At 40.0% G+C, this 144,179-nt stretch overlaps 3 protein-coding genes and 1 pseudogene across 14 annotated transcripts; 3 read left to right on the forward strand and 1 right to left on the reverse strand.

Moving 5' to 3' along the window:
• Positions 1–1,499: 1,499 nt before the first annotated feature.
• On the forward strand, positions 1,500–13,407 carry Rab33a (RAB33A, member RAS oncogene family). Of its 2 annotated transcripts, none has more exons than XM_021153856.2 (2): positions 1,500–2,069; positions 12,832–13,407. In XM_021153856.2, the coding sequence occupies exons 1-2, from the start codon at positions 1,812–1,814 to the stop codon at positions 13,285–13,287; spliced, it is 714 nt and encodes a 237-aa protein (XP_021009515.1). In that variant the 5' UTR covers positions 1,500–1,811; the 3' UTR covers positions 13,288–13,407. The 2 variants fall into 2 exon arrangements, with proteins under 2 accessions (XP_021009515.1, XP_085693890.1); XM_085837764.1 differs by having other exon boundaries at positions 1,500–2,086; positions 12,832–13,060.
• A 10,408-nt stretch (positions 13,408–23,815) lies between these two features.
• Positions 23,816–72,893, reverse strand: Znf280c (zinc finger protein 280C). 5 transcript variants are annotated; one of them, XM_029473463.2, is made up of 20 exons: positions 72,792–72,893; positions 70,210–70,298; positions 67,385–67,431; positions 56,692–56,841; positions 51,946–52,011; positions 51,485–51,618; positions 48,514–48,619; positions 47,053–47,217; positions 46,812–46,921; positions 43,628–43,848; positions 39,688–39,845; positions 39,070–39,170; positions 38,294–38,440; positions 36,309–36,440; positions 32,714–33,021; positions 30,852–30,989; positions 29,612–29,674; positions 25,998–26,116; positions 25,818–25,854; positions 23,816–25,481 (listed from the first exon to the last, which is right to left on the reverse strand). In XM_029473463.2, the coding sequence occupies exons 3-20, from the start codon at positions 67,413–67,415 to the stop codon at positions 25,466–25,468; spliced, it is 2,202 nt and encodes a 733-aa protein (XP_029329323.1). In that variant the 5' UTR covers positions 67,416–67,431; positions 70,210–70,298; positions 72,792–72,893; the 3' UTR covers positions 23,816–25,465. The 5 variants fall into 5 exon arrangements, with proteins under 5 accessions (XP_029329323.1, XP_021008878.1, XP_029329324.1 ...); XM_021153219.3 differs by having other exon boundaries at positions 72,823–72,884; XM_029473464.2 differs by lacking the exon at positions 67,385–67,431.
• Positions 72,894–98,761: 25,868 nt separating this feature from the next.
• On the forward strand, positions 98,762–138,603 carry Slc25a14 (solute carrier family 25 member 14). 6 transcript variants are annotated; one of them, XM_085838196.1, is made up of 12 exons: positions 99,251–99,280; positions 100,644–100,688; positions 103,177–103,224; positions 104,298–104,391; positions 105,948–106,095; positions 109,756–109,850; positions 112,197–112,282; positions 115,943–116,038; positions 127,842–127,966; positions 129,212–129,347; positions 136,976–137,056; positions 138,191–138,603. In XM_085838196.1, exons 4-12 carry the CDS (start codon positions 104,328–104,330, stop codon positions 138,230–138,232), a joined length of 873 nt encoding a protein of 290 aa, XP_085694322.1. In that variant the 5' UTR covers positions 99,251–99,280; positions 100,644–100,688; positions 103,177–103,224; positions 104,298–104,327; the 3' UTR covers positions 138,233–138,603. The 6 variants fall into 6 exon arrangements, 5 of the variants coding, with proteins under 5 accessions (XP_021008630.1, XP_085694321.1, XP_021008631.1 ...); XR_015047174.1 differs by lacking the exons at positions 99,251–99,280; positions 100,644–100,688; positions 103,177–103,224 and adding exons at positions 98,762–98,901; positions 132,826–135,199; XM_085838195.1 differs by lacking the exons at positions 99,251–99,280; positions 100,644–100,688 and adding an exon at positions 98,814–98,901.
• On the forward strand, positions 134,406–138,603 carry LOC110286557 (large ribosomal subunit protein eL31 pseudogene; annotated as a pseudogene). Its single transcript, XR_015047175.1, has 3 exons — positions 134,406–135,199; positions 136,976–137,056; positions 138,191–138,603. The product of XR_015047175.1 is annotated as a large ribosomal subunit protein eL31 pseudogene (transcript).
• Positions 138,604–144,179: the final 5,576 nt, after the last annotated feature.

A 144,179-nucleotide genomic window follows, 5' to 3' on the forward strand; every position in this document is an offset into this window, starting at 1 on the left:
AAGCTTCCAATCCTAGGCCTAGGTTAGCAGACGGAAGCTGTAAGTCTCTGAGATGACAATTATATCAGGTGAACAAAAGTTACTTTTACATTTTTCCTTAGTGGAAATGGATTTCATTACACTGACTCTTCCTGTAGATCAGCCTCACATGCAAAATGGCAGCTCATGTGTGCTGCTGGCTCCCCTGACTTTGATGACATTAGCAATATCTCATATGTTGGTGCTAATGGTATATGTCCGTGATACCTTAGCCTATGAAATATGAGGGAGATGAGCAAATTCCTAAAACAAACATAAAATGGGTGCTCATTGTTGTATGCAAATTGTACCTAAGTTGACTTCATACAGATGTTAAACCTGAAAGTCACTTTTGGGAGATGGAATATGGGTCTTGACCAAGTTAGTAAGCCTTGGGAAGCTACCCTCTGAAATCGTAAAAAAAAAGTTGTATTCATTTATCATCTTCCAAGCATAATCTAGGCTTCTGACAAATTAGACCCAACCACTATATTCTACATTCACTTGCAGGGGGTGGGTGGACCCTCCTTGGGATTCCAATTCCCCTTGAAACTCCGCCATTCTGAAACAAAGTATGGCTTTGTGAAGGGCTCAGAGTATCAGGAATCATGGGGTTTATGCCGTGTCCTAAGTGCCCTCACCTGGGCCTGTAATGGTTAGCCACAGAAACAAAGTCCCCCTTTGCTGGAACTGTCCCCACTAGTTCCCCCTCCTCCTAGCCTCTGTATGGCCCTCTCCCGCGGCGGGCCTTCCTCATTGGCCAGCCAAACACAACCGACTGTGACAGCCAATGGGAACCACCCTCCTGAACATTCAGAGGGTGGGTGCTCGTGGTGTGATGAGGGGAGGTTGGCGCCTGGTACGCGCCCCCCTACATCTGGCAAGTCTTTGACAGAAACAGTAACACCCCCTACACACTCACGCCTGTGCCCCGTGTCTGCCTCCTTTCAGCTGCGTGGGGGCCCTCCACAAGCCACTGCGTTCACTGGTGTCCTGGCAGTGTCCTCGCCAATTCCTTGGGCACCAAAGAGTGCACCTGCACTCAGTAAGACCGAATACCTCTTTTTCCTAAGACTTGGTGGGGGGAGGCAGGGAACCACAGCGGCGCAGCTGTCAGTGGCTGTGGAGGTGTGAACGAGGTATCTCAGATCCCCAACCCCTTGATGCTGCACCGGACTCGAAACTCTCCTGCGATGCCTTATGGTACAGCGCTCTTTGTCCTCCCCAGCTGTGCTCACTGCCCATTGAGCCTATGCGCTCTAAGTAGGGGTGGGAATCCTGAAACCCACCACAGAACTGGGGACAAGAAGAGAAGGCTCGCCTGAGGCGCTGTGTTCCACACTCCTCATCCCTTCCCGGTTGTGCTTAGGCTTTCTCCCTCCAGTGTGTCCCTGGGGTCCGGAAGGGGAGGGTCTAGGCAAAGGCGCGGCACAGCCTGAGCCTGCAGTCCCAGAGCTCACACACCGGCAGAAGGAGACCTCTCGAGGCTGGCCCAGTCTCCATTTCTTCTCTCTCAAGCTTTTGTGTCTGTGCCTTTGAGCTGAAAGGAGGGTGCACTAGGAAAGGAGGAGGGGTGCCTGGGGTGAGAGCACCCTCTTCACGCGCGCGCGCACACACACGTTGCCGGCGCACGCACACACGGGCGGACACACACTTCCAGACGCGCGTGCGAGCACACACACACACACACACACACACGCACAAAGCTCTCTCGCTTTGAGCGCACTAACGTGGCCGCTTTCTTTGTGTGGAGCCCTCGAGTGGGGTTGGGACCCGGGTCCTGTCCCGGGGAGATGGCGCAGCCCATCCTGGGCCATGGGAGCCTGCAGCCCGCCTCAGCTGCTGGCTTGGCATCCTTGGAGCTCGACTCATCGATGGACCAGTACGTGCAGATTCGCATTTTCAAAATCATCGTGATTGGGGATTCCAACGTGGGCAAGACCTGCCTGACCTTCCGCTTCTGCGGGGGTACTTTCCCAGACAAGACTGAGGCCACTATCGGTGTGGACTTCAGGGAGAAGACCGTGGAAATCGAGGGCGAGAAGATCAAGGTGATCCTGCTGGTCAGGTCCGGGCAGGGAGGAACCTGGGAGGGGGTTTCCGCCTGAGGTATATTGCTAGTGATAATAAATGACTAGCTTTGGCTGTGTCGCCACCTGCCGAGCTCAAGACCCTGGGCACATCTACAACCCTTTTAGCTTCTTTCAGGGGCTCATCCCCATCTAACCCACATTTTCTGGCAAGCCAGGGTGGTTGCATTCTTACCCTTTGCCCCTGCCTGACAGCTTTGGCCGGGAAAAGCAGGTTTGAAATCGTCCTCAATCCTAAACGGGAGAGACACCCCTGAACACAGAGAGGCCTGAGACATCTCTGGTCCTAGTTTTGTGGGATGGATCTCAAAGCACTTTACACATTTTGAGGTCCTTTCTACCTCTTGGGTGCCAATAGGCTGCAAAAAAAGAAAAAAGTCATCCTGGCTAAGCCCTGTGACATTAGAGAGGTTGGGAATAAATGGAGCAAGAACTCGGCTTTATTTTAAAATGCAGTTTATACTTGTGAGTAGAGCTGACTTGGGATGGAGGTGGAGTGGAGCATGGTTATGTCACAAAGTCATGAGCCCTTTTAAAGATTGAGACACAGTCACCTGCTGGCTCTTCATAATCTCCCAAAACTTGTTCTTTGCGGGCAGTCCCTCCCAGATGCTTGCTGCTTTAGCTCGGTTTGGATGAAGCTGGTGAATGAAGAGCCCATTACTCATTCTACTGGCATTGTCTTCAGAAGGCTTTTTGGGAAACATACAACAACTTCTCTGAGGGTCAGGGGGAAGTACCTTGACATGGTTTACTAAATAGGCCAAGTGCAAATATTTTTGTATGTTCATTTAGTGTAGTGAAAGTAGAAACTCGGTAGGACAGGGTATGTCAGTGTGTTGGGAGTGGGTAGCAGGAAGCAGGGTAGGCAAGGACAGCTTTGTGTGTCATAGAAAGCTTGTAAGACACCGGGGCTACTAAACGCCAAGTCCTCTAGACTCATAGCTGGCCTTTGCTTGAGCAGGACCCCAGGGAAGCCAGAGATGAAGGTAAACTTCTTATTGGTCAAACAGCTGAAGGGGACACATGCCCTATCTGTGAACTGGAGAGAATGACAAAACACCCCAAATTGTGCAAGATTTCTTGGTGATCAAAATGATTGCATTTTAAAATGACTTCAGCAAACAAGCAAAGCACTGTGCTTTAGGAAGATGTGTGGAGAGAGGAGAGATTCTGGGTCTGGGAGATAATAGATTTTTTTGAACTTCTGATCTATTTTAGCTCTTTCCAATCTGTGGCGACAGGGATGGCCTTTTAAAGCCAATGCGGGTATCTATCTTTATCTTTTTCAAGGACTCTTCATGTTGAATGTTTGCACAGGTCAGGGCTTCTTCCTTGACGGTGCCTAGTTTCTTTAATATATGGCTATAAGACATTGGAAAGTCTAAGACGTGATTTTTTTTATAACCAAAGTAGAAATAAATCAATGGATGCATTTTAAAACACCTTCAAAATCATGTTTAATGTTATCATTTACTTAAAATCAGGTATTACAGTGAGCTGAAGTGTTTCCTGGGCTTAAAAGTTGGAGCAGCATATTAAATCCCTCTGAAGTTTGAGTGGTGGGGAAACGGAAGTGCATGGGAGTCTAGGAGGGAAGGGAGATGAAGGGGGAGAAAGGAAAGAGGAGAAATGGGGGGTAGGAGGTGAACAGTGGATGGAGTTATCACCCAATGGCCTTGGGGAGGGCTTTAAACCATTACCCACCCCACACCCCACAACCACCACCCCTGGACTTAACCTAACTAACTGGCTTTCAAGTCCCTGCCAAATATCCTAGACTTTTTTTCCCCAGAGGGCAGAGCCTGTGACAGTGTGACTCACTGGAAACAGAGATCAGCACAACACCCCGTGCAGATAAGTGCTTAATATGGGTTTTGAGGGGAAGATGATATTTCCAAAAGGACAAAGCCTTGTAACACAGTTCAAGGAGGAACCTCTGAGGACAAATTGGGCAAGAAACCTCAGTGGAGTGTGGGACCTGGGACATGCTGACCTCACTCCCCTGTAAGCTGTTGAATCGCTAAGGCCAAAGCTGGCAGGTGAGAGACCAGAGTGTCTGTGGCAAGATGGCAGAACATGGCAGCTGGCAAGAGATCAAGAAGGACGTAGATTGTGCCTCATGCTTTTTCTGCAAGAAAAAAAGTACCAAAACATGGTTAGGGGTAGGGGTAGGGGTAGGGTTAGCCCCAGAGTTCTGCCAGCAATAGTAAGCTATCAGATTATAAGTAGAAGCCCTGGCAGGTGAGTAGTAGAGACTTCTCATTATCTCTTCTTAGTTCTAAAGTAGTGTATTACCTCTTTTAGGCTTTCTCCTTTGTGTCCTCCAAGTGGCACATATGACAATCTCTGCTGGGGGATAGATGCTCGATGTTGCTCATTCAGAGGACTGTTATTCCAGCTCGAGCTGGATCTGATGCCTCTGGCCTCCACAAATACATTCACTCATGGGCACATACTTACACATAATTCAAAATAATAAAAACAAATAGAAACTAAACAAAAATTCCATTTATTGACTAAACAAAGCCCAAGGTGAGCATTTTGATACAACAACCCTAGGAATTAAGATTTTAAAATATTTTTAATTTTAAAAATCTACAGTGTGTGTGTATGTAGGGGGGGGAGGCACATGTGTTCCACAGAGCATAGTGGAGTTCAGAGGACAACTTGTGGGTCCCAATCTTTCTTTCCACCCTCTGAGTTTTACAGTTCATTCTGTTGGGTGCCAAGTACTGAAACATCTTGCCAGGGTAAAATTGGGTTTTTTATTATTTTCCTTTCACAGATCAGGAGACTGAGTTTGAGACAGATGAAATACCTTGCCCATGGGCACAGTGGTCTTTTGTCATTGCTAGCATTTCAATTGAGATCCAGAGTCCATGTTCTATATACTGAGCTCTACTACAGAGGGCACTAGTCCACTAGATTGGGAGTCATACACTACCAAGTAGCCAGTCTTATTGTGTCTAGGCTGGGACTTAAGGCTATGGTCCAAGGATCAAGGCGCCTTCAAGTTGTCTCCTTCAGGTTTGGGGGTGAAGTTCAGTGTTAGAGTGTTTGTTTAGCATATGTGAGGCCTTGGGTTCAGGGCCACTAAATAAGTAAAACAGAATTTAAACAAGAACTCTATTTTGGCCGGGCGTGGTGGCCCACGCCTTTAATCCCAGCACTCGGGAGGCAGAGGCAGGAGGATTTCTGAGTTCGAGGCCAGCCTGGTCTACAAAGTGAGTTCCAGGACAGCCAGGGCTATACAGAGAAACCCTGTCTCGAAAAACCAAAAAAAAAAAAAAAAAAAAAAAAAGAACTCTATTTTGCTTGTACTCAGGACGCTCAGCAGAGCACTCCAAGTTTACTTTTCATACCATGACTGTCTCACTGTGGGCATGAGAATGACAGGGGTCCAGAGATAGAAACAACCTTAGGGGCAAATCCCCTCTAATCCCAAGTCTTCATTTTAGAGATAGGGAACTGGAGCTCAGAGAAAAAAAGTGACTTCCCTAAGATCAGACAGTGCAGGCTTCCTAATCCCTTTTCCAGTGCTCTTTCTGGATTTCACACTGCCAGGTTTAGAAGACTATACAAGTCCCAAGTTCATTTAACCCAAAGGTTGTCTGTGCAAGCAACATAGTGGGACACCACATAGGAAAGCTGGCAGCTTTTCCTGATCAATCTAGGAAAGATGGAGACATCTTCCAACTCCCAAAGGAAGGGTGGAGCTTCTCTTAATAACCATTATGCATTATGGATGTGTCACCTACGGGTTTAGCTAAACCATATTGTCTGTCTCAGCCTAAAAGCATCTGAAACCAATGAATAGGGTGGGTTGGATAGGCATTGTTGAACCATTCTTGGTAACATTACAAGAAAGTAGCACTTCTGCCTAGTTTGGATACTCCCACAAGCCTAGCACCCCCACTGTGGGCTGGCCATGTCTATAGGCAGACATGGCCCAGACTGCAGAGTTCTTCCTCTCTGCTGATCACTGGGGAAAACACCTTCCTGTTCCATGTTACTAAGTGCAAAGAAGCTGAGCTCAGTGTTCCTTACAAGCTGCCTGCAGTCAGAATGACACCATAGCTGTGGGGGCTCCTAAGCTCTATCTTCTGTCACCCTAATGATTAATTATCCGTCACTGTGTGTTCCTTGTTTTTTTCTCCTCTCTTCCTCTCCCTCTTCCTCCCATCCTTTCTCTTCCCCCTTCCCCCTTCCCCCTTTCCCTTTTCCCCTCCCTCCCTCTCTCTCTCTCTCTCTCTCTCTCTCTCTCTCTCTCTCTCTCTCTCTCTCTCTAGTCTCTGCCCTTTTTACTGTTATGTGTGTCAGGTTAGTATACCTGTGTATCTTAGATACACATGGGACAGTTCAGTTCATTGAAAAAAATATTTCTTTTAAACTTTCCCTATCCACCAAAGGTTGTAAATGCTTCTCTTTTTTTGCACATATGCCTTCTGCCATTGGCTTCCAACAAAAGGATACCCATGGTCCATTTATAGAATGATGCCAGCTATGTCCCTTAAGGAAAAAAAATACTTAGGTCAGCTAAGAGATTGTGTAGGGGATGGAGAGCTTGCCGAAGCTTACCAGGCGGATATAACTCTCAGAAAATGGTAAAAAGGTGAAGTTTCTCTGTGGCAGCTCTCCACACTGTGCCCCCCACCTCAAACCTTCATCTATCCTTCATTAATCTGGGCTTATCCCAAGCCACTCATGAAAAGTTGACACATCTTTCTCCCTGTCACACCCCACTGGCTGCCCTTGCCCTGTTTCAGCTTCTAGAGCCAAGTGTGCCCCAATGAGAACCAGTAGATCCAAGGCACATACTAAAAGTTGCTGTTCTTTCCGACACAATGGTAGCTATATCATGTCATTGGATTGTCCTAGCAAGCAGAGAAGCTCACATTCCCACTATAGATATGAGGAGAGTGAGGTTCAGCTAAGAAATGACTATTCATTTACTCCTCTACTAACTAGAAGTCAGAATGCTGGCTTTCCAGCTGCACTCAGCTGGCTGTCCATGTAGATTCAGGGTAGTGTTGTGTAGATTCATGCAGTGTCAGGCCTGAGAGGAAGAAAGACTGTATACAGTTGGCCTTCTCATCCCAACTAACTGAGAATAAAATATTTAGAAAAAAAAAGCAGGGACTGAAGGTCTAGCTCTGTTAGGAAAGTGCTTGCCTAGCAAGTGTGAGGTCCTGAGTTCAATGCCAGTGCTACATAATCCTCACCCAGTAGGGCATCCTGAAATCCTAGCACCCAGGAACAGAAGCAGGAAAATCAGAAATTCAAGGGCATCATTGACTAACTACATAAGGAGTTCAAGGCAGGCCAGTCTGGGCTATATGAGATCTTGTCTCTAAAACAAAACACACACACACACACCATATATATATATACCACTGCCTGGCATACAGATTTTTTCTTATTCCATAAGCAATACGCTGTATCAAATATTTTAAGAGATTATGTGCTGGGTGGTGGTGGTGCATGGTTTTAATCCCAGCACTCGAGAGGCAGAGGCAGGTGGATTTCTGAGTTCGAGGCCAGCCTGGTCTACAAAGTGAGTTCCAGGACAGCCAGGGCTACGCAGAGAAACCCTGTGTCCGAAAAACAGAGAGAGAGAGAGAGAGAGAGAGAGAGAGAGAGAGAGAGAGAGAGAGAGAGAAAGAGAGAGAGGAAATATATAAACAGCACACCATTTTATAGAAGCTTATGAACTTCCGTGATTTAGACATCTGGGGGTTCTGGTATCTGTCCTGGGCAGTGTCATACATAGCCAAGGAATGCCACCAAAGCATACCTGCACAATTGCTCTTACTCTCTTCATTTTCCAGATGGGGATGCTGAACAAAGGACCCACCACTAGCACGGGATTTTGGACAGAGATTTGCATTGCGGTTGGTTTGACTGCACAGTAGGCTACTGGCCCCCTGAGAGTGATGAGGATCTGAGAATGATGCGAGTAGTTAAGGGGCAGGCCTCTGCCAAGTCCACTGAGAAAGAAGGAAAGAGGAGAGGGAGCATCTACTTTCTTTTCTTTTTTTTTTTTTTTTAAAGATTTATTTATTTAAGTACACTGTAGCTGTCTTCAGACACTCCAGAAGAGGGCGCCAGATCTCGTTACGGATGGTTGTGAGCCACCATGTGGTTGCTGGGATTTGAACTCTGGACCTTCGGAAGAGCAGTCGGGTGCTCTTATCCACTGAGCCATCTCTCCAGCCCGGGAGCATCTACTTTCACTTCCTAGTAAGGATGAAAGGAATGTGAGGATGTTGAGGGCAGGGAAACCTGGATCCCCTGACACAGAGAACCCATTCCATCTGTCCAGTGAGCCCGCCTAATGTACTTCCCTTTCAGAGGCATTGAAGCCCTACTGCCTAGTTCTGTTTTCTGCTGGCTGTAGCCTGCTTCCAGGCTTCAGTCTCATCATGACGGGGGTGGGGGTGGGTCAAAACTTTGGATGTGGTTTCTATAGAGTGGGGAGGGAGAAGTAACTACCCCCGAATTACCAAGCCTCTGCACGAAAGCTTCAAGGCTTTCTTTGTAGCTTTGGAAAGGCAGAGGAGGTCTCCAGCAGAGGGGCTCTCCCTACAGTTCTGGCAACTTGAGTGGTGTACACAATTAGGACGCCAAGGAAAAGTCGAACAGCCAACCTTACTCAGCTTCAAACACCTCGCACATTCCCACCCGTGTTCCTGCAGGTATTTTTAGAATCCTGAGCTCATGGCGTTAAAGCATCTGCCACATGCCTGAGGGCCGTTAGGAATTCAGCTGCACTCAGGCAAGAGTGAAGACGACTAGAGACTGGGGGTGGGAACTGGCGATCAGGAGCCAAGTGGAAATGGTATTCTTGGACTAAGCCTGTTTTCTTCTCCCTGACCTCCATCCCTCTCCCCATCTGCCTCTCTTCCTTCCTGTTCCGAGCACCAGAGAGATAGAAGGAATAATATATATATATATATTTTTTTCCTGTCTCTTCTTACAGAAACAAATAAGTCTTTGAGAATTTTTGGTTTCGAGTGTAACCAAAGTCAGATGCTTTCTCTGAAATGGCTTTGGCAGATCCCTGAGCCGTCCAATTGCTGGGAGTTCTAGTGCTCAGGCTTTTGATCACCACCACCTCAGTGATGTACTACAATCTAAGGCTGAAAAATACTGCCAAGTTTAGTCAGCAAGGGAACAGCAGGACTCATGGACACAGAGCACACAGATGTATTCTAAATGGTATGATTAGACCCAAAGTACAGTTCCTAAGAAAAGAGAATTGCAGAAGTTACACAAGATTTGAGGGGGGGGGGGCGTGAGGAGGCAGGGGGTGGGGCTGGAGAGATGGCTCAAGAGTTAAGAGCTCTGGCTGCTCTTCCAGAGGTCTGGGGTTTCATTCCCATCACCCACATGGTGGCTGATAACCATCTCTAACTCCAGCTTCAGGGAATTTACCATTCTTTTTCTGACCTCTGCAGGCACTGCAATGCATGTGGTGTACACATTCATACACATAAGATATAAATACATACATACATACATAAAATCTTTAAATATAAAAAAAAATGTTTGAACCAGACATAGTGGTGCATGCCTTTAATCCCAGCACTTGGGAGAAAGAGGCAGGTTAATCTCTGAGTTCAAGGCCAGCCTCGTTTACAGAGTGTGTTCCAGGACAGCCAAGGCTACACAGAGAAATCCTGTCTCAAAAATGTCCTTTTCCCCTGCCCCACCCCCCAAATTGAGAATGATAGTGGAGGCACAAGCTGAATCTTCAAGAATGGATGAGATTGGAGACATCCAAAAAGCAGTGACTACCAGAGTTCATGAGTAGGGAGATGAGAGCCTGACCCAGGGTCCATGAAAATCCAAATGGAAGCTGAAGATGGTAAGAAATTGCAGCACCCTAATACTTAGCAGGCTGAGACAGAAGGACTGAGGCCAAGCCAGGCTAGAAGTGAGCTTCTGTCAAAGAAAAATTCAAATAGAAGATGCAAAAACAAACGCTTCACTAGAAGATCTTGGAGGGCGAAGAAGGAGAGCCTGGACAATGAAAACCGATGTCCAGGATGCTGGCCTTATGAGATCTTCAGTCAGCAAAGAGCTTTGATTATATTCCAAAGATTATACTCACTGACTGCTAATTCCAAATAAAGACTGTATGCTTTATTTGAAAATTACAGTAGTCAAATTAGTGGCCATAAAAAGAAAGATTTTCTTTCTTTCTTTCTTTCTTTCTTTCTTTCTTTCTTTCTTTCTTTCTTTCTTTCTTTCTTTCTTTCTTTCTCTTTCTTTCTTTCTTTCTTTCTTTCTTTCTTTCTTTCTTTCTTTCTTTCTTTCTTTCTTTCTTTCTTTCTCTCTCTCTCTTTCTTTCTTTCTTTTTCTTCTTCTTCTTCTTCTTCTTCTTCTTCTTCTTCTTCTTCTTCTTCTTCTTCTTCTTCTTCTTCTTCTTCTTCTTCTTCTTCTTCTTCTTCCTTTCGAGACAGGGTTTCTCTGTGTAGCCCTGGCTGTCCTGGAACTCACTTTGTAGACCAGGCTGGCCTCAAACTCAGAAATCCTCCTGCCTCTGCCTCCCGAGTGCTGGGATTAAAGGTGTGCGCCACCACGCCCGGCTCAAGAATTTTGTTTCTTAACTGAGAATTTTATAGGGTCTTGAGATCATCATTTTGAGCATGAATATCTGTTGTCCCAGACCTTGCATACATTACAGAAAATAAAACTGGACTTGAATATATGTTGACTCCCCCTGGGAATTATGTCTGTGCATATGCTGGCTGATACCAGATTTTTCTCTTCATTAAGTTGCCCTTTATCCCAAAAGCCAAGAAGTAGAAAAAAAAATAGATCAGATTTAATTATCTTTTACATAACAAATAAGTGAATCTAAAAATAAATTGAAAAACAAGTAAGGTGGCTCAAACATAATTCCAGCCCCAGGTTGGCTGAGACAGGAAGATCATGAATTTGAAGTCAGCCTAGACTACATAATGAGATTTCATATAAATAAATAAATAAATAAATAAATAAATAAGGCTCAATGGTGAGGATTTAAACACTAATTTTGCTTTTCTGACGGGAGGAAAGCAGGTTCTCATACAGCCCAGGCTGGCCTCCAACTTGCTTTGTAGCTTAAGCTAGCTGGACTCCGTGTTTCCTGTAATGCAAAAGTTAGGTAAGAGGTTGCGTGCCTATAATTCAGAAAGGACGGGTAGTAGGATCACTAGTTTGGGACTAGCTTAAGCTATAGAGCAAGTTGGAAGCCAGTTTGAACTATATACACATTAAGGCCCTGTCTCAAAACAATAGCAGCAAAGAAAACAAATATTTCCTGTATTCGAATAGCCATTACCATTCTGATATATATAATTCTAGACTTTTCTACAAATATGTTTATGGTATATGTTTTTGAAAATTGAGACTATGTCATAGGAAACAGATTTGGGATTGGTTAAAATTTGAGCACACCAGCCCTGAAATGTTTTTTTTTTTTAAATGTTTTCTCTTTCTCACTTTGTCTCTCTGGTCTTTTAAGACAGGGTTTTGTCATGTAGCCCAGGCTGGTCTTGAACTCTCAGCAATCTTTTTGCCTAACTCTTACGGATTTCAGGAATTGTTGTAGTTGCAGGTATGAACTGGGGCAAGCATTCCTCTGTGTGTGTGTGTGTGCACGCGCGCGCGTGTGTATGCTATTCCTCTCCCAGTGAACATTGTTTCCTTCAGGAGCAGTAACGCTGTGATGAAGATATTTTCACAGAATTTGAGAGCATCTTTTCAATGCCTTTTGTATAGATTCCTGAAAGCAGGATTATAAGTCTTAAGAGTCGTGGACGTTTTAAAGATTATTGATAAAATTGTCATATTGGGGCTGGTGAGATGGCTCAGTGGGTAAGAGCACCCGACTCCTCTTCCAAAGGTCCGAAGTTCAAATCCCAGCAACCACATGGTGGCTCACAACCATCCCTAACGAGATCTGACACCCTCTTCTGGAGTGTCTGAAGACAGCTACAGTGTACTTACATATAATCAATAAATAAATCTTTTTAAAAAATTGTCATATTGCCCTCCAGGAGATTTGACCCACATGGGTATATTTTTTAATGATTTTTAAAGGATTGTTTTATGTGTATGAATGTTTTGCTTGCATATATGTGAAGTGCACTATGTGCATGCCCCGGGCTAGCCAAGGTCAGAAGAGGGCATCCAATCCCTTGGGACTGTAGGTACAGGCAGTTGTGAATTAGTTACCTTATGGGTGCTGGGAATCAAACTTGGGACCTCTTCAACAAGGGCTATTAACTACCGAGTCAACTCTCCAGCTCATGTGTACTATTTTTATACTACAACCCTTTAAACCTTTCACTTGGTATTTTCATCCAGAAAAAAAAAAATACTTAGCAAACTATAAAACTACACTCTGGGGTCTATATTGCTAAGAGGTCAAGAAGTACTTGCCATATCAGGCCTTGTAACCACATTTTCTAATGTTTTAAAGAATATGCATTTGTTTGGGGGTTTTGTTTTTTGTTTGTTTGTTTGTTTTTGAGACAAGGTTTCCTCTGTGTAAGAGCCCTGGCTGTTCTGGAACTCAGTAGACTAGGCTGGCCTTGAACTCCCAGAGATTCGTCCATCTCTGCCTCTCCGCTGCTAGGATTAAAGGCATGTGCCACCACTGGCCAGCTCCGACGACAATGCTTTTTCTCTTGTTTCCTTTTCTGATTTTACATATGGGCTTTTGTTGCAGGTTCAGGTATGGGACACGGCAGGCCAAGAACGCTTCCGTAAAAGCATGGTTGAGCATTACTACCGCAACGTGCATGCCGTGGTCTTTGTCTATGACGTCACCAAGATGACCTCCTTCACCAACTTAAAAATGTGGATCCAGGAATGTAACGGGCATGCTGTGCCCCCACTCGTCCCCAAGGTGCTTGTGGGTAACAAGTGTGACTTGAGGGAACAGATCCAGGTACCCTCCAACTTAGCCCTGAAATTTGCTGACGCTCACAACATGCTCTTGTTTGAGACATCAGCCAAGGACCCCAAAGAAAGTCAGAATGTGGAGTCGATCTTCATGTGCCTGGCTTGCCGACTGAAGGCCCAGAAATCCCTCTTGTACCGTGATGCTGAGAGGCAGCAAGGCAAGGTGCAGAAACTGGAGTTCTCACAAGAGCCTAACGGTAAAGCCTCCTGTCCTTGTTGAAGCCAAATGGTGTCCATATTCGAGAATTAGCTCTGGAGTTTTTCCTTTCCCTTTTTTCTGTGCCTGCATAATACCTATACCTGCTTGTTTCCATACAAACTAATATCAAAATAAAATTTGTATAGATTATCACGTGGCTTTGTGTCTTGCTTTCTTCCAGGAAGACTTTTTTTTTTTTTTTTTTTTTGGAGTGCTGACACTAGAAGCCAGGGTCTCGCATCTTGATAATAAAAAGCTACATCACAGAGGTACATGCCCACCCACAGAGGAGGGTTTTGACAGTCAAATGTCTTTTGTTTGTCTGTTTGCATGTTTGTTTGTTTGTCTCACCCCCCCCCCCCCCCGAGACAGGGTTTCTCAGCCTAGTCCTGGCTGTCCTGGAACTCACTCTATAGAGCAGGCTGGCCTCCAACTCAGAGATCCTCCTGCCTCTGCCCCCCCTTCCCCAAGGTATGTGTCTTGGATGTCTTGCTTCCTTTTCTAAAGTGTAGAAAGAAGCCGCTTCACATTCCCAGTTCTTTCACAAAAATCCCATTCCCCACACATTTCATCAGGAGAAGTTGATGTTTATTCCCTGTTGGTCTAATAAATACATGGTATGCAAAGAATGCCATGGAATATGTGTTACAGGAAGACACATCCTGTCCAAAGGCCCCATGACCCAGTTACAGAATAATGCAATTACTTAGAAACAAGACTTCAACAACAGGGGCTGATGAGATGGTACCGTGATGAAAAACCCTTGCTGTTCTTGCTGAGGACTCAGGTTCAATTCCCAGCATCTACATCATGGCTTAAAACTGTCTGTGAGTCCATTTTCAAGGAATTCATGCCCAATTCTGATCTCCTCTGACATGTGATGCACATACATAGAAAACATTCACACACATAAAATAAATCTTTAAAAAATCATAGAATTAAGCTGGGCAGTGGTGAGCACACCTTTAATTCCAGCACTCAGGAGGCAGAAGCAGGCAGAGGTCTGTGACTTCAAGGCCAGCCTACTCTACAGAACAAGTTCCAGGGCAGCCTAAGGCTGTTACCCAGAGGAAACCTTGTGTCCAAAAAACCAATAAAAAAGAATCAGACAACAGTGAGTATAGGGTTATGTTGTAAGAATACAGAACACTGTACACTCAACACCAGTGACTGGTCCTAGGGGGGAAAAACCTGTATTTATCTTGATTTATTTATTTATTTATTTATTTATTTATTTATTTATTTATTTATTTATGTGTGGGGAGTGACAAAGTGTGCCAGAATGTGTGTGGAAGTCACAGGATGGCCTGCAGGAATTGATTGTCTCCTGCCACCATGAATTGAAAGTCACATCATCAGACTTGGGAGCAAGCACCTTTACCCACTGAGCCATCTCTCCAGCCCATGAATTTATTTGCATGTTAAGTAAAAGTAGGGTATTTGCTCCTTTGGGGAAGGCCAGTTTCTCAAGGAACCCAGAATGCTTCACACAATGAACCCCCCTGGGTTAATCCAAGTCCTTTAGCTAGCCATGTTCCTAAGGGCAGGGCAGGGCTGTTAGGATCGATGAAATGGCTCATTGGCGAGTCTCTTGAATTAGTGGTTCTCAAATGCTGGTTCAAGTTAACCTCAATTAGTTACAGTACAGAATTCCAACCCAGTCTATGCAGAAGCTCTAAAGTGGGGCTCAGGGATTTGAATTCTTTTTTTTTTTTTTTTAATATTTGTTTATTATATGTAAGTACACTGTAGTTGTCTTCAGACACACCAGAAGAGGGTGTCAGATCTCATTACGGATGGTTGTGAGCCACCATGTGGTTGCTGGGATTTGAACTCAGGACCTCTGGAAGAGCAGCCAGTGCTCTTAACCGCTGAGCCATCTTACCACCCCGGGATTTGAATTCTTAAAGTGTTCACAGATGATCCTGTGGTGCCCCCATGCCTCTCTGTGTGTCGCTTTCTCTAAGCCGTCTGGCAAGCTCTAAAGGCAAAAGCTATCTTTCTAGAGCCACAACATGAAAGCCAGCTGTGTGAACAATAGGGGACACTTCGAGTTTCCAGGGAACTCAACTGGGTGAAGTGGATCCTTTCAGGCCTTGAGCAAGAAAAATGAAACTATTTTGGTCACGCTCATTGTCCTTGGGCTGTTTGCCTGAAACTAGTAGGTAAGAGCCTCTTAACTTCAAGAGACTTGGGAAGACTAATCCTGAGTATAAACACTTCCACACTGAGAGCCACTCTAGATGCAAGAGACAAAATTGGCTCTAGGGGGAGGATTGCATGGCTATCCCACGCCCCCTGCTGGTGAAGTTAGTGAATGCAGCAAACTGGTTCTCTACGGTCCTCAATGTTTGCACAAAGCAGCAACAACAAATCCTAGTCCCAACTCAGGCACTCAAACAGCAGAAGCTAGGATATTCTTACAAAAGGAAATGGCCTGAAGGTGTCTGAGATTACTCCCTGTCAAATCGCTCGGGCTTCACTCTCCCCAGGGAAGCCTGTGAATCTGCTATGCTAAGAATCACCGCACAGCAGCAGCGTGGACAAACAGGGAGAAAGGAGCCCATTTCACCTGTGCAGTGAGCAGACACTGAAGCCAGGGAAAGTAACCAGTTCTGTTGCTTTGGGAGCATATTGACTGCCTTTGGATTGGTGTCTCACTCTGGAACTCAGGCTATCCAGGGGCTATGATGCGGCTGAACCAGAACAAGAAATGAATTTTATGAGTGGCTTTCATTCTTTGGTTTGCACTTATTTCTTCCCCAATAAGTATTTAATCTTAGAGGTCTAGAAGAAGCTTTAGGTAGACTTATGGGTAAGAAACCTGGCTGACTTGAGCCTACCCACCAACCCCTCATGGAAATCAAGATACTTCAAATAAAGTGGTGCCAGGCAGTGGTGGCACAGACCTTTGATCCCAGCATTCGGGAGATAAAGGCAGAGGCAAACAGCCAACAGAGTGAGTTCTGAGACAGCCAGGGCTACACAGAAAAACCTTGTCCTGAAAAACCAAAAATAAGACAAAAAAATAAAATAAAACAAAAATAAAAATAAAAACAGAAAATCAAATAAAGGGGAGCTACCTCTGATATTGTCCTGCATATCCTTCCAGGGGCCTCACTGAATGGAATCACACTACTTGACAAAGAGGTTAGCTCTATTCTTCTTAGTTTGTATGTGGGTTCCTTGGCAAGATCAATGAGCCCAATTCATACAAGAATGGATTGACAAGATCAGTTCTTGTCAAGATCATTGATTTTTTTCAATTTATTTTACATATACACAGAAATTTTCACAGCATTGGATTCTGAAGAAATGATCAAAGCATGATGCACTCATACTTTTTAGGTCAAGGACAATAAATTTGTAAAGTAATAACATGAGAGTTTGTTTATCTGGACTAGGGTCAGAAATTCTTTTTTTAAAGAAAATTATTTATTATTATATGTAAGTACCTTTAAGCCATCTCTCCAGACCAGGGTCAGAAATTCTAAGGTACTTACAGAGATAAGTGGTGGCAATGTATTGGAAGATAAAGGTTTCATCAAAGAGTTTGTTTATTCAAGGTTACTGTAGCCTTAATGACCAGTCTTTTGTGACCAAGGCCCTTTCCCAGCTTTGGTATGTGAGGGCCATCTCTCCTGAAAGAACCATTATGACTTGCTGTATGTCGAAAACGCAGGCCGAATGGTCCTGCCCGAAGTTAGATGTCCTTTTGGCTTGAAGTAATCAGTAGACCAGTCTGGTCTATTTAGGCATGGCACTTGTTTAGAATTAACTCTCGTTTGCTGCCTTTTATGTTTCCCACTGAATTAAGGACAGCTTCAGACTATTAGTATTTGCCTTTTCGAATCAGTGTGTCGCTCTGGAGCTCAGGATTTCCAGGAGCTCAATATGTGACAGCTTAGGCTGAGAGACTCTCAATTGCTGGGCCTCAGTCTCTTGAACACTGGGATGGCAGGCATGCACTAGCACTTCACTTGGGGAGTAGCTCAGCAGTAGCGGTGGCGGGTGCACACTTGCCTGGTATGCATGAAGACCTGAGTTCCATTTCTAGCACCACCACAAAAAAAAAAAAAAAAAAAATCAACCAAAACCAAAAAAACCAACCTCCCAAAACCTTTAGTAGTAGGAAGAAAATGATCTAATTTTACTAAAACAAGGCAAGGAAAATGACTTATCATTCAGATGTCAGTACTTCCTGATAACATTACTTCCAGAAAGATGTTAACCTGGTGTCTTCATCTATAAAATAGGGTTGGAAATCTTTTGTTCAGGAATTCTGGAAGATTCAAGGAAGATAACTTAAGTGAAATGTAATTTTTGGATAGATATTTGTATATTGTATTTTCCACATATTGTTGTGTACTGTTACACTTGAGGGTGTCTCTAATGTAGCCTTGGCTGGCCTGGAGCTTGCTATGTTCTATACACCAGGCTGGCCGCATATTTCTAGAGATCTGCCTGCTTCTTCCTCCCCAGACCTGTGCCACCACCACTACCTGACACTGAATCAATTTTGCAAACTATTTCCAGGGAGGGAGGTGAGGTGAGAGGGCGGGACTGGGAGGAGAGGATGAAGGGGAACCTGCATCCCAGATGTAAAGTGAATAAATAACTTAGTTAATAAACATATTTCATATTGTCTTTAGGGCATTTTGATCTAATCAATAGAGAGACAACTGTTTAAATAGCCTACTCATTTACTGACAATTATGGTCAGAGGCTCTGAAGGCTTGCTTAATGGTAATATCTCATTCCAGAGCTGGTGAGATGGCTCAGCCAACAAAAGTGCCCATTGCCAAGCTTGAGTTTGATTCGAAGAACTCACATGGTAGGAGAAGAGACTTCCTAAAGTCTCTTTCATGAACTTATGTGCATGTGCACACTCATAAACTCACAATAAATGACTAAATAAATGTAATAACATTAAACAAAAGCCCCTTCCCACTAGACTGTGCTATAGTTCATCGAATCAGGTAGATTATGATGGAAAACTATGGAACAGAAGGAAATGGAGATCATGGGTAAAGAACAACCCCCAACATATTTTTTAATTCTTTCAAAACAAGGGCATCTTTACTATTGATATAACATATTTTCAAAAATTAAAAGCATTGAGAAGGGGGCTGGAGAGATGGCTCAGAGAACACTGACTGTTTCTCTGAAGGTCCTGAGTTCAAATCCTAGCAACCACATGGTGCCTCACAACCACCTGCAATGAGATCTGATGCCCTCTTCTGGTGTGTCTGAAGACAGCTACAGTGTACTTATATATAATAATAAATAAATCTTTTTTTTTAAAAAAGCATTGAGTAAATAGCCAAGATTTCTGAAAGTGAATTCCTGGTAATAGCTAATAAAAAAATTTGGAGTAGGTATTCGAAATATAACACAGAGTAGCCTCAAATTATCCTGCCTCTGCCCCCATCATGCTGAGATTACAAGTGTTCACCAGCTCAGGCAAAATCCTTCTCTTAATAGATTCCCAGGCATTGTGTCACATGCCTATAATCCCAACACTTGGGTGGTTGAAGCTGGAGGATGAACAGTTTGCCAAGCCAGGCAGTGGTGGCACAAACCTTTAAATCCTAGCACTCTGGAAGCAGAGGCAGGTGGATCTCTGTGAGTTCAAGGCCACTCTGGTTTACAGGCTGAGTTCCAGGACAGCCAGGCTACAAAGAGAAACCCTGTCTCAGCAAACTACCACCAACCACCACTATCACCAACAGCAAACCCAAAACTAAGGAAACAACAACAACAGCAAAAGTTTGAGGCCAAACATCCGCTAAAAAAAGACTAGGTTTGTAAGTAACTGGTAGTGTATGTTTAGCATATGTAAGGCCTTGGGGTCAATGTCAAGCACTACAAAAAGGCTTTTTTTCTAAATGTAAGAGGTTTTCTTCTAAATGAGATAGGATTATATATATATATATATATATATATTTATATTTCTGGGTATTCAAGGACAGTCTGCTGTACATAGTAAATTGAAGGCCATCTAGGGCTACATAGTAAAAGTTTGTCTCATTCCATGCCATCCCAAAACAAACAAACAAACAAACAACAAGCAAACCCACAAGCAAAACTCAGCAGCATGGTATTGCAAGACCTGGGATGATAAATAAAAGCAGTGGTGGTGCATGCCTTTAATCCCAGCACTTGGGAGGCAGAGGCAGGTGGATTTCTGAATTCAAGGCCAACCTGGTTTACAGAGTGAGTTCCAGGACAGCCAGGGCTATACAGATAAACCCTGTCTCGAAAACTACCTAACTACCTAACTACCTACCTACCTACCTAACTAACTAACTAACTAAAAGCTATGAATATCAACAGTGCTTATGATCTGCTAGATTTCATTGATGTGTTTTTTCCAGTGTCACTCCTAAGGATTAGTAGTAGTAGTGACAGTACTTAACACATAGTACCATTATTACAAAGCTGTTCTCTAAACACACCACCATACATGACATATATATATGGCTACATATGTATATATGTATATATGACAGTACTTAACACATAGTACCATTATTACAAAGCTGTTCTCTAAATACATCACCATACATGACATAATCCCAGCACTTCGGAGGCAGAGGCAGGCAGATCTCTGAGTTCAAGGACAACCTGGTCTACAGAGTGAGTTCCAGGACAGCCAGGGCTACACACCACAATTTAAGGAAAAGTAAACCCAAACTCTCTATAAAAGAAGACAATGACTGGCTGAAGAGCAGGCTCAGTGGTTAAGAGCACTTGATTGTTTTGCCTAGGACCCAGGTTCAGTTCCTAGCACTCACAGTATATAATTTACAATACCTCTAACTCCAGTTCTAGTGGTGCTGAGGCTGACACTTCAAGGGCACCTGAATACACATGGAGTGTGTATGTGTCTGTGTATGTATGTATATATATATATATATATATATATATATATATATATATATATATATATATAACATATATATGTGTGTGTGTGTGTGTGTGTGTGTGCAGGCAAAATACCCAAATGTATCAAAACATAATGTTTTATTCTAGGTTTCATATCATCATATCTTGTTCTCTCTTCCACAGTCCTCTTCCTTCACACATGTTCTCTCTCTCTCTCTCTCTCTCTCTCTCTCTCTCTCTCTCTCTCTCTCACACACACACACACACACACACACACCACTTTCCATATATGAAAGAAAATGTGAAAATTTTCTGAGTCTGACTTAACATAATGAGCTCCACTCATATCTACTTCCCTGCAGATGACACAATTATCATTATGGCTGACAAAAACTCCAGATTATATGCACCACCCTTTCTTTACTCATTCATTTCCCCATTCACCTGTTAACAAGGATCTAGGTATTTCGTACCCAGACTATAGTGAATAGAGCAGCAACAAATATAGACATGCAAGGACTTCTGTGGTATGCTCACTTAGAGTCCTTCAGATATCTATAGCAGAAGAGGAACGGATGAGTTGTACAGCACTTCTCCTTTAGGTTTTGGGGAACCTCCCTGAGATTTCCATTTTGGCTTCATGAGTTTATGTTCCTACCAGTGGTCTGAAAGTGTTCTTCCCTCACAACCTTATGATGATGGCCATTTATAGACCGTGTAGCAAGACAGGATGCCAGTGTAGTTTAACTTTGCCTTTTTCTGATTGTTAAGGGTGTTGAGTATATTTTTCTGTATTTATCAGCCATTGGTATATCTTTTAAGGAAAAGATACATTATTTATGGTGTGTATGCACGCCAGGGCACATGTGTAGCGGTCAGATCCCTTTTTTCATCCTAAGAGTTCCAAGGATCAAATTCAAGTTATTAGGCTTGGTGGCACAACCTTTTCTCACCGGGCAATCCTAACAGCTCTATTATTTCTTTAAAATTAAGACTTTAAAGTTCTTCACCTGCTTCCCTTTGCCTCTGAGAGAGTGCTCCCCCTCCCACCCCCTTGGGTATCCCCCTTCCCTGGAGTATCACTGTTATAGCATTAGGTGAATCCTCTCCCACTGAGACCAGACAAGGCAGTCTTCTGCTACATATGGGCTGGGAGGAAGTGGGTTGGAGGTTCGAAGCAGCCCATGTATGCTCTTTGGTTTTCATTTTATGTGTATGGTTGCTTTTCCTTGTCTGTGCATCACAGGCATGTAGTGCCCACGGAGGTCAGTAGAGAGCACCGCTACTGCTGAACCATCTCTCCACTTCTTTCGAGAAATATCTGTTATTGGCTGATTGGTTCAATGTTTTTATTTCTGTCACTTGTTTGGTAATTTTATACTTTGTCATTTTCAAGACAGAGTTCCTCTGTTTAACAGCCTTGGCCACCCTGGAACTTGCCTGCCTCTACCTCCAAAATGCTGGGATTAAAGGCATGCACCGCCATCGCCCAGGTAAAAGGTACTGGAGAGACTGCCATGGGTGCTGGGAACCAAAATCTTCTATGGGCCTAGCCATCTCTCCAGTCCATTTCATAGTTTTATTAGCATATACTAACCACACACAACAACGCATCTCTTCATAGATCCTAATTCCATGTTAGACAGTACAACTGGTAAAGCTCTCTCCCCAGTCTTCAGACTGTCACATCACTCAACTTCATTTGCTGCTTTGCTGAAGCTTTCTAATCTCATGCAATCCTTTTATCAATTCTTAACAATCATTTATTGAGCTGTTAGGTATTTTTGGAAAGCCTTTGTTGATTCCTTTACTGTGAAGCACCTAAGACTTCTTATTCATTTTCTATTGTCTGTCCCCTACTATTGAAATACAAATTTCTCAAGGGTAGTGATTTCAATAATTGAAACACTGAGACTAGTCGCAATCAGAAAGATCTCAATAAATGTTTGCTGAACAAACCAAAGAGGTTCAACTACGTGTTGTCAAAATGGGGGGGGGCAAGAATCTAAGTCTCTGTTGTTTAGTAATTATTATTATTGGGTTTTCAAGATAGGGTTTCATTGTGTAGCCCTGACTGTCCTGGAACTTGCTCTGTATACCAGGCTGGCCTTGAGCTCAGAGATCTGTCTGCCCCTGCCTCCTGAGTGCTGGGACTAAAGGTGTCCCATTTAGTGATTATTTTTCTAATAATGGTAATGAACTGAAAGTAAACCAGTTGTACTTATTATTCAATTGAGGAACAAAAGCCACTAATGCAGCTTCATGCAATGGCTATATTGAACTGAAAAAAACTTAGACTAGCCTAAAGAAAACGGAAGAGTGTCAAGGAAAACTCATATAAGCAAGCTTATACTGATTGCCTGAAATGTAAAGAATAATTAAAAGATAGTACAAGACACAGAACTTGAAGAAACAGGGTCCCATGGAATAGCGGAAAACTATATTCCTGACTTAAACACCACCACATCAAGAATATACTTATTCATATTTTTCAATTATGTTAGAAAGAAGTAATTTCTTGGTAAAAGTTTTAACACTTAAAAATCAGGAGACTGTCGAGATGGCTCAGCGGGTAAGAGCACTGATTGCTCTTCTGAAGGTCCTGAGTTCAAATCCCAGCAACCACATGATGGCTCACAACCACCTGTAATGAGATCTGACTCCCTCTTCTGGTGTGTCTGAAGTCAGCTACAGTGTACAGTGTATAATAATAAATAAATCTTTGGGCTGGAGCAATTTTTTTTTAAAATGGGATTTTATTAATACTGTTAAAAACAGAATGTTTTTAAAATTGAGTGGAAAAATGGTAACTGACAAAACAAATCCTTGAGTTAGGTACAGAAATAAAAGCCTTGAGTATCACCAAAGCCACTACCTCAAAACAAGCCAATCCCAAAGATTTCTGAAATACTATTGATAGCAGGTATCAGTATGAAAATTAACCTTGATTATGATTACAAGGAATATACTACATAACAAATGACCACTTTAAATGGTTTTTAGTATGTTTCAAAGTACAGTCATATAGATCTGATTGAAAGTAAAAACAGCATAAAACGCCGACTAACCAGGTAAAAGCCTCTTGAGACTCTGCCTCCTTTCATCATAATTAAGAAAACAGGTCTTTTGCTAGGTGTTTTTTTATTCCAGTTGTGGTGACACATGCCTTTAAACTCAGCACTCAGGAGGCTGAGGCAGGTGGATCTCTGTGACTTTGAATCCAGCCTGGTCTACACAGCAAGTTCTAGGACATCCAGGGCTACATAGAAAACTCTAGGGTTTTCAAATTTCCTTTTAATTTTTTTGTTTTATGTGTACGGGTGTTTTACCTACCATGTCCATCTGTGTACCACATGTGTGCTTAGTGCACACAGAGACCAGAATAGGACATCAGAATCCCTGGCAACTATGGGATGCTAGTAATTGAACCTGGATCTTCTGCAGGAGCAGCCAGTGTTCTTATCAGCTGAGCATCTCTTCAGTCCATCTTTTGCTAGCTTGTAAAATAGTTCACATTAGTAAAGTATAAATAGTGAGCTTTTAAGTTTGCTTAAAGAAGCAGAACAAGATGTAATCAATAGATAAAGACTTCAGTCAATAGACAAAGCAGGCAGTCTTCCATGTGAGAAGGAAAAGAATTCGTATTAGATGATGCAATCTGTAGGTTTTTATATCAATTTATTTATTATAAAATAATTCCCAAGAGTGTTTAACAATACAAATTTTATTAAAAAAATAAGTAACATCAAAACTGTTCAGCAAAATCTATATTCGATGTAACCAAAATAAACAAACACGAAAATAAAAAAATATACATCTCTCTCTATATATGTGGGCAAGAAACAAGTGCATTTTTGGTCCCAATATTTTTGAATATATTATATTTATCTAAGGAATTACATTAATGGCTAAGGAGATAATTACTAAGTTAATAGCAATGTAACTTAAAACTTCTTTTAAGATCTGTAAGCGGAGTTTTTGTTCTTTGTCTTCATTTCCTGACCACTAAGATGTTATGATAGTCCCAAGATAGAGAGAACATATATTAATGTCTAATGAACTGAACAGGTAACACTCATGCCTTTAAATTTAGCACTTGGGAAGAAGAGGCAGGCAGAAATCTATGAGTCCAAGGTCAGCCTGATCTACATAGTGAGTATCAGGATAGCCAGGGCTATATAATAGAAACCATGCCTCAAAAAAAATTAAACAAACCAAAAACAAAAACAAAAAAGAAAAGAAAAACTAACAGTAGATAGCTGTATGAAATAAGTAGAGAGTTTTAAAGAAATTTCTTGGCATTTTAAGCAAACACACAAAAAAAGAATTAAGCAGAAATTACAAATGTAGATAATAAGTTTGGGGAATGACAAAAATTAAGCTATTAAAATTTAAATTTTCAAAAGTTATTAACCACTAGAATAAGTCGAGAACTCGTGGAATGTTGGCTAAAACTTTAAATGATAACATAAATAACTGTTACTTTGGAGCCATAACTTCACAAAGTTTGTTTTTCCAAAAACATGAATGTAAGCTTCACTCGCTTGATGGGCTTTCATCATTAGTACAAACACATAAGCTTACACTTAAGAACCAAAGTCCTCATGAGGGAAGTTGTGCTCAAATCTACTTGGTGCACCTTGCAGGCATCGGTGGCCAGATCACTATCAGCCTTACAGAAGGCCAGTCAGGTAGGAAGGGACTCAGCCTAAGAACTGATAAAATCCTAAGGCCACACATTGAAGCAGCTCTCCCAGCGAAATAAATCACATTCCTTGGAAAGAGAGACTAGTCATCAGTTGTCTTCATTGAATGGGGACACTGTCCCGGAGTACACTGGACATTTTTTTTGACATATTTGTGTTGCCTTTGCATCTGACAAATAGACCAATGACATACAAAGAATGAAGGAAAAAAAAACAGCAATCCGACCACCAAGACTGATAAGAAATTAAGAAGCAGGCAAAACAGACAAAACAGCAGCTATACCATTTGACACATAATATTCAGAAGGCAAGTACAACAAAGAAAAATACAAATTATCTGAAGCAAAGCAAGACTAGACTACAGCAACTAAGGTGCCTCCTCCAGCGCCAACTGGAGAATCAAAGCACATGCTAACACATGTTAACCTGACACAGAGAGAAGATGGAATAAGGCTCTCCCGCCATCTGAAAGCTGCAAAGAGCTGGAGAATGCGAGCTAGTGTTGTGAATTTGAACTGCCTTCATGAAAAACACTGCAGATCTTTGAACTTAGGAAATTCCACCTTGTCTTGCACCAGGTTGCACAAGCTTCATAGAGCAGGAATCTATTTGAACAAGCCACTTTAAAACAAAAAACAGAAACACTTTAGTATTCTTCATTGCTATTGGTGATCCATTTTAAAAATTGCTGCATATGTATCGAAAGATGGTCTAGTCGGCCATCAATGGAAAGAGAGGCCCATTGGACTTGCAAACTTTATATGCCCCAATATAGGGGAATGCCAGGGCCAAAAGAATGGGAATGGGTGGGTAGGGAAGTGGGGGGCGCTATGGGGGACTTTTGGGATAACATTGGAAATGTAATTGAGGAAAATATGTAATAAAAATATTAAAAATTTAAAAAATTGCAACAGTGCTAAAATCTATCAAATTGTGCTGAATGAAAATGAGACTTACTCAGAAGTGGATTCAGCAGTTACGGTTCTTTCGGTAACTGAAATCAGAGAAGGCTTTATGTTTACAAATGTAATACATGAAGACTGAGTATCAATTTAATTTTCAAGAGCTCACACTGTGATAGAGAAAAACTACTGGCCCATAGATCATAAATTCAAAGGAACAGACACATGTACATACCATTCTCTATTACAACTTGGCAAGTATGAGTTTTACGTTGATTTAAGTGTTTAGCCATACGGTCTAAGCCAGAAGTATCGGCTAGGAAGTCACATTTAAGGCACACTAGAGTGATGCCCCTATGAAAAGAGAAGACTAATAAGACAGAGGATCATATGTGGAAATCCATGCATAAATTCAGTAATTGTTCTGTGTAATAACTCCTGGTTTTTATTTTATGTGCTATCACTGTTATTTCCCAATTTTGTTGTAAATATGGTCTATCTAATATGTTTCTCAAACATATTAGGGTTGGGGTTGTAGGCAGTATTTACCTTGCATGTGCCTGGAAAAAAAAGGATGCTCACGAAAATAGCCTAGCCATTGCTAAGTTATGCTATCTTTTAGTGCCCTATAAATTGTATGCTCTCAATCTGTTGCTAAAATATTCACATCCAGAGACCCAGGAGTCTTGGCTCAGCTAGCAACTTGTAGTCACAGTGATTCCATGCCTTGCTTTCTCTGCCAAGCAGAAGATAGCATTTGGAGCTGGAGAGATGGCTCAGCGGTTAAGAGCACTGACTGCTCTACCAGAGGACCTGAGTTCAATTCCCAGCAACCGCATGGTGGCTCACAACCATCTGATGCCTTCTTCTAGTGTGTCTGAAGACAGCTACAGTGTACTCATATACATTAGATAAATAGATAATTAAAAAAAATTAACAAAAATCCAACAAAAACAGTAAAAAGAAATATAGAGGTCTGAAAAAAATTTCAAAATCTCTTTTGAGTAATAAGCACTAGGATGTTCTCTATACACCAAATTACTAGGTATTTTGGACACAACAGCAAACAAAACAGGTTCAGTTTATGAAGCATATAATCTAGTGTATTTAAGTCAGAATAAAGTTAGAAGAGATAGGAAGACTGTAAATTTAGTAATTTAATATAATTATTAGTTTGTTAACAAAGCATATACATACCTGATATTTTATGTGGGTTTTGTTTGCTTTGAGACAGGGTCTCACTATTAGCCCTGTGGGGCCTTGAACTCAGGATGCACCTGTCTCCTTTCCCCAGTGCTGGAATTATAGGTGTGAGCCACCAAACCCAGCTTCATCTTATCAAACCTTACATTTTTCTAAGGCTAAAACCTAGTAGTTTACCTTATGCTGATTCTTTTCATCTCTAGCTCTGCTCTTACCATCCTGTTTTATATTTAAGCCTAGGTGCTATACACATAAGAAAGTGTTCTTGAACAAACAAAATCATGTTTTCTTTCCCATACCACCCTTCATTCCTGATTTCTCTTATGATGACACTTCCTTGCTACAAAGGTTTAAATAAAAACATTTCAGATATTTTAAATATTTAATAATTTAAAATATCATTTACACTGTATTAAGCTGGGGCTATCTCCTCTAAACAAATGACCTAAATGACTCTTAAAAGACAGGCATTCTCAAGACCACTTTTCTTTTAGTAACTTATCGAAGGCCAGTCCCATGTTTGAAATGTAGCCCTTTGATTCCAGAGCCCATTTTAAAAATATCACATAAGCTTTGTTGTAAGATTTTTTATTTCATTTTAACAAATGAGCTTCTTTTTAAAAATATTTAATTAATTTAGTTTTCAGGCTTTCCATTTATTCACTCACTTACTCATTCATTCATTCATTCATTCATTCACTTTACATCCTGATCGCAGCCCTCTGGCACTGAGGCCGGATAAGGCAGCCCAGCTAGGGGAAATGAAACCAAAGGCAGGGAACAGAGTCAGAGTCAGCCTCTGTTCCAATTACTAGGGGACTCACATGAAGACCAGCAGCACATCTGCTACAAATGTGTAGGGGGCTGCGGTCCAGACTCTGCCTGCTCTTTGGTTGGTGATTTAGTCTCCATGAGTTCATTAATTTATTTTTATTTTATCTTTATTGTTGTTTTGCCTGCAAACAGATCTGTGTGAGGGTGTTGATCAGGAGTTACAAACAAGTGTGAGCTGCCATGTGGGTGGTGGGAATTGAACCCAGGTCCTCTGGAAGAGCAGACAGTGCTCTTAACTGCTAAGCCATCTCTCCAGCCTCTCTGATCTTTATTATTTTATTTCCTGTGTATGAGTGCTTGGCCTACATGTATGTATGTGTAACACATGCATGTTTCATGCCCATGGAAGTTGGAACATCGACTTCTGAATCTGACAAGCCACATTGTATACGTGCTGGGCACTGAACCTGGAGCCTCTGCGAGAGCAACATGTGCTCTTAAGCACTTCACCATCTCTCTAGTCTTAGCCCAATTCATTAGTAAATAACCACCTTAACGACTCTGTGGTTTACGAAGTTACAACTCACTATGTATACTCCTCCACATTCATCTTCCTACCAAACCCTTGATTCACCCAAAGTATCTGTGATTTTTCTCAATGTCTTTCAAAGTAAAATTAATTCTTATTCTTTAGAACTTGTTTTTGGATTTAAAAAGTCTGTATCTAAACTCAAAATTATTTCCCCATATTCCAATCCACGCTTTTTTCTTCATGCATCTCTCTCTAGATATGTATCTTTTTTTCTTTTTCATTTTTCAAGACAGGGTTTCTCTGTATAGTCCTGGCTGTCCTGGAACTCTCTCTGTAGAACAGGCTGGCCTCCAACGCACAGAGATCCACCTGCCTCTGCCTCCCAAGTGCTGGGATTAAAGGTATGAGGCACCACACCCAAACTTCATGCATCTTTTAAGTAGAAGCCTCTATCCCCTCTGAAATAAGTAACTCTCACTGCATCTATGATCAATTTCCTATTATTGTATTTATTTATGTTCACTTTTTTATATCCTCCTAATAAATTGTATTTTTTTTTTTTTGAGACTGGGGCTCACTATGTAACCCTGGCTGTCCTGGAACTCACTCTGTAGACCAGGCTGGCCTGGCCTTGAATTCCCAGAGCTACACTTGCCGCTGCCTCTCAAATGCTAGGACTAGAGTTATGCATCACCTTACCAGCTTAAATTCTACCTTCTTGAAAGTTGGTACCAGGTCGTCTTCATCACTGTGATCTGTACACTTTTTTTCCCCATAAAGAGCAAAAGTGAGAGGTTGAAGAGATTGCTCTGTTAAGAGCACTAGTTGCCCTTCCATAGCATCCAAGTTTGATTCCCAGAACCCAGATGATTGTTGGCTCACAACTGTCGGTAACTTCCATTTCAGGGCAACCGAATGCCCTCTTCTGGCTTCCATGGGCACCATGCATGCATGTGGTGTACAGATATCTATCTACATAGGCAAGACACACATAATAAAGTAAAGTACATTACAGTAAGAATAAAGCTGAGATTTATAAATTTGTATTTATAGTACTACAGAATTTTAATAAAATTACTCCCAATCAAATATTGCTAAAAAGAATCTTTTTCATTTTACAATGTAAATACATGGAAGTTTCAACTCAATATCTGGCACCACTGAAACAGGTTAGTCATGTGATAGACTATCCCTTCCTTCATTCTAAGAATATAGCAACAAAAATAACTATCACGTTCAGTGACAATCATTTAGATTTTAAATTAGGTATACCAACACCTGGTTAAATAGTATAATTACAACTTTTTAATACAAAGAACAGATAAAAATCAATTAATTACCTGCGAGCTCGTGACTGCTTCTTAAAAATACAAAGCTGCTTACTTGGGTGGTCATTGTGAGAGCTGAGAGATTAAAGACAAACAAGATTTTTTTTATTACTTTTATGATCTAATAAGTCATATTAACTTTGAGCATGTTTTCAAGTCTATGCGTATTTTCTTACTTTTGAACAGAAGTTAATGACATTCACATAATAATGAGATTATATTGATCACTGGTACGGCCAGAGCAAGTACCCATCCATTAATATGTTGTGATTGTAACCTCTCTGTCACCTCAATCAATGTAATGGCATTAGGGAAGATGCTTGGGAAATAATTCTGCCAGAAAAGAACATCAGATCCCCTGAACCTGGAGCTGCTGAGAAACAGAGTCTTTTCTCAGATAATATTACTGTTTTTAGTGACTGAGCACACATTTGAGTACAAATGGAGTTGTCTGTTTTTGCCATTGAATGAGGGCAAGGATGGGTGGCTATGGCTTAAGAGGAGGAATGTTCTTTAGCATCGTTAAAAAGCCTGGAGCCTGGGGATTAGAGATGGCTCAGCAACTAATAGCACTTGTTGCTTTTTTTAGAAGACTTAGCTTCACTTCCTAGCACCCACATGGTAGCTCACAATCTGTAACCCCAGTCCTAGAAAATCTGACACTCTCTTCTGGTATCAATGAGCACTACACCAACTCAGTGCATAAGTACACATAAGCAGGGAACACCTTAATACACATAAAATAAAAATAAGTTAAGTTTTTAAACATGGATTTACCTAATGAAGCCACTCTAATTTTATTAATTTAACTGTTTTTTAAAAAATTTCTGTCCCATTAGTTTTATAAATTATTACATTTGAAGATATACAAGCAACATTCTAGACATTCGCTATTTCGACATTCCTACTTCCATGATGAGACACGCTTGATTGTAATATGACAACTGTGCCTTTAAAACAAACAATCAAACAAACTCCTCAAAGAGTAGTAATTTTTGATACAGGGTCTCATGAAGCCCAGTCTAGCTTTAAAATTAATATACAGCTGGAGATAAGCTTGAATTCTTGATCTTTCTGCCTCTTACTCCCAAGTGCTAGAATTATAGGCATAACAAGCCATTAAATCTGAATGGCATTTTTTTTTTTTGTGCTCAGGATTGAACATAGAACTTTATATATGTTAGGCAATGGCGAACCAGGAAGCTACACCCACAGACCAGAAAGTTAACTTTGACTGGCATGTTCAACTTACCTCATATGATTTGTAAAGGCTTTGTTACAGTTAGTGGTATACTTGCAAAAATCACAATTTATATGTGTAGAAAAGTGGCTTGAAAAATCTTTTATTTTGGAATGGCACTCAATACACGTGTGACTTCCCTGATGACACCTTATAGAGACAGAAAAAATAACAAAAATGTTATATAATAAAAATAATAAAAATATGTAATATAATAAAAATAATAAGAAAACACTTATTTTTAAAAATAAATTGTTTTTATTAGTTATCAGTAATTTGTATTCATAATAGAAAACTAAAGCAATTTTGACATTAAGAAATTGAAAGGAGCTGGGTGTGGTGGTGCACGCCTTTAATCCCAGCACTTGGGAGGCAGAGGCAGGCGGATTTCTGAGTTCGAGGCCAGCCTGGTCTACACAGTGAGTTCCAGGACAGCCAGGGCTATACAGAGAAACCCTGTCTCAAAAAACCAAAAAAAAAAAAAAAAAAAAGAAATTGAAAGGATGTATTACAAGGTTAAGGAAACCCTTATTAACACTTAATTGATACAGATCTTTAAAATTATTAGATATTTAAATTTTGAAAATTTACTTTGAAGCAAGTAAAAGTTTAACACATGTAAATATTTCGAGAGTGGCCAACCAATGTCCCAAGCCATGAGAGGAAGCCCATGCCCACCCCACCCTTGCTTGGGTGGCCAGAGATCTAAAGCAGAACTAAACTTGACTGACCAAAGTAACAAAACAGTCAATGACTCCTAAGAACGTTCTGCTGCACTCATAGATAGGGGCCTAGCCCAGTTGTCAGCAGAGGCTTCCTCTGCTACCTGATGGGAGCAGATCCAGAAACTCAGATCTAAACATTAGGCAGAGCTCCAGAAACCCTTTGGAAGAGGGGGAGGAAGGACAGCAGGAGTCAGAAGGGTTGGGGACATTAGGAGAACACGGACCCCAGAATCAACGAAGCAGGGCTCATAGAGACTCACAACTAACTGAAAAGGCAATCACCAGAGCCTGCATGGGCCTGCTCTAGGTCCTCTGCATACATGCTGTGGTTGTTTTACTTGGGGGTATTTGTGGGCCTCCTAACAGTATGACAGAGGCCATCTTGGATTCTTTTGCCTGTATTTGAGACCCCTTTCCTCCTACTGGGTTGCCTCATTCAGCCATGATAGGAGGGTTGGCTCCTAGTCTTTTTTTTTTTTTTTTTTTTTTTTTTTTTTGGTTTTTCGAGACAGGGTTTCTCTGTGTAGCCCTGGCTGTCCTGGCACTCACTTTGTAGACCAGGCTGGCCTCGAACTCGGAAATCCACCTGCCTCTGCCTCCCAAGTGCTGGGATTAAAGGCGTGCGCCACCACGCCCGGCTGCTTGGCTCCTAGTCTTATTGCTCTCTTATTATGTCGTGTTCGGTTGATATCCCTGGGAGGCCAGGCCTCCTCTTTTCTGAAGGGAAATGGAGGAGCAGTGGATCTGAGGGAGAGGGAAAGTTGAGGGAGGGAACTGCGAGGCTGTATGAGAGAATAAAAAAGATTATCAAATAGTATTTCAATTTTGAAAATTTGCTTTGAAGTAATAAGCTAAAACAAGTGCAAAAAGTCTAACACATGTAAATAGTTCCCTAGGAGAAAAAAAGAATCAACTTAATGTCATAAGGCAAAAATACAATGTTTAAGTTTAGTGCAAAAGATTAAAATCACAGAATAAACCCAGCAGTTCTAATTCTGCTCAGCAGTTGTAAAAAGTACCATTTTATTATCTGCTAAGTCTTCAAAATAGAAAAATGATTGTCATGTGTAAGAAGGTTCTTTGACACGGCAATAAGCATTTAACTTTTGAGATTACATTAGCATCACATATAATGAATAAAGATGTTACCTTAAGTTCTTCAAATCTATGCTGAATTTGTTTTTCCGGGTGCGTTGTCTCTTTTGCTTGTAGGAGGGCTTGGCTTTGGATTTAGTTGTCCCTGTACCTGGCTTATTTGCACTGGGCTTACCAGTCGTGGTCGCAATTGTTTGAGGGTTAGTGGTGGTAGCTTTATTTGCAGATACTTTTGAGTTATTCTTAGTACTTGTACTTTTAGACTTTGGAACTGAGAGCTGAAGAGAAGTGCTTGGGATGGTACTAGAAGGTGGGCTTGAGGATCTTGACTGACTAGATCCTAATGAAGCTCGAATAATAACCTGTGAAAACAAATCAGGATATAGGCTCAGAAGATTACGAAAATGGTATTAAAACACCGCATGTAAGGCCTTACATTCAGTTATCTAATATGTGTAAGTGTGTTTACATGTGTATATATACTGAAGCAGGCTCTCAGGAACACAGAGCTTGCTGATTTGGCCAGCCTAGCTAGCTAGCTTGCACCAGAAATATCCCGTCTCTGCCTCCCACCTTCTGGGACTACAGGTGGACCATCACGCTCACCCAGATCTTTTTGTATGCGGATGCCAGGTATCCAAAACTTCAGCCTTCCCATTTGTATGAGTATTTTATCCACTGAGCCATCTCTCTAGCCCAAACCCTTACATTTATGATCAAATGCTTTATTTTACAAGAGTGCCAAAACAATTCAAGGCAGGAACAACAGTTCTATCAATATTTAAATAGAAGGGTGAATTTGAAACCTCACTTTATATTAACATAAACAATTAATTCAACATACATCAAGGACTAAATTGTAAGCATTAAAATTATAAAACTCAGAAGTTAAAAAAAATAAATTCGCATTCCATGGGAGTTAGGCAATGACTTCTACTTTTTTTTTGACAGGTGGGGGGAGACACTCTGTATATAGCCTTGGCGATTTTGGAACTCATTATATAGGCCAGGCTGACCTCAAACTCACAGAGATCCACCTGGCCTTGCTTCCCCTGTGTGTTGGGATTAAAGGCACCACCATGCCTGCAGGCAGTGACTCCTTAAATATGCCATCCAAAGCATAAGCAAACAACAAAATGGACAAGGAGGCATCTCTTTAAAGGGGATATAAACACTAAATACAAGTGTCAGCAAAGGAGCCCACAATTCTACTCCCAGGTACGTTCCAAGAAAAATGAAAACATATGCTTGCACAAAAAACTTGTACAAAAAATATCCATAGCATCAGTACAACAGTCAAGAGAAATGACATTCTACCAACAGATGAATGAAACTATCTATGCAGTGGAACAGTGCTCAGCCACGGAAGGAACGAAGCACTGAAACATGCTCCAAGATAGATGAACCTAGGAAACATGCCAAATAAAAGAAATCCTCAAAGACTGTGTGTCCTATGATTTCATTCATATTACATTTTAAAAATGGGAAAATTCCTAAGGAAGAGATTAAAGCTTGCATCAAGTGCTGCTGGAATACAGTCACTGTTCATGGATGTAAAGTTCCTTTTACTGGTAATGCAAATGGTCTAATATTGCATAAGATGATGTTTTCACAACTCTGTGTAAATGTTAATAAAACCACTTAACCAAGCACTTTAAATGGAAAAATTCTTTGGAACATGAATTGTATTCTAAATAAGCTGTTACAAAAAAAAAATCAGTATAGTTCAAAAAGTCTAATATCCTTATTTAAACTGGTAAACATGAAGGGCAATCAGATCCATTTTCGATCTAGTCTACCTTTTGTAGGGTTTTGTGTTAGGTGTGTTTGCATACTATGGTGGACATGTAAACCTCAAAGAATAACTCTGGAATTTGAATCTTTCTTTTTATCTTTATATGGATTCCAGAAATCAGTGGATTTCAGGTAATCAGACTTGCATTGTTGGGTGGCGGGTACCTTTACCCACTGGCCCAATTTCCACTTGTTTTAAATGGTCTTCCCAGTTAAATGAAATTTACTTAGTTATTTATTTGCTGTTGAAATAATTTCATATTGGTAACATGTTAACATGGACTTTAATGGATAATTTAGAAGTTGGTGCAAATTATCTAAACAATGTATTTTTTCCAGCCCCCTCCCTGTTGAGAATTTATTCCATCTGAGTCTCTTTCTCTAGAATGCATAGATAATACTAGCACACTTGTCTGTCTTGTTTGCTCGCTGATTGGATAAATTAAAAAGTATAAAAACAAAAATTATCAATGTCATTATATTACAATATGAAAATTTGGGAGGTTTACATATTAGTATTCCATATGTCTAGTCTCAACATGGGATAAATAGATTGCAAGAAGTTACATTGGAATACATTGCTTGCTCTAGATGTTCACAGCATTGTTCTATATGACTTTAGGTCATTCTAGTAGCAGATACACACAAAAAATGTGTGTACTAAAAGCCAAATTCGAAAGGTTAGGAATAATTTTATTTTGGATTATCCATCCATCCATCTGCTGGACCAAATATTCAAGAGCAAGCTTTATATAAAGCAGCCAGAGGAAAAAGATGGCAAACATGGAAAACAGTATAATGTTATCCAGGAAAGGAATCTGATTCACTGTAAGAAGATTCAGGAACTATAGCATAGTTATGAGATTCAAAGTACTACGACAGATGCTTGGAACACAATAAATTAAGCGTGACTTGTAGTCCCAAGTGCCTAGCGCGTAATATATTTAAAAAGAAATAGCTTACAGAATTCAAAATCAACTTAGTGACTCAGCTTACAATGAGTTTACAAAGGAATGTCTCAAGGCACATGTCAATCAACTCAAACAATAGTCTAAAGTTTTTACTTTTGAAGTATAAGAATAATAAAACCGCTGGGTGGTGGTGGCACACACCTTTAATCCCAGCACTTGGGAGGCAGAGGCAGGCGATTTTCTGAGTTCAAGGCCAGCCTGGACTATAGAGTGAGTTCCAGGACAGCCAGGGCTATACAGAGAAGCCCTGTGTTAGAAAAAAAAAAAAAAAGAATAATAAAACCTGGTTGAAAACACAGATGGCTCAGCAGTTAAGAACATCTGATGCTCTTGCAAAGGATCAGGGTTTAGTTCCCAGAATCCATGTAGGGCAGCTCTGTAACCTCAGAGTACCTGACGCCTTTGTTTGGCATATACAGGTAGTGATATAGCACATAGAACATGTGAACATGTTCAGACACGCACACACATATACTCGTGGGTTAAAATAGTAGTATAACATTAACTTTAGTTTGTAACACACACACAGACACTGTAAAAAAGTAATAAAACCTTAACTTTAGTTCTACACACACACACACACACACACGTAATAAAACCTTAACTTAACACATATACATACACAAATTAAAAAGAATAATAAAATCTTAAAATTATATGGTATTCAATAGATTTTCAGACCAGATAGGAGTTTCTCCTCCCTCCTCTTTTTCTTTGAGACAAAGCCATGGAGTGACTGTTCTGGAACTGTGCACATCAGGCTCTCTTCAAACTCTAAGATCCTCCTGCCTCTGCCTATTGTGCACTAGGATCGAAAGCACCACCTTACCTAGCCCAGGAGCTCATTAGACAAAATGCTAAAATACAACATATTTAATACTCACTTTTGTTCCAGGAGGCAATCCCTCTAGTTCTTTAGGCTTTATAAATGTGCGATGTTCTAACTTATGTTCTGCTTTCTCCTTGGAGGTCAAAAATTGTAGTCTGCATTTCGGGCAACGATAAATTCCTTTTTTCTGTTTATAAAAAAATTAGAAATAATATTAAAATATATTTTCTTTTCTGAGAAAGAGTCTCACTATACATCCCCAGTGGGGAAGCGGCTTGAATTCATTGGTAAGGTAGACAACTTCCTGAACAGAATACCAAAGGCTCAGGGCCTAAGATCAACAAATGATAAATGGGATCTCATGAAACTGAAAAGCTTCTTTAAGGCGAACAACACTGTCAATAGGACAAAACAGCAACCTACATATTGGGAAAGGATCTTCACCAACTCTAGATCTGACAGAGGGCTAATATCCAAAATTTACAAAGAACTCAAGAAGTTAGACACCAACAACCCAAATAACCCAATTAAAAAATGGGATACATAACTAAACAGAGAATTCTCAACAGAGGAATCTCAAATGGCCTAGAAGCACTTCAAGAAACGTTCAAATTCCTTAGTCATCAGGGAAATGCAAATGAAAACAACTTTGAGGGTCTATCTTACACCCATCAAAATGTTTTACTTTTTATTTATATCTTCACTTGTTTAACAAGTTGGTAAAGCAAATTTAACTTTTAAAACCAAAAAAACAAACAAACAAACAAACAAAAAAAACAAAAAAAAATCTAGGTGGGTGTGATTGCACATGCCTTTAACCCTAGCCTTAGATGTCAGAGGCAGGTAGATCTCTCAGTTTGAGCCAGCCTGGTCTACATAACAAGTTCCAGGCCAACCAGAGCTACATGATAGGATCCTATCTCAAATAAACAAACCCCAACAGACAATTACAAAAACAAACAAACAAACAAACCAAAACAACCAACTAACCAACTTACCAAAACCACAAAAACAAAAATATCTAACGAGAAACTCTTAAGAAAGTTATATAATAGAACTAGATTTAAATGGCAATTCTGCCCAACAGAACTTTCTATAGTTGCATTATCCATTGTGAATCCTACCACTTACAAGTGGACAGTGAAAAACAACAACAACAACAACAACAACAAAAGCCTGGTCTACAGAGTGAGTTCTAGGACAGCCAGAACTATGCAGAGAAACCCTGTCTCGAAAAAGCCAACAAACAAACAAACAAACAAACAAGACAAAAAAACCAACAAGTGGACAGTGAGTGCCTTAAAATCACATGTCCAGTAAATCGTGTTCAATGCTCTTTTAAGTAAATAAATAAGAGGATCACAGTTTCACCAAAGTTTTCAGCCAAAAGCCAAGCTAACGGTTCTTAGAAAAAGACTAGGGGAACTCAAAATCAGAACTCAAGAAAAAGGTATAAGCACTGATACTGCTATCTTAGAAACTGTATAGTAGAACTGTCAAATACAATTTACAAATCTGGTAGTAAGAGTCACAGCTGTTTCCTCTTAGCAGCTACTACTAGAAACCATCCTGGATATGTGATCACAAATACTTGTAGTCTCACAACAACAACAACAACAGATTAGGAAGTGGAAAGGATATTTGAAGAGAAAGAAAAGCTAAAGCAAAATGTCTTTGATTCTTCACTTCCTCACTTAAAATGTTTCCTCTGCTCTTCCAAATTACCTACAAGATAGCAGTTCCTACCAGTCTAGGATGCCAAAATATGCAGCTTATACACCCCACTCGTTTACCCCCTTTCCCTCTATTGTGTGGTTTCTATTTCTAGTGATATCTTTCAGAAAGTTCACTGGTTATAGACCTCAGTATTACCTGAAAGCAGGGGAAAAAGTAGTAGCTGTTTCATAAGTCAGCATAAATTGCAAATTAAATGTGACATTTTTGAACAAGTTTGCTTTCTGTCTGGAATAAATTTAATTACTGTTTTAAACACTTATGTCTTTTCAATAAGACCATGCGAAGAAATAAAGGAGACCTCACCTGATGTCTCATGTAGTGATTCATATAAGGGGTTGCCATTCTACTAACTTTGAGGCAAAATGGACATAGCAAGTTCTTCGTGTTTTCATGAGATGATCTGAAGTGAGTTTCTACATCAGAAAATATTGATGATCTAAACTGGCAAACCTAGAAATACAAATAAGGTTAAGTTCAACACAAAATTTAATGACCTGCATACAATTTACATCAAGTTAGTAGTGCTATATCATTGGTTTAGAAAAACATCCTGCACTAGAGACATTTCAAACCATAGCCAGACTTTATCCCTCTTTTCAGATCTACCATCTCTCATGTTGACTTATATATTCAAGCACTTATTTATGCTTTTTTCTGCTATACAAAAGATCATTTTCTTATTCATATTTAAAAGACTAAGTCAGAGACAGTTTATCTTTAGGTTGCTTTCAAACTCTGGAAAAACACTTGTCAAAATATACTTAGGTTCTCTAGTATTTCCTATTTCCCTGATATGTGTATAATCTTCGCTATATAAGCCTATGTTTGTCTTTCTCTAGTAGGACAAGTGTCTACTACAAAACTCAGAAAACTCTGGCCAGGAAGGCCAAATTCAGCTTACCACACCAACACACAATGCATGAGTTTGACCAGGTGGAAGTCACAGAACACAAGGGCTTTTCCGTTTTAGTATACTAACCCATTTTGTTTAAATGCTTCAGAAATCAAAAGAAACAATACCATTTCATGGAATACAGACATTGATCAGACAGCGAAGTATATAATAAACATGTGTATACCTGGCAAATATATGGCATTTCACCAGGTTTGTGAGTATCCTTCATGTGTTGTAAAAGCATATGCTCTGTTTCAAATGACAATTCACAGATCTTGCAAATAGCTAAAAGGGAAAAATACATTACAGCATTTTTCACGTTTATGAACACAGGATTCATTTTGCATAATCATAGCATTAAATAATACAGTAATGCGACTAGAGCCTTATCACTATTGACTCTAACTATCTAACACTATTGATGTAGTTTGGTTATAGAGCTACACAGTTCCTAGCCTGTGCTAACTACAACCACAGTTTTTGTATTAAGTATAAATTAAGGGCATTGTTTTTTTTCTTAAAGATTTATTTATTATTATAATTAAGTACATTGTAGCTGTTTTCAGACACACTGGAAGAGGGCGTCAGATCTCACTACGGGTGGTTGTGAGCCACCGTGTGGTTGCTGGTATTTGAACTCAGGACCTTCGATAGAGCAGTGAGTGCTCTTACCCACTGAGCCATCTTGCCAGCCCCAAGGGCACTGGTTTTAAAATTTAAAAATCCTCTATAAACTTTCCAACAGAATCCTTAGCATTCCCTCACAATCAGATAAATCAAAGTATGTAAAACTGTCACTTACTAGAAAAATCATGAGGAGTATGTGTGCTCTCAATGTGGCACTGGAGCTGGAAGGGGTTGGGATACTGCCGGTAGCAGTGCTGGCACGTAGTATGGCTTTCCCAGGTCTCGTTGTTCTGCTTCTCAAGTTCCAAGTGGTGTTTCATGTGGTTCATGAACCTATAATGATAGTAAGACAGGTGCAAAAAGGTGCACGTTTATAACAAGACATTCACAAATAATTATTGGATCCTAAAAATTTTTAATGTAGTTGCATGACTGATATTTAAAATATTACCTCTAAGACTTTAATGTGATCTAGAAAAGTATATACTTGTGGTGTGACTGGAATGAGATTCACCCCCATAGGCTTATATATTAGCATGCCCATCTGGAAGGATCAGATTAGGCGTGGCTTTGCTTCTTGGCTACCAGAAGGTGAAACATTTTTCTTCTCTATGCCCTTCGTCCAGGATGTTTCTGCCTTGGTAGAAGCATCAGCTAATAATGATTGAAATCTCTCAAGCCAAGAGCCAAAATCAACTCTTTCTTCCTTAAATTGTTTCTCTTAGATTACTTGTCACAATGTCAACTGAAATACAGAAAATACTTTCCTTGCAATGTTAACCTCTACAACACCATTCATTTGATCAGTTTTATATTCTGTTATCTCAGGTTCTCTAAAAAGGGCTGCAGATAAGAGGGCATCCTGAGGTTTCATGGGAGAGCTTATGATATAAATGGGCACACATGCTTTGAAGTCTTTACTAGACTGAATTTCAAAGTAAAACAAGCCAATCAATCGAACTGCTTTTTCGGTGTGATGGCTCACACCTGCAATATTAGAACTAGGGAGGCTAAGAGAAACAACAGTAACAAAAAGCATTTGTAATATTAGCTTGGCTATTTACAATAATTCTCTACAAGTCTCTATAGAAAACCATCCTACAATAAATTATCAGTGTAGAGAAGCAAAGGCGAAGGGTTTGATCGTCATCCCTTTTCACACCACCACCAAAGAACATCTTATTTCTGTTGAGACAGTCTCACATAACCCAAGCTGGCCTTGAACTCATTTCATAGCTGAGGTCTGTCTTGAAATTCTGATCTTCCTACTTGCACTATCTGAGTACTGGGAATATAGACTTTAAAATTATAAGCTTTATAAAGAACTGTGAGCTATAGCTGGCTATAATTACAATCTACAATATCTACTTTTTTTGGAGACAGGGTGTCTAGGTAGCCCAGGATGTTTTCCCAACATCTGTTTTACCATCCCAAGTACTGAGATTACTGCCATGCAGCACAATGCTTGGAGTCCAGTATCTTCTTTACTCCTTTAGTTTTGGTAGAAGTCTATAATTTACTTTGAAAAGTATTCAAAAAATCATATGGTTCTATGGATAAATATACATCGAGTACCTGTGAAATTCTGATCTGAAATGTTCCAAAATCCAAAAGGTTTTGAGCATCTCCTCACTCCACAAGTGCACTTAACTTTTAGGTCAATTTGATACAAGCTAGAGTCATCAAAGCAGAGTACTTCAATTAAGAAAATGCCTCCAAAAGATCGGCTGTGAGCAAGCCTGTTGGCATATTTTTTAAATTCATGATTCATAAAGGAGAGCCCAGTACATTCTGGGTAGGGCTAACCCTGGGCTGGTGATCCCAGGTGCTATGAGAAAGCAGATTGATCTGGTCACAGGGAGCAATCCAGTAAGCAGCACCCCTCTGTGGCCTCTGCATCAGCTCCTGCCTCCAGGTCCCAGCCCTGTTTGAGTTCCCTGCCCTCACTGCCTTTGATGATGATGGAACTGTGAGTGAGTGAAATAAACACTCTCCTCCACCAGTGGCTTTTTGGGCAAGGTGTTTCATCTCAGCAATAGAAACACCAACTAAGACACATGATAATATACAATGCAGGTAAATCAGAAGTATCATGCTTAGGCTAAATATAATAAAGTATAAATGACACATATACCAGTTTATTTGATTTCTGCAGTACAATGTGAATGGTAAAATCGAATTGGTAAATAGATGTTCATGGTAAAACTTTTTTAAAACTGTTGTTGAATATTTAACATTTTTTATTATAAAATGTTGGGAGAATAGCACTGTTACACACGTCAATGCCCAGTCTTTGTGAGTATAGGTACAAGGCCTGCATAAGATTAAGCCAGCCAAAAATCTCAGTATGGATAGAAAAGGGCTTTATAAAGTCCCGTTTTTAACTGAGGAACTACTAAGAGGAGTCAATTTTCCTCAGAAAATTTCAGTCCCTGAAAGACTGGCTCAAGCTCCAGCAGTTGGCCATATACCCATGCCCCACACCCTACACTAAGCATCACTAGGTGTACCCAGCAGGTTTAAGAAAAAAAATAGCAATGCCTTACAAAGGAAAAGTGGGGGTAGGAAAATAGGGGCAGTATTGAGGGTGAAGACATGAGGTGGATTTAGTCAAAATGCATTATATGCATGTATGAAATCCTCAAACACCAAAAAAGACTAGAAAAATGCTACTATTCCATACTTCGTTTTTTAGTTTTCCTAAAGCTGTACTGTACAGTGTCTATCCTGTCTACAAGCAATATGAAGAGTTTGTACTTGACAGAGCTCATTTTTTTTTTTTTTTTTTTTTTTGGTTTTTCGAGACAGGGTTTCTCTGTATAGCCCTGGCTGTCCTGGAACTCACTTTGTAGACCAGGCTGGTCTCGAACTCAGAAATTCGCCTGCCTCTGCCTCCCGAGTGCTGGGATTAAAGGTGTGTGCCACCACACTCGGCCCCAAATCTTACATGAAAGAATGAATAAAAGGTCAGGCTTTGAGCAATCTACTAGGTTATATTTATAAAAGAAAAATTCTAGTAGGGTATCATGGCACACACCATTAATCTCAGTACCTAGGATTAAAGCAGAGGCAGGCAGTTCTATGTGATTTTGAGGTCAGCCTAGTAGTCTACCTAGTGAGTTCCAGGACAGTCAGGGGTACACAGTGAAACCCTGTCTCAATTTTTTTTCTCTAAGCTAGGAACGGCAGTACAGTCCTTTAGTTCCAGCTTTTGGGAGGCAGAGACAGGTGGATCTCTGTAAATTCGAGGCAAGCTCTGTGAATTGGACTACATGGTGAGTTCCAGGATAGCCAGAGTTACCAAGTAGAAACACTCTGTGTCAAAAAGTTTCTTCATGGTGTTGCATGTCATTAGTCCCAGTACTCAGGAGGCAGAGGCAGGTGGGTCTCTAGAGTTTGAGGCCAGTCTACAAAATTGAGTTCTAGGACAGCCAAGGCCACACAGAGAAACACTGTCTCAAGACAGAAAAAAACTGCTTTTTTCTATAGAAAACTCTTGGAAGTAGTATTAACAATAAATATTGAGAAAGACATCACATACACACACATTATGGAAACTATGTCACCTACCTCAAATATCAGGTTATAAAAGCAATGAAAAAATAATTTTGTTACTTGTTTTACAAATAATAATAAATACTCAACATGCCATGTAATATTTTGATAATAAAATCCAAGTTCTTAAATTTTAAGACCAAAAATTTATAAAATCTTTAGAGTTTCAACCAGGCATGGTAGCACATGCCTTTAATCGTAGTACTAAGGAGGCAGAAATAGGCACATCTTTGAGTTTCTGGGCAGCCAAGTCTATATAGTGAGTTTCCATATGTACTGAGACCCTGTCTCACAAAAAGAAGTCTTCAGAACTCTATTGGGAATTATATCTGTGTTTAAAATGTTTCAATTGTACAAAGATCAAAGCAGACATGTTGTGTACACCTTGAACTTCTCCTGTATTTTAAGCTATATGAAAAAATTATAATTGGGTAGATTCAGGCATCAAATTATGAAAATGGAAGAGAAAATAAAGACATCTAGCACAAGAAATAGCCTTTCTTAGTAGAAGAATCGCAATGATTTACCTAGGATAACAAAAAAATACAATATTTACATACCTAATATTATTTTTAAGAACTTTTGTGCAACTGAAGCATTTAAAAGTGGTGTGAGTCTTCTGGCTGTCCTCAATAGTTCCTTCATGTCTTCCATAATAAAAGTCACTGACTAGCATGATCAGTTTTTCTTTATCTGACTCGATGGTAGCTTTGCTTACAGCCTTTGAATTTTCTGACTTGAGAGTTTCCAGAAAGTTATTTATCATGTCTGGGCAGCAACGCTGAAAGAGGAGGAGTAGCATGTTTTATTTGAACCTCTTATAAAAATCCATGCTTAAATCCATGCTTAGCAATACGAAAGATACCCACCGAGACACTGGCTTCTTTCCTTCTGCAAGTTCCAACAACAAACACCAGCATTTTAATGAAAGAAATAACTTCCAAAACAAATGACCAACTTTAAGTCTGGAGAGATCTATATTGCAGTAGCTTGCATACAAAAAAGCAATTGAAAAGTTGCAAGATATAACCGGGCATGGTGGCGCACGCCTTTAATCCCAGCACTTGGGAGGCAGAGGCAAGCGAATTTCTGAGTTCGAGGCCAGCCTGGTCTACAGAGTGAGTTCCAGGACAGCCAGGGCTATACAGAGAAACCCTGTCTCGAAAAAAAAAAAAAGAAAAAAAAAAAACCAAAAACAAAAAAACTTAAAAGCATCATTTTTTTTAAAAAAGAGTTTTTACTTAATGTATGAGTATTTGCATGTATACCTGCATGCCAGAAGAGGATCCTAGATTTCACTATAGATGGTTGTAAGCCACCATGTGGTTGCTAGGAATTGAACTCAAGACCTCTGGAAGGGCAGCCAGTGCTTTTAAGTGCTGAGCCATCTCTCCAGTCCAGTGCCTAGTTATCTAATGACATACTAATACTTGAGTCAAGCATAATCGGAACTGGACTTTGAACACAGTTAATATGTCGTTCTCCTAACACAAGGTAGCAGATAATGTGTGACCAAAAAAGAAAGATTTATCAGTCACATATTCTCTCTCTCACTTTCTCTCTCTTTCCCGAGGTTCTCTGCATAGCACTGGCTGTCCTAGAACTCACTCTGTAGACCAGGCTGGCCTTGAATTCAGAAATCTGCCTGCCTATGCCTCCCAAGTGCTGGGATTAAAGTTGTGTGCCACCACTGCCTGGCATCAGTTACATTCTTTTTTTTTTTTTTTTTTTTTTTTTTGGTTTTTTCGAGACAGGATTTCTCTGTGTAGCCCTGGCTGTCCTGGAGCTCACTATGTAGACCAGGCTGTCCTCGAACTCAGAAATCCGCCTGCCTCTGCCTCCCGAGTGCTGGGATTAAAGTTGTGTGCCACCACTGCCTGGCATCAGTTACATTCTTAAAAATCTCAGTGCAGTCTATCTATACAACTTAAATATTTCATGGGGGATATTTACCTTGAAATAAAATCAAAATCTCATTTAAACTGATTCTAATATAGAATACTTTCCACACATACATTTTTTTCAATGAAAATTAATTTTTTATTGTATATAATTTTCAGTGGTAGAATTTCTCTAGGATGAGTCTTTAAGAATAACTGGAGCAGATTGGAGAGGTAGCTCAGCAGTTAAGAGCACAGAGAACCCAGGGTTCAACTGTGAGTCCCAACTGACTGCAACTGTAGCTCCAGGGGAGCCAAGGTCTATTCTAGCCTCCAGGAACACCAGGTATGCAAATGGTGCAGGCATACATGCAAACAAAGCACCCAAATACATAAAATAAAAACAAATAAATCTTTAAAACAATAACTGGAGAAAAAAATTAAAATGGAAGAGAATATTTGCAAATCATAGAATTATAATTGTTGGATATATAAACTTCAAAGTATTAGAAAACAACTGTGAGAATTCTTATAATTCCGTAGCACCTCAACGACAACATTAACTATATCTGAAAATAACTTCAAAGTAGACAGAGATGGCAAGAAAATAGAAAGATGCTTATGCATGAATAGTTCTTTCAGAAGAAAATTACCATATAATTCAATCTCATTAAATGTTATCTGTGCTGTATTTAAAACCTAAAGTCATGGTTGATTGCAGTGGCATCTGGCCATTTATGAAAGTCTTTTACACTACTGACTGTAATGGCTAAGCTTGGTTGTTAAGTTGACTACAGGTGAAGTTAACTAAAACCCAAGCAGCTTGGCACACCCACAAGGGACTTTTCTTGGTTGAATTATTTGACGTGGAAGACCCACCCTAAATCTCAGTCCCATCTATTGGCAATCGGCATGAAAGAAAATCGGAGAAGGTTTTGGCTGTTTGCCTGCTTCCCTTCATGGTCACCGACAAATTCATCTATCCTGTTCCAGAGCCACCCCTTCACTGGTGTTAGGACACAGTTCTTTGGGATTCCAAGGTGGACTGCAAAACGGCAACTCTCTAGACTTGGGATTCCAGCCCCAGATTGGGATTGCTGAGACCTTCAGTTTAGAGGATTGAACAACTACTGGATCCTCAGGAAACAGCCAGGACCACCCATAAGCCATTTTAACTATAAATATATTTCTCATATGCCAGGTCTGTTCTTTAGAGAACCCCGAATAATAAGCTATTTATTAGGAATTGCAGTTCAACTTTTTTCCCACTTCTGTTTCTTTTGCTGATTTGGAATCCTACTGAGAATAAGGTATTCTATTCTCCCACATTTCTATACATTCATTCACTTCTTCTGAGTTTCACTGTTCGTTTTGTGGTGATGTCTTTTTTCCTTGATTAGTTCATATTCTTTAAATTTTCTAATAAGTACTTGTAAAAAAATTGGCAAAGGGACTAAAAAGGCATTTCTTTAAACAACGTATACAAAATGAACAGGTGTACATGCAGATACTCATACATGATATAAAAAAATCTTTAAAAGAAAGACAATTAGGCTTCATACATGAACAGGAAAATTAGAATTATGAGGGCTGGGGAAATGCTTCACTAGGCAAAGCATTTTCTGTACATGGGTGAAGACCTGACTTTGAATCATACACTATGGTGTATACACGATGAACTTAAGTTTTATAATTTCATGGCTAGGAAGAATTTACATTTTGTATAATTATTATGAAAATTAATTTTTTACTCATATGAAAATGACAAAAGAAGCTTTATCATTTAAATATCTAGACAAATATTTACTGTGTATTATTCTTAATATTTCATTAGTTTCAAAACTCAAATTTGAAATTCCTTTACCTTTATGTGGCACTTCAAAGGATCCAAAAGCCTGAACTTAACATTGCACTTTGGACAAGACCTTAGTGAAGGTGATCCAGGTGCAGACGGAACTGATGAGGTGTTCATATCTAAAATAAATTAAGGACTTTTATGAATAAAAATCCATCTTTTAAAATACTTAAACATCTTTAAAAATCTCATACTTCCTAAAATTTGTTTCTTACTAGTCCATTTTTCCTTTGTAAGCTTTCATACTTACTTGATAGTACAACTTGGGAAGAAGCCCCCGAAGGCAACGTCTGTAAAGATGATGAAGAGCAAGGGCTTGTTTCAGAAATGCTTGCACTAGTCTTTGGCTTTTTTGGATTAACACTGTTTACTTTGGAAGTGGAAGGATGTTTTAATCCTAAAGTTTGATCGACACCTACAATGATTTGAACACCAGACAAGATTATTTATAAAAGCTTGAGCACAGAATACTACTTTAAGTAAATTGCTATGAAAATGCCTTTAACATTTAAAATGGAGTAAAAATGACTTGGAGCTAATTTAAACGACAAAATTGATATAATCGAAAAGCACAAACTATATGAGGAAGCATTTTCAGATTCACAAAATAAACTTTATGCAAACAATTAAAAAGATACTTTCAAATGAAGCTACTAATTAAAGAAGACAGGCTGAAGGGAAAAAAGCATCCACCTCACAAAACACAAAGCAACAATTACAACAATAATATAGCAAAAAAGAAAGAGACAGAAAAAAGAAAGCCAGATTAAATTTCTCTGAGCTAAGTTTTACAAATGAATCAACTTTTTGGTGATTAAATACATTTTTTGTTTTTTGGTTTTTTGGTTTTTTGAGACAGGGTTTCTCTGTATAGCCCTGGCTGTCCTGGAACCCACTTTGTAGACCAGGCTGGTCTCGAACTCAGAAATCCGCCTGCCTCTGCCTCCCGAGTGCTGGGATTAAAGGTGTGCACCATCACGCCCCGAGATTAAATACATTTTAACTTCAAAAAACATTCTAAAATTCAGGAGAATTCTTTAAAGGTGTTTTGAAAATCTTGGGATATCTCATAAAAATTGAATTTGGTCTTCTCCCAACTAATAATCCGACAAATGGTTTATTTGGTTGTCCCTTATGTAGGTAGGGGAAACAAAAGTAATTCACTCATTCAGAGTTTCCACAGTGGCCTTCCAATTATTATCCTCTGAGTTCATTAAATACAATGGGCAATTCAGACAAAGCCTTTCCTTTTATGTTTTATATGACTTTTGTAGTTTGAAAAATTGTAAAGTATGTGTAAGTATGTATGTGTGAGTGCATGCATACCGTGGTATACCTGTAGAGGTCAGAGGACAACCCACTGGAGTCAGTTCTCTCTTCCTACTATGTGGGTTCAAAGACCATACTCAGACCAGCAAGCTTAGTGACTTCAAAGACCATACTCGGACCAGCAAGCTTAGTGACAGTCACCTTTCCTTGTTGAGCCACCTTGCTGGCTTTTAAAATCTTTCTCCGTTTGTTTATTTAGTCTGCATCTGTGCATAGTATGGAGTTGATTCTCTATTTTGACTATGTGGGTTCCAGGGACGCAACTTAGGTTATCACAAGCTCCTTTACCTGCTAAGCCATCTTCAGGCTTCCATATGGGAATTCTATACGCATATGAATGAAGTCTCTTTTTATAATTTTAAGAAGACATGTTAAATCAAACCTGTCCTCGGTTGCAGTATGTTGGAAGATGGTATATCCTGGGTCGAGTCTGGCTGTGAGACCGAAGAAGCACCGGAATCCTCTTGGGATGAAGTCTTGGTAAAGTTCTGCAAAATGTTAAACTTATTTTGTCAGTTATTATAAAAGTAAACCCGAACTGTATGCTGGCACTACAAAGACACGTTAGAAAACACAAAAGCCAACTTCCCTCTCTGCTAAAATGGCCACACGCTGTGGGAAGAGCACATTGGCATTTGTTATTTTTGCAATTTCCCTAGAAAACTAAAATGAGTTGTGAATAAAATGTTAAAATGTTTAAAAAGCAGTGATAACATTGGCAAGGCAGAGGTTTTATTTTTGGTATGACGTCTCCAAGGACATTTAAGTAGTATCCACTAAAGGCTTTCAAAGGTCCACATCCCTTAACATAACCATTCCACCTCTAAAACTTTGGGTTAAGGAAATGAAAATATTTAACAGAATATAATATCAACATAAACATCTGTCACACCAACTCAAGGGGATCTGATACCCTCTTCTAGTCTCCACTGGCACCAGGCACACACTGTGTGTGTGTCTCACCATGTAGTCTTCAGTGGCTTGGAGCTTGCTATGTAGATCAGACAGGCTTCAAACTCACTGAGATCGACTTGACTCTTTCTCAAAAGTGCTGGAATTAAAGGTATGCAATACTATACCTGTCCATTTATTTAACTATTTAACTGAAAAAATTACTTGTAAGGGTCAAGTTATTCATATTTCCAACTGAAATAGCCCTCAGTATTTGTATTTAAAATACACTTCTTGTAGCTGAATGTCGTGGCACACTCTTTTAATCCAAGACCTCAGGAGGCAGAGGCAGGTGGATCTCTAAATTTGAGGCCAGCCTCATCTACCTAGCAAGTGCCAGGATAACCCAGGGCTAAATAGAGATCCTGTCTCAACACACATCAAGTAGTTTTTTAACTGTGCTAATAAAGACCTTATCATCAACATACTCCATCTTAAAAATAGGTATTTAGTGTGGTCAAGGAAGGCACCGAGTAAAGTCTATCCTGTTTATGATGAGGAAGCTGGAATTAAAGCCCAGGCATATTAAAAACAAACAAACAAACCAAGGCCTATGTCCTACAGCCTACTAATTTTAAGCTGCATCACACTGACTTTTAAAAGAGACAATGAGAGCCATACGTTGCCTGTAAGTCCAGCACTCAGGAGGCAGATGTTGGCAGAAATCTATGAGTGCAAAAACAGCCTGGTCTATCTACAGAGGGAGTTTCAGGACAGTCAGGACTGTTGCATAGAGAAATCCTGTCTCAAAAAAAAAATCAAGGGGGGGGGTTATTATACTAATCTTTCTCTTTGACTGAAATAGTTGTTGCAAAGAAGATCATTTAACCATTTTGAGACAGGTCGGAGCTCATCACTGAAGAGCAGTAGATGCTCTTCAGGAGGGACCTGGTTCAATTCTCAGGGTCCACATTGTATCAGCTAACAACCAACTTTAGTTCTAGTCTCAGAAGGTCCCCCAGAACATCTGACTCCCTCTTCTTCCTCTGCACGCAGCAAACACATGTGGTACACAGATAATCCATGAAAACAGAATGCTATACACACAACAATAAATCATCTAGGTCCTCTGAGTTTCAGGCTCCTCAACCATAAAATCGGAATAATAGTGCCTCCCTCCTAAGAATGTCTTAAGAATTATGTAAGAATTACAGATAGCATTTAGTACAAAGATTTGCACATATTAACAGCTTCCCTCCAAATGTTAAGCATTACTGCCATGTCCTACTTCTATTAAAAGCCTTTTATTATTGTTGTACTTGGGGGTTACTTTGTTTTGTGAGACAGTTAAAATATGTCTCCCAGTCTCATATCCAACTTACTATGGAGAGACTGGTCTCAAATTCAATCCTCTTGACCTTAGCCTCCCAAACACTAGGACTACATGCATGTAGCCGCCATGCTGGCTTTAAATGTTTAAACACTAAACAATGAAAATGGTTTTGAGAATAAACAGCTATGACCTGTTGGAATGGTCATCTCAATTATGAACACCTAAGTTTACTCTGTTAAAAAGGTGATTTTCTGTGGGTTTCCTCTTTACTCGATAAGCTTTTTAGTTCTATGAGGTCCTACTTGCCAATTGTTGACCTTGATTCCTGAGCAAATGGAGCCATCTTCAGAAAGTCCTTCCCTATACCTAAATCAGGTAACTGCCTATGTTTTCTTCTGGCAATATCCACGTTTCAGGTTGCAAACTGAGGTCTTTGATCTACTTGGAGTTAATTTTCATTCAGGGTGATAGATATGGATGTAATTTCATTTCTCTATATGTGGACATGGAGGATTCCAGAACCACTGAATAAAGACGCTATTTTTTCTCAACTGCATGTTTTTGGCCTCTTTGTCAAATACCCGGAGTAAGATTATGGGTTACTGGGGTTTGGAAGGGCAAAGGTTTTGGTACAAAAAATTCTAGACAAGGTAGCTATTGAATTTGATGTTGGATCTTTGTAGTGTTGACTTGAATGTATCAAGAATAGTTGTACATAAAAATCATACAATATACTGACTTTATACTATATAATTTTGTCAGTGTAATAGTGTTCTTTAACACAATGAAATAAATTTAGTTTAAAAATGAAGCTGAATGTGGTGGCTCATGCTTTTTAATCCCAGCACTCAGGAGGCAGAGACAGGTGGATCTCTGACTTTGAGGCCAGCCAGTCTACATAGTGAGTTTCAAGACAGCTAGAGCTACATAGTGAGACCCTTTCTTGAACAAACAAACAAAAACCAAAACAAACAAACAAACAAACAAATCTAAAGACAATGACTCAAAGATAATTTTCTTTGAGTAATTATGGCAGTTAGCTTTGACTATTCTCAACTCTAGCCAGATATATTCTATCCAATGTGTTCTTGAACTAATTGTAAAGTTTAGAAAAGAAAATCAAACTTACCAGTTTAGACACAGTCTGACCATCAGAACTCTCTGAAGATTTGAGAGCAGGATGAAAGCTTGGCAAAGCAACCAGTGGATTTGATGATGGATTTCTGTAGTGTTGACTTGTAGGCTTGAATATATTAGAAATAGCTATATGTGAAAAAAAAAAGACCCAGAATATAATGACCATGTTGGTATACAATCATGCGAAATAGTTGAGTTTGAAATAGTAGAAATTGAAGAGATGGCTTAGCCATTAAATACTCCTGCTACTCTTGCAGAGGACCCTAGCATGTACATCAGGTGGTTAACCACCACTGATTAATTCCAGTTCCAGGGGTCCCATTGCCCTCTTCTGCCCCTCCTGGGCACCCGTACACACATGGTGCACAAAAAAACTCATACAGGAACACATATATACATATAAATAAAACATAACCAAATATTTAACATTAAGACAGTAAAATAATAAAGTACCTGGATTGAATGAACCGTTCTTTAGTCCCTTTGAAGATGAACCAGGGCTACATCTGTTCAAAATATCTACAAGAATATTTCAAAACTCATTACTGAAACAAATAATTAAGATAATATAAAACTGTCTAAATGGACATATATACTCATTAATAGAAATATATTTATGCCCCTTCATGATGACAAGATTTTATGACTAAGTAAGTATTTTACTTATTTTATGAATAAGTAAGTTCTTATTACTCAAAAATCAAGCCTATGCCCAATTCTCATGCCACATTTGATACCCCTAGATTTCTGGAAATTTCATTATGGGACAGCTGATTGGATTGCTCTTCTTCTGATTCTCAATATCTTTCGTTGTGAAAAGAAAATGATCAGATAACAGATTAAGTTAAACCTAGATATTAGCATTTTACTAGCTTAAATATATTACTCTAGAAGTCAATATGGGCCTAACAGGATACTCTAGAGCATTTTAGATTGTTATCTCTTGATCTTGTGTGAATATAATTTTCTGATTACCAATGAATCATATTTAAGTGAAGAAGGTAAAAAACTGATTAAAATTTCTCTTCACAAGAAGGTAATATCTAAATTATGGTTTCTATCGTTGTTGATAATCACCATGAGCAAAGCAACTTGGAGAGTAAAGAGTTTATTTCCTCTTACAAGTTGTACTCCATCATAGATAGAAGTCAGGGCAGAAACTCAAGTACGGCAGGAAGCTGGAAGCCAGAACTGATAGGAGACCTTGGAGGAATGCTGCTTCTTGGCTTGCTCCTCACTGTTTGCTCAGCCTGCTTTCTTATATCATCCATGCTCACCCACCAAAGGATGTCCTCACACTGTATGGGATGGACCCACCTATATCAATTATCAAGAAAATTCACAACACAGGCTTGCCTATAGGCAAATCTGCTGTGGGCATTTTTTCAATTGAGGTTCTCTCTCCAAAAATGGCTCTTGCTTATGTCAAGTTGACATAAAATCTAACTAGCACAGGTAAAAAGAACAATCATTCCGTAAAACCACAAAAATTAATTTTATCTCCTCATAGAATTAGTAAAAAGTAACATAAAATAGAATTGTTTGTTATATGATCATGGAAATGCATCATTTTATGACAATGTTTCTCAACCTGTGGGTCATGACCCTTTGGGAATCAAAGATCAGGTACTACATTGTAATTTGTAGCAGTAACAAAATTACAGTTAGGAAGTAGTAACTTTATGAGTGGGAGGGTCACCACATGAGGAACTGTATTAAAGGGTTGCAACATTAGGAAGGTTGAGACCACTGTTCTATGAAAACATGACAGAAGTCTAGGGGAAAAAAACCTTTTTTCTCAAATTATTTGATATCATGATTTTTTTCCTACTTTATTTTTTGAGACAGGGTCTCAGTACATAGATCAGATTGGCCTTGAACTCTCAATTTTTCTGGGATTATAAGTATGTACTATCAATTTTGGGCTTTGATCTTGTTTTCAGTTTAAGTATTAAACAATCAAGTTGTTACTACTTTGTTGTTGTTGTAGTTCACTAAAACTTTTTTCTTTTGAGAAAAGCACTTTGGTCACATTTTCTTTTAAATAATTATTTCTTATATTTTGAGGATTATTGACAATCCCTTCCCCCTTCCATTTTCTCCTTCTAAATCCTTCCATATTTTTCTGTCCTTGCTCTCTTTCAAATATGGCTTCTTTTATCAACTGTTGTCACATATAGGCATGTGTGTGTGTGTATTTCTAAATATGTAAGTGTGCTGGCTAGTTTTACAGTCATCTTGACACAAGGTACAGTCACCTCAACAGAGAAAATGCCTCCATAAGATTGGGCTGTACATAAGTCTGCAAGGCATTTTCTTTTTTCTTTTTTTTTTTTTTTTTTTTTTTGGTTTTCCGAGACAGGGTTTCTCTGTGTAGCCCTGGCTGTCCTGGAACTCACTCTGTAGACCAGGCTGGCCTCGAACTCAGAAATCCACCTGCCTCTGCCTCCCAAGTGCTGGGATTAAAGTCGTGCACCACCACTGCCCGGCCTGCAAGGCATTTTCTTAATTGCCTTAAGAAATCCTATCTCAAAACAAAACAAAACAAAACAAAACAACAACAATAGAATCAATAAAGAAAGCCCAAACTGAGGAAATTCTGGAAATGAAAACAATTTTGAAATTCGAACAGAAACTTCAGAGACAACCCCTCACTAACAGAATATAAAAAGAGACAGAAGAAAATCTAAGGCACCGAAGACTGAATAGAAGAAATGTATAGTTTGAAAAAAAATCCTGGCACAAAACATCCAAGAAATCTGGGATATTATGTGAAGACCAAATCATAGGAATATAGGGAGAAGAAACTCAAGTCAAAGGCACAGAAAATATTTTCAACAAAATCATCGATGGAAATCCCCCTAACCTAAAGGAGATGTCTATCAAGGTACAAGAAACCTAGAACATCAAATAGACTGCATCAGAAAAGAAATTCCCATATGCACATTATAATCAAAACACTAAATGTAAATAACAAAGAAAGAATATTAAAATCTCCAAGGGGGAAAAAAACCAAGTAACATATAAAGGCACTCCTATTAGAGTGACACCTGACTGCTCAATGGAGACTGTAAAAGCGATGAACCTGGAAGGAAGTTCTACAGGCTCTAGAAGACTATAGATGTCAGTCTAGACTACTATACTCAGCACAACTATCAATTACAAAAGATGGAGAAAATAAGAGATTCCAGGATATATCCAAAGTTTAGCAACATATATTTACAAATCCAGCTATATAGTAGGTACTATAAAGAAAACTCCAACCTGAAGAGATTAATGTCCCCAACTAAATAGAAAGAATCAATAATCCTAGTCCAGCAAATCAAAACACACACACACACCACCACCACCACCACCACCACCACCACCACCAATATGATCACCACTACCGCAACAACAATAACAACAACAAAATAACAGAAATCAACAAGCATTGCTCATTCATATCAATGGTCTCAATTGCCCCAATAAAAGACACAGACTAGAAAGCTGCCCCAAGGATGTTACCTCTCTATTCTTGCTTTATTCTTTGCTCTGTTTTAAGTGATTTACATTGATTTGTGTTATTTTCATGAAACAAAGTGCATTGAATTTAGACTTGAGGCTGGTTAGGTAAAGGAGAGATGACTATACATCAGGACGGAAGGCCGAGGCACCCGGGAGCCCTTTCTCCTGAGTATTCCTGGTTCACTAAGTCATTTCAGTATCTCCGTGTTTTTGTTAATTTTTTTGATGAAAACTATTCCAAAATTTTGAAATTCACTGCATTGTCTTATAAAATTTATTATGAACAACAACAACAAAAAGGACACAGACTAACAGAATGGATAAAAAAAATCCATCGTATCTAAGAAACAGCTCAACATCAAGGGTAGACATCACACAGGAAAAGAAGATGGAAGAAGATATTTGAAGCAAATGGAACTAGAAAGCAAACTACATGGAGAGAGAAAATCTCAATTAACCAAATAAGAAATGAAAAGGGGGACATTAACAGCAGCCATCAAGGAACTCCAGAGAGTCATAAAAATGTACTTAGAAAAACCTGTACTCCAGGCTGGAGATATGACTCAGTGGTTAAGAGCACTGACTGCTCTTCCAGAGGTCCTGAGTTCAAATCCCAGCAACCACATGGTGGCTCACAACCATTTCTAATGGGATCCGATACCCTCTTCTGGTGTGTCTGAAGACAGCGACAGTATGCTCATATATATAAAATAAATAAATCTTTTTAAAAAAGAAATAAACCTGTACCCTACCAAATTGGAAAACCTAAAAGAAATGGATAATTTTCTTGATAGATACCACTTACCAAAGTTAATTCAAAATCAGATATAACCCCTACTGAAATAGAAGCAGTAATTAAATATCCCAATGGTCTTAGGGTTTTATTGCTGTGAATAGACACCATGACCAAGGCAATTCTTAGAAAGGAAAACATTAAATTTGAGGCAGGATTACAGTTGGAAAGATTCAGTCTATTACCATGGTGGGAGGCATGGCAGCATGCAGGCAGAAATGGTTTTGGAGCAGCCAAGAGTTTTACATATTGATCCAAAGGCAGCAAAAGGGGGCTGGAATGTGTTTCACATCAGGTGAAGCTTGAGCATTTAAGACCTCAACACCTCACCTTCACAGTGACACACCTCCCCTAAGTAGTCCACACCTTTTCCACACTTCCTCCAACAGGGCCACACCTCCCAATAGTGTCGCTTTCTACAGGCCAAGCATTCAAACACATGAACCTATTGGGGACCATACCTATTCAAACCACCACACCCACCAAAAATTTATTTACATTGGAGTCCCTAGGCTGCTGTGGGGATCTTCCTCAATCGCTCTCTTCTCTATTCACTGAGGCAGAGAACTGAACACAGAGTTGCCAATAAGACTGGAGTCTACCCAGTCACTTTCCGATCTCTGCCTCCTAAGAACTGAAATTATAGGAAGGCTACCATTGCCACCTGGCATTTACATGGCTTCTGAGGATCCAAATTCCAGGACTCATGCTTTGGGTGTGCACAGCAAGTGCTTTAAGTGCTAAGGTATTCCCTAGCCCTACCTTTTCATCTAAGCTCTTTTCAGAACAAATACATCATGTACTAAAAATAAAACAGGCACAGGTTTGTCCCATTCAAAAAAAAAAAACCAAACAAACAAACAACCATCATACGAAACTTCATTGAAATAAATGCTTACTGGAAATGGCTGGCTTGGAACTTGATATCTCTCCAACAAAGATCAGCTCATCATCGTCATCTTTACTTTGACTTTCTTCTACTTTCTGCTGCCATGGTTCCAACTCTTCTTCTTCACATTCCATGAAAAGTTCAGCCATTTTTGAATTATCTAATTTCCAAGAGGAGAGAAACAACCCTTATGTTCAAAAGGAAAAAAAAAACCCCACATATTTGTAATAGGAAGTAAGCTAATTAAAGATAAACTTTAATAATCTTAAAGGAAACTACTGAATAGTACATAATAACTATGAATTGATAGTCATAGTTGGTATATCATATAGCAAGAATAAAGTGAGAAAACAACCTGTAATCTCTAAACTGGTGTACTCCTGAAACCCTCCCTACCATCCATTCAGGAGGTTGACGTAGTAGGATGACATTTTTGAGGCTTATCTCAAAACAAAACTAGTAAAAACTGACTAGGGAGCTAGAACATTGGGGACAGCAGTTGAGTTACAATGGTCAAATTTTTATTTTTTAGGTTTTTGTTATGTTTTGTTTGCATATATGTTTGTGCTCCATATGCATGTCATGCTTGCAGAGGCCAGAAGAGGGCGTGAATCATCTGGAACAGAATTTACAGACAGTAGTTGGCAGCCAAGTGGGTTGTGAGAACCAAACTGGGGTCCTCTGGAAGAATAAGTAGTGCTCTTAACTGCTGAGCCATCTCTCTAGTTCCAGGCAGCCAAAAATTTAAGAAAAAAATCTAATCAAACTAAGTTTATGCTATATGACTAGGATATGATTATATGTACAAATAGGAGAGTATATACTCATTACCTGAAACCAAAACCCATCATTTGTATTTAAAAAAACAAACCAAAAATAAGTGGCAATTAGGTTGGAAGGAGGAAAAAACTGCACCAGAGATATTAGGGTACAGAATAAAAACATCCCCTCACCTCACAATACTAGGGTGGAAATAGGGAAAATAGAAAAGCTTATCCCATTCCAGGGTAGAATAGACAGTTCTCATCTCAAGAAATTAAATAAAGAATGCACTGCAAATATTACCAGTTCTGTATAACCCCACAGCTCATAACAAATATAATTACTTTAAAAATAAGAATAAAAAGAAAATCCAGGGCCGGGTGTGATGGCGCACGCCTTTAATCCAGGGAGGCAGAGGCAGGTGGATTTCTGAGTTCGAGGCCAGCCTGATCTACAGAGTGAGTTCTAGGACAGCCAGGGCTGCACAGAGAAACCTTGTCTTGAAAAAAAAAAAAAACCCACACACAAAACCAAAAAAGACTTTAGACAAAACAGATAGAACAAAGGATACAAGAAATTAAAAACAATATGCTTTAGAGAAATTTGACAAAATGTAATAAACAGGGGTTGGAGAGATGGCTCAGTGGGTAAGGACCTTTTTTGCCCCAGCCTAATAATCTGAGTTTCAATTCCTTGGTCATGCCATGTAAAATGGAAGGTAAAAGGGCTCACAAAGGTTATCCTCTGCCCTCCACATGTGTGGTGTGGCATATGCGCACACACAGTATACACATACACATCAATAACAATAAAATAAAATTTAAATATATAAACAAGAACATTCAGAAAATAATTAAAAACAAATCAGGTGATACTAACTAAAACGTATCCTAAAAGCAAAAGTTAAGTATATGTGGGACTGAAACACACACACACACACACACGATACTTTTCTTGAGACAAGATCTTACTATGTTGACTTTATACTCTTGGTAATCCTCTTGTTTCAGCCTCCCAAATGTTAAGAGTTATAGGCATGTGTGCCCATTCTCCGTTAGAAACAAATATAAAATGTAAATGTTATCTAATGGAAATTCCAGGAAAAAAAATCAATAGAGAAAAAGAGGGCCAGGTTTGTATCTCAGCTTGTAGAGTAGTTGCCTAGCATTTATAAAGACCTAGATTCAATTCCCAGCACAAATGTAGAACAGTCTCAGTATTCTGGAGGTGAGACAAAAATATTAGCAGTTTAAGATAATCCTCAGTGTTGCCTGAACATTTTTTTTCCTGAACAAAACCAGGATGTCTATCACCCCAGACAGGGAACCAAGAACAGAACCCAAGTGTAAATTTGTTAAAAGGTTTTTAACCATTTATTTATACATACATACATTCCAATATCTCCCCCTGTCCTCTTAGTCTCCCCCTCACACAGCTCCTCTCTCCATTCTCCGCTCCTCTCCTTCTCTGAGAAGGAGGAGCCCTGTGCCCTGTATCATCTCATCCTGACACCTCAAGCTACTGCAGGACTATGTGCATCCTCTCCCACTGAGGCCAAATAAAGTATTAGCAGTACTACTGCACTTTTCAAACTATGTGTATTTAAGTAGATTCCAACCCCTCTTACTTTCCCAATTACCCCCGCTACCCCTGTCCTACATCTCCCCTTCTATTTTTCTCTTATAAAATATGTGTCCTTTTGTACACTCTCCTCTTCCCATCTCCTTCTTCATCACCTATTGTTACCCTCTTAGTCTCCTTTATAAATATTCTTGGCTGGCCTAGCAGTGGCTATGAAAACCAGGTTGTTCTTGAACTCAGAGACCCATCTGCCTCTGCCTGTATGTGATCTTTGCTACTTTGTGGGTTCTTTCTTTCACCCCTTTTATACCCTTTCAACTCCCTACCATTTGATAAGAGAGAAAAAAGGATAGAGAGGAAAAACAAGAGGTCCCTGAATAAGGTCAGGGGTTGGAAAGAAGGTAACATTATCATAATATTACTTCCTGATTAGGAGTGTCGAGTTCCTTAGGGCAAGTTTGATCTTTGCTGTTAGGCTATCTAACTTCTTCTTGTTTCTTCTATTCTTGTGACTACTTAACAAACTGCAACCAACAACAGCCAATAACAACCCACAACCTACCATGTCTCCGGGTGCCCGCCCTAGTACTTATATACCCTCTAAAATGTCCCAAGGATTCCAAATGGCACACAATTGCAGAGACTATATGCTGCTGGCAAAATCATGCCCCTGCTTAGAGCACAAGACAATTCATAGTCAGATGCTGTGGACAATTTGAAGCAGTCCCATACCCCACACCTGGGATTAAAATGACAACATATTTTTATATTTCTGTGTTTTAAAAGAAACCAAAATTCCAAAATTGTCACTCCATCTGCCACTGGAGCAGTGGGATTAAAGCACGTGCTCCTGACTTCTAATTGTTTTTAGTTGCTTATTTACAAGACCACGAGCAACTTATGGGGGATGGCTTTAATACTGAAGAAAAAAGTCTCTCTCTCTGCCTCGAAGGGCTCTCATTAGGCCATCACTCCATGCAAAACTTTTCTTCTGGTTGGAGACATACACGAACCCTTCCGCCAGAAACAACTGCTTGTAAGTCTTAAAGAGGGTTGGGGACTCTGAACTTGTCCCCTATTAATTGCTTGCAAATCTTGGCCAGATCTATGGTCTCTGGAGCTCATTCCTAGTAATTCCTGTCTATAAAGCCCTGGGAAGGGTGAGACCCTCGTCTTGGCAACCTTAACTGTGCAACTGTTAACTGTCTCTAATTCCTGGCTGTAGGGCAGGAACTCATGAGCCCTCCTCTGCAGTCAACCCTCTTTGTTTTACATTTACTTTTGAGGGCATTCTCTGTAGTGACAGTTTTTAGAATTCTGGAATGTGTGCTTCTTTAAAAACAAAACAAAACAAAACAAACAAAACAAACCATAAGCATGTGCTTTTGTTTTAGTCCCAGGTATATGTAAGTGGGGCTGCTTTGGACTGTCCACAGCAGCTGACCATGACTTGCCTCATGCTATAGCAGAAGCATTGTTTTGCCAGCTGCAGATAATTTCTGCGATTGTGTGACATTTGGAATTCTGGGAACTTTTCAGAGGAGCCCTGATAAGTGGGAGTTTAGGGAGGTTGGTTGCAATTTGTTAGTAGCCATAGTTAAAGAAAAAACAAAAAAAAATTTGGATTAAAGGATTTTCCTAATTCCTCACTCCCCTCTATCCTTGTTTCTTTTCTATCTAGTGTTAAGGAGTGAAAGCAAGGGGGTGGGGAAAATAAGAACCCATAAAGTATCAAAGACCATCTACAATTCTCCTTCCAGTATGTGGGTCCTACGGAGCCATCTCACAGTCATTTTTTAAATGCTTATAGATGGGGACCAAAGTATTCCATGACAAAACCAAATTCACACAATATCTTTCCATGAATCCAGCCCTTCAAAGGATAATAACGGGAAAACACCAACACAAGGATGGAAACTACACCCTAGAAAAAGCAAGAAAGTAATCCTTCAACAAACCTAAAAGAAAACAGCCACAAGAACAGAATCCCAACTTTAACAACAAAAATAACAAGAAGCAACAATTAAATGCTTATAAAAAGAGGCCTCATGAGCTACTCTTCCTAGCATCCATTTGCCTATCAATCATTGGGAAAGGATGTGGCCTCGTGAGTCCCCTCCTCTAGTAACCATTAGCTCTCTATAAAAACATTGGAGTAGGAAGGGAGTCATAAGCCCTTTTCCCATTCTATGAAGAAAAGTTGTCAAGCTTGTGTAGGTCTCCTACAGGTAATCATAGCTGCTGACAGTTCAGGAAGGAAAAGGCTGTAATTCCCAGATGTCAGGAGCCTTCATTGGAGAAGCTAATAACTAGCAGGGGATCTTCCTGAGATGAGTCCACCTTGGATTATAATCCACCATAGATTTGCACCAGTAGGCAAGGCCTATGAGAAATTCATTTTAGGAAAGATTTCTGCTATTAATATGCTTTTCCTGTTATTAAACATGTATAACAATCACTAGGTATTAGCCCACCCTTTTGAGCAGATCTCTGCAGAACAATGAAGGCATACTACTGTCTTGTACTGATGCTATATAGACAAAGAGATGACTTCCTAATTCTTAATGATGATCCTATAAGAACTCCTAAAATTATATCAGTATTTATTAAGCTCTTTTATAGTGTGACTGCTATGAGGTCCTTTTCTGATAGTCAAAACTATCCGAACTCTGTCATGAGAACTCTGTCAGTCTCCCATGTGTCACCAGTTAATTGCCTCTTAGATAGTAAGCAGACATTTTACTACTTAAGAGTACATTCCAAGAAGCTATAAAACAATTAACTAAAGGTCATAAAAAGGGAATGAATGATTTATTATAGGTGCTAGGACAGAAAAGAAAATATTGACTGGATTTGTCTATACAAAACTTCACTACTAACTTAGTTATGTTTTCTAATTCTCCATGAACCTGTAGAGATATGACAGGTGATGGTTGTTTAGAGAGATAATTACTCCTAATGGATACGTATGTAAATATTGTATGTTGTAAACTCTTTATTTGATTTATGTTATGAATTTATGTGTAAACTTGTGATGAACTTTTTACCATGTGATCATGTATTTTGAAAGATGTATAAGTGCTGAGGACAAAGAGAAGAGGGCATTCTCCTTGTCCTGCTTTTCTTAACATTCTCCTTATCCCCCTCTTCTTAGCACTCCTTATTCAGTTTTTCTTAGATTCTGCTTATCCTTGTCTTAGGCACACCCTTATTCCCAGTTTTTTTTTTTTTTTTTTTTTTTTTGGTTTTTCGAGACAGGGTTTCTCTGTGTAGCCCTGGCTGTCCTGGCACTCACTTTGTAGACCAGGCTGGCCTCGAACTCAGAAATCCGCCTGCCTCTGCCTCCCGAGTGCTGGGATTAAAGGCGTGCGCCACCATGCCCGGCATTTTCCCCAGTTTTCATAGAAGCCCCTTCCCTCTTTGTCTTAGAGAACTTACTTAAAAAAAAAAAAAGATTTATTTATTATTATATGTAAGTAGACTGTAGCTGTCTTCAGATGCACCAGAAGAGGGCGTCAGATCTCAGGACAGATGGCTGTGAGCCACCATGTGGTTGCTGGGAATTGAACTCAGGACCTTTGGAAGAACAGTCAGTGCTCTTAACCACTGAGCCATCTCTCCAGCCCCTTAGAGAACTTTCATAGGAAACTTTTTACAACTTAGAAATAAACACTAAAATCACTTTTCAAAGTGTCCCTTTTTCTTCCTGCAACTTTAACTAGCAGGCTGAAAGAGCTGCGCAGTTCCTGTGGAGAGAGAACAAAGGTTGTAGCTTTAGGCTATAGATGTTAGTTGCCTAACCCTCAGAAAGGGCAAGAAAAATTTTAGGACCTTTAAAGTATATCTTGGGATACATGAGTCCCTATAACCAAAAAAATAAAAAAATTAATTAATAAAGGAAAGATGCCTACTAAGTCTGTCTACCTGAATTTCAGTACCAGGACCTACATAGTAGGAGATAAATGATTCTCACAAACTGTCCTCTGACTTCCTCATATACCACATGCCTGCACACAAACTCACACGTGTACACATACACTAAATAACATGGTTGAGAGGGGAGATGGAGGGCAGTCAAAGGAAAGTACTCAGCAGATACAGCACTTACTATGTAAGCATGAGGATAAAGGTTCAGATCCCAGAGCTCACAAAAAAGCTGGGCAGATGAGCTGGAGAGATGGTTCATTGGTTGAGAGCACTTATTGCTGTTGCAGAGGTCTTGGACTCAGTTACCACATTCCATATGGTACTCACACTCATCTGTAACTCTAGTTCATTGGTTTCAAATGGCAACAGGTACATATGTGGTGCCCAGATACACATGTAGGCAAAACATCCATACATATAAAATAAAATGTTTTAAAAAAGAGGAAAAAATGCTGAGCATATGTGGCAGCCACCTATCATCCCAGCACTCTGGAGGCAGAAACATGGCATCCTTAGGGCAAGATGCCGAACTCCAGGCTCCTAACGCCAGGGATCCTGCTTCAGTACAATACAAATACAAAATCCAGGCACAGGAAAGGTGCCTCAACACGTAAGGGAACATGCTGCCCTGCCTGACAACCTCAGTTCAATCCCAGAAACCCTGGGCAGCCTACTTATAGAGTAAGTTCTCTTCAATCTTGTGATTTCTGGTGATCAAATTCAAGTTTGTCAGGTTTGGTGGCAAGAACCTACAGCACCATCTATTTAGTCCAATTCTACTTAGTTTATAAATAAATAGTACGTCTAAACAATGAAAAATGGTACTTTTAGAATATACAAAATAAAAAATGGAAATGTTTCTAATATATTAATAAGATATGAATACTAACAGCATACTATTGTTAGAATCATCCATGAAAAATATTTACGTTGGTCATCATAACAAATATGATTTAGCTGGGCGGTGGTGGCGCACACCTTTAATCCCAGCACTTGGGAGGCAGAGACAGGTGGATTTCTGAATTTGAGGCCAGCCTGATCTACAAAGTGAGTTCCAGGACAGGCAGGGCTACACAGAGAAACCCTGTCTTGAAAATCCAAAACAAACAAACAAACAAACAAACAAAAGAAAAAAACAAATATGATTTAGCCAAAAAAAACCCAAAACTCTGAAATGATTAACTATACCTATTCCTGTGGTGGATGCTTGCAGAGAGGGCTGCAATGATGAAATTGAAAATTTTTCCTCTTCTATAAGAATAAATCATTAGCTAATGGCAATTGATGATTCAAGAGACAGCTATAATTTTTTAAAAAGATTTATTTATTTAGTTTATGTATGTGAGTACACTGTAGCTGTCTTCAGACACGCCAGAAGAGGGCACCAGATCTCATTACAGATCGATGTGAGACACCATGTTGTTGCTGGGAACTGAACTCAGGACCTTCAGAAGAGCAGTCAGTGCTCTTGACCACTGGGCCAGCTCTCCAGCCCGAGAAAGTTATAATTATGGGTATTTATCTTTGTATTTTTAAAAAAATTATGTGTATGAAGATATTGAGTGCATGCGTGTATATGAGCCATATGCATGCCTGGTGCCTGCAGGTGTCAGCAGAAGGTCATGGATCGCCTAGCACTGGATTTACAGATGGTGGTGAGCCCCCAAGTGGAAGCTGGGAACAGAACTAAATAAAGTCCTCTGCAAGACCAGCAAGTGCTCTGAAGTGATGGATCATTTCTCCAGCCCATTATATGGGTATTTTAAAGACAGAATATAGAAATGATGATTAGAAAACCATCTAAGTAATTCAAGGCAAACACCTTGGGAAGACTAGGGAATACATAATTATGTGCATATGTACATGCACACACCTATGACTATCCCTCCTCCTTTCAAAAAGTTGTAGATATTGCCAGACATGGTGGAGCATGCTTTTGATGCAGAGACAGGTTGATCTCTTGGAGTTTGAGGCCAGCCTGTTCCACATAGTGAGTTCCAGAACAGCCAGGACTACATAGTGAGAACCTGTCAAAACAAATAAACAAACACAAAACAACAAAAATAAAGCAAAAAACAAGAAAGAGAAAAAAGAAAGAAAGAAATTAAGAAATTTAGGAAGGAAGGAAGGAAGGAAGGAAGAAAGGAAGGAAGGAAGGAAGGAAGGAAGGAAGGAAGGAAGGAAGGAAGGAAGGGTAGTGATGAGGGCTGGAGAGATGGCTCAATGACTAAGAACACTTGGTGCTCATCCAGAGGACCCAAGGTTGGTTCCTAGCACCCACGTAGGACTTCTCCCACACGCTTATGCCCTCTACAGGTGCATGTACACATATGCATATATAAGCAAATAAGACTAAAAAACCCCTTAGAACCTTTTTGGCTTGTTTGGCTTTAAATAACTGTGTATTGTTTCAGCTAAATAAACTGGAAACCTAAATTAAAATAATAACAATGGGGATGTACATGTGATGGAATCAGATTTGGCTGGAGGGCAGGGGGATAACTAATAACGTAAAATAACTTTGGAATTTGGTCTTAGACAATGACATTTTTACATTTCAAATCCAGTCATGAGCTATCAAAACAGCTCAGCAGGGAAAGTGCTTCAATGCCCAGAAACATTATAGGTGAAAGACGAAAACCAATTCTTTTTACTTCTACATGTGCAACAAGGCAGTCATTACTACTACCCTGCCATATAGACACGCACGCACGCACGCACGCACACACATACACTCAAAACACAGCACAGTAATAATGATGATACAGTCATTTCTAAAGGTATTTATATTAAAACAACATACCTGCCCTTGGCCCCAAATTCGGCTGATACATTAGAATAGCTTTAAATGGCAGTGCATGAAAATAGTAAGTTGGGGACAGCATAACAAGTTGGTGCCATTGTCCAAAATTTTAAATATCCCCTCTTATCCACGTACGACAAGTTTTGTTTTGGTTTTGTTTTGTTTTTTGCAGTGCTGGGGATTGAACACAGAACCTCATGCATGCTAGAGATAAGTGTTCTACTACTGCGTCACACTCTGAGCCCTAAAATTATTTCTTAGCATAATCTTTTCTAATGTCTAGTAGTTCTCCTATGCCTCTAAAACAACCAAACAAAAACTTCTCATCCTCCAAATGGAACCAATATTATAAAGCAACTGCTTTCATTTTCAGTCTATCCCCTAAAATGTTATGCAGGATCATCTAAGTTACACAAATAAACCATAATTCAGTTTCACATTTTTATATTCAGTGTGTTTTCTTCTACCTCTAATCAATTCAGTCTATTATCAGAAATTCAAGAGTTAACATGATAGGTCAAACTTTTCACTATTTTCAATGCATCTGAATTGTACATGTTCCACATCAGAGGGAAGGACAAATTATTCACACTTTGTTTACTACATAGAAAGCAGGCATTAATCTACAGGCTAAGAAATCTGACAAAGAAGGTGATACCGAATTTAAAGAAACAAAGGCGACTTGTGTGTACTGATAGTTTTTAAAAGTCACTTACTGATACATTTGATTTCTACCTTACGTTTGCTTATATGTGTGATGTATGTGCACATGTGTGTACTCATAACAACCAGAGGAAGACCGCAGGTGTCCTGCTCTATCACTCGCCACCTAATTCCCTTGAGAAAGGATTTCTCACTGACCGTGGAGCTAGGCTGCCTTCCACTTACACCAATAATTCACTTTTCCTTGGCCCCTTTATCAACTGCTGGGATTGCAGAGGGAAACACAGCCACGCCTAGCTTTTTCCCTGGGTGCTGAGGATTCGAACTAATAGTCTCATGCTAGTGCAGCAAGCAAGCAGTTTACCAGTGAGCCATTTCCTTAGCCCATCTACTCACAGTTTTTTTGTAGATCATTCACATTTTATTATATGTGTAACTTTAATTATTTTAAGTAAATCTAAGTAAAAACTAAATGTACACACCTCTCAGTAAACCTATTAAAGAAAGGTTCTCAGTATAAATGCCATTCATGGGTTGTCAAAATGGCTCAGCCAGCAAAAGGCATTTGCTACCAAGCCTGATGACATAAGTTTAACTGTAGAAGGGAAACCCTCCCAAGTTGTCCTCTGACCACCATATGTATGCACATGTGCATGCACACACACACACACACACACACACACACACACGCACACACACACAAATAGGTAAGTAAATGAATAAATAGATGTAATTTTAAAAATCCATGGGCTGGAGATTTGGCCTAGTGGTTAAGAGCACTGACTGCTCTTCCAGAGGACCTGAGTTCAAATCCCAGCAACCACATGGTGGCTTACAACCATCTGTAATGAGATCTGATTCCCTCTTCTGGTTTGTCTGAAGACAGCTAGAGTGTACTTATATATAATAAATAAATCTTTTAAAAAAATCCATATATGCTAGTATCAATTGCAGAAACGATACTTACCTTTTTCTTGAACAGAGTTATCTTTATCCATCAAATTGAAGAACCAACTAAAACCAAGTACAAGGCACCAATCAATTTTATGAGTTCCAAATAATACTAAACACTGAAACATGAAACTCGAGTCAGAAATCTTTGAGTCTAATTTCCATCTTAAGCAAACTTATCATATGACTCCTGACAAGGTAAGAGGTTAGAACTTTGTTTTCCACCTTATAAAATAAAGGCACCAGGCTGTAAGGAGTTCTCACTGATACAGGCACGTGCTGCCAAGTCTGAAAACCTCAGTTTAAGAAAGAACCAACTTTACCCGGGCGTGGTGGCACACTTGGGAGACAGAGACAGGTGGATTTCTGAGTTCGAGGCCAGCCTGGTCTACAGAGTGAGTTCCAGGACAGCCAGGACTACACAGAGAAACCCTGTCTCGAAAAACCAAAAAACGAAACAAAACAAAAAAGACAACCAAACAAACAAAAGAAAGAACCAACTTCTGCAAGTTGTCCTCTGATGTCTGCAAGCACGCTCTGGCATGCACACACATGTATGCATGTACATGTACGCATACACACACACACACACACACACACACACACACAATCATTTTGATATCTTTGAACTCAAATGTTGAAGTCTTATATTAACATGTTAGTTTTCATATTTCTTATATTTTTGTTATGATTTTTGCCTCTATTATGCTCAGGGTTGGTTTTCTTTTCTTTTCTTTTTTTTTTTTTTTCTGGTATTGTGTGGAGATCTTTTTTTGTTGTTTGTTTGGTTTTGTTGAGACAAGGTTTCTCTGTGTAGCCTTGGCTGTCCTGGAACTCACTCTGTAGACCAGGCTGGCCTTGAATTCAGAAATCTGTCTGCCTCTGCCTCCCAAGTGCTGGGATTACAGGCGTGTTCCACCACGCCCGGCTGTTGTGTGGCGATCTTGAGTGATCGATGTGTGTGTGTGTGTGTGTGAATTAAATAAAACAAGATACAGTTCTTGTACTTCAATTATGGGACCTGAGTCTGATCACCAGAATCAATAGCATAAAAACATGCACTTGTAATTCCAGAGTTGAGGGGGCAGAAACAGGGCTCCTGGGGCTTGTTGTCCAACCAGTCTGTCGTCGTTGGTGACCTCCAGGCCAATAAGGAAACCTTATTTCAAGAAGGTGGATGAAATTTCTGAGGATGACACCTGAGGTTGTCCTGTGGCTTTTACATGCACCCACATATAAACATTTACAGGTGCACCTGTGCACCCACAAATACAATGCATGATAAAAAATCAAAATAAAATATGTAGCACTGGGGGCTGGAGAGATGGTTCATTGGTTAAGAGCACTGGCTGCTCCTCCAGAAGTCCTGAGTTTAGTTACCACCAACCACATGGTGACTCAACCATCTATAAGGGGATTTGATGCCCTCTTCTGGCATGCAGGCATACATGCAGATAGGGCCCTCATATACATAAAATAAATAAATCTTTTTTAGAAAGAAAGAAAGAAAGAAAGGAAGGAAGGAAGAAAGAAAGAAAGAAAGAAAGAAAGAAAGAAAGAAAGAAAGAAAGAAAGAAAGAAAGAAAGACTACAAAACAAAATCCAGGCATGGTTGCTTACAGCTTTATCCCCACCCCCTAAATGAAGACTGTTTATAGGCATTTAAGATTTTATTTTTATGGTGCTGGTGATCAAATTTAATATGTGCTAAGCTAGTGTCTTTCCAAAAGCAACATATTCCAGCCCTATTTGGACCTTTAAAAACAGGTGTTACATTAAAGTAATCAAAAATTGAGCCAGGTGTGGTGGCGCACGCCTTTAATCCCAATACTCGGAAGGCAGAGGCAGGCGGATTTCTTAGTTCGAGGCCAGCCTGGTCTACAAAGTGAGTTCCAGGACAGCCAGGGCTACACAGAGAAACCCTGTCAAAAAATTGAATAGAATTCAATTTTTCATTCTTCATTAAAAAGAATTTCAGTTTAAATCCTTATATTTCAGTTTCATTCTTCATTAAAAAGAATTTCAGTTTAAATTGTATCTTGAGTCCTCATACACACACCATATAGTTTACAATGAGAGGGTGATACACAAAAATCATGAATTACAGGCTAGGTTAAGCTATACAGGAAGGTTCAGGGTTAGCCTGAGCTACATAGTAAAACTTGGGCTTGGAAAACCAAGAGCTGCCACCAAGCCTGATTATCTGAGTTCAATCCTTGGAGCTCACATAATGGAAGGAGAAAACCAACTTTGTAAGTTGTCCTTTAACCATTACATGAATGCTTTGGCATACTTGTGCATGCAGGTGCGTGTGTGCGCACATACACACATGCATTTACAATATAAAAAGAATTAAATGCATTTGTTTATATTTTCATTCCCCACTTTTCTCTTCCTCTCTCTCCTCCCACTTTATACTGTTCCTCTTTCTCTCTCTGAGTCAGGGTCTTGTTACCCTGGTTAGCTTGAAGTTTTAATTGTACACTGGTCTGGCCTTAAACGTGCTGTGATCCTCCTGCTTCTGCCTCCCAACTGCTGAGATCACAGGTATGTACCATCATACCTTGATGGTATAAAAAAGGAGCATCATGTCTAAATTGTTATCAAATAGCTGTTTCTGTAACCCTTTTATCTTTATGTCAATTATTAAAGTAAAAGCAATTTGTGGAGAATAAATTTTAAAAGCCTAGAGGTACATTTTTATTCAAGTTACTGGGTTTTTTAAGGCTTCCTAAAGTATTACTTAATTTAATCTAAAAACCAATTATCTTTCAAAATGTGTGTGTGTTTGCATATGCGTGAAAGTCAGAAGACAGCCTAAAGGAGTTGTTTCTCTCCTACCATATGGGTCCTTGCGATTGAGCTCAAGTTGTCAGGTTTGGTGGTAGCAATTATATCACCTTCCTGGCTCCAGAAAGACAAAGTCCTCCCTGAAAACAGAAAGAAAAAAATTATTCAGCTATAATTAGTATATACAAATTGATCCCTAGTACTTCCAAAAATTCTGTATGGTTCTAAGTGTTCTCCTAGAAAAATAAAATAAGTGGAAGAAAAGGAAGGCATAGAATCCCTTCCCTTCATAAAAAGGTAATGTTAAGTGGCGCAACGCTGGGCTGAAAAGGCCAGCCTCTATTGGAAATTTTAGGAAACTGGAGCAAAGGGATTGAATAGGAAAAGCTGAGGTTGGCAGTTCTTCATTATCAGTACTCTTTCCAATGCTCTTCTTCAGTTTTTAAACGTACTTGGATATAGTATTATTCAAATGCTAAAATGTACAAACAATATAACATCTTTAAAAACTGTAGTGACAAGAGGCTGGAGAGATGGCTCAGCACATGTGGCTCTTCCAGAACTCAAGAGGCTCTTCCAGAGGTCCTGAGTTCAGTTCCCAGCAACCACATGGTGGCTCATAACCATCTGTAATGGGATCCGATGCCATCTTTTGGCCTGCAGGCATATATGCAGTTCGGATGCTGTATATATAATAAAATAAGTATTAAAAAATAGGAAAATGATTTTTTTAAATGTAGAGACGGGAATTGAGTAACACTTCTTAAAAATTTTAGGCGAACCTCCTTGCTTTTCTTTCTCTGGAACTTCGACATACCTATAAAATAAATGAGGCATTATTTAATGAATTGAACCTTAGGCAAAAGCTAGTATTGGCGTATGAACTGGTTTTAAGATGCACTTAACCCTCAAGAAACTGGAGTCCTCCCTCAGTGAGTGGAGAGGTCTGGTGAGATGGGGGTGGGGGGATGGGGACATTCTCGTGGAGATGTGGGGGGGAGGAGGTATGGGATGTGAAACAGTAAGAGGGTGGACCAGGAGGGGGATAAAATCTGGACTGTTAAAAAAAATTAAATAAATAAATAAATAAGAACTGGTTTTAAGGTGACAGGGATGAAGGCTCTTAGCTGGAATCCTGAGGCAGCAGGATCAGGGGTTCATGGATAGCCTTAGTTACATATCAAATACAAGGCTGGCCTGGGCTATTATGGGACCCTCTCAAAAACAAACAAATAAACCCAAACAGTAGGAGGTCTCCGAGACTGGCTCAGCAAGTAAGGGGGTCTGTTCCCCAAACTGATGATCAGAGATCTACCTGCGGGACCTATACAGTAGAAGGTGAGAACTTAAAACTACCATGTTGTCATCTGACCTTCAAACTGTGAGGACAAACGTACACACACACACACACACACACACACACAGACTCACACACAGGTAATTTAAAAATCCCCACAAGTGGCTCTATTTACTGACCTCAAAACAGCTCTTTAATACCTTACAACCCTGTAGAGGAGTGGCATCAAACAAACACTCAATCAAATGTTATCACAATTGCATTTGTATGGCTATTAAAGCAAAGGCACAGATTAGCACCTTCATAGATACAGTGTTTCTTTTATTTTTATTTATTTCTTTTTCTTTTTACTTTAAGATGGCTTGAATCACAATGTATCTCTTTAAGGCACCTCACAAATACCTAGGGAACTTTTGTAGCTTAAAACTGGATTTATGTATCAAATACAGTTTTAGAGGAGCTAAAAGACACTGAAACTGATAATCCAACCCCCAAAACAACAAGATCAAAAATTCAAGCTCATAGACTTAGCTGATCCTCTCAAACAAAGAGAGGTCCTTGGATAAAGATCTTCCACATTTGGAAGAAACGGGTTCACTTCACATTGAGACTTCTTCCTAAAAGAATTCAAACTTGAGGAGCATTGAAAGGGACTCCCATGTCTGCAGCAGGGTTTCCTCCTCCGAATGAAATGCTTCCCCCGTTGCTTAAAAATGAAAAACCCCCGCACAGCTTACTGATGGAAAATCGTGCATTTAAGTCCACGTCTCTCCAGTCTGGGTTTTTTATTTTCTAGAATCTAGACAATAACCCGACGAGAGCAAGATTTCTGTGACAGAGAAGGGCAGTTCCTTTGGGAAGAATGCCGTGCCCTACTAGCACGGCAAATCCGCTAGCAGTTCTGGGTAAGGGGTAAGATATAACTTAAGGGCCTCAGGAGCCCGAGGCTGGAAAGTTCGGCTTGCACCATCAGCCTTTCCCAAGACTGAAGAGATCCGCAGCCAGGGGGGTTCCGTCGCTATCCAATGTACAAAAGAGCCCCGGGGGCTGACTCCAGAAAGCAAAGCCAGAGAGGTCCTGGGGCCCGGACAGCCTCCCAGGCCTTCGGAGGCCAGGCTAGCGCCCGACCCGGGCCCACGCGGCCACCCATGCCCGGTCCAGGCCTGGGAGGCGGCAGCCCGCGATCCCCACAAGCACCCCATGCTCCGCGTTGCCCAGGCGACCTTTCCCTTCCCGGGGCCTGAAACAAGATGGTGGGCCGTGCGCCATCGGGCTTCGGGTCCCTACTATCCAGGGCACGGAAGCCCTGGACTCGCATCGCGGCCGCTTTGCTCACCTTCGAAGCGGGGAGGCGCGGGGAGGCTTACCCAGACCGCTGCAGGACGTCCGGAGCTCAGAGGAGAAGGAGGAGCAGCGGGAGGAAGAGAAGAAGGAAGGACAGGAGGAGGGGAAAAGAGGGGCGAGGAGAAGGGGAGGAGGCAGAGCGAGAAGGGAGGAGCAAGGAAACGTAGGGTGCCTGCCACTCAAATGGCGGCGGCGGCGCGGCAGCGGTAACCATGGCCAGAACCCTAGAGACTTCCAAATGCCGGAGCTGCCAGAGCGCCCCAGTATATAGCATGCACTGCCTGACGGATAAACAGTCACCCCAAAACGTGTACATCCGGGCACCCTGGTGACAGGCCAGTGATGAGTGCTAGCATGTGCACTGCCACCAGCAACCTCGAAGGACCTGGCCTGAGACTAGGAATCTGGCCTTGGGAAAGCAGAACAGCTCTGTTGGGAAATCTCGGCCATGCTGTGCACCAACTCCTGGGTTGCAGCCCCAAAGCCAAGCTCCACATTCTGTCTGAGCACATGCGAATATAAGATCTGTGATTGCCCTGGGGATAAACATTAAAAGTCCTGGTTTTTAAAAACACCAGACTTGATACACCTTTCACATTTCAACAGAAAAGAGGAATTCAGTCGACTTGTTTAAGTCATTGGCTGATGGTACTACGGTTGTTTTAAACACAATTCTGTTTTGCTTTTTTCACTCCTGTCATATAGAGTCTTGTAGTTACATAAACTATTTTTTTTTTAAATTTTCAAGAACACTTGCTAAAATACTGCTTACATGATAATTTTCTTCTTTTTAAAATTGTTGTTGTTATTTTGTTTGTTTTATGGGTTTTGGCGGCTGTGGTGGTAGTTGGTTGGTTTTTTATTGTTGTTTTTTATTTTTGTTTTCTGTTCTTGATTTGTTTGTTTTTGTTTTTGTTTCCCCTGACACAGGGTTTCTCTGTGTAGCTCTAGCTGTCCTGGAACTCGCTATGTATACCAGCCTGGCCTCAAACTCAGAAATCCACTGGCCTCTGTCTCCCAAGTGCTAGGGTTAAAGGCATGCACCACCACTGCCCTGCCTGAGTGGAAATTTTAAAGATATGACCTGCAACTCAAATGAGTCTGTTTTGGCACCTCCGGCAAGTTAAGTAAGAATCTAGGTGGGCTTGTCCGATGGTGGAATCCCTAGCTCTTTAATCTGCACTCAGGAGGCAGAGGCAGGCAGATCTCTGAGTTCGAGGCCATTCTGGTCTACAACGTGAGTTCCAGGACAGCCACAGCTACACAAAGAAACTCTGTCTCGAAAAAGCCAAAATAAAATGAAAATCTGGAGCCTGTGAGATGGCTCAGTAGATGAAGGTCATCCCTGGGCCCCACATGGTAGCATGGCAGGGGAGAACAGAGTTCCTCAAGTTATCTTCTGATCTCCACATGCCTTAGCATGAACATAAAACACACACACACACACACACACACACACACACACACACACACACACACACACGCGCGCGCGCGCGCGCGCGCGCCAGACTGGGCTTCCTATAGCAGAATTTTAGCAGAACCATTGTTTCTAGCATGAATCTGGAGCGAAGGCCCCTAGGCTTTGAAGTAGCCTTATGTCAGTGATTGTTCTCTGAAATTTTATGGGGCTATTCTTTTAAAGGAGGCTCAGAGTCTTTGCATAACTTAGTCCCTAGTCCTGACCTACAAACCAGGTTGTCTAGTATGGCTGAGAACTGCTTCACCCTAACCTCAGATAAGTAATTGACTTGCTAAAAGTGTCTTTTGTGTAACAATAAAAAGTGCTGAAGCTTTTAGAATTCAGCCCTGAGAGGTTGATCTCCCTGAGGTTAGAGGTGCCTCAACTCCTCCTGAAGTGTCTCCCACGCTCTGCCATGGGACAGTTTCTTCTGTAGAGTGTTTCCATTTTTCCCCACAAAGACTGCTATTTGTACCTAAAACTCTCAGAAAAACAGGTCTCAACCAGTCAGTTTAGGGAGAGGCAGTTTTATGATGTGCCAATCAGAAGCGCAGTGTTAAGATTTTTTTAAGAGAAAAAAATGTTAGTGCTAGAAAATGTAATCCAACTACATTTTATGTACAGGACAGCTTGATACAGCCTTACATTTCAGCCAATATAAACATTGCCAAGCAACAGAATAGCAAATGTGTGGTTTGAAGAGAATGACTTTCACATCTGTAATTCTTAGTGGCAACAGAATAGTTTGCCGGGTATGATGGCACACGTCTTTAATCCCAGCACTTGGGAGGCAGAGGCAGGTGAATTTCTGAGTTTGAGGCCAGCCTGGTCTACAAAGTGAGTTCCAGGACAGCCAGGGCTACACAGAGAAACCCTGTCTCGAAAAAACAAAACAAAAACAACAAAAACAAAAACAAAAAAACTACCTATAGTGATGAGCATGTAGCACGTTATTTCCAGTGAAGTTTAACAAGAGAAATCTTTCAGTTGTTATTCTCACCAAGGCTTACCACTTGACTAACAATGAAATGTCCTGGAACTGTCAGAGGAATGATGGCTACAAGACTATCTTGAGGGACTGGTGAGTCAGAGCTACTTAGAGATAATTTCCTTTCCCGGGGCTTTATTTCATATCTGCTGGCCACTTTTTAATTCAATATTTGCAAATCCCTCTAGAGACTTGTCCTACAAAATGAAATAGGGTGTGATATGTAACTGCTGGAGTCATGGTACAGAGAAAACCTCGAACTCAGAAATCCACCTGCCTCTGCCTCCTGAGTGCTGGGTGCTGGGATTAAAGGCATGCGCCACCAACTCCCGGCAACCAGTATGTATTTCTGTTTGCTAGTGGAACATACTTAATCTCAGTTTGGTCAAACCAGCCATAAGAAAAATATTTTTGATGCAGTTGGAAGCATATCTGAACTAGTATAATAATGATATTATTCTGTCTAGAGTTGTTTAGGAGCCTTTTACATCTGAAACCATACGCATTTACATAATTTGTAACTATTTCTTTTTCTGTTGTCATTTCTTTTATTGTATCCTAGAAAGTACCCTTTGAAGTACCATCATCTTTGATTTTGATGAAACATAATTCATCCACTGTTTTCATTCTTGTTTTTGTATTACAAATAAGAAACCACTGCCTAATTCAAACTCATGAAGATTAAGACCTAGGTTGCCTACTTAATATTTTATACTTTAGAATTCTGATGTCCCCCTTTCTTCAGTTTTTGTATAAGTTTGTATTAAACACTGGGCATGCTCCTCTCATATTCCCCTAAGCATCCTTCTTTCCCCCTTCCCCTCTTGTGTCTCTCCTGTTCCCATTAATGATTTTACTTCTATATTCATATCATATATACATACATTACTTTAATTAATTAATTAATTAATCAGAGACAGGGTCTCATTGGACCCAGTCTGACCCTAAACTCACATAGTAACTGAGACTGGCCTTGAATTTTGGATCACTTTCAAGTATATGACCATTTAAAATTTGTTGCCTGTCAGTGGATACTGTTCCCCTAACTGGGGTGTCTTGTCTGTCCTTAGTGGGAGAGGATGTGCCTAGCCCTGCAGTGAGTTGATGTGCCAGGGTGGGTTGGTAAGGGGTGGGGTGGGGAGGGTGCTCTCCCTTCTCAGAGGAGAGGGGGATGGGGATGGGTGTGTGTGTGTGAGGGAAGGACTGGGAGGAGAGGGGCTGCAATCTGAATGTAAGATAAATAAATAAATGGAAAAAAAGAGAATATGACAGTTTTAACAATATTATTTATGTGGATCCATTAATATAGGCAGTCATTTATCAACTTTTAGGATGTTCTTCAATTTTATATTTTTGTTTGAGACAGGGTCTTACTATGTATCCCTGGCTGGCCCAGAGTTTGCTATGTAGCCCGACCTGACCTTGAATTTACAGAAAACCACTTGCCTCTGCCTCTCTAGTGCTGAGATTAAAGGCATGTGCCATCACCCTCAGCATGTTCTTCAGGTTTTTATTAGCAGTGCTTTCTAGTTCTCTTTATTGAATTCTCTCCCCTGCTTGGTTAGGGTTACTCCTTTGTACTTTATTGTTTGGAAGATTGTTGTGAATAAGATCTGCTTTTCTCCCGTTGTTCTCACCGGATTGATTATTGGTGTATAGAAAAGCTACTGAGTTTTGAGTATTGACTTTATATTCTGCTATTTTTTTTTCTGATTTTGTTTATCAGCTCTAAAAGTCTTTTGTTGTAATATTTAGGATAGTCTAAATATAGGGTATTGTCTATGAAGTCAAAATGTGACATCTCTTCATTTGATTTTCTTGTCTGTAAGAGCAGTGTGGTTTGTTAATTGCTGAGCCACTGTCTCCAGTCCCCTCCTTTCTTTAGTGCTGTTTGAACATATGAATTTCTCAGTCTTGCCTTAGATCGCTGTCATGTTTCTTTCATTTGGTCATAGTACTAATACATTATAGCGATGTTCTCCATGGACTTTTTTGCTTGTTTGTTTGCTTGGTGGTGTTTGGTTTTTCAAGTTAGGATTTCTTACCTATTAAGTTTTTAATTTGAATTTTATTGAGTTTTTTTTCAACTCTGAGATTTTTGTTTGGGTTTTATTTTTTTGAATCTCTGTCTCTTTACCAAATATCTCATCCAAGTTGTTAAATTTCTTGTTCACGTTTTGAATTGAATTCTTTCCTTCATTTATCTGCTCATTTGTATCCTCTTTGATGTTGCTAATAACTTTTAATTCTAGGCTCTTGAGTTTATTAATTGGAACTTCAATCAACCATTTTAATATCTTTGAACTCCAATATTGAAGCCTTGTAATATTAACATATGTTTGTTTTCATATTTATTATATATCTATGTTGTGATTTTTGCATCTATTAGGCTTATGCTTTTTTTCCTGGTGTTGCGTGGAGATCTTTTGAGTGATCAGTGTTTTCTTCAGGCCTCAGTCACCAGTCTTCCTCAGAAGAATGAAGGCACATTGTAGCAATAACAATACAAAAAAAAAAAAAAGGAAAGCACTACCGTTTTTTTTTTTTAAGATTTATTTATTTATTATATGTAAGTACACTGTAGCTGTCTTCAGACACTCCAGAAGAAGGCGCCAGATCTCGTTAAGGATGGTTGTGAGCCACCATGTGGTTGCTGGGATTTGAACTCTGGACCTTCGGAAGAGCAGTCGGGTGCTCTTACCCACTGAGCCATCTCACCAGCCCCCAGCACTACCGTTTTTTAATGTTGAGATTTTATTAGTTTATTCTGAATTTTAGATCACTGTTTTTCACTTGGATGTGTGATATTCGGGCAGATAGGATTTGTAGGAGAAAGTGTGTGTGTGTGTAGGGGCGGGGGAGAGTCACCTTTCTAAATAAAAAAATATGATTGTTGTAACTATCCCAAGAAGCTTGAATCCACTTAAGAAATGAAAACCTCAAGGTATTTGTCCAAACATTCACGGTGAGTCTCCATTGTGACGTATCCTGTATCCAACGAATCACACCTGAAAGTTGTACCAATCTCAATTATAGTCACAAGGTTTCTTGTTTATTTTTAAAAAAGATTTATTTTTTTTTTTTATTTTCATGCTTATGTGTGTGTGTGGTTTTTTTTTTCCTGCATGTATATAAATGAACCACTTGTGTGCCTGGTGCCCTGGAAGGCAAAAAAGGACTGGTATAGCTGGGTCCTCAGGTCCAATTTTCTGAGGAACTGCCAAACTGATTTCCAGAGTGGTTGTACCACCTTCAATACCAACACCAATGGAGGAGTGTTCCTCTTTCTCCACATCCTCGCCAGCATCTGCTGTCACCTGAGTTTTTGATTTTAGCCATTCTGAATCTCAGGGTTGTTTTGTGTAGGGGAATGCCAGGACAAGGAAGCAGGAGTGGGTGGGTTAGTGAGCAGGTGAAGGGGGGATGGGATAGGGGGATTTTCAGAGGGGAAATAAGGAAAGGGGATAACATTTGAAATGTAAATAAAGAAAATATCTAATAAAAAGAGAAAGCAGTCCCTAGTCAGCTGGGAGCGAGAGTTTCTCCTCCCTCAGAAGGACTTGTGAAAGAGATAAAGATTGCTGTGTTCATCACTCACTCTCCATCCCTGTTTTGAATCCCGAGTTATCTTGGAATAAAAGCTTCAGAAGGGTCAGTCCCTTTTGGTAGATAGTAAAATGGAGGGAGTGTGAGCACGAGGAGTCACAGGACAAGATAGAAAGCTAGAGCATATGGAGTATAGTTAAGCTTTTTCTTTTTGGAAATTCTCTCATGAGAACTAATCAAAGCAAAAGGGATCAACATCAGTTTCTTCTGAGGCCAGCACTTCAATGGTATAAACGCTTCTGACTGAGGCCCTACCTGTTTAGTTCCCCTTACTGCTTAACATTGTTATGGTAACAATGTCAGCTAAATTTTCAAATACTTAGGCCCTTGGGGAACACACCAACATCTAAACGACAGGATTAATATTGTTAATAACTTCATGTTGAAATATTGAAATAACTTCATTATTTGCTAGCTATTATTTTATCTTTCCTGGAGGAATATTGAACTATTGAAGTATTTTTTCAATTAAAAATTTTTATTACATTTTATGTGTGTGTGTGTGTGTGTGTGTGTGTGTAAAACTCATGGTGTTTTCCTTCTACCTCATGTGTTTTGGGATTGAATTCAGGTTGTCAGTCTTGTCAGCCTGCTCCTCTACCTTCTGAGCTATATTAATTACTCTGTCTTACCTCACACCCATTTTAAAAACTAAGTTGTTTATATTTTTGACTTGTACGACTTCTAATAGTCTGATTAAAACTATTATGATTATAAAATTATGATTATAGTTTTGTCATAATAATTTTTAAATACTTTTCCCCAATGTGTGGTCTCAGGCACAAGCATTTTTTGTTTTGATGAAGTTCAATTTAACTGCCTTTTCTTTTGTGCCTTTGGTATCACATTTAAAGACCATACAAGGTCAAGGTAAGTTATATCTGTATTTCCTTTTGAGATGTTTAAAATCTTTACATTTTGTTTTAATATATGAGTGCTCTGTCTGCATATACACCTGTGTGCCAGAAGAGTACATCTGATGAGCCACTATGTGGTTGCTGGAAATCAAATTCAGGACTTCTGGAAGAGCAGCCAGTGTTCTTAACCGCTTAGCTATCACACCAGCCCAAGATATTTAAAATCTTAATCCTTAGAGTTAAGTCTTTGGTCTATTTTGTATCAATTCATGTTTATACTAAAGGGTGTGTAACAAAATCCTTGTTTGTTATGTGGAAATACTATGTTTTCTTCATGGAATGCTTAGGACATGTGATGCATTCTTAAATGGTATATAATTTATCCTGAAAATGGAATGAAGAAACAAAATACAAAAGTTACAGCTTGCTTGATGTTTAAAAAAAATCATATATAAAGAAGAGTTGAATCCATAGAGCCTAAGAGGTGATTCGTGGTTGAGAGTGAACAAGAAGGGATTCCATGTGAGCAGGAATTGTTCCTAGGATGAAGGAAGGACTGCAAACTCTAGAGAATTGATGGATGTCTAGCATAATGAAAATATTGTGTGCCACTGAACTGAACACTGTAAATCAGTTCTTTGTATATTAGGTAAATTTCATCCTTAGATATGAATGCTAACAGAGCTGAGAGTACTCCTTTGTATGTATCAATGTGCATAATTATAAATGTAAATAATTCCATGTTCTTGATACCTGATAGAGGAGAATAGTGACAATTCAGCTGGCTTTAGTATGCCATGAGCTGAAGGATTCGATTGTTATTAAACCATTTTAAGAACATCATATTGTTCCTTCTAACACCGTGTGGGCAGTTATTAAAGGAAGCATATTGGTGGGAATAATCTAACATCCTCCCATCAAATGACACATGCAAAGGCTGCATTAGAGCATGAAATGAAAATCCTCAAAATGGTGAATGTCAAAAGATTAATAGCTTTCATTCTAGCCTTCGGTTTTTTGTTTTTGTTTTTGTTCACAGAATGGTGCAGAAATGATACCTGACAGCTCTAACCTTCAAGGAATTTGCTGTATAACATTAATAGAAGGAGGTATACAGTCAACCATTGTGGGTTCTAATAAATATGAAAACATTTCGCTAGCTCGTCCCCACAGGAGCTGCCATGACTGATGGTTTGAGCAAATGGCTGTTTCTTCTTCTGATTTAGTTGTCTGGCAAGAGGGACAAACTGATAATCATGCCTCTGGAAAACAAATGCTACTCTATCAGAACAGATTACATGCCCCTCCTCCCTTGGGCTTTCCCTGTAGCCTTGTCACTGAGCTGTGAGAGGAATAAATCCTTAAAACTTACCTAATACATATACTCATTTCATGTTTGGGCCTCTGTTACCTCCCTTCTCCCAAAAAGGCCATTGGACCTATACTAGTTAGAAACACTGTATTATAAGTAACAAACATCTCAAATCCTGAAGACCTAATCTGTAAATGTAAAACTATATTCAGAAAGCTTTTTTATTTGGTGGCTTAATCATGGCATCAAAGGAGATGCTCAAGTTAGGGCTACTATTGCTGTAATGAAACATCAGGACCAAAGCAAGTTGGCAAGGAAAGGGTTTGTTTGACTTATGTTTAGTCATCACTGTTCATCATCAAAGGAAGTCAGGACAAGAACTCAAACAGGGCAGGAACCTGGAGACAGGAGCTGATGCAGAGGCCACGAGGGCTGCTGCTTATCGGCTTGCTCAGCCTGCTTTCTTATAGCTCCCAAGAGCAGTAGCCCAGAGGTGGCCCCACCCACAAAGATCTAGGCCTTCTCTCATTAATCACTAATTAAGAAAACGTCCTACTGGTTTATGTGCAGCCCAATCTGATAGAGTCATTTTCCTCATTTGAGGCACCCTCCTCTCCAATGGCTCTATATAGCTTGTGTCAAGTTGACATAAAACTAGCCAGTACATTTCTTCAGAACAAGAATATATGAAAAAGTTTCTTTTTTTATTAATTTTTATTCTCACATATATTATATCCTGACCTCAGTTTCTCCTCCGTCCCTTCACACCCAAATACCTCCTCATCCACTCTCCTGAAATTTCCCTTCAGAAAAGGCAGGGCTCCCAGGGATATCAACCAAACATGGTATATCAACTTGCAATAAGATTAAGTGCCTTCCCTCATATTAACTGTGGAGGAGGCAACCCAGTAGGAAGAATGGGCACCAAACAAAAACATCAGAAACAGGCCCCACATCTGCCTCAGTTGCACCATGGTCATAGCTACCCAAGAGGCTGGAATGTTCCAATTTAGGTTTATTGAGCTTGGAACATGCTAATTTATTTATATTGGACCTCTACATACACAGGCAAGTAGTGACACTAATGAACTGGAGGTGGGTACTATATAGGGTCTGACATTGGATCAACGTTTAACCATTAATATTATCACAAAAATCTCTAGCTCCAATTGCTCCCTACACACACACACACACACACACACACACACACACATGCACACACACACATACAGAGAGAGAGAGAGACAGAGACAGAGACAGAGACAGAGACAGAGTTATTCCTATATGCCATGCTGTTGTCCTCAAACTTTACCTGTTTTCCTTGCACTTGCTACTCTAGATGTGTCTTCTTTCTCAGTAATGTGACTTCTGTACAGGCTTTCTAAGTCTAAACTGCATCTATACACCCTGAAACTGGTTATTCCTGAAAAAATTTCTACTCCCACTTTCGAATTGAACAACATTGAAGTCTGTTCCTTTCTGCTCTGTTTTAAGCTTCTTCCTCAGGCCAAATACAGAAGTGGTGTCAGAATGGTAGCTACTTTTACTCTGCAAAATGAAAGTTTTGTTCTATTTTCCTTCCTGCTCTGTTATTCTGTAGTCCTCAGTCATACTGGAAAGTATTGTAGACATGGGGAATTGAGTGAGTGGTATATTTGGAAATGTAAAGCCCACTTTGCCTTGTGAAAATTAAAACACTGGACACACACTCAATTTGACCAAGGACACTCTGAGTTTCTGTGAGCTATGCATCATTCTGAGCCTCTTAGGGTTCAGCCTTCCTGGGTCTGAGCTTCCCAGAAGTCTGGAGAGCAGGATGAGAACCATCACTAGCATGGACAGCATGCCTCTGCAGCTATGTCTTCTGGTCCACTTTTGGGAAACTCTAGGAGGAAGAGATGGGATGGTGTTCTAGCCTACAGCTTGATGCCCTTAAGGGGGCATTGTTCCCCTGGCCTGGCTTGCAGAACTCTGGAAGTTTCTCCCCATCCCCTCACCAAGGGCTTTGCTCTACAGCCACTGACTAGGCTTTCCAAATTTTTAAAGGCTCCCATGTGCTTGTTCCACAGCCTCCCACTTCCAGCAGGTGGCAAAAGCAAACTGGGGGGGCTGGCGAGATGGCTCAGTGGTTAAGAGTGCCGACTGCTCTTCCAAAGGTCCCAAGTTCAAATCCCAGCAACCACATGGTGGCTCACAACCATCCCTAACGAAATCTGATGCCCTCTTCTGGAGTGTCTGAAGACAGCTACAGTTTACTAACATATAATAATAATAATAATAATAATAATAATAATAATAATAATAATAATAATAAAAGCAAACTGGGAACTAAAGGATAAACTTGGAATTTTTCTCTACAGGTTGAGAGGCATCTGGGAGCTGCTAATGCTTGAGGCATGGGGGAGTGGGTAGCATGTCCCCTAGAGAAGAAAAGGCCCACCTCTCTTTTCTAGGAGACAGGCAGCTTTCTCTTCACTTATCTAAGGGCCCATGCTGGATAAAGGGACTATTGGCATTTCTTCTAGACTCTGTCCCACAGTTACTTGGCAACAGCCAGGTATGCCTGACTCACTCTAACAGGGGCTACTCTCCCCACCTCTCTCCTCCTCTTGCTTTAGCTCCCTTACCCTCTTCCCCTTCTCTCCCCATTCCCCTGCCCCTCTCTCTTCACATGCTCATGGACAGCCTCCTCTATTCATATTCTCTCTCCTCTCTCTCTCTCTCTCTCTCTCTCTCTCTCTCTCTGTATCTTCTCTCTGTGTTTCTCTGCCTCTACTACCCCCTCAACTGCCCTCCCCATGCCCTAAATAAACTCTATTCTATACTATATTGTCATGTGGCTGGTCCCTCAGGGGGAAGGGATGCCTTAGCATGGTCCTGCAGAGGCACTCCCTTCTCCCACACCATATCATGTCTCCACCAAACATATCCCTGGCTTCTTTTTCTTTTCTTTCCTTTTTTTTTTTTGTTTGTTTTTTCGAGACAGTGTTTCTCTGTATAGTCCTGGCTGTCCTGGAACTCACTTTGTAGACCAGGCTGGCCTCGAACTCAGAAATCCGCCTGCCTCTGCCTCCCGAGTGCTGGGATTAAAGGCGTGCGCCACCACGCCCGGCTTCTTTCCTTTTTCTTTTACTTTTTTTCTTTTTTTTTTCTTTTCTTTTTTGTTTTTGTTTTTTGAGACAGGGTTTCTCTGTATAGCCCTGGCTATCCTGGAACTCACTCTGTAGACCAGGCTGGCCTCAAACTCAGATATCTGCCTGCCTCTGCCTCCCAAGTGCTGAGATTAAAGGGATGCGCCACCACTGTCTGGATTCTTTTTCTTTTTTAAAACACAACATTGGTGCTGAGTGACTCAGATTTAGAATCTTGAAGGTTCACATCTGCTGCGCCCACCTCGGCCGGCAAGGAAGACACAACAGGGTCAGATTCTTCTCAACAGCCTTTATTGCAGGAACGCCTCGATGCTGCTACAGGGACCCTGGGAACCCAGGGAGGTCTGCTTATATGCACCCCAGCACAGGGAAAGGCTTTGTGTCCTCCTGGGATAGGTTGAACCGCTGTCACCTAATTAGCATGTACCCGCTTGGGAGGGGTTGGCGCCAGACTCGGGTTTACGCCTGCTCAGTGGTGTTGTTTATGACAACGGCAATCATGGCCTGATACACCACAGCCTTGTTTCTGGCATGATCTCAGAGTTGGCTTCCTACACACATCCCCCAGTGCCACATGGAGAACCATTGCTCCCCAGATCTATCCACCCAAACTTCAGATAACTGATAAGCTATGCCCTCCCCCTACTGGTCATCATAAACGTCCCCTGGTCCCAAGGGAGGGGACTATGCCAGTGCTATCCTTGAGGATGGAGACATTCCTTCTTTATGACTGGTCTTTTCACTGACCCTCCTTGTTAGCATTTTGTCTAAGCTCCTCCCCACAGTTACCTGACAACTACCAGGTATGCCTGACTCACTATAATAGGGGCTGCTTGCCCCTGCCATTGTCTCTTGCCTTCTGACTCCTGCTCTGTCCTCTTGCCCTGTCCCCCTTTCTCCCCCATCCCCTCCCCTTCTCTCTACATGTGTTCATGGCTGGCCTCTACTCCTCTACTCTCTCTGCCTTTCTCTGTCTTTACTACCTTCTCAACTCCCCTCTCCACGCCCTGAATAAACTCTATTCTATACTGTACTGTTCTGTGGCTGTTCCCTCAGGGAGGAGGGATGCTTCAGCATGAGCCTGCTGAGACACCTCCTTCCCCACACCCAACTACACATCCACCAAAACACATACCTTCTCTCCCTATATTTTCATAAAACAATACTTGTTCTAGGAACTTTACCCCTTGGGTGACCCCTTCCCCTCTTGGAAGTGGTTCTCGTGATCCCCTCCCTCTCAGGCCACCCCTGAACTCGTTTGTTTGTTTGTTTGTTATTAATTTTGTTTTCAGGACGCCAGTCAGAACATTTTAATAACATCCATATCCAAAGGGTTGGTCTTTGCCACCTTGTCCCTACTTACTGGCATGTCTCCAGGTTTAATTCACAGTACCCAGCAAAACAATATCTCTACTTGACTACTTAATTGGCACTTTAAAAACAACTCTCTCAGTAGAGATCATAGCCCCCCCCCCCCCCCATTCTTTCAATGCTGGAAAAGCAGCCATGGTGGCTCCCTCCCCTTCCACTCCTTGGGACTCTATTCTGCAGTTCTGTCGAGATGTGCCTGTGCGTGCATTCTCTCTCTCTCTCTCTCTCTCTCTCTCTCTCTCTCTCTCTCTCTCTCTCTCTCTCTCTCTCTCTCTCTCTCTCTCTCTGTCTCTCTCTCTCTCTTCTGCTCGCTTGCTCGCTCGCTCTCACCTCCCATCTCAGCTCTCCACATTCTCACCCCCCTGCCTGCTTTGCTCTGCAGTCGACCATTTTGTGGCACCAGAGCAATCTTGCACCACGTGAGCTGAGTTGCTAGGAAACAGAACACTACTTCTGATGCTTCCCTCCCCGCCCTGCCTCACCCTCTACCTCACCCTTGCGGGATTCCAATGGGCTGGGCCTGGGGCTTCCAGCTGCAAGGAGGGAACTTGGCCCTGAGGGACCAGCCTGGTGCAGCCTCGCCCCTTAATTCTGCCACCACTACCGTCTCCCCACCACCACCACCTGGAGCTCTGCCTGGGACCCTGTTCTGCTGAGACTTTCCCAAGTCTACCTGCACTAGCTCTCGCCCCTCCCCACTTGCTTGTACACGTGCCGCACCACCGCCTTGATTCTGCTGCCAGAGCCACTGCCACCACAGCAGCCACCACTTGTAGCCACTGCAGCCACCTCCATGATGCTTCAGCTACCACCACCACCACCACCACCACCGCCTGCTGCTGTTGCTGCTGGCACAGCCCCACTGCCTGAGCCACTCCATGGCATAGGCTGGGAAATGGGCCTGTGCACTCGCTCAGCCAGGCGGGCCTGAACTGGCCTGGGCGCATTTGCTTTCTGTCCCTGCCCACAGCTCATGCCATAGCTGTCAGCTCTCTGGTTTCTTTCTATTCTGGTCCTCATCAGCATTAAGCCAAGTGTACACTAGACAAAAGTCGGCTATTTGTCTCTTTATATGTGAGTCTCTTCAAGTGTTTTTCTCTGCTGATACATAGCTGCAAGGTTGAGATTTCTAAACAGTAAAAAGGTCAAAGATCACTTTATGTATATTTTGCCTTGGTTTTGCTATTGTCATTAAGTTATAATGTGCTCTATTACCTAGCTCTAAGTAATTAAACAAACACTGGTTGTCTAATTCAAATTATGCTTAATAGATACTGCTCTCTATCTTGTCAGAAATCTGCTAAATGTAATAAGTTTAAGCTTATGACAGAGACTCCCAAAGCCTGAAGCCTTATTCCCCAAGGTCTCCGAGAAGATAATGGGCACAGCAACAAGATTCTACCTAGATTGTGGTATGATGACCACTGAGAAACACCGACATTGCCTTGGCCACTGCCAGGGCTTGGTCTACACTGTGGGGAAAAAAAGAGGATAAACTAAGAGTCAAATGTCACATATTGCCAAAGTCAAGGTGGGTCATTTCTCATTTCACACATATTTACTCCACAGGAAAAAGCTTTTCGTCTTCTAGGCTGATAACCAGACTGACTTTGCCCAACTTGCCATGAAGACCATAGGGATCGGGGAACTGCTTAGGTAGTGGAGTATAGACCAACCTCTGTTCTTTTTATTACTACATGTCTCCTAGATTATAATTTACTATTTTCAGATTTCTGACTACACTAACAGCTAAGGTAACTGTTGCTTGACAACCATACATCAGACCTAGCTCCTTATCCCCAGGTAATTTACCTTGTTTGCTCATTTGGTAACTAGCTAAGACTGCTAGATTTCTTACAGACTTCATGATAAACAATACACAAGTTCAGATGTAACCTTCTGTTACTTCCTTACCTAAACTCAGTTTCCAGTGACTAAATGCTTCAGATTTCCTCTCCTTCCGATGCCATGGTACTAACATTAACAAATAGAGTTCTTATAATTTAGCCTAGCCCTAGTAAAACATACCAATGCAATCCACTTTCATAATCACAAGTTCAGTTTCCTTAGGTTGCTCTTTAACTATAAACTTAAGTGTTTCTCATGCTAAATCTATACTACAGCTATCATAGTTACAAATATCTTTCCCTTTGGTTGTCTTATAATTATAGACTTAAGGTATTTCTCTTGCTAAACTATATGATCAACTATATTCACAAGTTCAAGGTTTTGAGTTTCCTTTAACTCTCATTTATAAACTTAAAGTTTTTTCTCATTTTACTATATATATATTCAATCTCCTAGACAGAAGGAAAATAAAAACCCTTCTTGTTCCTTATATTCCAAAAAGGATTTTGTCTTCCCTAAACTCATATTAAAGACTATTCACATTAACAAATTATCTCTTCTGTAAACTTATGAGCTCCAGGAAACCCACTCAGATCTACCTCTCATGGAACAAATAGACTTCATTCAGATAAGTACACCTGCCAATCCACAGCCTGAGTTCCCACTTGCTACCTATCTCAGAGGGTGGAATTCCTCTGCTGTTCTTGGGATTGGGACTTCCCTCACCCACAACCACCAAGACCTATGAGTTTCAAATGTACACCTAAGAAAAAAATTTTCTTCTCCCAAATGCACTTAAAAAGTTTATTCTCTACCTAATATGTGTGTGTGTGTGTGTGTTTCAGCATTTTGTCAAGTCTAGGCGATTACTATATCCAGGACAGCTCTAGGGAAGTAACCCACAGTTGCTCTAATCACTTTTCACAGACACAGACACTTCTTCTACTGAACCTGTTCCTTCCTGTCTATCCACAGATGGTTCCACAGATCCTAGACAGCAAGGACATAGCCAACTTTCCTAAGACTGGACCAATATCCCCATGCCCATTTCCTTAGGTTTCCCAGAGACACATCACCCCAAATTCAGCAGAAAGTAACTAAAGAGCAAAAGACCCTATTCCTGCTCCACCATCACCTCTTTCTATTTTTTCCTTTTTTAATTAAACCAAAATGGAGGAATGTTGGCATTTCTTCTAGGCTCTTCCCCACAGTTACCTGGCAAAACCCAGGTATGCCTGACTCACTATAAAAGGGCCTGCTTGTCCCTTCCTCACTCCTCTTCTCTTCTCTTCTCTTCTCTTCTCTTCTCTTCTCTTCTCTTCTCTTCTCTTCTCTTCTCTTCTCTTCTCTTCTCTTCTCTTCTCTTCCTCTTCCTCCCTTACCCTCTTCCCCGATTCCCCTCTCCCTCTCTCTCTACATGCTCATGGCCAGCCTTTATTCTTCTTCCTCCTCCTTCTTCTCCTCTTCTTCCTCCTCCTCCTTCTCCTCCTCCTTCTTCTCCTCCTCCTCCTCCTCATTCTTCTCTTGCCTCTCTCTCTCTCTCTCTCTCTCTCTCTCTCTCTCTCTCTCTCTCTCTCTCTCTCTCTCTCTGCCTTTTTATGTTTCTACTCCCTCAACTCCCCTCCCCATTCCCTAAATAAACTCTAGACTGTACCATACTGTTGTGTGGCTGGTATCTCATGAGTAAGAATGCCTTAGCATGGGCCCACAGAGGTACCCCTTTTCCCCACACCATACCTCACCTCCACTAAACATATCCCTGGCTTCTTTTCTTGTTATAAAACACAACAGGGGCCACTGGAGGTAAAAGGAGAATTCTGTCAGGCCAGTTTCTGTATGCCAGGGAACTTTATCCAGTTGGTTAGCTGTTGAGCTAGGTGAAAAAATTTCCATAGCTAGGCATTGGTGTGTGTGTGTTAGAGGTGGAGAAGAGGCACTTTAATCCTGTGCCTCTTTGTTGCTCAGGAGATGAGATGAATGTACACACACACACACACACACACACACACACACACACCATGCACATGTATGTGGCTCCTCAAGCCTGCTTCTGTCCTTCTAGGAGCTCAGGAGACCAGGGCACTTAAGATTCCCATACAAGACAGAGTTTAGGGCAGGCTAGTTGTGGCAGGGTAGCAAAAGAGGGGGGGGTCGGTAATGGGAGGAAGGACTATTGGTAAGAGGCTCTGCCAAAGGCAAATTATCTACAACTATGAAACTGGTCAATTTCATTCTTATCTTGCAAGTAGGACATTGCAAAGCTCCTCTTGACCATCCCCATTCCCTTAAACAGAAACTAAACTGGCTACCCTTGCCACAGGGTCGGGGCCACCAGGTGATATAAACAAGACACTTATGAGAGAGGCAAATAGTTGTGGGGACTGTTTGGCTTCTGGCAGCACAGAGGAGCTGATAGCCTCTTTCACCAACTTGGTCTCTGAGCTGTCCCTACCTCCTGCCTGAACCATTTTGAGGAAGAATGGGAAGTAATACATGTGGCCTTGGAGCCCAAGATAGTCTGCCTAGTCCGTAAGGCCATAAAGGCAATCTTTATTTACCCCTTTGGGCTTTGATTTCTCACTAAAGCCATTTTCTTTTACCTTAAGCTGTGTTAGAACTGGCTCAGTTGAAGCATTTGGCTGCTATAGGGACCAACAGGTTGCTAAGCCTCTTTCTGGACTGCAGGACAGTATGAACTTTCTGAGGCACTTTGGGATTGATTCATTTCGGGATTACAGAGAGGAAAGAACAAAAAGACCAACCAAACAAACAAACACACAGGAAAGGGGAGGATCAATGTGATCAGGTAGTGTTAACTACATGTGCTTTGAGAAGGAGGTAGTCTAGCTTCTCTCAAAGTTTGGACATCTGGATTTTAGCTTCATACATAGATTTGTGCAGATTTCCAACTGTAATGCTAGAGTGATCATTTGGTTTATCTATTTGAAAACAAAACTGTGTAATCAATCATGAGTTACCTTCTCTCCCTGATGTTTAATAGAGATTTGTGAATATGGAATTTTATATTAAAAACATTGCTTTTCAACACTCCTTGTCCTATTCCTCTCCCCAACATCCCACTTGATATAGTTTATGAAAATGGAAAGACACAATAATAAGAAAACTTGTCCAGGACTGCTTCTTAGTTTTTTAAGCTGTGTATTTTCTTCTAAGACACTTGGAATTTATGTTTTTCCATATAAGACATAATTTAATGTTTTAAAATTACCACCTAAGGGTCAGTGGGATGGCTCAGTGAACAGAGGTGCTTGCTGTCTTAGGGTTTTATTGCTGTAAAGAGACACCATGACCAAAGCAACTCTTATAAAGGAAAATATTTAATTGGGACTGGCATACAGGTTCAGAGGTTCAGTCCATTATCATCATGGAGGAAAGCACAGCAGTGTTCGGGCAAACTTGGTGCTAGAGGAGCTGAGAGTTCTACATCTTGATTCAAATGCAGTCAGGAGGACACTCTCTTCACCACTGGGTGGAGATTGAGCATAGGAGACCTCAAAGCCCACCTACACAGTGATACACTTCCTCCAGCAAGGCCACACCTACTCCAATGAGGCAACACATCCTAATAGTGCCACTCTCTATGGCCAAATATTCAAACACATGAATCTATGGGGAACAAACCAATTCAAACTACCATACCAATACTCCTGGAACCCATGATGGAAGGAGAGACCCCAGCCCTGAAAGTTGTCCTCTGACCTCCACACATAAAACACGGCATGTATGTGCCTAAAGCCTTCTCCCTCCCCCATAACACAAACAATAACCATAAATCTTAATAAAGCAAATATCAGTTGAAAGAAAATTGCCCACAGCCCTTACCTAAAATAAAAAAATAATGATTTTTTAAAAATGAGTTAGTTGGAATGATTGCTTGTACAAAAATGCATTGCTTTATCAAGGTCTTCTTGGACATCAGGCTTGAGCATGGCCCTGGCATTGTCATTACTCTATTCTCCAGACAGCAAGTATATCAAAGTGTGTAGAACACAACTTAGGGTGTAGTGGGAATTTCCTTGATACTCATACACCTTCAGCTTCTGGGTGCCATTAGCATGTCTTGATTGTGCCCTCCTTATCCTGTGCTTTGCACTTAATAAACTAGACATCAACAAATTAAATAATCCAATTAAAAATGGGCTACAGATCTAAACAGAGGATTCTCAACTGAGGCCACTCAAATGGTTGAGAAACCCTTGAAGACGTGTTCATGATCTTTATCTATCAGGGAAATGCAAATCAACTCCATTTTATACCTGTCAGAGTAGCCAAGATCAATAAAACAAAAGACAGCTCATTCTGGAGAGGATGTGGTGTAAGAGGAACAGTCATCAATTGTTTATGGAAATCAGGGTTACAGTTGGTTTGGAAGATGGGAACTAATGTAGCTATCCCACTGTTGGGCATAAACCCAAAGGACACTTCATCCTACCACAGAGTCACTTGCTCAAACATGTTCAATTCATAATAGCCAGAAATTGCTAACAACCTGGTTGTCCTTCAAAAGAAGAATGGATTTTAAAAATGTGGTATGTTTACACAATGGGGAATTAGTCAGCCATTAAAATACAATCATGGGGGCTGGTGAGATGGCTCAGTGGGTAAGAGCACCCGACTGCTCTTCCAAAGGTCCTGTGTTCAAATGCCAGCAACCACATGGTGGCTCACAACCATCCGTAACGAGATCTGACTCCCTCTTCTGGAGTGTCTGAAGACAGCTATAGTGTACTTACATATAATAAATAAATAAATCTTTAAAAAAAATACAATCATGGAATTCTCAGATAAATTGTTTAATTAGAAAAAAATCATTCTGAGTAAGGTATCTAGGCTCAGTAAGATAAATATGGTGTGTATTCATTTATATGTGGATATAAGTTATTAAGTCAATGACAACCAAGCTACAGTTTGTAGAACCACAGAAGTTAGATATAGACTTAGAGTAAGGAATTACAGAAAGCCATTAGAATTTCCTAGGAAAGGGAAATAGAGTAAATAGATTTTTCAAGATTTATTTATTTATTTAATGTATATCAGTGCTCTATCTGCATGTATACCTGTATGCCAGAAAAGCCCATCAGATAACATTATAGATGGTTATGAGCCACCATGTGGCTCATGGGAATTGAACTCAGGACCTCTGGAAGAGCAGCAGGTGCTCTTAACTACCAAGCCAACTTTCCAGCCCTAGAATACATAGTTATAAATGGATGGAGGGCCTAGAATGGGAGGATCAGGTTGATAGGGGGAGAGGAGGGGAGATGAGGGAGGGAATATTGGAAGAGATAGAGTTAAGGGTCATTTGAGGGGTAGTATGGAAACCCAACACAGTAAAAGCTTCCTAAAATATATACATATATGAAGGCTATCTAAATGAAATTGCCAAATAATGGGGGAGACAGAGGCCCAGCTGGACATCTCTTGTCAACAAATGAAGCTTCCAGTACTGGGATTGGGTTATATCTAGAGGTTGGAAAAGGGTGTCCCATGGGAACCCCTAAGTAACCCAGGCTGTTGCCAAGAGTATAGGTTGCTTATCACAGACAGACAGCAAGAACCCTTTGCCGGAGACAGCACCTACAAAAGTCATTGAACATTGAGAAGTTGAGTTGGTGTCTATATAGATACTTTACCCCTATGTGCTAATGCCTTTGGTATAGGAAGGTACTCTGCATGCTACCAGAAGAGAAACATAAACACCAATCCAGCCACAAACCCTTTGATCTACAATGATGTCCTGCCTCCAAGATATGCTAGGGCAATGGTGGCCCAAATCTTGTGGGAGTAAACCAGCTAATACCCCATTTGACTTAAGGCCCATTCCATGAGATGGAACCCACACCTGACACAGAGAACCCTGTGGAAGAGGAGACAGAAGGAGTGTAACAGCCAGAGAGGATGGAGGACACCAAGTAGACACCTCTAAATCAATATGTTTGATGCACATATGGCCTCACAGAGACTAAGACAGCAAGCACAGGGTCTCCATGGGTCTGCACCCAATGGATCCTAGTGCTGAAAGGAGTATACAATTGCTCCCATCCCTAACCCAGAAGATATCTCTAATTGATAATTACTTGCAAATGAAACTTTAGTTTTCTCTAAGGAAGTCTCACTGGCAAAACAATTCTTATAGGCAGGCTACCTGTCCACCAGTAGATGGCCAACAGAAAATAAATTCAGTGGTATCATAATGTCATGTCAGGGCTTTTAAAAAATATTATATATATTTTCATCCTATAAGTTCCGTTGGGTGTATATTATGGCCTACAGTTTAGTGGTTTTATGAGATTCCTGAGTGTAATAACAAGTTGATCTCTGTTTCTTATGCCTTCTTTTGGGCTCCTTTCCTTTTGTTTGTTTGTTTAGTATGTCTTATTCCAAAGTGTTAGCATTTGTTTTTTATTATATTTCATTTCTATCTCTGAGAAGCCTGTTTGATTTTTAATGAGAGACAGAAAGAGGGTGGATCTGGATGAGAAGGGACGTGAGGAGGAACTAGGAGGAGTAGAGGGAGGTAAAACTATACTCAGGATACATTATGAGAGAAAAACAATCTATTTTCTTTTTTATCTGTTTTCAATAAAATGGGAAATAAATAATAAAAACAACATTGAGCTTTAATTATGGGAGAGTTTCCTAGCCATCTTGAATCTATACATAATATATGGATACATATGCTTGTGTGTACTTTATACTATTATTGCCTTACACTTGTGATGTTACCCATTCTCCCTTCTTTAGTTTTGCCTAGACCTATGTAGTGTTTAGTTTTCAAAAGTCTAATCTAAATGCTGGCAGATCTACACATATAGTAAGGACATAACCTTTGGGGAACTCCTTCTTGCAGTAACACTTAGTTCAAGTGCTACACTTCAGAGTCTGGTGATTTTACAGGAACTAAGTAGGCCACACCATTCTCTTGTGGTTGTTTATATGTAACAGAACACATTTGTACATTTTAGTGAGCTATGTAAACTGCATTTGTTCCTTTCATTCTTGTTGAAGTGAAATATATTCTCCATAATGAAAAAAAAAGAAAAGAAAAAGAAAACAACATGTTTGTGTGTAAAAGTTGACAAAGGATGGAGATGTTTAGTTTTAATTTTTAACCTGATAAAACTTAGAATCACACACAGATAGCCCATCAATGAGAAATGTTCTACATGCTGTTAGCCTGTAGTCTTATCTATAAAGAACTGTATCGATTACCTTAGTTAATGTGGCTTCCACTTAGCCCCCTTTGGGTGGCATCAATGGCAGGGAGTCCTAAATTGTATAAGAGTAGAGAAATTGAGCTGAGCACTAAGAAGCAAGTATGTATGCATACATTCTCTCTTTTCTTGATTGTGAATGTGATATGCCCAGCTGTTTCAAGTTCTTACCACTATGAATTTTCCTCAATAACGGCCTGAAACTTGAAGTAAAAGAACCTTTTTGTCCATTAAGTTTCTTTTTATTAAGGTATTTTTCATAGTAACAAAAATGAAACCAGAATAGTTACTCATGAAAACTTGAGGTAAGACCCTACTGCTGAAGATGCTGTATAGATTTGATTGTATCAAATACCTGAAGAGCTATTGGCAGTTGTGGCTGCTAGGGGGAGGGAGAGTCAGTTTTCTTCAGAAATATCCATATTCTCAGTGGTTGCTTGAACTCCAGTAGATAGCCCCGCACTCCTGAACACACAGGCAGTGCACAAAGGACTTAGTTAAAAAAGGAGTGTGGTGGTTTGAATATGCTTGGCCCAGAGAGTGGCACTCTTAGGAAGCCTTGTTGGAGTAGGTGTGGCCTTGTTGGAGGAAGTGTGTGACTGTGGGGATGGGCTTAGAGACCCTCCCCTAGCTTCCTGAAGGATAGTAGTCTGCTCCTGGCTTCCTTTGGATGAAGATGTAGAACTCTCAGCTCCTCCTGCACCATGCCTGCCTGGATGCTGCCATATTCCCGACTTGATGATGATGGAGTGAACCTCTGAACCTGTAAGCCAGCCCCAATTAAATGTTGTCCTTTATAAGACTTGTCTTGGTCATGGTGTCTGTTCACAGCAGTAAAACCCTAACTAAGACAAGGGGTATATGAAAAGAGAGAGGAGTGGGGATGAATATGATCAAAATACAGTATGTGTGTGTGTGTGTGTGTATGAAATTCTCAAAGTATGTATTTTTTTTTTTGTTTTGTTTTGTTTTTGAGATAGGTTTTCTCTGTGTAGCCCTGAAAGTCCTGGAACTCACTCTGTAGACATGGCTGGTCTTAAACTCTGCCTCCTGAGTACAGGGATTAAAGGCAGGAGCCACCACAGGTGTGAATTGAATGTGTGCAAGAAGAAGTGAAAACAGATTTCTTAAGGTTTCATATGCAAATTAATCACATAGGTGCAAAATGCTCATTCAGATTTAAATAGGACTTGGCTAGATTCTGAATATCAGCATTTCTCACAAGCTCCAAGTGATCCTGATAATGTCATATGTTTTCACTGGAGTATCAGGGATCTAGATGCTTCTTTGAGGGCCTTTTGGAGAAGGTATGTGACAATCCTTAGGATGAAGGAAGGAATCAGATCTCTGATGCCTTGCATATTGGCCAGCTAACATACTATATTACTGAGCACTTGAAATGTGCCTAGTCTGAATCTGAGGGGTAATGCTAGTATAAAATACACAGTGACTTAGCACAAAGCAGACTGAATTGTCTCATTAATAATTTCTATTAACTGTAAGAGGAAATGGATATGTTTTGAATAGATTGGGTTTTGGTAGAGCTCAGTGGGTGAGTACTTGCCTAGCATGCATGAAGTCTTAGGTTTGATCTTCTAAGCATAGGAAAAAGTGAAAAGGAAAGAAAGATTTAGAAGCACTTATGAATCTAAGGAGATTAGCCAGTATCTCAAAGGTGACACCATCTTAAAGAATTTTTTTTTCTTCCTTTGTGGTAATCTGGAAAGAAGTCAAAACTGAAAGGAAGGGTAAATGGAGAGGAAGAGAGTGACTCTTAGGAACAGCAAGAGACACTTTAGCAGAGTCTCTAGATCAATGTCTGTAAAGGATTTCTAAGTTACATTAGAATTAGATTCCATGATTCTGTCCTTTTGAATAGCTTATATTTTAGGTATATCATAAGTTAAATAAAACTCAAGGCACAATATGTATGGCCAAAAACTGGACATTTGGGAAGACACTAGATAGTAGAAGGCAATTTATAAGAAAAATGGCCAACTTTGACAAGGAGGATGAAATTTTTGTGTATTATAGCACTAAAGGTGTTAAAACTGAAAGAACGAAACCAAAGTGCAAATGTACTAGTGTGCTGTATGTTTATAATGGTTCTACAGTTGCTATTATTTAATCACATTTAGAATTTAAAAAATGAGTCATTTGAAAACAAAGGGCCTTCAAAGAATTTACCAAGTGGATAACTAGATTAACTGTTGGTAGGAGGGGCTGAGTAGGAAAACATAGTATTGTACAAAAGCTAAGACAGCAATTTGTTTAAGGGTCAGACCATAATTCTACAAGTTTCAGTGAGTTGAATGTGAGACACAAACCTAGGCGACAGCTGCACAAATACTTCATGTCACTGAAGAGAGTCTCAACCTTCCAAGTTATAAGGACTGTAAGGTATAGTTTTCCATCCCTCATTTGTCTGAAAGGGTGTTGCTTCGATGATGTCTAAAATGAAAGAGAATTCACCATTTAAACTAAAAAAAATGTGTATGGATATTTTGTCTACATGTGTTTCTGCACATCCTATGAGTTACCTGGGAGGTCATTTGCTCCCTTGGGATTGGAGTTACAGAGGTTTATTTGAGCCTTGGGAATTGAGTGGTGGGAATTCTCTAGAAGAGCAGCTAGTGCTCTTAACTGCTGAGATGTTTCTCTAGCCTCAGAGGATTCACGTGTTGGAATGCATGCAGGTGTTTCTCATCTCTGGAGTAATGACATTAACAGAGAGCTTGGGCTCTGAAGTCAGTCTCAAGGTGAAATCTGAATTCTGCCAGTTATGACAAAACTCTGCTTAACTCTTATGACCTCATTTTTCTTAGTTGTTAGGATGGGAAAATAAGTATATCAACTTTATACTTTATAAGGAAGTAGCAAGCAAAAAAAAAAAAGAAAAGAAAAAGCTCTTGCCACCAGAGAACCAACGCTATCTATTATTATGTGTGCTGCTGTACGAATTTAAGTGAAAAAAATGTGAATGAGATGTGGAAGGTTCTTTTGGAATAAATGAATTTAAAAATTCATCCATTCAACAAAAAATCTCTTAGGACCGTGGGCCTTGAAGTCACCTATTTATACTTATGTAAACAACAAACACTTTTATTAACTCTCATGTGATTGTGGAAACTGTGACACGTTAAAAGTAATGGGGCGTAGCCTTAATAAAGCTAATGGATTCCCCCAGAAGTTTCTGGTTCTCCTCTAATGGCCCTGAGAACTGGGATCCGAAGCTGGCGTTTAAGCTTGACTTAGCTGATTGTGAGGTGCGGATTAACAGCTACACGCTTTCCATTATTCTCTCCAGATTCATCTGCTTTAACTTTTCATGGTACCCTTTCTGTTTCCAACTTGTTCCGAAGTTTGTCTCTGGGCTTTGAGAACAAGGCATGTTCATAGTTTTTCAGCGACTGCTGTCTGACATTCACCAGATAAGGGTTTTTTGCTTCCCCCATTTTTATATTCCTTTCTGAGCATAGGTTCAGTCTCTAAGTTCTGCTCAGCTTCTAGTCCTCACTTGCATCTTAAAAATCTCTCACTTAGAAAAATATTTACTTCTTCTCTCATATATTAACATCCTAACCACATTTTTCCCATCCTCCTCTCAGTCCCCTCTCCCGGATCCATTCCTCTATTTCCCTTCAGAAAAAAGCCAGCCTCCCAGGGATATCAACCAAACATGGCATATCAAGATACAATAGGACTAGGCACAAACCTTCATATCAAGGCTTAATGAGGCAACCCACTTAAAAAGGGTTCCAGAAAAAGACAAAAGAGCTTCTTCTCCCACTCTTATCTTAAATCCTTTTACTCCACCTCCTTCCACGTGATGCCCCACCCACCTTCTCTCTCTCTCTCTCTTTTTTTTTTTTTTTAAAAGGCAAAGCAGAGCCTCTGCTCTGGCTGGTACATGCAGCGTGGGCGAGTGACAAGGCGCCTCCTCTGCTCTCACTGGTGAGCACCTTAGCTGCAGAAGCCACTACACTCTCACGCCTTAGCTCTCTCTCCCGAAGCCTGCAGGAAGTCGGGGGGGCTAGCTGCCGACCTTTTTGCACAGGATTCTGGGCTCTGGCCTTTTGAATTTAATGGTTTCCTTTCATTCGCGCCTTGCTTTTTCCAGGCTAGGAGTGGGCGGAGTTAGGATGGCTGCGCCACTGTTGCCGAGGCGACGCCTTGGTTACTTCCGTCGGTTTCAATGCTTCCGGGTTGGCGCTGCGGTGGCGTTTCCTACAGTGGTAGCCTCCGCTTCCCAGTCGTCTGCTGAGCTTGAGCAGGTGAGGGGGAAGCTCCTGGACTTCCAGGTTGGGGAGCGGGGCTGGGCCGCGCCAGGCCGCGCGGGGCCGGGTTGGCTTGGTTCCCGGCCTGGGAGGGGCTTAACGGTCCTTTGATCTCTCTCTCTCCCCTCAGCTGAGTCCCTTCCCTGTCTTTCACTCTTCTGGCATCGGTGGCTTTACTTCTTCGATTGAGCTCTGCTTCCTCGACCCCCCCGGGAGGCCGCCTCCTTCAGGCGCCTCCCTTCTCTCTACGAACTCGCTCTGACAGCCGAGGAACTGGCAAGATCCTGCACCCAGAGGGTGAATGGGTATCTTTCCCGGAATAATCCTAATTTTTCTAAGGGTGAAGTTTGCAACGGCGGCAGTGATTGTAAGCGGAGTAAGCAACCCCCTCCATTGTATAAGTGTGAGGGATGCTGTTGAAAGATGCTCCCCATCACTTCCTATCCCCCCTGTCACTCGTGAGGTTCAGGCATTGAAGGCATCTATTAAAATGCAGTTCAGTTACTTGATTGGGATCACAGCTATTATCAACATGAATTTTGTTTCTCAGACAAGGTAGTAGCAGGGACACTTATAGTTTTCTACCAGTGTGTCCTTGCCCAACCATAGAGATGCTTAGACTAGACATTAACTCTTTCCTCCTCTTCATTTATATCATGAAGTGTCTTTTGTCTCCATCTCAACAGTTTAACCTCATTGTCAACTAGCATTCTTTTTTTTTCCCACCCTCCTAAGCTATTTCCTTACCTCTTCTGTTTGCAATCCACCGGACTTGGAGTCCCTAGTAGCTAATTACAATAGGCTATTGCCTTAATTCACTTGCCTATTAATAGCTCTAGTCTTCCTCCAGCTTGTTTCCAAGCCTTCCAGTAAAATCTACCCCTTTTACTTGTTTCAGCCAACAAATTTATTGCTTCTTCTGCTTGGGTCTCAGTACAAACCATTGGTGCACATTTCTACAAGATTGTGCACATTTGCACATTTGTCTTTATACATTCTGCTTACCCCACCTAGATGTCTTCCTTCCCTGCTCCTTTCTTTTTTTATTAAAGATTTATTTATTTATTATATGTAAGTACACTGTAGCTGTCTCCAGACACTCCAGAAGAGGGCATCAGATCCCATTACAGATGGTTGTGAGCCACCATGTGGTTGCTGGCATTTGAACACAGGACCTTTGGAAGAGCAGTCAGTGCTCTTACCTGCTGAGCCATCTCACCAGCCCCTCCTTCCCTGCTCCTAACCAGATTCAGTCTGCTCTGTGGAAACCCGGCTTTAGTTCTCTCACTTCCAACAGTTTTTACAAGTTGTTTATACACATGCGATTGTTTTCTGTGCTTCTCTTGCTCTTATAGACTGCTCTACGTTTTAACACTTCATTTTTCTCTAACAAGTATTCAATTTCATCCACCAGATGATTGGGCAGAAGAGATAGGAAGAATGGCAATTACTGTCTTATGTTAGATTATATTTGTGAATTTATTGTTTTTTTTTTGTGACAGGGTCTCACTATATAGATCAGGCTGGCTGCACTCACTGATCCACCCATTTTATATCTCAGGTGTTGGATTCAAAGGCAGACATCACCACACCCCGCTGTGATTAAAAACAAACATGACCAACTAGATTAATAACAAATTGCTGGTTTGAGTATTGAGTATGCCTTCAACACATAGTTTTAGGCTCCCAATTACTATCTTCTAAACATGAGAATTTCTAATACCTACTCTTTCTTAAAGGAGAAACCAAGAAGGTTAACCAGAATTTCCTGACCAGACTTTGAAGTAAGTGTAGGGGCTATATAATGTAGATTCTAGGATCTTTTATTTTCACTTGTTAGGCTATCAAGATAACCATAATCAGATCTTAAGAAGAGATGTACAAATCCCGAAGCCAGATTTTACTGGCATCTTTCTAAATAAAAATATTTAGGGTACTGTATTTATATTGTTCCTTAGATAATGACTTCTGTGCTTTCACCCAAAACTGAGGTTAACATCTACAAGTCAAAATAACTTCGAGAGGAGTTTGGTATACTTTACAAAGCAATTCTCTGCAACAAAACCAAAAGGCAAGGGTTTGTAGGTAGAGACTCTGGAAATGAGAGTGTTGAACAGGGTATATAGTATTGTCCAGAGCCAGCAAATTCCTTTTGCAGCTTCCTCTATAATGGTTTATATACAGTTGCATACACAAGACAGTCAACGACTGCTTTGTTTGGACTCATTCTGTGATGCTCCTATGAGGTTGATAAGAAGTTTTGCAAAATGTGGTGTCATCTTTTTAGGAATCTTACCTATTAAAGAAGGGAAGAGACAGGACACCTAGAGAATAAACCTCACCTTAGTCATCATTTTATGCCTGAATTTAAGATGTCAAAGAAAAAAGGTTCTCAGAAATATGCATAGCTGTAGAACAGGTGGGATATAACTTGCATACATGATACAGCCTTATGTGAAAGATTGGTATTTGCTGGAACATTAATGTTTCAGTTGTGGGATATGCCTCTCTCAAAGAAACAGAGGTTTTCAGCCTTAGTAACTGAATTAAAACACAGGATGTAGAAAACGATCAGGAATATTTGGTCTGAGAAAGAAAATATAGAAACATGAAAACTGACTTAAATATTTGAAGGGCTCCTTTGAGGGAAAATTAATTTGTTCAGTGTACCTCTAAATTGTTCTAGTATGAAGAAGGGGTGGTATAAAGTCTAATCAGAAGTGATACAAAATTTATTTCATGATTTTCCTTTCTAACATTGGACTGAAAGGGTTTACTATCTTGTGTGACTGGGGAGGTGCTATAAGGGACCATCTTAATTTTGGTCAGTTGTCTACAGGGTTGTATAATTTTATGGGCTAATGAAATTTAAATCAAAGTATGGTGGTGGGGATATCTATAAAGATTGGTATGCTTAGTTTTTCAAATAAAGGCGCTAAATATTATCAACTACTCACTACCATTATCATTTTATATAAGATGATTTGTCAGTGTCCCAGGGATAATGATGTAATAGCCATTTAATGACATATATTTAGCCGGAAACAAAGAAACAAACAAACAAAAAGCAGCTCTAGATATTTTTTTCTTATAAGCCCTCAATTGTGAAAACTTCATTGGGGAACCCCTGAGCTATAGGACCTAGGATCCTGTGACTGATCTTTCTGCTTCCTAGTGGGACTGTGTCCCCAACTTTCAGCAATTCCTGCACTCTAGGCACATCTTCCTTAATTAAAAGATTGGGTAGGGGCTGGAGAGCTGTCTTGGCTGTTAAGAGTAGTAGCAGCTCTTTTAGAGGATCCAGGTTCAAGTCCCAGAATTCACATGGCAACTCACGACCATCTGTAACCAGTCCTAGAGAATCGAACACCCTCTAATGGCCTCTGTGGCCGTGAGGTATGTGAGTGGGGCAGAGACATACATACAAGCAGACACTCACATATAAAACACTGAGAAAATGTTGAGTAGCAGGTAGTAGAGTTATGGAAGAGTTCTTTTTTTCCTCCTGTACTGACAAAGGATACATGAAGTTGTAAAGGGAAAGTTTGGGGGAGCAGCACAGCAGACATCTGAACCATCAAAGGCTACTTAGGGGAAATCTCGACAGTTGACACCATAGAGTAAATTTCCCTTTATTTTTTTTTTTTTTCTGTGCATTCTTTTGGAGACAGAGTTCTGTGGCCCAGGCTGGTCTCAAACTCCCTATGTTACAAAGGGTGTGACTTTGAACTACTGGTCCTCCTGACTCTACTTCCCAAGTGCTGACATTACAGGCCTGATTTCACATTTCATGTCTGATTTCACATTTCTTTTTCTTGTAAACTCAGGAGGTATGCCACAGTCCTATTTTCCCCATCAATTCCTAATTTTCCCTTTAGAGTTTTAATGAACTCTCCTCCAATAGGGGTTATCTCTCACATATTCAATATTGTACTGTCTGAAAGGCAGTTTTCAACAATCATTTTTGTAGTATGGTAACTAAGACATTTATTTGCATGCTCACTAGTCACTTTTTGCTTTGTTTCAGAGAATTACTTTTGTAAAAGAAAATAAATCAAAACCTTGTTTCCTCTAGGAGCAGACTGTGGCTTCAAGGTACTAACCCAAACTGGCAAGGGGAGCATCGAGAGCAAATGCTATCTATTAAGATGTACATTCAGCCATGTAATACTGATAATTAACTTCTTGAGCAGACTTTTCTCGGTGTTAGATATATATTTATATACAACACAACAGCCCTATGACATACGTTTTTATTATTATTATTTTCAGAAAATGGAGGCAGAGAAAGATTGAATTACTTTCCCAGAGCCACGACTAGTAAGTGATAGTCAAGCATTGAATCTGGAGTCATGATTCAACTTTAGACGATCTAATTACAGAGTGTTCCTTTTTTGACTGTAAATCCTTTTGAAAATGGGTAGTACACATACTTTGAAACTCTAAAGAAAGAAAGAAATATCTCAAGAAAATTGGAGAGTCTATAAGAACAAGTATTTCCAAGTGGACCTGGATTTAGGAAGTAATGCCTACAGCAGTAGTTTTTAAAGGAGGGAGAAACATCAGTATTCTTTGAGAACTCTCTGACTCTCAGGGCAAGACTTAAACCACCAATCAGAAACTCTGTGGGGAAAGGCTTAGCAGCCTATGTTTTTACATGAGGCATGTAGCAACGGGTGACTTTGAACTTTGAACGGGTTACTTATCCTCCCGACTCTATCCTCCCAAATGCTGGAATTACAGGCCTGTGTCACTACGTCTGATTTCAAGTTTATTTTTCGGGTTAACTCAGGAGGCATGCCATAGTTCATAGAGGCAGAAGCAAGGCGAATTGCTGCTTAGCTCAGCCTGGGTCTCACTGAGGAGTCGGGGTTTGGTGTATAGCTAGCTCAGTTCCTAGAACTGAGATGCTAAATTTCAGTGGAGAGCTGAGAGGGTTGAGACCATTTCTGGGTAGTATTGGGAGCTTGCCCTTTGTGCCTAAATCAAGCTAACTGAATACCACAAACTGCTTTTATAAGATGCCTCAGCCTATGTAACTTGAGTTCCAGTTTCCTTGACTTGTGATTGTCTAGTTGAATGTCAGAGATGGGTGTGCTGGATGGGCTGAAACATCTTTGGGTGGGGAAGAGTGTTAAATTAGAATGCCAGTCACACATTGGTTTCTTGAGTGATTGCACACCTTCCCTCCAGAATGACATTAAAGAAGAAACTCATGACCATCCAGCACATGAAACAGGACTCTCCATGCTGTCTCATTTCACTTGGTGGCTTTTAGTTTTTCCTCTACATTTGTATGATTTGCCAGTTCTACTTATTTAAATCATAGACTCAAGTATTAACAAATGTTCTCTTCGTTCTCGTGCCCTGTTCTGATTCGTGTTTGTTTTTAGCATCAGAAAAGTTCCACTTTAAGCCATGAGATGTCTGGTCTGAACTGGAAACCTTTTGTGTATGGCGGCCTTGCCTCTATTGTTGCCGAGTTCGGTAAGAATTGAGAAAAATGACAAATCTGAGTTTCATGTCACTGAGGGTCATGTATGGACCAATTATTTTTGGAGAAAATCAGTGGGGGAAAATATTGTCATCATTTGTTTTAAAAATTACTGTTGCATGGCTATCAAGTAATATTCCTGAGGAGGTTCTAGTGATGACATAGGGAATGAGGTTAAGTCAAATTTTGAACTTTTTTTGATAACTTAGTTTTTCAAGTCAAATATGCATGGTTATAAAGGACTATATATGATAGTAGTTTCTGTGTATTCCTGTGCTAATGGTCTTTCATTTATGCTAAGGTTATAATTTCTTCTTATCCAGGCTTCTTTTTTGCAAACCCCTCTTCCATTTTAGAAGCAAACAAGATCATTAGACTGTGACTTCATTTTCTAGATTCCTCTTTTTCCTAACTGATTCCTCGTTGTCTACAATCCAGCAGTGTTTGTTGACTTTTTTCTTTTTGTTTTTTCAAAACAAGGTTTCTCTGTGTAGCCCTGGCTGTCCTAGAACTCACTCTGTAGACCAGGCTGGCCTTGCACTCAGAGATCCACCTACCTCTGCCTCCCAAATGCTGGGATTAAAGGCATGAGCCACCTCTGCCCAGCCTGTTGATTTTCTTGTTATATGCTCTGTTCTTATATAATCCAGGTCACAAAAGTTCAGAACTATATACATAAAGAGCTTACTAGTTTTAGATCTTTAAATCTTTCTTAAATCCTATTTTGTTCATGCAAAAACCACTGTTATGTGCTGATATAAGAAAAAGGAGCTTTATTGAAGAATCCTGCTAGGGAAGACAAGGTGGCCCAGCAGGTAAAGTAGATGCACACTGCCAAGCTTGATTGACCTGAGTTGGATGGGAACCATGTGGTTAAATTAAAGGACAGATCTGACTCCTGGAGATTGCCCTCTGACCTCCATACATACCCACACACATACATAAGCACACATAAGTAAATAAAACATAATTAAAAAAAAGAATGGCCTAAATACTCTGCTGGTATTGGTCTTCAATCATCCAAGACACCATGGTGAGTAGAACCACGTGAGACTTTACCATTTTCTCTCATATTAGGAAGTTGTAAACACACCACACACACACACACACACACACACACACACACACACACACACTATTGTAATAGCATGTAGGAACAGCTAATGCTTTCCTATGCTTGTGATAACGTGAGGCGAGGAGGTGTGGAGACTTGAGATGGGAGAGGATGGGAGGAAAAGGATAATAAGTGCTACTGACATTGGTATGTTAGAGACAGTGTAAAAGACATGTCTAAATCCCTTTGCATTTATCGCCTATTGTTATCTTCCAGCGTTTTCTATGTCCATGTCAGCTACCCTGTGTAGCAAGTTGTACTTCCTAGAAAGGCTAGTACATTTCACCTATAGCCTTTATCCTCTGGCAATGATGGTAGAATAGATATTCAGGTGTTATGAAAATGATTGTCTTGTGTTTTCAGTATTTTCATCGCCCTTCTATTTAACATAACTGTTATTTGTAAGTAAATACTTAGGAGGCTGTTCCTTCATAGGCACTTTCCCTGTGGATCTGACTAAAACACGGCTGCAAGTCCAAGGCCAGAGTATCGATGTTCGTTTCAAAGAAATAAAATATAGAGGGATGTTTCATGCCTTGTTCCGAATCTATAAAGAAGAAGGGATCTTGGCTCTGTATTCAGGGTAAGACTGGTTTCTTTTTTTATATCATGAACAGAATGTTTTTTGATTTTTTTTTTAAAAGAAACCATGGATTTCATCTGCATGACAGTTTACACCCTTCGCACCCACCATTTCAACTTATAATTCTGTATTGATTAACTATTGTACATGTAAAAATGTATATCGTTGCAGCATAAGCTTTTTTCCTGGCTTCCTGACACTCTTTTTTTAAAGATTTATTTATTTTATTTATATGAGGACACTGTAGCTATACAGAAGGTTGCGAGCCATCATGTGGTTGCTAGGAATTGAATTCAGGACCTCTGCTCACTCTGGGGCCCTGCTTACTCGGGCCCAAAGATGTTATTTATTGTTATATGTGAGTACCCTGTAGCTGTCTTCAGACACACCAGAAGAGGGCGTCAGATCTCATTACAGGTGGTTGTGAGCCATTATATGGTTGCTGGGATTTGAACTCAGGACCTTCGGAAGAGCAGTCTGTGCTCTTAACCATTGAGCCATCTCTTCAGCCCTTCCTGACACTCTTTGATGGCTATTGTAAAAGCAGCACCAGTTAGCTGTATACATTCTTGTGAGAAATTTTCCTAGCATCCTTTAAGATTTCTTACATAAAAGAAACGTTATTCTGGCAGCTTAAGTAGCAGTGAAGAATAAAAGAGGGGAGAATCATCTTTTTTCATCATTCTTGATTACCCATCAGCTTATGATTTAGTGTTGTTCAGTTTGTTGTTCTCGTGCTGCAGATCTCCTAGGCCATCCTAAATCTAGGCTACCAATATTGCTGAGCTGATTGAAATAAAATTTACCAGTAACCTATGTTGGGCTTATTTAAAATATAATTTTCTTGGAGAAAAAACCCCAACAACCCAAGCCAGATCCTCATGCACAAGTGAGTGATTCCTGGACCATCTCTTTTACCTTGTTCTTTCATTAGCATAGATAACCTCAAGATATTCTTTTCCTGATATAAGTAACAGAGTCGGAAAGATTCATATTTAGTCACCCGTTTCTTTTTCCTCCTTCCATCCTAACCATTTGAGCTGTTGCTTTAGTTCTATTTCTATCTCCTAAAGTTCTGCAATTTGGAAGAATCTCAAAGGAGGCATGAGTGAGAACATCTTCAGTTTATGAGCAGAATTTAAGTAGGTTGAGATCTTGGTGTTATTGCTTCCTTTTTCATTGGGTTAAAGATGTATCTGCAGTTGTTAGGAAATAGAGGCTGATTTAAAAAAATTATGTGGTATAGGTAATAATGTCTGACTCTTTTTTTTTATTATTGCTACATTCAATTTGTTCTTTTCTGAAGGATTTTTTGCATCTAAGTTTATGTGTGATACGGATGTGTATTTTTTTGTTCCTTTTAAACATTTTTTTTATTTCTGTATTTTTTAATGTATGAGTGCTCTGTTAGCATGTGTGCATGCATGTGAGAAGAAGGCATCAGATCCCATTATGGATGATTGTGAGTCACCATGTGGTTGCTAGGAATTGAACTCAGGACCTCTGGAAGAACAGTCAGTGCTCTTAACCTCTGAGCCATCTCTCTAGTCCTAGGCATATGGTTTTTATTTGTACTATTTTTTGTTTGGTTTTTGCTATCAAGGTAATATTAGCTAAAGTGATTTGGGAAACATTCCCTCTTTTATTTCTGGAGAGTTTTTTTTATAAGATTAATGTTAATTTTTCAACAGTTTTGTGGTATTTTTCAGTAAGCTTTTCTGGGCTTGGAATTACTATTTTTTTGAACTTTAATAAAACAACGAGCCAGGCGGTGGTGGCACACGCCTTTAATCCCAGCACTTGGGAGGCAGAGGCAGGCGGATTTCTGAGTTTGAGGCCAGCCTGGTCTACAAAGTGAGTTCCAGGACAGCCAGAGCTACACAGAGAAACCCTGTCTCAAAAAAACCAAAATAAATAGATAAATAAATAAATAAATAAACCAATGAATTCCATGGGGCAGGAACCAGGCAATGTTTACATTCAGCTCTCTAAAATCAGCTATTGACAGGAGCCAGGTGAGGGTTTCACACCCTAGTCACAATTTATGCTATTCCTTTGAACCTGTGAAAGCTTACACCAGGGGGATTCTGCTCTTGCTGACCTTTTCATGAATAATGCAATACTGTTAATACCTTAAACCACAACCCTCCTTCTTTCTAGGCCATGGTAAATTCTTGCATATGGGAGTAACTTGTCTGCTCTTTTAAATGTCTGTAGGGAATCTTCATTTGTCAGAAGAACTCACTTTCTTCTAATATGCAATGTAGTCTGCCATACCTGACTGTAATGAGGATTCTAAGTTTACTATTTTGAACTAGCCCTGAGATTACTAGCTCCTATCAGGCAAACTGTGAGATGCCTGATTACTGTCAACACTGGGGCATTTCGACTGAATGAGTAACATTCCTATGAAATTCCAAGCCCAGGGTCAGCTCCAGGACTGCCTAGGACATTGGCGATTGCCAGAAAGCAAAAGTTCAACCTGATTTAGATATTTGACAACTTATTTCTCGGAGGCACCTATAATAAAACAATACTGAAAGAAAGCACACAGATCCATTCATCGACTAATGCAAGGACAAGTTTGGAGCATTCGTGTTACAGGATGCCAAGGCTCCAGGAGACTAAGTTTCCGTGAAACTTTTTGCCTCAGGACTGCATCCAAGCTTTTGGGCTTGTCAAGCAGTCTTCACTGGAGTGGGTGTGGCATCCACTATTGGTGATTTTTTTTTTTTTTTTTTTTTTTTTTTTGGTTTTTCGAGACAGGGTTTCTCTGTATAGCCCTGGATGTCCTGGAACTCACTTTGTAGACCAGGCTGGCCTTGAACTCAGAAATCCGCCTGCCTCTGCCTCCCGAGTGCTGGGATTAAAGGCATGCGCCACCATGCCTGGCCCCACTATTGGTGATTGAATGCAAGGCCTAACACTTGTCATGCAAGTACTCTATCAGTGAGCTACCTAGTCTTATCTTTTTATAGTAAGACAGGGTCACACCAAGCTGTTCAGGCTGGCCTTTTACTCACCCCAGTTCAAACAGGCCAGGAACTCCTCATTCTCCTGCATTAGCCTACAAGGAGCAGCTGGAATTGCCAACCTGTATTGCTAAGCATGGCTGTGTCCCATGTTTTTTTTTTTTTATTTTTATAGTATTTTTAATTTTTATAATATTTCTAATTTTAAAATTATGATTATGTAATTTTCTTCTTCCCTTTCTTCCTCCACCCACTCCCTTGTATCTGTTTGCTCTCTCTCATATTCATAGCATCATTTTCTTTAGTTGTTGTTATAATCCCATGTATTTTATAGGATATATTTGAAATTTTGCTCAGGCCTATACATTAATTTTTTTACAACTTTCTATAACCCATATGTTGTTTAAATATATGTTGTTTGATTTCCCAGTGCTTGAGTCTCCTTATCAGTTTCCGATTTGCTTCCACTATACATTCTGCATAATTTCAGTTCTTGTAACTTTGTTGACATTTGTTTTATGACCTGGGATGTGAACTTTCTTTGGCAGTTTTTCATGGGTGATTGAAAAAACATGCTTGTTATTGCTTAGAAAGATACAGATTTAAAATTGTAAAATCTACAAATGTGTGTTAAGTAAAATTAACTTTTCTTTATTTTTTTCTCTTTTTTTTTGGTGGGGGGGGGCAGAATTGCCCCTGCTTTACTAAGACAGGCATCATATGGCACCATCAAAATTGGTATTTATCAAAGCTTGAAGCGATTATTTGTGGAACGTTTGGAAGGTCAGTATGCTCAACTTTCTTTTGAGGTTATCCTCAAAGGGATTGTTGAAATCATGCTTAGTGTGAAATGTTTATCATCTTATGTTGGCAGTCAATGAAAGGTACTTAATGCATGGGTAAAGGTGACCTTGTGTTGAGGTGGGCTAAATCCATGCAGAGGGGATACATGGGTTAGAGGACCTGCTCTTCACATATATCTTTTACCATCGACTAAAAAAACGTCTAGGCTGCCAAGATGGCTTAATGGGTAAATTCCATGCAAGTGTGACTACCTGAATTTGATACTTAGAACCTTTGCAAAGGTGAAAGGAGTGAAGGAAGACATTCCACAGAGTTGATCCCTGACCTCCATACATGTGCCATGATATATGTCCTCCCCCAAAAGAATAATTCCTTTTTTTGTTGTTGGTTTGTCTGTTTTTGCCAAGAAGGGTTTCTTTGTTTGCAACTTTCTCTGTAGGCCAGGCTGGCTTCAAACTCAGAGATCCACCTGCCTCTGCTTTCCAAGTGCAGGGATTAAAGGTGTGTGCCACACTACTTGACTTAAAATAAAAATTCTTTCTTTTTCTTTTGCTTGTTGTTTGTTTTTTGAGACAGGGTTTCTCTGTGTAGCCCTGGCTGTCCTGGAACTTGCTTTGTAGACCAGGCTCGCCTCAAACTCATAGGGATCCGCTTGCCTTTGTCTCTCAAGCCATGGAACAATATGTATATAACCACCACCGCCTGGATAAACTAAGAATTCTTAAAAAAAAAACTTTATTGTTATTCTTGAAGAAGCCTAGGTCAGCCATGTTCTTGAAAATGAATACACTTTTCATCAGTTAGAGGACTTGACACTTTCTAGATGTCAATTTTGGTAAGGTTTGGGTAGGTAGATAAATTTTAGTCTGTTATAGTCTGGATTCCAGGATTCCCTTTCATCTTCCCTGAAAATATTTTCCTTTCATAGATTGCTCATATCGATTTACTAGTTTTCTAGTTCTAGACTGTTCTGAGGAGGAGGAGTGGTAAAGATGGGATTTTCGCTGTAGAACAATATGTTCTGTTGTTCCTCTCCTTGTTCGTAGTTGAGGGAATTTACTTCTATATAATTTCTTCTGGACCTGAGGGTATTACTGTGTAGCAGAGAGCTGGCCTAGCATGTCCAAGTCTCTCCGTTCATCCCCCAATGCCAGGGATTATACTACTGCTTTTTCATATTTGACTATAGAAGCCTTCTGTACATAAATGGAGGCTGGGAGATATATAAAGCCACTCAAAGTTAATATTTAGATAACTTTGTTATATATAATATTAATTTTTTAACATCTGGTTATTAAGTCTTTAAGTTGACTATCCATAAAAAGAGTTAAAAATTGAACAAACATGTTACCAGCTGATATGCCACACTCGACAGGAAAAGCCCACGAGGCTGCAACCCTACACTAAGAACCGTCAGCAACTACAGAAGGCTGGGAGCAGGGGAGGCGGTCTTCCCCAGGGAAGAGTGCACATTAATTGGTTGTCCAATGCCAAATGGTCAGCCTGGAAAACATATATACAAGTAATGCTATGTGGAGTAAACATTATATTTAGGGCTATGTATCTATATAGAGCCATATATGCATATAATAACTATATGTGAAAAAAAGAGGCCGTGAATTTGAAGGAGACTGCGGAGGGATATATACAGGAGTTTAGAGGGAAGAAAGGGAAGGGAGAAATGTTGTAATTATAATCTCCAAAGATTCTTTTTTGAGACAGGGTTTCTCTGTGTAGCCCTGACTGTCCTGGAAGTCACTCTGTAAACCAGGCTAGCCTTGAACTCAGAAACTCAAAAGAATTTAAAAGACAAAAATCAGATGCATTAATATGTTTGAAGTGGTTGAAATGGAAAGACAATATTCTAATTTATATAACATACTGACAGTTATGTAGAAGAATATGAATAATGGTTTTATGGAAATAATGGTTTGTATTGTGTAATTTGTACACATTTTGTATTGATTTGGGATGGTCTATAAATACTTCAGAGACTTTACTTTGATAAACTTTGAAGTTCATTTTCAAGTCATCTCTCCAGAAAAGATTCCTTTCATGCAATATCTCAGGTAGTCCAGAAATCAGTACTTAATAAAATGAACCTTCGTTTTCTTTAAAAGATTTATTTTTATGTAGTGTTCTGCCTGCTTGTGCAACTGCAGGCCACAAGAGGGCACCAGATGTCATTACAGATGGTTCTGAGCCACCATGTGGTTGCTAGGAATTGAACTCAAGACCTTTGGAAGAGCAGTCAGTGCTCTTAAACTCTGAACCATCCCTCAGCCCGTGAACCTTCTTTTATTTATTTCTTTTGCACTTTTACAGATGAGACTCTCCTAATTAACATGATCTGTGGGGTAGTGTCAGGAGTGATTTCCTCTACTATTGCCAATCCCACTGATGTTCTAAAGGTAAGAGACATTCCTGCCATGGAAGGCCGCAGCTTTGACTCACATTCAAGTTGCTATCTTTACACAATCTATTGTTAGTTCTAAAATCTTGGGCAGCTCTCTTAACTATGTGGTGTCCCATTCATTCCTTGTTTTGAAATGAAGATAAATGCAATATTTATAGCATAAAGTTGTTACGAATTAGAGATAATACATGTAACCTTGTCTAATATTATGCTTCACAGTAGGTGTTCAAAAATAGTTTAATGTGATGTCCATTAATCCATTCGTTTTCAGCCTAGGGTTTGTGATCCTATAGGCTAAGTTCAAGGCTAGGTCTTGCATAACCTGGGACGTCAAAGGGATAGATTAAGGTAGAGATCTTTACAGGAGTTTCTTTTCATAACTGCCTTACCTTAAATTTATACTGTTTCTGTCTTTTCTTAGCCTGTCCATGTTTTTATTAAGGATGAGCTTTGGCTTGTGCTGATTTCATAAGAATGTAACTGGACTACTACTACTACTACTACTACTACTACTACTACTACTACTACTACTACTACTTCTTCTTCTTCTTCTTCTTCTTCTTCTTCTTCTTCTTCTTCTTCTTTTTGGTTTTTTTGAGACAGGGTTTCTCTGTGTAGCCCTGGCTGTCCTGGAACTCACTCTGTAGACCAGGCTGGCCTCGAACTAGAAATCCACCTGCCTCTGCCTCCCAAGTGCTGGGATTAAAGGCGTGTATCACCACGCCTGGCCTAACTGGACTTCTTTAGTGTTTTATCAATTACAGAATGAAAAATTTTAATGTCAGCCTTCAGATTTATCTAATAGTAAAAATCTTCTATTTAATTAATAAAGCACTAAAGGTGTGATTAAACAGTGTGAGGGAACCACAACTTAGGGTTTTTGTTTGTTTTTCTGAGACAGAATCATATGTAGCCCATTTTATCTTTGAGCTCACGAAGTAGCAAAGAATGACCTTGCATTCCTGGTCCTCCTGTCTTACTGAGAATAGAGCTATTTACAGCTATGAATCTCAAGTTTAAAAAGTCTTTTTATGTGTGTGGGGGTTTTGCCTATGTGTATGCCTCTGTGCCATATGCATGCAGTGTTCATGGAAGCCAGGACAGGGAGTCCCTAGAACTGGAGTTAAGGACTGTTGTATGCTGCCATGTGGGTTCTGGAATCAGACCTGGGTCCTCTTCAAGACCAGCAAGCTCTCCTCATTGCAGAGCCTGAGCTCCAGCCATGAGCTCGGAGAAAACAAATCAAGTTCTTTATTTATAATAAGAGAAAGTACAAATCAGGATGGAAGTTAGTTCAAAGCAAGCGTAGGAGACTCAGCAGTTAACAGCAGAGCTTATCAGGCATAAAACAGTACTCATCCTTCAGAAGCTATAGGGGTTTTGTTTCCAGGACTTTGTGCTGCTAAGTAACAAAATCCTTGGATGTTCAAGTCCCTTACATAGACCAAAACTATTTATGCATAATGTGTGTGCATTCCCTTATATATTTTAAATCCTCTTTAGATTTACTTATATTTAATGTAAACATATAAGAATACTTGCTATAATATTCCAGAAATAATAACAAGGGAAAAAGTCTACATGTGTTCATTACAAATACAAGTTCTTGCAAATATTTTTCAATTGCTGATTGGTTGAATCCACAAATATAAGGCTGCCGACTATTTTGATCATTGTTTGATTAATATAGATTATCATTCTTTTTTTTTTTTTTTTTTTTTTTTTTTTTTGGTTTATTGAGACAGGGTTTCTCTGTGTAGTCCTGGCTGTCTTGGAACTCACTCTGTAGACCAGGCTGGCCTGGAACTCAGAAATCCATCTGCCTCTGTCTCCCAAGTGCTGGGATTAAAGGCGTGCACCGCCACTGCCTGGCATCATTCTTTTAAAAATTAAAAATTTCAAGACTTTTTTGTATATGTGTGTTTTGCCTGCATGTATATATTGTACTATATGTGCCTGGTGCCTATAGAGCCTGAAGACAGGGCATGAAATCTGTGGAATAGGATTAAGGAGGGTTGTGCGCTGCCACGTTGGTGTTGAGAACTGAACCCAGGTCCTCTGGAGTACCAGCCAGTCCTCTAAACCACTGAGCCATTTCTCTAGCCCCCAAATTAAAATGATTATTATTATTATTATTATTATTTTGGTTTTTTGAGACAGGGTTTCTCTGTGTAGCCCTGGCTGTCCTGGAACTTACTCTGTAGACCAGGCTGGCCTCGAACTCAGAAATCTGCCTGCCTCTGCCTCCCGAGTGCTGGGATTAAAGGCGTGCGCCACCATGCCCGGCTATCATTATTATTATTCATTATTTTGGAGGGGCACATGTATGCCCATGTAGAGGCAGAAGAAACCATTTGCAACCCGTTCTCTGTCAACTACGGGCCCTAGGGATTAAACTCAGTGCTCATCTGTAAACTCCCATTCATATGTAAACCTTTGTTAATATTTGGGTGTGGATGCTCATCTAGTTTTTTCACTGTGTTTTAAAAACTTCACATGTTTTGGTAAGAATTATATATACTGCTTTGCAGCACTTTTCTGTTTAACAATCAATTTTTAACACTTTCTCAAGGCTACATATATTTTAAGAGAAAACGTTATGATTCCACTGTATTCTGTGAAATGAAGGTGTCATCAGTTATGTAACCAATATGTTGTTGCTATTAGTTTTTGGCATTTGAATCACCCCTAATTTTTACTGGAACTAATTACATATGTCTGTCTTTCTTTCTTTCTTTCTTTCTTTCTTTCTTTCTTTCTTTCTTTCTTTCTTTCTTGAACTAATTACATATATTTGTCTGTCTTTCTGTCTTCTTTCTTTCTTTCTTTCTTTCTTTCTTTCTTTCTTTCTTTCTTTCTTTCTTTCTTTCTTTCCTTTTTTCCTTCCTTCCTCCCTCCCTCCCTTCCTCCCTCCGTCCCTTCCTTCCTTCCTTTCCTTCCTCTCCTTCCTTTCCTTCCTTTCCTTCCTTTCCTTCCTTTCCTTCCTTTCCTTCCTTTCCTTCCTTTCCTTCCTTTCCTTCCTTTCCTTCCTTCCTTCCTTCCTTCCTTCCTTCCTTCCTTCCTTCCTTCCTTCCTTCCTTCCTCTTTTTCCAGACAGAGTTTCTCTGAATAACAGCCCTGTCCATCCTGGAACTTGCTCTGTACTCCAGGCTGGCCTCAAACTCACTGAGAACTGCCTGCCTCTGCCTCCAGAGTGCTGGGATTAAATGCATGTGCCACCACTGCCTGGCTAATACATATGTTTTTATTCAAACAGGGTCTTACTGTGTAGCTATGGGTATGCTGGAACTCACTCTATTGATCAGGCTGGCCTTGAACTGACAGAGATTCACCTATCTCTGCCTTCTGCGTTTTGGGATTAAAGGCATGTGGAACCATACCTGGCTCAAACTAGTTATATCTCACTGAATGTTTGTTACTGTCAATTCCAGAAATTATGGATTTAGTATGGGGAATGTGAGATCTAATTAAAATCTTTATAGATATACTTTGGCACAAATTATGTTTTATTTGTATACAATTTAATTCATTAATTTCACCATAGTAACAGTTTTAAAAACAATTCCAAAACCTATTTTTTTCTTAATTTTTAAAGAAGTGAACTATCTCATTTTGGTTTTTGCTGTCAAAATAAAATATTCCATTTTTGTTTTAGATTCGAATGCAGGCTCAAGGAAGTTTGTTCCAAGGGAGCATGATTGGCAGCTTCATTGACATATACCAGCAAGAAGGTACCAGGGGTCTGTGGAGGGTGAGTCCCCATTTACTGGTGAGATATTACACTCTACACTTGAGTCTTCATATTAAGTCATGAGATTGTGACTTATAACTCCAAACAAAACAAGGCGCTCATGCCACCCATGAAAGGACCAAAACTTACCAGTGGCTCCTATTTCGATAGTGGTGTTCAGCTGTATGTGTAAGAAACATGTATAATTCGAGATTGCCATTTTGTTTTCCTAAACTTTACAGTGAATTTGTTTCAATGTAGTTTTGTCAGTTTTGGATTAAACACATTAATATGTAGTGCATATGTTCAAAGAGTAGGACAGTATTTTTAACCTTATAAAGTAAATGATATATGATAAAATATTGATAAAATTTACAAAAATATGAGGAACAATTCCAGCAGTCCCAGCACTGGAGAGAATCACTGTGAACATTTTGTTATCTTCAAATATTGATTTATATTTTGTCATTTGTTGTATTATTACAATATTTTTTGGTATTGTTTTGAGACAGGGTTTTCTAAGTAGCCCAGGCTGGTGTTGAACTTTTGAACCCCCTGCTTCTGTCTCCTGAGTGCTGAGAAGTCAAGTCTGTTCCACTCCACTTATCTCTTACTATAGTAACTCTTCGAGACTGGATCTATGTAGCTCTGGCTGTCTTAGACCTCACTCTATAGACCAGGCTGGTCTCAAACTCACCGAGTTCTCCCTGCCTCTATGTTCTGAGTGCTAGAATTAAAAGCTTGCAACACCACAACTGGTTATTGGATAACTTTTTAATCTGTTGTGATCACTGAATTATTCTAACAGCAAATAAGAGTATTATTAGAATATGCAGAGAGTGAGTGAGCGAGAGTGCAGAATAGGATGGAAATAAAGTTTTGTTATTTTCTTTCTTTATACTTTTTATAGCTAATTTTACTTTAAAACTTCAAACAAAATAGAGTTGAAAGAACTGAATTACAAACACACATCATCTAGATTACACAACTGATAAAGCTTTGGCACAATTACTTGATCTGTTTCTGATTGCATAGACTCATGTTATTTTGCACAACAATATAATTGTATGTTGTAGACATTCTAAAAGTTCCATAAACTGTCCATGATGTGTCTCCTAAGAAGGTGGAGAGATGTCTCTACTGTTAAGATCACAGACAGCTCTGGCAGAGGACCCATGTGTGGGCTGTGCAGAATGCATGCACCTGTGCTCATGTTTACGTATCCTCTCAGATATACATATAGTTAAACATAAGTTAAAATTTAGGAAAAGTACAAGATTCTCTGATAACAGTACTATTGTCGAGTGTAAGAAAGTAATTTTTAAGGGGCTGGAGAGATTGCTCAGTGGTTAGGAACACTTGCTATGCACACTCTTATGCAGATGGATCTGTTTGAGGCCAGCCTGGTCTATAGAAGAGAGTTACTATTACACAGAAAACCCTGCCTTGGAAAAAAAAAAAAAAAAAAAAAACAACCAACCAACCAACCAAGCAAACAACAAAATACTTGCTGCTTTTGTAGAGTTGGGTTGCCAGTCCTCACATGGCAGCTACCAACCATTCACCGCTCCAGTTCCAGGGAAACAAAGCCCTCTTCTGATTTTTTTGCAGGCACCGGGCATACACATGGTATATAGACCTACATGAAGGCAAAATGTGTGTGTGTGTGTGTGTGTGTGTGTGTGTGTATGTGTATGTGTGTGTGTGTGTGTGCATGTGCACATCCCCGTGTGGACGTGTTGCCTGTGTATATACGATAAATAACTCTGAAAAATGAGCCTAATACTTGAAATCTAGACCATATTAAAAATTCACCTATTTGTGAGCTGAGGATATAGTGTTTATATAGTGTTATATAGTGTTTTCATGTCTTTGGCTTGTTCCTCTATTGCCTGAAACTTGAGACCACTAGCTTTATTATAGTCATTCTAAACCTTTTGCATCAAGTAAGGTGTGCATGTTTGGTAACACCACATTAAACAGTGCAGAGATTGCCTACTTAGTCATATGATATCCAGTATATCTTGCTGTTGTAAAAGGTAAACTTTTCTTTTGCAATTAGCAAGTAATTTATCAGGTGAAAATTTGATCACATGCATATGTCCCAATACCTAATAATCAAATGTAACTACTTGTATGATCCTAGCACAAAATGCTACAGAAACAAAGTGCATTATGTTATGTATTCTTTGGATAATAGATATAACTTTTATGTAATGATCACAGCACCCACTAGTGATCCTTGAGGTTTGATTCTTAGTAACAGTCGGGTAGACTTTCTTGATTAATCCAATTTAAAACCATAGTAGAGCTAACTAGAACATTTTCATGAATTGGTGCCAAGAGACAAAGACCAAACAGCAAGATTATAAATTAGGTGGGGGAACTGAGACATTTTCTTTTTATTCACTGGTAATTGTTAAAAGTACAAACAAAATCTCACTGGCATTGGATATATTCACATTGTTTGCTACCAGGATACAGAATTTAAAACCCGAGCATATGCTGATGAGTTCCAAGTGTTAACTTACCTTTAAATCCTCAGAGAGGAATGGGGCCTCATGAGTCTCTGTAATCCATGATGTATCCAGAATTTATTTCATCAACTGAAACCCTATAATCACTAAACAACCATCCTTCCTCTCCCCTGCTCTCTGGCAACCCCATCCTGTTGTCTGTCTTTGTGACTCTGAGTGGACTCGTAAATGTTTGTCCCTTTGTGAGATTTTATTTAGCATCATGTCCCTGAGGTTCATACATGTGCTAGAATGGTTTTGAATTTCTTTCCTGTTAAAGATTGAAAAAAAATGTTATTTATACATTTCACACACTCACATGTATACACACTACATTTTATCTATTCAACCATTGATGGATGTTTGGGTGTCTTTCATTTTTGGGGTATTGTGAATGCTGTTGCAATGAACATGGGAGATATATCTAGCAGTGGGATTGCTGAGCAATCTGGTAGTTCTGTGTTTAAGTTTTTAAGGAGCTTGACATTTACTTTTATTAACATAATCTGGGTGCGTAATGAAAAGCAAAGTGTATTTTGGTATGTGGTTCCTTGAGATAGGCATATTTTATATAAAGATATAAAAATGGTTCTGGGAAATATAGCTCAGTGATAGATATTTTGCCTAGCATACATGAATCCTTAGGTTCAAACCCTAGTATGCCTGCACATCAATTTATATTAAAACCTTTTCTGAAGTCCAATTTTGTTTCAAAAACTTTAAAAATTTCAACAAAGAAATATTTATTTTTCCCTCTGCAGATATGTGATCTTTTTTTGTTTTTTTTTTTTTGTTTTTTTTTTTTGTTTTTTTTTTTTTTTTTGTTTTTTCGAGACAGGGTTTCTCTGTATAGCTCTGGCTGTCCTGGAGCTCACTTTGTAGACCAGGCTGGCCTCGAACTCAGAAATCCGCCTGCCTCTGCCTCCCGAGTGCTGGGATCAAAGGCGTGCGCCACCACGCCCGGGTATATGTGATCTTTTTAGTCTGCTTAATACTCTTGCTTTGGTTGTAGCAGTTGCCCCTGGGAATTTTTTCATGCTGTTCCTAACTTCACTATACACAGAAACGGCAACAAAATAGAACTTATGTAAGAGTAGGAGAAAGAGTTGTATGGTGAGATTTTTCTGGTGAGCTAGAACACACCTTCTCTGTTCAGTAGGGTACCTGCTCCTTAGCTGTGGCCTGTTGCCAGAACTCATTAATGAGAAACTGAGTGTGGTTAAATTTTCACTTTTTTTTTAGATTTTTATGCTTATTTTATGTATATGAATATTTTGCCTGAATGTTATATAAATGCACCACATGCATGCAGTACCAGCAGAGGCCAGAAGAGGGCACCAAGTACCTTGGAACTGGAGTTAGAGAAAGTTGTGAGCCACTATGTGGGTGCTGGAAAGAGAATTTGGGTCCTCTGCAAGAGCAACAAGGGTTCTTAACTCTGAGCCGTCACTCCAGCTCTTAAAGTTTGACTTTTCAAGAGAAGCTGGAAACTTGCATTTCTTTGCAAAACACCTTAATCAACAGCTAACTAAATCTTTTAAGAATATTCTATAGGCCACATACATAAATACATCTATGGGCTGAAATCTTCCAGGAGTTTTAGGGCCTTATTGTTCATCATTGGTCTTATGAGGAGGTCACACTGTTTAGGAGAGTGAAGCAGGGGAAGAGTTCTAGAGGAAGCTACTATTAGGCGAGGTCAGCAGGATCAGCCTTGGCACAGTCACATCACCTGTATATAGGGTTTGGGAGTTCAGAGATGGTGAAATACTTTAATATAAAAGTTACATCAAAGAGAAGTTATCTACATAATATGGTATTTTCAGTTCTTAAAGTTTATTTATTTTCATTGATTATCTTTATTCAAGTACCCTTGCACATAATTAAGAAGTCCTATGGATTGTGGGGATATTTCTAGTGGTAAAATGTTTGATGTACAAATGAGTATGGACCCAAGTTTGATTTCCATAACCCCCATAAAAGTATCAAAAGCTGGGCACAGAGGTGTGCATTTTTTCCATGATATTATTTTCTTTTTATTATTGACTGTTTTATTAGATCTTTTACAGCCCTATTAAAGATTTTTCACAAAGCCTAATTTAATAGCTAGATATTCAAATTAGAAATTGTTACATTATTTTTCCTTTGTTATTTAAATTTGTCTCATTTTATTCTTAATCCTTTTCCCCTGTTTATGTTTTTATTTCATTCTATTTTCTTTTTTCTTTTATTGGATATTTCATTTATTTACATTTCAAATGTTATCCCCTTTCCAGGTCTCCCCCCCCAGAAGTCCCCTATCCCTTCCCCCTCCCCCTGCCTCTATGAGGGTGCTCCCCCACCCACCCACCCAGAGGTGTGCACTTTAATCTCAGCACTGGAGAGACAGAGATGGATGAGTCTCTGAGCCTCTCTGGCCAGCCAGCATAGCCTAATATGTGAAGCCCAGGTTTCGATGAAAGTTTCAGTGTCAAAAACCAAGGTACATCATTCCAGAGGATTGTTCACATATAACTTGCCTCCACACACAGTGATAATGTTCAGTTAAACTTATGAAGGTAAAGAATCTGCTGTGAATCCGTAAAAAATGCTAGGTGGTTCATTGGATGATGACACCCTCTGTAAGCCTGCCAGCTTGAGTTCAATCTCTGAGACTCACACGGTGCAAGACGAGAACTGACTCCTGCAAGGTGTCCCTTGACAGCCATCTGTGTAACATGATGTGTGTATCCACACATATAATACACACACATGCACACACAAAAATAAAGAGGGAAGGTATAAAAATCATCTCTACCCATACAAACACAAAGGATCTTAATATATTTCTTTCTGAAGAGTATATATTCCTTTCTCTCTGAACTTAGAATAGCAGTGCTGGATATAATTTCATATCATGCATTTTAAAACAATCATTAGAATGATTTCCTTGTATAATTAATATTCTTCAAAGATTCCCCCCCTCTCTTTGTGTGTGCGTGTGTATATGTGTGTGTATGGCTGCATATGTGTATGTGGCTGCACTTGTGTGCACTGTATGTGGTGGCCAGGGGAAAACTTTAAACGTCATTTTTTGTTGAGACAGGGTTTCTCATTGGCTTGTTACTCATCAGGCTAGAGTGGGTGGCTACCAAGCCCCAGGGATCTGCTTGTCTCTGTTCTGGGATAGCGAACAGCTTTGCCTTGTGTACTGCCAGCCCTCTTTGGTCCCGTGAGTGGGATAGGAATATCATGCTAATTGATTGGTATCTCAGTGCAGGAGGACCTTCAGGGGAGCACTGTTTCCTCCTTGCTCTTTCCCTTAGACCTCAGACTTGTGCTTCCACCCACTCTCATCCTTGGTTTTTAGGAATCAATCAGGGAAGTGCCCCTCTCCTCACTGACATTTTTTTTTCTTTCAAATTTTAGAGACAAAAATCGCACTGTGTATCTCTGGCTTGCCTGGAACTTGCTGTGTAGACTTGAACTCTGAGATCTACCTGCTTCTGCCTCTCAAGTGCTGGGATTAAAGGTGTGCACCACCACGCCCAGCTGCCAATGCTTTTATTATTTTGTCCTTCTAATGAGTGTGTACTCACGTCTCGTCTAAAGAAATTCTCCTAGTCCTGCAGATTGAAGTCAGGGCCTCATGGGTCCCACTGAACTGTGTCAGCAGCCCTCTTTCTACTCAGTCATGCTAGCCATGAACTCACTTTGTAGTCAGCACTGGCCCTGAATTTAGGATTCTTCTGCCTCAGCATCATGAGCAGCTGAGATTAATTACAAGACTGTATCATCGGGTCTATCATGCTTTTTTCTTTTTAAAAACCTTTTTAATCAGTGTATATTGTAGAAATGTGTTTCATGCTGATATTTTCATATATGTATATAATATACTTTGATATCATCCCTTCTTGCATGCACTTTCCATCTCTTTCCTTTCATCCTCACAGATTATCTCCTTTCTGCTTTGATGTTGGTGTGTGTGTTTTGTGTCCATGCATTTGCATGGGTGACAGTGAATAACTTCAGGTGTCATTCATTAAAAGCTGTCTACTCTGTTGTTTTGAGATAGGTTTCTCACTGGAGGGAGCCCTCTCTGCCTCCCCAATACTGAGATTCTAAATCTGCATCCCCATAACTCACTTTTTATTATGTGAGTTCTGAGTTGAATTCAAGCTCTCATAGTTGCATAGCAAGTTTAGCATTTTACTGATTGGGCCATTTCTCTAGCCCCTTAAATCTTTTTGAAAATGTCCTTTTAGTCATCATCATCTTCCTCCTTGTTGTCATCCTCCTCTTTTTCTTCTTCCTTCTTTTTTCCTTCTTTTTCTTCTTCCTCTTCTTCTTCTCTCTCTCTCCTCCTCCTCTTCCTCCTCCTCCTCTTCTTCTTTTTTTTTTTTTTTTTTGAGGCAGGGTTTCTCTGTGTAGTCCTGGATGTCCTGGAACTAGCTCCATAGACCACACTGGCCTTGAACTCACATAGATCTGCCTACCTTTGCCACCTGAGTGCTGGTATTAAAGGAGAGTACCACCACCACCTGGCTGTTTTTACTTTTAATTATGTGTATCTGTATGTGTTTGCAGGTGGTCTTGAAAGCTAGTGGCATTGGGTGACCTGGAGCTAGAGTTCCAGGCGGTTGTGACCTGCTTGATATGGGTCCTATGAATTGAACTTTTAGCCACTGAGATACCTTTTGGGCCCCCCACCTTAATTTTTTAAAAAAAGATATTCTATTTGTGTGTATGGATGCTTTTTGCCTGCATGCATGTCTATGTACCACATGAGTGCCTGATGACTGCAGAGGCCAGACAAGGGTGTTGCATCCCTTAGAACTGGAGTTCCAAGTACTTGTGAGTTGCCATGTAGGTGACTGGAACTGAACTATGAAAGAACAGCCAGTCTTCTTTCTTAATTGCTGAGCCTTTTCTTCAGCCCCATAGGCTTTTTAAAAACAATTGATCCAGGATCTAACTATTTATTAGCCCTGGCTGGTGTGTACTTGTTACGTAGACCAGCTTGGTCTTGGACTTAAAGCTCTGCCTCCCAAGCTGTGTGATTGAAAGGTGGTATCCACCATGCCTGTTCCCCTTAAAACTTTTTATATTGTCTAAAATAGGACCTGTTTTGTAGAAAGTTCTACGGGCTACTGAGAAGAATTTTTATTAGACAACTTTGGGGTAGCATATTCTATAGATAATATTTTGTGAATTTTACCTGTAGAAACAGGTAAGTTGTTTAACTGAGGATTCTTTACTTTTTTTGCCTAGATGAGATTTGTTGGTGGCAATGAGTTACTGAAGTCTCTCACTGTGATTGCATCTGTATTCACTTGTTGCTCTATGTTGGTTAGGTTTGTTTTATGAAATTGCATGTCCCAATATTTGGTGCACATATATCTACAGTTGTTATATTTTCTTGGTTGATTATTGTATTTTATTAGTGTGTGGAGACCATCTTTATTTTCTTTGCTGTGCTAGAGATTGAACTCTGGGCCTTATGTATGCCAGTCAAGTAGTGTACTGCTGAGCCATAACCCTATCTAGAGACTTTTAACTTTTCTTAAAAATTTCATTTTGAAGTCAACATTGTCACCTATCGAGTGTAGTTAATTCTGTTTGCTTTCAGATTCTCTTTGCTTTGAATATAATTTTTCATTACTTCCCATTTTAGTCTCAGTATGTCTTTGCTAATGAAGCAAATTTACAGATAACAAACACTTAGATCTTGAGTGTTCTTTTAATTCCATATAGCCAGTTTGTGGCTTTTAATTAGAGACATAATAGCATTCCATCATGTTAAGGTTATTATTGGAAAGGTATGTACTCTTCGGCTCCTTCCTTATCTTAGTCATCGGCTCATTTAGCATTTATGTGGGCTGGAGAGACGGCTCAGTGGTCAAGACTTATTCCACAGTACCTGGGTTCAATTCCAGCACCTACACGTTAGCTCACCACTGCCTGTAACTCCAGTTCCAGAAGATCTAACATCTTTACATAGACATGTATGCAGGGAAAATACCAATGCACATAAAATAAAGATAAATCAATTTTTAAAATATTCTTTTAAGAAAGAGTTAATAAAGTTTGATTCTTTTCTCCTAATTCTTATTTACCCACTCTTATCAAGATTTAGTCCATCAAGATTTATTGTGTACTTTAAAAACATTTTTAATTATGGATACTTGTATGTATGTATGTACAGGCATATGTTCAGGTGCCTTTGGAGGTTAAAACTGAGGCATGGAATCCTTCTGGAGTTGGAGTTACAGTCAGTTGTGATCTACCCAGTGTGGGTGCTGGGAACTGAACTTGGGACTTCTGCAAGAGCTTAGAGTTCTCAGCCTCCAATATAACATAGGTTGCAAGACTCACTGCTCCCTATGGAAGATGGGAGTGCATTCTACCTCATGCGCCTCAAACTTCCTTTTACTTCTACTTAATATTCAGTAGGTCTGTGTCTAACTTGCCTTCTCTATGTGACTTTTTCTGATGGCCATCTCCTATCCAGGCACTGTGATAGGGGATCCTTCAGCATTCTAGGCATCCTTATCACTGACATTGTGATTTTTTCCCCTTGTTTTCAGTTCTGTAGATTAGCTCAGTCAAGCAATGGTTCCCTTCTCAAGGTGGTATCTGATTATTACCCTCCAGCATTTGGGGAGTGACAGTACACTGCTTCTCCAATGTTAGCCTGCCATACAGGAGCACTTAATGTGGCACCAAGTCTCCATATTTGATTGAAGGCTTGTAGGACTGCCACTTCTGGCTGCTTGGACTCTCCTGTGTCCAATGTGTTGGTTGCTACTTGGCATCCTTCTCACCCTTGTGATGGGGCTGGAGCTGTGGACTGGTCCTTAGGTTTCTTTGCCTCACCTTTCTGTATCTGTTTTTTTTTTCGCTGTTTTTTCTCCTCTTGATTGCTCATTATTTTATGTCTTTTTAATACAGACTCCCTGTTGTCCTGATTTGTATAGAGATTCATAGGGAAGGAAACTTCTAACCTGCCACCTTACCACCGACCTCTTCAGTGCTTTTTGCTTTCTGATTTTATTTTTTCTAACAGCTTTATAGAGAAGAGTCACATATTGTAAAACTTTTCAGCTTTAGAACACACAATTGTATCAGGTGGTTTCATGCTCTATGCCAGTATTGCTACTGTCTAAGTTGAGAACATTTTAATTACCAAAAAGAGACTCCCTACCATTTAATAGTCATTTCCACCACGGCTAATCCTCAGAACACTGTAATACACTATTCCTTTTGTTCATATATATTTGCCCACTTTATGCATTTCATCCAAGTGGAATTGTATTATGTCAGCTGTTAGGGCATAAATATGCACACCTTCCCTCCCTCTCCCTATTCCCCTCCTCTATTTCTAAGTAAATACTCTGGCGCTGAGCTAAACCCCAAGTCCCAGTATGTCATTTCTTTTTGTGGCTAGATAGCCATTACATTTTGGGGATATGCTATATTTTTAATTTATATACTCAATAATTAAGGAGCATTTGGATTGTTTTGTGCTTTTCAATAATATACTGGCTATTGCTATGAACATTGATATGTATTTTTGCATGAAATGGACCCAAATATAGCTGTCTCTTGTGAGACGATGCCGGGACCTAGCAAACACAGGAGTGGATGTTCACAGTCAGCTATTGGATGTATCACAGGGCTCCCAATCGAGAAGCTAGAGAAAGTACCCAAGGAGCTAAAGGGATCTGCAACCCTATTGTTGGAACAACATGATGTACTAACCAGAACCCCGGAGCTCTTGTCTCTAGCTGCATATGTATCGAAAGATGGCCTAGTCGGCCATCACTGGAAAGAGAGGCCCATTGGACTTGCAAACTTTATATGCCCCAATATAGGGGAATGCCAGGGCCAAAAGAATGGGAATGGGTGGGTAGGGAAGTGGGGGGCGCTATGGGGGACTTTTGGGATAGCATTGGAAATGTAATTGAGGAAAATATGTAATAAAAATATTAAAAATCAAAAAAAAAAGGAGTGCGAAAAAAAAAGAAAAGAAAATGTGCTTTAGTTCTTCTTGGTATATATATCTACTTATGGAATTGCTAGATCATATGGTAATTTTATGTTTAATATTTTAAGGAGATGCCAATTTATCATTGGTGCTCCATTTTATATATTTACCAACAGCTGGTAAGGGTTGCAATTTCCCCACATCTTTACCAAACCTTACTATTTTATTTAAAAGCAAATGACTAGAGACAGGCCCAAAGTGGGATCCAGCTCAAGGGGAGGTCCCAAGGCTTGATACTATTACTGAGGCTATGGAGCGCTCACAAAAAGGGACCTATCATGACTGCCCTCAGAAAGACCCAACAAGCAGCTGAAAGAGTCAGATGAAGATATTTGCACCCAACCAATGGACCCCTGTTGTTGAATTGGGGAAGGCTGAAAGAATTTGAGAAGGGTAATTCTATAGGAGGACCAGCAGTCTTAATCTGGACCCCTGAGATCTCTCAAACACTGGACAGACAGTATGCACCAGCTGATATGAGGCCCCCAACACACATACAGTAGAGGACTGCCAGGTCTGTGTTCATTCAGAGATGATGCACCTAACCCTCAAGAGACTGGAGGCCCCAGGGAGTTTAGAGGTTAGATGGGTTGGAGGTGGGGGCATCCATGTGGAGACAGGGTGTGGTGGGAAGGAGGTGTGGGATGTGGAACAGCTGCAGGGTGGGAGGGGAGGGGCAGGGAATGGAATATGGAGTGTAAAAAATGAATTATAAATAAGATTAAATTAAAAAAAATGACTAGAGTCATTCAAGTAGGTAAGAAATGGCATGTCACTGTAATGTATATTTGTTTGTTTGTCCTGGAACTCACTCTGTAGACCAGGCTGGTCTCAGACTCAGACATAGCTGGCTCTGCCTCCTTAGGTGGGGGATGAAAGGTGTGCGCCACCACCACCTGGCTGTCATCATGGGTTTGATGTACATTTTTCTAATGCCTTAATTCTTTAAGATTTTCAAATATTTCTCCATCGTGTGGGTTATCTTCTCGCTCACTTTGTGTTATCTTTTAAATTGCAACTTTTATATTATGGTAAAGTCTAACTTTCATATTTAACAATTTTTCTTTTGTCTCTTGTGCTTTAGGTGTTATGAATGGTTTTATTTGTAGTACAACATTTATGGATAGGGAATTATCAGGATCCAGTGTTAGCCACCAATTTGAAAGACTGTACTATACATTTCAGAGTTTATTTTTCTGACAGTTTCCACTACTGACAATTTTTTTCACTTGAAGACATATGTGCCTCTCAGTAGTTCTCTGATATCACTTTGGTTTTACAGGGTGTGGTCCCAACTGCTCAGCGTGCTGCAATCGTTGTGGGAGTAGAGTTGCCCGTTTATGATATTACCAAGAAGCACCTGATAGTTTCAGGAATGCTGGGAGACACAATTTTAACACACTTTGTGTAAGTGAATTATGTTTGATCCATTCTCTGTGTTTAGCAGTTTGAACATAAAAAGCCTCTTTTACTAACACTTATCTCCTATGGCCAAAATGTCAAGCCTTCTGAATTTTTTTTATAATTTTTAACTTATTGCTATATACTAATATATAAAATGGTGGGTTTTTCTAAAAATTTGTAGAATTTCTGATTTTACTTTTCTCATTATTCATTATAGAAGATTGTGTTTCAGTATGACATTTTCTTACATTAGTATCACATATTATGTTCATATTCATAACATGCATATGAAACACTCTGATTATATCCCCTCCCCCCATTACCCACATTTACCCGCATATGCTGTGGATGCCTGCCAGCTTGGCAGTTGGGTGTAGTCTGGATCCCTACTAAACGCTTTTGGATCTTTTTTTTTTTTTTTTTTTTTGGTTTTTCAAGACAGGGTTTCTCTGTGTATCCCTGGCTGTCCTGGAACTTACTCTGTAGACCAAGCTGGCCTCGAACTCAGAAATCCACCTGCCTCTGCCTCCCGAGTGCTGGGATTAAAGGTGTGCGCCACCAAGCCCGGCACCACTTGTCTCAGGCTGGCCTCAGACTTTGAATTTGTGATCTGCCTGTCTTACAGAGTGCTAGGATTATAGATATGCAGTGTGCACCATAACAAGCTGTGTATTTGGTGCTGGGATTGAAGCCAGGGCTCGTGCTTGCTAGTCAAACACTGTGAATGAACTACGGCCTCAGCTCCATCAACCTAGTATTTATTTTTGTTCTTGACCAGAAGGCAAATTTCCTCTCAGTGTAGCCAAGAAAAAAAAAAAAAGGTAAAATTTGTTGAGTTTCTGAAGCTAAAACAGCTCTGCTCTCATACTGCATTTTCTTTGTCATGTAGCCTCTGCTATTTTGCTACTTAAATATATTTGGCATATGATGCTGGGTTTTGACAGTTGCATGTAACTGATCAATGTTATAGGACATGTCCTTGCTTAGGGATGTTGTTAGGTTTCTGGACTCTATCCTTTAAAAATGAGCCTGAGTCTCAGAGGATATGAAAGGGACAACCTTGCAATGATGCTTCATTAGAAACGATTTTCTTTCTCGTTAGATTATAATTGAAGGGGGCCCAGATTTTATCTGACAGATGGATCTAAGTTATTATACTTTTTGCATTTGGCCTAAATTCTGTTTAAGTGGGCAAGTGTGGAAGTGGGTGGGGATAACCTATGATCTTAAATTAGTTTTCACCTTTAGTTCCAGTTTTACCTGTGGTTTGGCTGGGGCTCTGGCATCTAACCCTGTGGATGTGGTGAGAACTCGAATGATGAATCAGAGGGCAATAGTGGGACATGTGGACCTCTACAAGGGTACTTTGGATGGTATTTTAAAGGTACGTACACCGTGAAGTTCATTACCAATTCTGTTTTCTTTAATGTTTGAGACCTTTGCCAGGCCTTATTCTTCTTGCTAAGTATTCTGAACATCAAACATTATGTGTATTTTTTTTAGTAGCCTCTGAGAATCATTCCAAGGCAAATAATCCATCTCTTAGGAAAATTGTTAATGCATATTGCTTCTTAATATTATTCCAATTCGAGTGCTTTAAAATACAGGATACATATATTAATAGCACTATGAAAAATTACTAATATCAAGAGTTAATGTATCCAAGGATATGTAAGGGGAAGTTAGAGGGGAGCAGGAGAAATGGAAATAAAGTGAGTGAGCACTTATCTGTGAACTGCTAATTTTTAAATAAAGAGATGGAGAGATAGTTCAGCAGTTAAGTTCCAAAGGCCTTGTGTTCAATTCCCAGCATTCACATGGTACTTATAACTCTAGGGGATCCAACGCCCTCTGCTGGCCTTCATAGGCACTGCATGCACATGGTAAATGATACACATGCAGGCAAAACAGCTATACACATAAAAGAAACAATTAATGAGACTTACTGTAGCCTATATTTTCCAACCGCAAATAAGAGACTCTGTAGTAGAAAGCCCTGGTACTTAACAAACCTCAAAACCCAGTCCATGATTTAAGTTCCAGGTTGTTCTGTTGATCACATTTTGCTTTTAGTATTTCTGTTGGGACTGAATATCATAATGTATACAGAAGTTTTGGTTACATTACTTCTATAAAAAAAAATCAGGGATAAAATGCGAAGGGACCATATGTTTTTCCTTCTGCTGTTATCACTTTCATAGAACAGCTACTTATTATTTATGGGACACTTTTAACTGCTACAGGGAAATTATTGTTATTCCTAAGTACTGGCAGTTACAAACAGATAATCAATACAGCCTAATAAGTGATAAACTCAGAAATCTATGGTAGGAAATTATAGCCCACACTTGAGAAGTTTGAAATAAACTCTCGGGGGATGTCTGTAAATTGAAGACTAATAGTTCCCATCTATTGTATGACAGGAGCTGTTCTGATGAGACTTACATGTAGTCAGTCATTGAATTCTCCCCATTATCCCATAAGATAGATAGTGAAGCACTGAAGGATCGTCTCCCTCAGAATTTCACGATTAGCAAGTAGGAATGCTGCAATAAATCCAGACCTTTGGGTTATAGAAGCAGTCTTAATTAACTAATATACCTGGCACTTTCCTCATATTGGTGACTGTAGGTTGGTTGGGTTATAAAGCGTATTGAGTGTTGTACTGAGATGGTTGGAGATACTGAAAGCTTTAACCGGGTTCCATTTGTATTTTAAGCAGATCCCTTTGTCTGTGTGGAAATAGGATCTAAGATAGTGGTTCTTCATCTTGAGTGCACATTGGAATCGCTAATTTCACAGCTCCCATGTTTGCCTTAGATCAGTCAACTCAGAACCCAGGTTATCAATATTTTTAGAATGTCATATGTGATTGTATGTTCATTTAAGGTCGAAGACCACCAATCTAAGGGGATAAGGGTGGAACAGTACGTGTGTCTTCTAAATGTAACTTGCTTCAGAACTATGGGAATTAACTTAACATGTCAAAAATGGGACCTGAGAATTTGTATTTCCAGAAAGGTCCCAGGTAGTAGTGATGCTGATCTGATTGACTTAATTAGCCATTGATCTGGGGGTGAGGTTGTTGATTGAAAGTCTTATATTATCTGAGTGATGAAGGATGAAGGCCTGAGCCTCAGTATGACTGAGGCAGAAGGATGGGGCAGAATTGAGACTAATTTAGTTGATTAAGTCAGTACAGTTTTGTTGAGATGATATAGAGAGGTGCAAGGAAGAGAAGGTGTCAAAGATGACTTCCTGGATTTGGTGACCAGATGGTGGCATTTGGTGATGGACAAATCATGAGAACAGGGCTCAGAAGTTAAAAGAGCATTGGGTACTCTTACATAGGACCTGGGTTCAGTTTTCAGCACATGCATATCAATTTATGACCATTTTTAACTCCAGTCCAAGGAAATCCCAATACCATCTTCTGACCTTTATGGGTACCAGGCATGCATGTGATATACAAACACGCAGGCAAAACATCCATACATATAAAAAATAAAATGAAAAATTAAAGAACAGATTTTGCAAGAGACATGGTTTTTGTTGGTTAGTTTGATGTGTATGGGGAACAGCCGGTGATATTCAGGGACAGTAGTTCTAACTTGGGGAAGTTTGTGGTTGGAGGTAAGCATCTGTGGGACCATTCACATACAGTCAGGTAGATAACCAAACAGAAAAGGTAGAGTGGTTCACAGCCTTTTTATTTGCTGAGGATGCTAAGGTGCCATATAATTGTTAGCAGTAAAGTCTTGTTACAAACTCTATCCTCCAGAGAAACAGTGCCCCAGGCAGTCATTACTTCTGTAAAGAAATGTATAGTTCTTTAGGATCCTTTGCATTCCTATGCTCTTTTTTCCTCCCTTTTTCTACATTCCAGATGTAGTGAAAGTTGTGCCTTCTGTTTTCCCCACTCCTCTTCATTTTCTGACCATTGTACTAGGTTATATATGCAGGTTTTTTCTTTTTAAATTTATTTTTATCTTTCTAAAATTAATTAATTGAAAAAGTATCTTGCTACAAAGCTGAGACTGGTGTGAAACTCACTATTTACCCCACACTGGTCCCAAATATACAATTCCCCAGGCTATGCCTTTTGAGTGCGCAAGAAAGGTTTCTTATAGTCCCTGTCATAGTATTACCCGACTCCACCCATTGTTTCTTTCTCTCAATATATATTTAAATCTTTTCCGAGAATAAATTCACATATTGTCAAAAATAATTTATTCAAAATGATATGTAGTAAACAGTATTATAGTAAATATCAATGAGATATGCATAACACTTGGTCAATTTTAGAACATTTCTATCACCTGAAAAATGACTTATATACCCTGTACACCACCTCTGTTTCTCCCATCCATTTAGTCCTGAGTAAATACTAGCTTGCTTGCTTCTTTCTATCAATGTCTGTTCTAGATATTTCATAGAAATAGAACCATATTGTATGACCTTTTAAATTGGTTTCTTTCAAGTAACATGCTTTCAATGTTCATCCATACTAGCATATATCAAGCCTTTGATTCTTTTTATTGCTGAATAAAACACTAAACTGCATAGCTATATCACATTTTATTCATATTTAGTACATTTCATTGGATTTACTTTTACTGGTTGTCTCAGTAAAGTTTCATGGAAATAGAGATACAAATATTTCCATTTATTATGTTTCCAGGGCAGTTTATTTACTAAATCACTTTATTTATTACACAGCAATAGATAACTTATATAGTCCATGCTCCTATAGAATGTACGTTCTAGTGAGGCTGACAAACAAGTACACAAATTAATATAGACAGGCAGATATTGGTAGATATTAACATATTGATACATATATTTTTATATATTTAATGCAGAGCCCTGTTATCTGTGTTTACCTGCAGAAGTTATTTGTTTACACACAACCTGATTCTTCAACTATCCTGGAGATTTATAAGGATTCAGATAAGTCTTAGAACTGTTAGAGCATCATACTATTTTTGTGTGTCTTTATATCCAACAAATTTATATTTTAAAAAACTTTAATGTTCCAAGATCTGTGAGGTGGTGGGGATATGAAGGTGAACAAGGCAAACACTGTTCATCCCCTATTGGAAATTCTATTGTAGTTGAGAAAGATAGACAAATAATTTGAGAAAGAAGTAAATACTATGTGGAAAATAACAGCATATTGAAATAGCAACTTGGTGGTCTGAATTCCTGCAGCTACGCTGCTTAACAAAAGCTTCCAGATAATTTGGATGATGGGAAGGAGATGGCCAGGTGGAATAACTCCATAAAGAGCAGATTATAAAGGGGTCTAACTGATTTGAAATGGGTTTGACATATTCAAGAGTTGAAAGGATTATATGGCTGAGTGTGGCAAATGAACGAGAAAATAATAGGAAATCACTCTGCAGCGAGGAACAGAGCCTGAATCATGTAGGATCCTGTGGACCACTGTTTGTTTTTTGAGATAAGGCTTCTCGATCTGTCCTGGAACTCCCTCTGTAGACCAGACTGACTTTGAACTCGCAGAGATCTGCCTGTCTCTGCCTCCCAAGAGCTGGGATTGAAGGTGTGGGCTCACCCCCCCCCCCACCACCACACACATACACACCAACATGGCATGATTTAGAATTCCTAAAGATTGATTTTAGTTTGTAGGTGGAGATTGTTGGTCAGTTAGGAATTTGTCATGGTGACTGAGATAATGATAGGTTTGGATTATCTCTGAGGTCTCTTGTCATTTGATTCTGTAATTTTAGGTTATCTGCATCTCAACTTTATTTTGGCTTGAGTCCTTCAGAATTTACTGAGGTAGAAGCATATTACCAATGGCTGTGTATAAGTAGTAACCTTACTATGTTATTATCTATCCCCCCCCCCCCAGTGATTAATAATGACACTAATTTCTGGGATCTTTTTTTTTTTTTTTTTTTTTTTTTGGTTTTTCGAGACAGGGTTTCTCTGTGTAGCCCTGGCTGTCCTGGAACTCACTTTGTAGACCAGGCTGGCCTTGAACTCAGAAATCTGCCTGCCTCTGCCTCCCGAGTGCTGGGATTAAAGGCGTGGCTAATTTCTGGGATCTTAAATGGCAGGATGAGAAAAGAGCCACTTGTAAATCTGGCTTCTCATATTATTATTTTATTAAAATATGTCCATTTCTTAAAACAGTGGTAACATTCATTTCACTAATGAAAAGGCAGAACTACATTTTTCAGTATCTCACAGAACGCCCAACATGTTGTCATGACTTAATAGATAACTGTCTATTATATACCACACACGGCAGAATTCAGCATATGACATCAGCTTTTGACCTTCCTATGTCATCTAGTTCTTGAAACCATTTGGTGCATAGAGAGCCCTGCTGTATAAATCAGGGCAGCAAAATGCAAAGCAGTTCCTATTGTTCCTCACACACCATACTCAAAGGATTCACGTGAAATGTACCATGGACGGTTACGCGACTTTACTTCCCACAAACCCTTGCGCCCTTCCTTTCCTACTTGGGCCTGGCAGAATGGCTCCCGCGAAGAAGGGTGGCGAGAAGAAGTAGGGCCGTTCTGCCATCAACGAGGTGGTGACCCGAGAATACACCATCAACATTCACAAGTGCATCCATGGAGTGGGATTCAAGAAGCGTGCTCCTCGGGCACTCAAAGAAATTCGGAAGTTTGCCATGAAGGAAATGGGGACACCAGATGTGCGCATTGACACCAGGCTCAATAAGGCCGTCTGGGCCAAGGGAATAAGGAACGTTCCATATCGCATCCGAGTGCGCTTGTCCAGAAATCGTAATGAGGATGAGGATTCCCCAAACAAGCTCTACACACTGGTGACTTACGTGCCTGTTACCACATTCAAAAATCTACAGACGGTCAATGTGGATGAGAACTAACCTGCTCATGTCAAATAAAGTTGCACAACTGTCAAAAAAAAAAAAAAAAAGAAAAGAAAAGAAAAGAAATGTACCATGGAGTCATGGCGCAGACTAACCCCTTTTTTGGGTCTCCTATCTGCGTGGAACGGGTCTCTGGTTGCAGGTGGGCGAAGGAGTCAGCGAATGACAAACAGATGCAACATGAGAGAGCGGAGAGAGCATATTGAATCTGAGGATAATGTCACAAAGCGGAACACCAGTCTTATACAGAAAACAAAGGGGTAGGATGTCACTGCAGGCAAAGTGCATTGTAGTTACCTGACACAAAACAGAGGAATGACTTCAAAAGGACTTACAGGAACCAGGTAATATTTACAGTAAAGATAAAACAGCTCTGTCTAGGGCCAGCTAATGACAGGTAAGGATTTTACACCCTAGTCACAATTTGTGCTACTCCTTTGAGCCTTGTGAGAGCTAGCACCAGGGGGTTCTGCTCTAGCAGACCTTCTCATGAATAATGCAATACCACAACCCCCCTATTTCCTAGGCCTTGATAGATTCTTCCATGAGTGTAATTTGGCTGTTATTTTAAGTATCTGTGGGGAATCTCCATTTGTCAGAAGAATTCACCAACTTGATTCTAATATTCGATGTAGCCTGCTATACCTGGCTGTAGTGAAGATTCTAAGTATACTTTGTTAAGCTTGCCCTGAGATTTCTAACTCTTACCCAGTAAAATACTGTAAGAAATCATGCAATACCCTCCACGATATTGCAGGGACAAATCTGGGCCATTCTAGCTATGGGAGTGCCAAGGTTCCAGGAGGCTGAGTTTCCTTGAAACTCTTTGCCTCAGGACTGCTTCCAGGTTTTTAGGCCTGTCAAGCGAGTCACTACTGGAGTGGATGTAGCAGAGTCACACTAATTTAAAGTAAAAAATCAGAGCCAGAGGAGGAAATAGCTTTCTCCAGTCCTTATTCACGTCCCTGGTTTTCTTTATCACTTTTATAACTTCTGGATATAATATGTGTCAACATATTAGTATCTATGGAAATCTGTCTATAATAATGCATGCATTTGCTTGTCAACTTCACTAGAATATCCATTCCATGGTGACATGGACTGTATAACTTAGGTATAGCTGTGTGGTCTTAAAAGAACAGTTAATCTTTTCCAGGTTTTGTGGATCAGGATTGAGAAGCAGCTTCATTGAGTGATTCTAGATTAAGGTCCTCTAAGAGGTTGTAATCCATATTAGCTAGGGCTTCAGTCATCCTTTAGTGGGGCTAGCATATTTGCTTCAAAGATGACTAATATGGGTGTTAGTTAAATGCCTCAGTTGTCTATGATGTAGTCCTCTCATCATGGTATGACAGCTGGTTTCTTTCAAAGTAAATAATTCAATAACGGGGATAGGTTACGGTCTGTTTTGTTGACACAGAACAGTCCTGATATGCTATAGTGTGAAGACTTATACACGGGCCTGGATGACTAGCGATAGGGTCCTTTATGTGTGCCATCACCTTATGTAGCTATGTCTCTTACAGCAGACACTCCCCTGTTCTTCAGTTTCATTATACATATGCATATCATGTACTATGATGTACTTGAATGAATTATCCACCATTATCATCTCTTTTTCCTGTTCTTCTCCCTCAAAACTCCTTGTACTACCCAGCACCGCCTATTTGTCTTTTTTGTTTGTTTGGGACACATTACATTTAAATGCTGTTTTGTTTTTGTATTTTGTTTGTTTGTTTGTTTTTTGAGAGAGAGAGAGAAAGGGAGAGAGAGAGAGAGAGATCATATAGCCTAGCTTGGCCTTAGCGTAGCTAACGATAGCTTTGAACTCCTGATTTTATTTCCTCTGTTTCCAGAGTGCCATGCCTAGCTCTTATTTTTTTTTCCCTAGCTCTTATTTACAATTATATTCCCAGCAGTAAGAAGTATGTGTTGTAAATGGTGGGTATTCAGTAAATAGTTGTTGAATAATAAATGGTTTGAATGGATTTAGACTACAAAGTACATCTTCAGAAAAGAGACTATTCGTAGTAGCGATAGTTGCCGGGATGGCCATGGAAAATGGTTGTCAAGTGTAAGCAAAGTGTAATGCACTGTTTTTGCTTATGTCTTTACCTCAGATGTGGAAGCATGAGGGATTTTTTGCACTCTATAAAGGATTTTGGCCCAACTGGCTTCGACTTGGACCCTGGAACATCATTGTATCCTTTTAGAAACTGAGAATGGAAGACAGTGCCTCGAATTGTCAGGTGATGCTAGGTTATGGGAAGAAAGATTTAATTATTAAATCCTTTATAGGCAAGTAAGAAACTCCAGCATCCCATTGGAGACCACTGTGAATGGAATCAAGTAGCGATATAACTTTCGCTTGGAGGCAAATATACATTGAGAGGGACAGAAAAGATGAGCCAAACATTCCTCTTTAAATAAAAACATCCGATGAGATGGCTCAGTGGGTAAAAGTCCTCGCCTCTATATCTGATGACCTGAGTTTAATCCTGGGGACTTGTGGTGTATGATGACTACTGGCTTCTGTAACGTTGTCCTCTGAACTCCATATACATGATGTAGCAGGTACATGCCCTCCCCACTCCCCAGCAAACAAACAAACAAACAAACAAGCGGACAAGCAAATGAATCTAATAAAACAAAATGTCAACCACAGCCAGTCTTAAAAGTGCTCTGAAATTTTTTAGCAATATCGATGGAAGATCTCACAGGAATGTCCATGCTATTGTGCCTGAGATTTCTTAACCTATAACTATGAGACCCAAATAGCTGGAAAATACTAAGAGGACACAAATCATTGATAGTATGAAAGAATCCACAGCCAAGTAGAGATCTTTTGCTGTGGGTGAATCTCTCTCTTTCAGATGTGTTGAGTGCCTCCCATGTATAGAGCCATATGCTGGATACTGTGTGTGGTGCTGTGTGTGTACCTGTGAGCTTAGCAGGGTTGAAAAATAATTCACTGCCTTTCTGGAACCTGTAGGCTGAACAGGCCTTTATTTGGAATTGTGTATAAGAGCTTTTCTAGCACCAAGGTGTGTGTGTATGTGTGTGTGTGTGTGTGTGTGTGTGTATGTGTATGCACGTGTGCGTGTGTTGTGCTGTTTGCTTTTGAATACTCTAAGTATATTGAAATGTGTTTTCATTGCTAAGTGCTCCCGATCATAATGGGTACAGCGTAGGTACTCAACATATTTTATCTCAAGAAAGGCTTTTAAAGCCAATTCCCTTTAGACTAAGTGAATGAGGAGAACGAAATGCACAATTTAAAAACTGGGCTTAGCTTTCACTCTCCACCCAATGATCTTCCCTGACTCATTCTTCAGTTTTTTATTACCTATGAGCAGCTCAAGAGGCTTCAGATCTAAGACCTGGAAACCCATCAGCCCAGCCCTGCCACCCTTTCTACCGGTCCTCTTTGTGTTCCTGATGTATTTTGACAAAGATGTATGTGTTTACAGAAGCAGCGGGCTGAAGAGTAGTAGGGTGACTGAAGGTTGTTTTTGCATTTGTGTTGCCTCTTCCCTGAGAGGAAGTATCGACTTTGAGAGTGTGACCCCAGATTGGTGTCTTCTGTGAAGATGGATACTGGTGGGTGACATTCAAACGGGCCTTCTTTTCAACTGTGAGTTAAATGTAGTTGGTTTTCCCCAGACAGGCTACAGCAGCAGGCTACCAGCACAGTTACTGCTATGTATGTTTTTGACCTTGGTTCTCATTAAAGTATTTATTGGTTGAATCATTTTGACTTTGTCTTCATTTACTCTCCTTTCATAACTCTCTCTCTCTCTCTCTTTTCTGGTGTGTGTATGCGCCCCAGAAGCAGCCAGTTTTTTTTCAAGATTTATTTATTTATTTATTGATTGATTATATATAAGTACAGTGTAGTGTCTTCAGACACACCAGAAGAGGGCATCAGATCCCATTACAGATGGTTGTGAGCCACCGTGTGGTTGCTGGAATTTGAACTCAGGACCTCTGGAAGAGCAGTCAAGTGCTCTTACCTGCTGAGCCATCTCTCCAGCCCCCATCCTTTCATAACTCTTAAGTTGCATTCTCTAGAATGTGACTCTGAAATGGAGACTGGATCCCTAAAGCACATTTATGAAGGTAGAACAGGTGTATTGTGGTTTTTGCAAGGGCATTTGCCATCATAATGCCATGCCCTTTTAAATATTGGGCCCATGGTTCTTTCCAGAATATGAAACAAATAATCAAGTGGATCTGCAGAACAATGCTACCCAGGGCTTACAATTAGAGCCCTGTGCTCAGAGTGAAGGTCTTCCTAATTATCCACTCATGCGTTGTTCAAATGTTTATTGTGTGGCTATTATTTCCTGGATGTTGGGGATATGAAGAATGAGTCTGTTCTTTAAGCTCGTTATAGTAGAAACTGGTTTGAGAGTAAACCATGACAGGAGGTTCTAAGGACCAGGAGAGGAAGGAGCTGCAGGAGGATGGAGGAGAAAAAGCCTTAGAGGATTTGCCAAAGCTTCATAGTGGAGTTGACATTTAAGCTGAGTGAAAGGAAGAGTGGATGTTACTATGTGGATAAGGCTGGATACATCTTGACAAGTGTTTTACCAACATATTTCTGCCATTAGAGAATCATAAAGAATGGTTTTATTGCCCTAAAAATCCTCCTAGCCCTTGGCAACCAGTAAGACTTTTACTGTTTCAACGGTAGTGTCTTTCCAGAGTATCACATAGTTGGAATCATACAGTAGTCTTTCACATGGGCTTCTTTTACTTAACAACGTTCATTTAACTGTCCTCTGTGGGTTTTTTTTTAAGATTTATTTTTATTTTGTGTACATGGGTGTTTTGCCTGCATTGTATGTCTATGGAGCACCTGTGTGCCTGGTGTTTCTGGAAGCCAAGAAGGGGTGTTGGATACCCTGGAACTGGAGTTGTTGCGGCCTGCCCGCAGTCCACAACACGAACGGTTCAACTGAGAATGGCAGTTCGAACTGAAAAGAGAGGAATCTAGACGGGGCGGAAGAAACAATGGAGCCAAGACAACAACGTTCTGATCAAGGCTCAATTTTACTATTTTCAGACACTCAGTTATAAAGGAAGGGGGAGGGAACCCAATATCCCGCCAAGTAACTCAGGGTCCAGTAGCAGGACGAACACGTGTGTGCCTCCAGGCGGCAAAGGCAGGTTCCAGCAGTAGGCGTGGCAGGACGAATGAGCTGGTAGCTCCACCCTTGAGCAAGCAGGTTCCAGGCTGGGGGAAGGGAGGCCACAGGAGTGACAGAAGATTGTGAACTGCCATGTAGGTGCTGGGAACTGAATGTACATCCTCTGCAAGAGTAACAAGTGCTAGCCATCTCTTTGTTCCTGTTCTATGTCTTAATGGCTGTATATCTCATTTTGGTTTAGTGCTATATTAGACAACATTTTGCCACTGTGACAGAATAGCAGGGAAACATAAAGGAGGAGAGGTTTATTTTGGCCTATGTTTTGAGATGTTTCAGTTCCATTAGGTGAAATGACCATGCTTTGGGGTCTTTGATGAAGCCCACTGTGGCATAAAACTATAGAAGAAAGCCCACCTACTCTGTAGTAGCCAGGAAGCAAGGAGAAAGATGAAGGAACCTTTGTACCAATATTGCCATCAAGGATGTACTTCAGTGACCTATTTCTGGCAACTAGGTCCTACCTCATTTCCTCCTATATCCCAGTAGTATCATTAGCCAAGAACCAATCCCTCAGCACAGAACCCTTAAGGGGGCAACCCTTAAGATCCAAGCCTAAATGGTGTTGAGTAATACTTCATTTCCTCTGGCGTTGGCTGTTTATCCATTTACCCACTAAAGGATATTTGGTAGCTTTCAAGTTTGGGCAATAATAAAGGAGTGGTAAACATTTGTGTATAAGATTTTGTATAGGTGTAAATTCAGTTTGTTTATGTAAACATCAAGAAACATGATTGCAGAATGGTGTGCTAATTGTACAAGAAGTTGCCAAAGTGTCTTTTTTTAGTGGCTGTACAGTTTTGCATTCCCAGCAGCAAGGAACAGGAGTTACTGCTGCCCAACATCCTTCCCAGATGTCTTGGTGGAATTGTTTTGACACCTAGTAGGTGTGTAATAGTTTTTCCTTGCTTATGTTTATTTTGCTGTTATTTTAATAGTACACATTTGGTAATTTTCAAGCTTGTTTTTTGAGAACTTGGAACATGAACACTATGTATATCCCTCCCACTCCTCCTCCTGGTCACTCTGGCTCCTCCAGTGCCCCACCTCTGTGGTCTCTTAATCATTAGATTCCGTAATAGAAAACTATAAGTCATTTCCTTTCCCCTAGTGCCATTAACCTACCTTGTTACAGTTTCTTACAATGTATCACAGTGTATAACTTTACATTGTATTTGCATGACCATTCGACTAGTATCTACATTTATGTTCAGCCTGGAATCTCTGCAGAGGAATTCTATTGATTTTGTTCACTACTGGATCCTTAATGCCTAGCAAAGTTATACACAGTAGATATTTGTTAAATGATGATGTGAATTAATCTGTAGCCAAAGGATGCGATAGAATACCCAAAAATATGGTAAAGGTTCAGAACATAGTATGGTATATGTTAATTTAAATATTGAGCTACCAGATGATTTATGATAAGAATCACTTCACATTTTAGCTAATACTAGAGGCAGTACTGTGATGATTTTAAGTACTGCCTGGATGCTGATGGCTTCCGATGTACATCTCCAGCCCGTGTCTTTCCCCTGACCTGAGGACTTGTTTTATGTACATTTGCCATCACCACATCTCTGATTAGAGAGGGAGGGATGGGGAGAGAGTTCAGTGATTTATTATATGCCAGATACTGTTGTAACTATAGTGTATTTATAAAACTAAGTCCTTAAAAGCCCCCATGAGGCAGGCACTAACTAGTCTCATTTTTCAGAATAGAAAGTGACGTATATGAAATTGAAGTACTTGGCTCATTGAAAGTAGCAGTGCCAGAATGTTAAGCAAGGTCTGGCTCGTGAGCCCATGCTTATTATCACTATGTGAGCTGTATACTATGTACCTTGTTAGGAGTCACTTAAAGTTTATAGTAGGTGAGTACTAAAAGGTCTGATTCCATTAATTCCTCAATACTTATGGCACCATTTGAGAGAAGGAGGTCAGTAGATTTTTGTGATTAGTGATTCTTTGACACTTACATGTGATTCTGGATTTCGATTGCTTTCTCAGAGACTGTGACTATGCTTATATAATTTCCCTGTTATTTTTCCACTTTCTACAACTTCCCTTTGTTGGTCTCTCTTCCATTACCTCCATTGTTACCCTGTCCCTTCTTCCTCCAGTCTAAGCCAGCACAGCTCACAGTGGGCCACACTGCAGGGTTCAGATGTTTAGAATGGGGAGTTAGTATAGACGAAACTTTGAAGTTTTTAATTTGGACATGGGGCTAGACTTCTAGTCCTCTCTTCCAATGTAAAGTTGTATTTTGTCATAAAATTTTAGGACAAATGATTAAGCTGTTAAGTACCTGATTATAAATAATTCTTTGTTCACTAAGACTTTAATTGCTTCACTCTCCTCTAGTAATGCATTACATATAAGCTAGAGTAAAAAGTTGCCTTCTTAAGGCCAGGTGTGGTGGTGTGCATCTTTAATTCAAGGAGGCAGAGGCAGACTATATCTGTGAGTTCAAGGCCAGCTTGATCTACATGGTGACTTCCAGGACAGCCAGGACTACACAGTGAGCCTCTGTTACAAACAATCAAAACTTGCCTTCCGGGAGCTTAGAATTTAAGAGCGCTTGCTGCTCTTGCAGAAGATCCAGATTCAGTTCCTAGTACCTACACAGCAGCTCACAACTGTGTAACTCCAGCTCTGAGAGATCCAGATGGTCTCTGCAGGTACAAGGCACACATGCAATGCATATACATACACACAGACAAAATAGCTATACACATAAAAACAAATCTTTTAAAAGGTTCACTTTCCTTAAAAAAAAAAAAAGGACACCATTCATGACATCCCTGTTAGGACTGTAATAATCATTTCTAGTTTTAGTCTAAAGGGTACTTCTCTCTATTCACTGTCTCAGCATCAGACTCCAGTTGGTTGAGCTGTTCCTTACTCATTCTAAGCACTTTATAATGCATCTATGTTCCTACCACTTAGTAAGAAAAAAGTTTAATGTCACTGTATTTAAGATTATGAGGGGACTTGGTGCTTGAAACTGTGAGGTATAAAGAGCCACTTATTCTGAATCAGTTTTTCACACTTGAAATAATCTCATAGCCATTCAGATATAATTTATTGGTTTTTGCATCTTGTCCTTTCCTGAAGTAGTCCCAAGCTGATAGGATTTTCAATTGCCTTTCTGTGTGAAGTGTTTTCACATCTGTTGACTGTCTCAGTGAACAAATTTATAAAAATGCATTTAACAGTTTTGTAAGGCAGTGCAGCCTTTTACAGGACCTGAGATAGCACTGTCTCCGTGTATTTATCAGCTGTGTAGTGCCTTAATATCAACACAGTTGAGACAGAACTGGGACCAGTGCACAGTTATTATGGTGAATGGGAAGTGGGATTAAATTATGGGATCGTCAGGCAGCGTATATCAAAAAGGAACAAACGTATGTGGAGTTTCCTCAGGCTTTTACACCCTGTGTGATCTTACTTCCTCTGGTACTCCGGAGCAAATGAATCCTGCCTGCCTGCCCCACTATAAAGGAGCAGAGTTTAAAGAAATGGGGGTGCTTTGTAACGACAGACTTAGACCCTTAGCAGCTGTATTGGTGGTTTCTAGGCTTCCTCGTGAGAGGGCTGCTTGAGCCCAGCAACTGATTGTGATCCTGACAGCTTGTAAATCTAGGGAGCATATGGCTGGAGAGCACGTTAAACTCTTATGCACCTTATCCTGCCATGCCTGAGCCAGCGGCCAGAGCACACCTCTCCCTTTCAGTGAGACGCTCAGAGGACTACAGTGTCTCATCTTCATCTGCATCAAGAATCACCGCCTAGCACTGTGTGTAGATGCTTGACTCTCACTCTTGCTTAGTAGTTTGTGATACTGTACAAAGATGGCTTCAGACAAATTTGAGTGACAACATTGAAATTGATACCTGGATATCACACTGTGTTGTATTCATGGGATTACATGGTAAAGGGCTTTTTAAAAATGATTGTGCTCTGTAGTTCAGCTTTCTGAATTTCACGAGAAGGATTAGGCATCTTGATAAGCAGGACTGATCAAAGATTTCCTTTTGTTAAACCAAACCAGATCTTACATAAACTAGGTTTTCTTGGAATGTCTTATGTTTCAGCAACTTGTGGGCTTTTA

Source organism: Mus caroli, unplaced genomic scaffold (genome assembly GCF_978045245.1).
Source record: "Mus caroli unplaced genomic scaffold, Mus_caroli_1 scaffold_5, whole genome shotgun sequence".
In the NCBI taxonomy this organism is placed as follows: domain Eukaryota; kingdom Metazoa; phylum Chordata; class Mammalia; order Rodentia; family Muridae; genus Mus; species Mus caroli.

Coding starts and splice junctions, on each gene's coding strand:
- Znf280c (XM_029473463.2), bottom strand. CDS start 67,415: ATGGATAAAGATAACTCTGTTCAAGAAAAAG. Junction 39,171..39,687: donor TACTCCTCATGATTTTTCTA/GTAAGTGACAGT, acceptor TTTCCCTTTTAG/CTATTTGCAAGATCTGTGAA. Junction 36,441..38,293: donor ATCACTACATGAGACATCAG/GTGAGGTCTCCT, acceptor TTTTATAAACAG/AAAAAAGGAATTTATCGTTG.
- Slc25a14 (XM_021152971.2), top strand. CDS start 98,770: ATGGCTGCGCCACTGTTGCCGAGGCGACGCCTTGGTTACTTCCGTCGG. Junction 98,902..104,297: donor CGTCTGCTGAGCTTGAGCAG/GTGAGGGGGAAG, acceptor GTTTGTTTTTAG/CATCAGAAAAGTTCCACTTT. Junction 137,057..138,190: donor TTGGACCCTGGAACATCATT/GTATCCTTTTAG, acceptor CTCATTCTTCAG/TTTTTTATTACCTATGAGCA.
- Rab33a (XM_021153856.2), top strand. CDS start 1,812: ATGGCGCAGCCCATCCTGGGCCATGGGAGCCTGCAGCCCGCCTCAGCT. Junction 2,070..12,831: donor TCGAGGGCGAGAAGATCAAG/GTGATCCTGCTG, acceptor CTTTTGTTGCAG/GTTCAGGTATGGGACACGGC.